The sequence below is a fragment of the Panicum virgatum genome, chromosome 9N (genome assembly GCF_016808335.1).
Source record: "Panicum virgatum strain AP13 chromosome 9N, P.virgatum_v5, whole genome shotgun sequence".
In the NCBI taxonomy this organism is placed as follows: Eukaryota; Viridiplantae; Streptophyta; class Magnoliopsida; order Poales; family Poaceae; genus Panicum; species Panicum virgatum.
The window spans coordinates 12,516,512-12,656,770 of record NC_053153.1 but is presented as its reverse complement, the minus strand read 5'-3'; the positions used below and the strand labels follow the sequence as shown (position 1 = coordinate 12,656,770).

At 50.8% G+C, this 140,259-nt stretch overlaps 7 protein-coding genes, 1 long non-coding RNA gene, 1 other non-coding gene and 1 pseudogene across 19 annotated transcripts in view; 5 read left to right on the top strand and 5 right to left on the bottom strand.

Annotated features, from left to right (window-relative positions):
- LOC120692797 (protein FLOURY ENDOSPERM 6, chloroplastic-like) overlaps positions 1–3,431 on the top strand; it is a 5,347-nt gene extending 1,916 nt beyond the window's left edge. The window contains exons 4-9 of one of the 3 annotated variants that reach the window (XM_039976182.1): positions 1–99; positions 177–415; positions 1,217–1,362; positions 1,449–1,596; positions 2,859–2,919; positions 3,001–3,431. The exon at positions 1–99 is cut by the window's left edge and continues 99 nt beyond it. In XM_039976182.1, coding sequence (XP_039832116.1) covers positions 1–99; positions 177–415; positions 1,217–1,362; positions 1,449–1,596; positions 2,859–2,919; positions 3,001–3,005 — 698 coding nt within the window. In that variant the 3' untranslated portion in view covers positions 3,006–3,431. Of the gene's footprint in view, positions 100–176; positions 416–1,216; positions 1,363–1,448; positions 1,597–2,858; positions 2,931–3,000 lie in introns of all 3 variants that reach the window. The other 2 variants (XM_039976181.1, XM_039976184.1) reach the window with 2 other exon arrangements.
- Positions 3,432–3,739: 308 nt separating this feature from the next.
- LOC120692796 (protein NRT1/ PTR FAMILY 2.11-like) lies at positions 3,740–10,099 on the bottom strand. The gene is made up of 3 exons (XM_039976180.1): positions 9,784–10,099; positions 9,464–9,681; positions 3,740–5,508 (listed from the first exon to the last, which is right to left on the bottom strand). The coding sequence occupies exons 1-3, from the start codon at positions 10,055–10,057 to the stop codon at positions 4,108–4,110; spliced, it is 1,893 nt and encodes a 630-aa protein (XP_039832114.1). The 5' UTR covers positions 10,058–10,099; the 3' UTR covers positions 3,740–4,107.
- Positions 10,100–17,390: 7,291 nt separating this feature from the next.
- On the bottom strand, positions 17,391–25,899 carry LOC120691300 (formin-like protein 14). Its single transcript, XM_039974344.1, has 4 exons — positions 25,257–25,899; positions 20,498–20,536; positions 19,578–19,630; positions 17,391–17,986 (listed from the first exon to the last, which is right to left on the bottom strand). Exons 1-4 carry the CDS (start codon positions 25,798–25,800, stop codon positions 17,741–17,743), a joined length of 882 nt encoding a protein of 293 aa, XP_039830278.1. The 5' UTR covers positions 25,801–25,899; the 3' UTR covers positions 17,391–17,740.
- LOC120693655 lies at positions 21,292–21,430 on the top strand. The gene has a single exon (XR_005683112.1). It is a non-coding gene; the product is annotated as a small nucleolar RNA Z247 (small nucleolar RNA).
- A 25,521-nt stretch (positions 25,900–51,420) lies between the features above and the next one.
- Positions 51,421–57,110, top strand: LOC120689637 (nuclear transport factor 2). Its single transcript, XM_039972001.1, has 4 exons — positions 51,421–52,178; positions 52,265–52,458; positions 56,314–56,388; positions 56,473–57,110. Exons 1-4 carry the CDS (start codon positions 51,515–51,517, stop codon positions 56,902–56,904), a joined length of 1,365 nt encoding a protein of 454 aa, XP_039827935.1. The 5' UTR covers positions 51,421–51,514; the 3' UTR covers positions 56,905–57,110.
- A 1,759-nt stretch (positions 57,111–58,869) lies between these two features.
- LOC120691788 (calcium-dependent protein kinase 9-like) lies at positions 58,870–63,570 on the top strand. The gene is made up of 5 exons (XM_039974982.1): positions 58,870–60,332; positions 62,029–62,325; positions 62,422–62,705; positions 62,784–63,014; positions 63,100–63,570. Exons 1-5 carry the CDS (start codon positions 59,558–59,560, stop codon positions 63,244–63,246), a joined length of 1,734 nt encoding a protein of 577 aa, XP_039830916.1. The 5' UTR covers positions 58,870–59,557; the 3' UTR covers positions 63,247–63,570.
- A 9,352-nt stretch (positions 63,571–72,922) lies between these two features.
- Positions 72,923–74,163, bottom strand: LOC120688715. Its single transcript, XM_039971101.1, has 4 exons — positions 73,990–74,163; positions 73,713–73,861; positions 73,541–73,583; positions 72,923–73,457 (listed from the first exon to the last, which is right to left on the bottom strand). The coding sequence occupies exons 1-4, from the start codon at positions 74,161–74,163 to the stop codon at positions 73,065–73,067; spliced, it is 759 nt and encodes a 252-aa protein (XP_039827035.1). The 3' UTR covers positions 72,923–73,064.
- Positions 74,164–74,461: 298 nt separating this feature from the next.
- LOC120693472 lies at positions 74,462–75,621 on the bottom strand (annotated as a pseudogene).
- An 8,827-nt stretch (positions 75,622–84,448) lies between these two features.
- On the top strand, positions 84,449–122,876 carry LOC120690163 (inositol hexakisphosphate and diphosphoinositol-pentakisphosphate kinase VIP2-like). Of its 9 annotated transcripts, none has more exons than XM_039972704.1 (30): positions 84,449–84,828; positions 85,136–85,195; positions 86,506–86,552; positions 86,713–86,796; positions 87,849–87,912; positions 89,168–89,321; positions 89,575–89,645; positions 94,427–94,531; positions 94,985–95,077; positions 95,517–95,591; positions 103,131–103,216; positions 103,310–103,513; positions 103,595–103,694; positions 103,770–103,840; positions 103,979–104,060; positions 114,897–115,055; positions 115,624–115,666; positions 116,386–116,468; positions 117,555–117,617; positions 117,701–117,775; positions 118,254–118,379; positions 118,739–118,971; positions 119,084–119,128; positions 119,473–119,539; positions 120,294–120,365; positions 121,220–121,464; positions 121,548–121,605; positions 121,695–121,862; positions 122,165–122,239; positions 122,342–122,876. In XM_039972704.1, exons 1-30 carry the CDS (start codon positions 84,760–84,762, stop codon positions 122,603–122,605), a joined length of 3,141 nt encoding a protein of 1,046 aa, XP_039828638.1. In that variant the 5' UTR covers positions 84,449–84,759; the 3' UTR covers positions 122,606–122,876. The 9 variants fall into 9 exon arrangements, with proteins under 9 accessions (XP_039828638.1, XP_039828642.1, XP_039828640.1 ...); XM_039972708.1 differs by having other exon boundaries at positions 84,458–84,828; positions 85,010–85,195; positions 86,506–86,571; positions 122,342–122,813; XM_039972706.1 differs by having other exon boundaries at positions 84,699–84,828; positions 85,010–85,195; positions 122,342–122,813.
- On the bottom strand, positions 104,236–109,352 carry LOC120690165. Its single transcript, XR_005681607.1, has 3 exons — positions 109,194–109,352; positions 104,430–104,541; positions 104,236–104,321 (listed from the first exon to the last, which is right to left on the bottom strand). It is a non-coding gene; the product is annotated as an uncharacterized LOC120690165 (long non-coding RNA).
- Positions 122,877–140,259: the final 17,383 nt, after the last annotated feature.

Sequence of the window (140,259 nt, the reverse complement as noted above, 5' to 3'; positions counted from 1 at the left end):
AAAATGGAATGCTAGATGGAAACAGTACCTTACCGAACTCGAGCAATGATGCATGGAAAACATGGACCCTCAGGAAGGGTGCTTTATCTGATTTTGAAGGTTGTCTGTTCATCTTATTCTTCTATACTGCATCATAGTTGTTAGATATTACTTGTTGACATATTTAATTACTGCAGCTGCTGAGGTCCTACCAACTGGAAGTGGACGATTATCTCAATATGATGAACTAGACACTGCATTGGTGCAAAATGACTTTCACAGATCATCCAACGGTGTGGCTGCAAGTGATTATCCTAGTGATGGTGTAGACTCTGAAAGAGATGAGATACATTATCGTCTTCAGAGTCTGGAATTGGACCTATCTGCTGCTCTCAAGACGTTAAGATCAAGATTTGACAAAGTTTTATCAAATATGGTGTGTATATGTCTTCATATTATATAGTTACTGTTAAAGTGCTACTTCCATACACTTTTCTTTTCTTGTTCTGAAATTGTTATGTTTTTAGTAGCATTTAATCACATGAATCCACTGCTTTGATATGCTTTATATATTACCATCAAAGACTCCTGCCTTCTTCATACTTGCTCTAGACATAAAGAGTACCTTCAAATCCTTTGCACTGTAAATGATGACATCATCATAAATACCTATATTTCCAATAGAAGATAGTGCAAGCAGGTGTACAATGATTGCAGTAAACACTTATTCTATCAATACAATGATATGCAGTTCTCCTGCGTGTTTGAGGAAAAAGATTGCAGTAGACACTAGACGATCCTCCCTTGCCATGTTGGGTGTTTTGTTATATTCACTTCTGGTTGGAGTTGACTTTTACAGCTTTATGAAATATATTACCGTTAGTAGTAGGCACAGTAATCAAATTGCCTGTCAGTAATAATCATGGAATTCATGTTGGTGTTTCTAGAGACATTATCATTGTTGTCTGTCACTGTCAATATCCAGCTTTGCTGTTGCCAAATGATGACAGAGGTGTAGGAGAGAATAATGGCTTGTATTCCTCCAAACCCTAGAAGGGTGGGATATATAGATCCTATACATGGGCCTCTAGATGGGCCTCTATACATGGGCTCACATATACACCAACAAGAGGAACCATCCTGAATTATCATCACTGAGATGTTTCTCATTTTGATCTATATTATGGCATTACTCTTGTATTTCTGAATAAATCGGCTTCATTGTTTCCTTTTCCAGTCAAATGATAATGGAGCAACTGTAGTTGGTGATATCTCTGATGATTGGGAATTTGAGGAAACAAAGGTAATGCAAGCTCAAGAGGAGCTACGATCAATACGGGCTAAAATAGCTGTATTAGAAGGAAAGATGGCACTTGAGATAATGTATACCCTCAAATTAATCATCTATGCTTCATATTTCATCTCATTCCCTCCAACTTAATCTATTATAATATCTATGGCATCATTAGTGAAAGGAACAAAATAATTGAAGATAAACAAAGGAGGCTTGATGAAGTTGAGAAGGCCCTGAGTGAGCTCCGTACTGTTTGTATCATGTGGGCCAATCCTGCTTCAGAGGTTTTATTGGTTGGGTCTTTTGATGGCTGGACAAGTCAAGTACATACCTACTCCAACCTTCTGTTTTGTCTTAGAAATTAAAATTATTAATAAATTACAAGATATTTACTCTGCTCATTGGTATTTTATTGAATTTATTCTAATAAATTTAAGGGTGTCAAAGAAATGATGCAAAACTATGTTGCTTCTCGTATGGGTGCCATCAATGCAATTACTGCTAGCACCGTGTATGATGTGTGATTAATAGTTGTCAATACATCACAAAATAAGCTCAGGCATGATCAGTTGTTACAGACTCTTAAATGGAAATTGCATCCTGAAAACTTGTATGGCTGGCATGTTCATATGTCAATCCTACTTCATAGGAATATTTCAACTGCTAAAAAAGGAAAAAAAATAAACCTGCTGAGTTAATGAATGCAGCAAAATTAATACGCAGTGAGTTAGGTAGATTGACAATTTGGCAACACAAGATTGATGTTAGTAGATGCATCATGAAAAGTACTTTAATCCCTTTATTTTCAATATGACATTTCCATATAAATTTTTAGTCAAAGTTCTGTCTTGTAGATTGTGTCAGTGTCCAAAACAACTTATATTTTCATCTGGAAGATTCTTTTTACTTCTAACTTTATGAGTGCATTATATGCATATCTGCTTTGGGTCGTGTGCCAACAAAAAGTGAGCTTGTCATGATAGTGCATAGTAGTGCTGTTTCGGTCACATTCTATAATGAAAAATATGTGCTGTTTATTGGTGATTAGCAGTTGAATTGCTTATGTGCATGGACTATCTATAGGACAATAGATCTTTATATAGTTGTGCTGGATTTTTAGCCTTTTCATAATGGAGTAATGGTTAGTATGTGTGGTATAATCTTGCTGAGTTCAATGAGAATGAGGTTCACCAATCCATATTGCCCTTGTTCTTGCAAGGACCAAAGCATACTTTGATCCAAAAGGCATAGCTTGATCCTGTTTTCATGCAACGAATACAAAGTCGATTTTTGCAACTCATGTTAGATGTAGGATATCCACTGGCACAATATGTAACTCTTGCATGATAATATTCTTATATTGGAAAGATAATATTCTTGTGTACATAATCATCACTATATTCTCACTTCAAAGGGTTATTATCTAGGGAAAATTCGATTCATGCCACCACAACTCTGTGAAATTGGGTTTCACGTTGAAAATCATGCCACTCAATGGCATGGATTTCAACATGAAATCCAACTTCGTGAAATTGGAGTGGCATGGATCCAACCGACCCTATTATCTAACTATATGTGTTGGCAGAGAAAGCTGGAAAGAACATCAGAAAGAGGCATGTTCACCTTAAACCTGAAGCTGTACCCAGGTAGATATGAGGTAATTGCCTGCCCTTTACTCTAATTATCTGTTTCATTATGTCCACTAACTGTTTCCATTTCTGCTTCAGATTAAGTTCATTGTTGATGGTGTCTGGAAGAATGATCCTCTGCGTCCCACTGTGTACAACAATGGGCATGAAAACAACCTTCTGGTTGTCACTTGACTTGAGGCTGCATCCTAATAGCATTTTTGTAGATTGTTGCCTAGATCGTTCTCGACATGATTTGATGCCAACTGATTAGATCCTTCCCTCCTTGTAACTAGTCAGCTTTGCCTTTGGTGATTTCGTTTACTTTTAGATAGTTGTGTACAACATAAACAGTGGGGTGTTGTCGGAATGTGTCACCCCGTTGAGATAGGAGAAGAAAGTAGCTGTCCATTCTTTTCTCCCCATCATTCTTCCTCTTCCCCGGTGTTGGTTCACCTTCATTTTGTGTAACAAATTTGTATGTGTACATATGCTGTGAAAAGCGGTCTGTTCCAGGTCTATTCTTGGAAGTGTTCAATTGTTGCTTGCAAGGGTTGCAGTGTCGAGGTAATATATACGTTTGCAGGATTCAAAATCCAATGTCAGGAGTTGCTTGAAGTGGTCTTGCTTTTACCGTGGGAAGAGTTGTTCTTCAGCCAAGGTAAAACACATCTCGGGTTCAGTTTCATCTCTGTCGATTATGTGTGCTGTGTAATATTCTTCTTAAACTCTGATCAGGTGGACAGCATGGAGGCCGATAACAGCACAACTTTGGAGGCATTCGTTTATTCAGGTTAGTGGTACGTACTGAAGGATATGTGCTTGCAAATTGCAATCATAAGCTAGGAACCGAGCTTGAACTTTCATTTAATCTTGACATCCATTTATACTTCTGCTTAACCACTTACAAGAAACCAACTCTTTTGTTTCTTTCTTCTCTTTCATCAGCCTATAGATCCAAATGAAAGCAGCAGTAACAAAATTACAATAAACAAAAAGAAAAGGCATAATCGAACAACTACTATTGTAAACACAAATTTTCACAAATTAATTATCAGGGCCTCACGCTTTTTTTTTCTCATGCTCTCCCAAGGCCATGACATAATTACCCAACCAAGCAACCAACCAGGTCTCCATCACCACATAGCTCAGAGCTCATTGATGTCTGCACTCGTGCGATGACGATGATCCACCTCCCCAGGGCGATCAGTTGCTGGTCCCCTTGAACCTGTACCACCTGGCGCAGATGACGAAGTAGATGAAGTTGAAGACGCCGATGCCGGCTATGGTCCAGTAGAAGAGGTCGAGCCGACCCTTGTTGAGGTCTTGCGCCAGCCAGTTGCGGCCGGAGCCCGTCGTCCGGTGCACGATGGTCACCAGGAACCCGCTGAGGTAGTTGCCGAGCGCCAGGTTGCAGAAGGCCAGCGCCCCCGCGACGCTCCGCATGTGCTCGGGGATCTCCTTGTAGTAGAACTCAATCTGGCTGATAAGGTTGAACGCCTCCGACAGGCCCAGGACCATGAGCTGCGGCACCATCCAGAGGCTGGACATGGCCGAGATGGCCCCGCCGGTGATGGTGGTGCCCAGCGTGGGCTGGCTCAGCGCGATGGCGCGGCGCCTGTCCTCGACGATTGCCGAGATGACCATGGCGACGGTGGAGAGCACGATGCCGATGCCCTGGCGCTGGAGCAGCGTGAACCCCTCCTCCTTGCCGGTCATCTTCCGGAGCCTGGGCAGCAGCAGGCGGTCGTAGAAGGGGATCCAGAGCGTCTGCGCGAGCATGGCGAAGACGGTGAAGGACGCGGCGGGGATGTGGAAGTTGCCGAGGCGGCGGTCGGACTGCAGGGCGCCGAGCACCACGTAGGTGGACTGCTGCACTACGGCCACGTAGTAGATGATCCCCGTCGACCACACCGGCGCGATGCGGATGAGGCACTTCACCTCCTCCACCTGCTGCACGCTGCAGAGCCTCCACGGGTCCGCCGGCGCGGCGCCGCCCGGGCGCACCTCCTCGGGGGACGCCACGATGGCCGCCTTGTCGAGGCACCGGAACTGGTCCGTGTGCGCGAGCTTGGTGACCATGGCGCTGGTGTGCGGCGGGTCGAAGAGGTCCTGCTTCGGGTCCTTGGGCTGCTTCAGCGACCGCTTCTTGAGCGCGGCCCCCAGCACCTGCACGACGCTGGTGAAGGGGCTCCCCTCGGGGGTGACCCGCACGTACAGCTTGGTGCCCATGAAGAAGAGCACGCAGGCGAGGAACATGAGCGCCGTGGGGATGCCGAGCCCGATGGGCCAGCTGACGTTGCTCTGGACGTAGATGATGACGGTGGCCGAGATCATCATGGCGGCGGTGAAGGTGAAATAGTACCAGTTGAAGAAGCTGTTGATGCCGCGCCGGCCGGACTCGGTGTGGGGGTTGAACTGGTCGGCGCCGAAGGGCATGCTGCAGGGGCGGATGCCCGCCGAGCCCAGCACCAGGAACGCGAAGGCCATGAAGAGCACCGCGAGCTGGTACGAGGACGCCTTGTTCCCGCATGGCCCGTCCGCCGCGGGGCATTCCGCCGGGTGCAGGCTGTCCGCGCCCGCCGTCAGCGTCAGCAGGAACATCCCCTGGTCGATGATGCATGGAAGAAACAGGTGAGCAAACCGACTTGGAAATAGGAGGGAAGGGAACACTCAAAAGAAAAATCTTGAACACTTTAGAAACACGATTTCCCCATGCGTCGAAGCAGTCAAGCAGATTACTTGATTCTTCTTCTTTTTTTTGAACGGAAGCAGGTTACTTTTTTTTTTTTGAACGGAAGCAGATTACTTGCTACCCGACTGGTACCGCAAAACCTGAGTAAAGTGACGAGTTTGGGCCTTTGGGGATAGGTGGTTTACGGCAATCACTTTGGTCATGGGCTTGGGCTCATGACCCACCGAGGACATCCGTGTGATGGAATTCATGATCAGGCCAGGCCCATTCTCGATCTCCTTTTGGTTCGGCCCGAGCCCAACCCATCCTCATCCTCCCCCGTGGCCCATTGAAACCGCCCACCCTGCAGTCTCCAGAGCAAGGCGACACGGCGACACGGCATGTTCCTGCACGGGGAATTGTAATGGACCATGGTGGCGATCTGAACGTGGCATCGGCTCTGCATCGTAGGCGACCTGCACCTGCACGCTTGTGTACTGCTCTCCCAGTGTCACGGCCCACGAACAGAACGAGCAAGTGGGTCAATCCCGGTGGCTCCATCTCGTCTCCCCGCTCTGCGATCGTGCGGCTACAGCGCGAGCTGGCAGTCTCAACGCCGACGGACACGGACAAGGTGGCCGGACCATCCGGCCGCACATGGCTAGGGGTGGTAATGGGCCATGGCCCTAATGACCTCTTCACAGCCCAATAAAGTCCTTAAAATTTTTAGTTCAAAAATACATATATTTAGAGCCCGGTCTTTTTAGGACCCGATCCTTAGATTTTCTAGTTCAAAATGTTGGGCCCTTTACCACCCATACACATGGCGGCCTCTCGATTCGACATGAGAACCGCCTGATTCATGGCACCAGGGGAGTTGGAAGCTTGGTTTCTGATCGTGGCGGCCCGCATCACGTGATCCGGCTGCGCGCGCGTTGCTGTATAGCCGTTGCCCGGGTCCCGTGTCCAGACAGCCCCTCACGCGTTCCCACCGCACGTTGCGCGCCGAGCCGCCGCCGGAGCACACCGACACGCCCTGCCCCCAAGTGCCCACCACCCACCCACCCCTGCCGTGCAAGGCTCCGACGCCACCGCTCGCTCGGCACCACGCACGCGGCACGCCACGCGCGTCGTGTCGGCCCCCGCCCACTTCCCACCGTTCCACACGAGCGAGCGCGCACGCGCGTCGGCGCGTCGCAAGCGAACAAAACCCCCCGGGCGGCGCGAGGCCGCCCTCGTCTCGATCGTGGCCCCGCATCCCCCAACCCCGGCTGCCCCACTCCACCATCACACCCGGCGGCCGGTGGGGGACCAGACCAGGAGCTTCACCACGCCACCAGCAAGCAAAGCAAACCCATAACACGAACGTTTCTGGAAGAGTGGAAGGGGGAACCGACCGACACCGGCGCAGCGCTGCGACTACGATGCGATCCTACCCCCGGGGGTGGGAGTTGCTCTCCCTGTCGAGCCGCGCGAAAGAGCCCCCCGGATCTCACCGGGATGAGCTCGCGGTGGTGGCTGGCGCCCGTGAGTTGTGGCCAGGTTTCTCAGGTGGTGGTGAAGGGACCTGAGTGCGGCAGCGTTCGTGGCTGATGTCCTGCTTCCGGCATCATCGATCTACCCACGTACCGGTCCGGGTGCGAGAGAGACCCGTCGCTTTCGGCATCGGCAAGCAGGGGATCGCCGGAGATATTTGCCTCTAGTGATGGAGCTAGCGTCCAGGGCTACCGCGCACTACGGCGCACACCACACGGCAGGGCGGCAGCAACCAGCAGGCGGCCGCCACTTCGGAGAAGCAGCTCCACCGACGAGCCCATCTCCGACGGCTCCACCCGGTGTCCCCGCCCACTTGCGCGACTTGTGGCGACGGGTTTGGTGCGCCTCGCCGCCTGTCCGGCCGGATCGGATAAGGGCGCCGCCGGCGGCGACGGGGGGAAGGAAGGATCAGCCGCGCGTGTCGGCTTGTGACGGTTCAGTCAGCATGCGTGGTGTAAGGACGGATCCCCAGCTGCAGTGTCCTGCCGAGCGTCGTTACCTGGCTACTAGCTCTAGGTCTGCCGGCCGGGTTCAGGTCTGTACTGTACGTGTGGCTCCGCTGTGCAATCCTCCTACAGCACTTGGTAGTCGCAGTGTCGCACTCGCGCGGCTGCTCATTTTGCGCGCCTCGCGTCGCGGGTGGCGTGCAGGTGTAGTGCGTTCGGTGCGTGAGTGACGAGAACCCATCCATCCATCCAAACGAATGATTCGTTTGGTCGACGAGGCGTAAACATCTGGCTAGCTAGTACTAGGATGGACGGGGACACGTCCACTTCGCTGCACGGCGACGCAAGGCGATCCAATTCGCTTTTTTTTTTACAGAAAAAAGTTACCATTTTGATCCCGCTTGCATGAGTAAAATCAACCTTGCTTTGGGCGCCTGGGGCATCATCATCTTTCTACCCATAGTCTCATAGTACCAGCAGGTGTCGTAGCACCAATCATCGTTGCTACTAACGTAGTGGGTGGCAGCTAGCTAGCAAGCCGCATGCGCGCCCAGGGGATAAAAAAGTGGGACAGTTAGGGGCACTACAATACGGGTTAGCGCGGCGCTAATCATGTGTCCCCTGCTAAAAGCAACTCTTTTAGGTTAGTTTAATTTGCCCCTTGGTTGGTATGGATGTGCACGCATGCGCTTTCTGTCATTAAAGGACAGAGAGCATGCATGTTAGTAATGCAGGGCTACAACCTAGTACAGGCTAACTACGTGGGGGTTATGTGTGGCGTGGAGTGCTAATGCTAGCTAGTTAATGCTAGTTACGATATTTTGGCTCCGGCACCGTGTTGGGTGTGAGAGGAATCAATTTGCTTGGTCTCGCTAATTATCTTCACCTGATTTTATTAAAAAAAATAATTATCTTGCGCCCCTTTTTTTTCCTTTTTTGGCAAAAGACGCAGCAAGCAGCATGCAGCATGGAATGGAAGCTTCTGCGGACTGGAATGAAAAAGAGGTGGAATCCTAACAACCGTATATGCTGCTATGCTACGCATGGGAGATGCGTATGGTCTCCTGGTGGGCGAATAAGTAAATGTGCTAAGATGTTGGTAGTAGCAGTACTGCTGCTACTACGTGAGCTGAACCCGTCAGCACTGATCGGTGGGAGAAATCCGGCGACGTGCCTCCAACACCACCGGTAATCCAACCACTAATTTGACCCGTTAAGACGACGCGTGGTTTGGTAGCTGCTCCTCCGTACACTCTCCGCCTAAATTAGCGTCAAAGACAACTTCAAACACCGCACCTAAAAAGACCACTCATGATAATCCTAAATTCGCACTCGAACTAACCAGCAGGATTCGCCGCCGGATCTGGACTTCTGGAGCGGTGCAGCTTCAAGTCTCTTCCGGTCAGTAAATGGCCTGAAACTTCAGCTACAGCCGGCCTCGTGCTGACACCATGATTAGCGCGCACGGCGTGCTGCTAATTACTTCTTCGCCTCCCAGATCTCCCACGTACATTACATTCGTGTTGGGAAGGGGAGGAGGCGGGGAAAGAAATTCTCTGGAGGTAGCAGTGACCACGAGCCGGCGAGCGAGCACGTGGGCGCTCGGTCCATGTGCCGCCCATCGTCGTCGTCTCCAGCGGCTAAAGGGAGGTGGGGGGAGAAAACAAAGGAAGAACAGCTCGGCGGCTGGAGACTGAGTCCAACTCATCGATCTCCAGAGGCCACCAACCCCACCACCGTCATCTCCAATGGCCAAGTGGAAACTGAATCTGGCCGCGCGCGGCGGCGAGTCGGTCAACCCCCAGCGAGCAATCGGATTCCAGACCACCGCGAATCCGGCGGCGAGGAGCAATAAATAAAGCAGGCAAGCGAAGGACGACAGGAGCAAGGTTGTTCCAGTACTTACGATGAGGGAGGCGACGGAGGCGATGGCGAGCGCGAGGTAGCGGCCGAGGTAGGCGTCGGAGAGGAAGGCGCCGATGATGGGGGCCAGGCTGGTGGTGCCGTTGAGCCCGTTGAGGAGGGTGGCCGCGTCCACGCTCCGCATGTGGAACACCTGCGTCAGGTACACCAGCAGGTTCGCCGACGTGCCCAGCGTCCCCAGCTTCTCGAACGTCTCGTTCCCTGCCGCCGCGATTCCCATCTCAGCCTCCAGGCCACCATTGGATTACCACACGCCGCCGCACGACGCGACGCCAGCAAGAGGGGGGGAGAGAGAGCGCGCACCGATGATGAAGGGCATGGCCTTCCAGCCGTAGTACTTGACGGCGGGCCGCGGGCTCTCCTCCCCGGCGCCGCCGCCGCCGTTCTCCGCCTTGTCCACGTCCATGCTCTTGAGCTTCCGCGACGCCTCCTCGTCCTCCCGCCCGCCGGCACGCATTCTCGCCCGGTCGCCGCCTGCTTCTTCTTCTTCTTCCCCGGGGGAGACGAGCGCGCCCCCTGCCCCTGGTGGCTGCTGCTTCTGGTCTCTGGCGCCTGTCAGTAATGAGAGGAGCATCATGCCTACCGGCTTATAAAAAGGCCCAGCACAACGGCAGTCGGTCACGGGGGGCAGCTGGGGATTTTTCTCTTCTTCTTTTTTGTTTTCCATACGCCACCCTGACTCAACTTTTTATTACGTCCGGGTCCCTGCTGGCGATCTTGCGCACCAGCTTCTTCATGCTGCCATGCCATCCCTAGTTTTTTGAAAGCGACTCGAGGAGGCGGGTGAGGTCGGGGCTGGGCCGATCTGAAGCTGATCATGGCTGGCTGCACGTAGTAGTATGGTATGGTGGTCGCCCGCAAGGCGAAATTCCTTGGCCGAGTGGGTGGCCAAGTGGTGCCGCCGTCCCTGTCGTCGTGGTCACTGACTGGTCGCGAGTAAGCCTGCAGTTGAGTGAAGAGCATGGATCGCTCCCGCGGAGTGTCATCCAGGTCTATAAACTCGTAAATTAGAAATCGGAGATCTTAGATTTGTTTATCATAATGAGGTAGTTTGGTTTTAATTTATAACCAGTAGGGTGCAAACTCCTCCTATTTCATAAAAAAATGAGGTGGTTTGGCTTTGAGATTTATACGACAATGTCAATTAGTTTTACAATTTGCATAGATGGATGATGCTCCACGACAAACTTAAGGACCTTGTGTGGTAGAGTTTTTGGATGCATTTGTGAGGTTTCTGAAGCAGTGCTGCTTAGCGACGTGTTTGACCCTTATCATGTTTCGACAATCTGCTTTCTTGTAAGTATTTCCAACACTACACTTTCACCGTTGGAGATTCGCGGGAGCATTCGAGTGTTATTCCACCACTTGGTGCTCTGAAAGGCATTTCTCTAGCAGGGACAAAGGAAGTAAATTATTTTGGATACAACTGGGCAAACCCTGAATTTCCTCTCAAACTGTCGTCCTATCTTCTGGTGAGAGTGAGACGACATTGACAGGACTACAGGAGAGAGAGAGAGAGAGAGAGAGAGAGAGAGAGAGAGAGAGAGAGAGAGAGAGAGAGAGAGAATCGGCAGAAGAGTAGAAGACCAGGAAAGCGAGAGGGAGCGATGGCATTGACCTTTCCAGCCAGACGCCCAACCGGATGCCCCCAACTTGGATCGAAGGATCACTGGACGTCTGGACCAGAGCGGCCGGGTTTGGTGCATGGATCGTGGGGGCGTATTGCATTGGTAGTTGTTGGAGACTGTTTGTCCCGGAGGGAGACAGGCGGCGAGCCAGAAGTTGTTAGCACGGCTGCGTCCGGCGAGCGGCGAGCAAACTGAGCGTGAGAGGGAGGGAGCTAGATAGATAGGCCAGGCATTATTGAGGTTCCTTGGCACATGGAAACACGCAAAGCGATGCCGTCTCTTTTGGTACCCACCCCTTCCCTGTCTCCCTCGAAAAAGTTATGGGTCGAACAATACACCTTGCCTAACTCGGATCGTCGCCGCCCCCTACGAAAGTTCAGGCAGACATGCTGCTGCTTTTAATCTTTGCTGCAACTGACAGAGGGCTGAATCGAGGTAACAAGCAGAATTTCTGAATTTGCACAAACCATCCGCGGTTTAATTTAATCGCTCGTTTTGCTCTCGCTCAGATTGGAATCTAAGTGCCGGTCTGGCTTCATGCATTGTTTACCACCTGCTCACGAGCATGATTGTTATGCAGCTGATGACACTCGATTGAACTGAATCTTTTTGCATCAACACCACCAACCAACCTCTCTAAGCTCTCACTTTATGCAGATGGGGGTTCCCTTTCCTTTTTGTGTAGAGCGGGATGCACGTATACCAGTAGTGCTCATTTGCTCCATCGCCCGGGCAGAAGGTCCTGCGATAGATTCGTCCCGGAGCTGATTAGGGAGCCTTAAAATTTCTGCAAATTGTTCAGACGTCTCTGTCAGTTTGCATGAATCGGCCACATGGTTGGTCACTGACTATAATAATTCAAAAGGCTCCTTCACATGATCCTCCCCAGGGGGGAGTGCTCTCGTTTTAGGTGGCGTCGATCCCATGCTGAATCTGTCTAATCATCCATCGGTGCTTCAGTCGTTAGGGATCAACCTAACAAACGTGACATGAATTTTTTTTCTCTTATTAAGTTATTATGATGTAAATTAGATTAATAATAGTGGAGACGCATGCTGTGGTGTGCTGCCTTTGCCCTCCTGGATCTAGGGTGTGAAGATGGGAGAAGCAACGTTGACCGGATATGATATGCAAGCCTATCACGTCAGTGACAGTGTACTATTAGTATATGTGTATGCGTATCTCATGCATTCATGAAGGAACAGTGCTTGGAAACGGTGCGTGATGGAGGAAGAATTGACAAGATAGTTTGTGGCAGGGGCCCTCTTGTCTGACCTTGTGATGCCCTTGACATGGACTTCAACTGGATTGGGACCAATCAATCAGGCCGGGCTAGAGGATTAGGCATATCAGGATGTGTTTAGATAGAACCCAAAAAAATTTTTGGGACGGAATCTTGTTAATTTGAAGTACTAAATGAAGTTTATTTACAAATTTTTTTGCACAGATGGGTTGTAAATCGCGAGACGAATCTAATGATGCTAATTAATCCATAATTAGCGGATGGTTATTGTAGCATCACTGTTGCAAATCATAGATTAAGTAGGCTCATTAGATTCGTCTCGCGATTTACAACTCATCTATGCAAAAAGTTTTGTAAATAGACTTCATTTAGTACTCATGCATGTGTCCAAGCATTCGATACGACTTTTTTTGCGTTTACAAGATTTACGGGTTATGATCTAAACAGAGCCTGAATGTGTTGTTAAAGAAAAGAGTGTGAAGATTTTACAGAGACATATGAATGTGTTTGGTACTATGCTCCTCCATGCAACGGCAGTGCATGACAAACAGTGCAGGGGAGGGATTAACAAGCCATTTCCTCTGACAGGGGAAAGTTCTACTTGTTTATCTTTTGAAGCCATGGCATTGGACTTTCGATTGATAGGGCGAAGACTAGGGAGCAATGACAATGAGTTCTTGTGATTAAGGGAATCTAGATGGGTCTGTAGTTTATCTGAGAAGTTCATTGAAACAGGCTAGTGTGTGTAGTAAATGAAATGGATATCTAAATCATTAATCACTCCAAGAGTTTACTGAAGGCGCAGTACAGTACCTATCTTAATCCGGTCTCACCAGACACCAGGTTCGCTGCAGTGACTACAGGCTAATTTCCACACCAAACCTTATCCATCTTTATAGCAGAGAAGAATCTGTTGGCCAAGGCATCCGATGGCGGCTACTCGATCTCTTTAAACAATCCTTAGCCCATGTCTGAAGGATGCCGCCGCCTTGTATCTGCTCTGAATTCCGATCCAGCAGCCAACGACGCTCGGCGCGAGACTGAGCCGGAAACCCGGCTTGTAATCCGGTCGGCTCCTTCCGCACGTCGGCGTCAAGCCGGCGCAGACACGTCCGTCCCTACTCGCTCTGATCCGACTGTGCATGGACTTTGAGAGCTGTGGTGACATGGTGTGGACGTGCGGTTGCCCTCATCTTCAGACAGTTAGGCTGCTGTGCTGCGATCGATGACGACCGTAACCCTCCTCCCTCTGGCTCGAGGAAACGGCAACCTGGAAGGCCTGCCGAACCGAACACTCCTGCTGCTGCCTACTACTAGTAGTAGCAGTAGCAGTGTGTACTTGTGATCACGATCATGCGTTGCAGGTGCATTGCAGACTGTGCAGAGCCGGCGTTGGATTCTTGGACCCAGATCCTTGCGGGCCGGTACGGCCTGCCGCCTGCCCGTGCTCTCGCTCTTCTCTGTGTTTGTTAGGCCGTTAGGCAGGGTGTGTTTGGTCTACTTGGACTGCACGGGCCAGGGCCACGGGACCAGCAGCTGCTGCTGGTGGTGTCCGGGTTGCTTCGAGACCCTACAAGCCAAGGCCATAGGCCAAGTCAACCCGCGCGCACGCACGCACGCGCGCACGCATCTGCCTGCCCTTCCGTTCCCCACCCAGGTTGTTGGCAAATTTTTTCCTCCACGCTGCTGGCCGCTGTCCTGTGTCCTCTGCCGATCACGCCGAGGAAAAGCCGGGGAGGATTAGTTTGAAAAGAAGAAAAAAAGCCAGGGAGGAAGACTTGTGCTGACCGCTGACGAGTTGGTGGCAGCGGCAAGGCGAGCGGGCCACGGGCCACGGCACGGCACCACGGAATGAAGTGGATGGCCTGGCCGGCCACTCGACCCGGGGACGCCGAGCCTTTCGATTCGTCGTAGCAGGTGGCAGGAGCACACGTACGGGCTGGGTGGCTGAAGTGGACGGGGCGAGCGGCCGGCGGGTACGCCGTCGCCGTCGCGGCCGTTCGCTCGCCGCCGGTCGCTGCATTGAGGGACGCCTAGGAAGGGGATGGCTGCTGCTGGTTGTTGCAGCGCTAGCTAGCTCCTCCGCAGAGTGCAGAGGGGGTGGGGATTCGCACGCGCACGTCCTGAGACTTGAGTTGGGGCCTTTGTGGGGATGGGCCGTGTCAGCAGAATATATGAGCGCGTCGTGGGATGGGATGCAAGGTTTCGGCGACCGCCCGTGTCGTGACGAGCGACGGTGTCCGGTTCCTCGTAGGCTCGGCGGCTCGCTGACGCGAGATCTCGTGCTGCGCGGTGGAGGAACCGCGAGGGGAGAGGAGATGCACGGGCGCGGCAGTACGGTTTACTCTTTATCTTGAAAATCTTACACTTCGATACCACTAGTTACAGCTTTTTACACGTCTGGATCATTATTCCTTGCACCGTGCTCTAGTCACTGCATTGCACGTCAACTTCAGGTAAAAAAAAATTACTAAAATAGGATGGAGAGGGCACACCATCGGTGCGAGAAGGACTAAGGCCCTGATCACAACCTGTAAACCCTAAACGAAAAAAAATATCACATCGAATGTTTGGACACATGTATGGAGTACTAAATGAAGTCTATTTATAAAACTTTTTACATAGATAGACTGTAAATCGCGAGACGAATCTAATGAGGCTACTTAATCCATGATTTGCAACAGTGATGCTACAGTAACCATCTTCTAATTATGGATTAATCATGAATTAATTAGCATCATTAGATTCGTCTCTCGATTTACAACCCATATGTATAAAAAAAATTGTAAATAGATTTTATTTAATTTTAAATTAGTAAGATTTCATCGCAAAATTTTTTTGCGTTCCATCTAAACACTCCGTAAAAGGATCAAAGGAGTGCTGGGGTATCATTCACCTACGGCGCGAGTGAAGCGCTTTCTGCTGCTCCCGGGTTCCGAATTCTGACTCTGCGTGCGCTTGTCTATTTGCCGATATGGATAAGGATCAGATTCAGAGCCATCGCGAAACGTGATAGTGCTTTTCACAGGAGGGAAAGCCAAGGCATGCATACTCAGTTTCTAGAAGAACTTTATTCCAAAAATGGAGCCAACTCTATATTTTGCTCCCTAGATGTAAGTAAACTTGGAGGTGAAAAAGGAAAAATAGGGGGAAACCCAGCCAGACTGTTGGGCCTACAACTGACAACTAGAGATACAATTGGATAGCCAAGCCAACGGACAGTTTTGCACCAATCCTTTAGTTCATTTTGTTATACATATTTTTCTCGCTTTCTTCATTAGCTCTTTTTTTTTTTGAGTTTTTGTCCCTTTTGGGTCAACCAAATGGCTAAAAGAAAACGTGCAACCCTAGTGATAATTCTAGAGGTCCAAATTGGTGACACTTACGTACACTTCCAATTATTTTTAGTTCAATTTTTGCTATTTTAAAAAATAAAAATTTACTTTAAAGAAATAATATAAATATTTAAATTAAAAAAAAGTTTGAGGTATATCTAAGGATTATCAATTTCCACGCCCAAATAATGCATACCCTGCACCAATCTTTTTCCTCCCCTCTCATTCTCCTTGCTTCCAAAACCGCTTGGAGCCGAACATCGCAGCTAGGCACCCTCGCCCCTTTCTCATGCATTCGTCAGCTTTTTATAGCCAAGTTCACCTCTGCCTGCCACTTCATTTTTAGCGAACACGCCTGGAACAGAGAAAAGGTTCCTGCCACTTTTCATCTTTTGAAAAAGGAACGGAGGGGCCAATGGAATTATGGAACAGTATGGTGAAATCCAACTTCTAGCTAGAAAATAGCAGAACTCGATGCGTACACGCGACACTATCGTGCCCGTGCTGCCTAGTGTCATGACCGCACAAACCATAGCATTCTTATAGCTACGCTTTACTACCCGAAATTGGCATTTTCATCAGAAAAAGACAGGCATTGAGTGACTGACGAGATTACAGAGCCACGTCAGCACGTCCACGTGATCTAATCCCCTCTTTCCTCTGACTTAAGACCGTGCTGCAGTCTCGATCGATTGGTTTAGACTGCTGATGTGCTGATGAGCAGTCGCCTATCGCTGTCGCCATCAGTCAAGTCCTGCATTTCACATGTATAAAAGAAAAACCTGCATCTCCTCCTCTCTGTTTTACCAACAGAACGGGGGACTTGGCAGGCCCAAAACGTTTTCAAGACCAAAAGCGCAGCACTGACCGTGCTGCAAGCCTCGACATGGTATGGGCTCCCGAACAAACGAGGGGATCCTACAAAACAAAGGAGATCTCAATATAAAAGTTTCTATAAAAAAACATAAGGCAAAATTGCGCATGCTAAAATTCCAAGTAGTGATCCCATCAAAAAAATTCCAACTAGTGATTGAATTAACAAGCATTTTTTTTAAAAAAAGTAAGACTTAACAGCACATTGGCCGGGGATTCTGGCGGCATGCATTTCTTCAAAGTAGTTTGGATGCCCATACCGACATACCGTAGAACACTCTCAACCGCTATTGGAAAGGAGCACTATTCAGAAATTCGGAGGCGGACATAGTACAAGTGTAGAAGTGTTGACATGGACAGTAGCCAGAAGCTTGGACGCAGAACATGGATAAGAGATTCTTATGCAAAGATTGACAGCGAATTCACGGACAACATAGTACATAGGAAGAGCCGGGCTGTCGAGTGAAAGCAGAGGACATGGGTGATTGTTCTTGTCTGACGGAAATTTGTGGTCAGATAGTGACCGAGGCAGCTCAAGTATAAGGATTTGTAGCCAAACAGATCGCCAACCTTTCAGCAATGATTTGTGGCCGAGCAAATCTCCAACCAGCCAAAAGGAAAAGTTTCGCCTTCCAAATAGCAGTTGACATATACTGACACTAGATGGCCTCGTGCATCATTCTATAAACTAAGCCAGACAGCCATGTTCATGGAATAGGTTTAAACTTCGCAAATTGAGTACACTGCATTTCAACACTTGTAAGCAAATCTCAGCAGAAAAAAGAAGAAGGGGTAAGGAGGCAATGGCAACTATGAACACAAAAGGCAGCATTGGGAAAACAAAATACATACAATGCCTTGGAACGAAAAATATGTGTTTGTTGAGATGTACAAGCCATAGAGGAAACGTGGAACATAATATTTCTCTGTATGTCACACTAAATTGTACGAACATGCAAGCCAGTGTGGCTCCAAGGGCACCAAATGCCAGGCTTTGGGGGCAAATTTACAATGTTCACGATTGCCACCAAATGCTTCCATCTCCAGTCTTCTTAAGCTATGCTCTTACGTGGTGAAGGATTACTAATTTACTATATGCTGTTCCAGATAACAGCATATTTGCAATGCTTAATTATGCATTTTTTTTAAAAAAAAACATCGTTCAGATATTTCATCGAGCTCTAACTAGCCCTACTTAGTTTCCTGAGCTTCAGAGGGATAAAATTGTTTGAATCAGCATTCCTCTTGGTGCCATAACTGGCAGGCACAACGCTGATAGGTGCGATCGATGATGACATGGTGTTCCCCCGAAACCTCCCCATGTTCCAATATGAGAAAGGTTCATCATGCTGGCTGCTAGAGCTAGGATCATGCCTTGCAAGACTTGGTCGTGCTGGTATCACACCATGCTGCCTATCATGCAAATCCTGCAAGAAAAGGAGGGCTTATATTTTGTGAAGGAAACAATGCCATTTTTTTTACCAGCTACTCACTCTAAGCAGTACAATATGGATGGCTGGATACCAAAAGACCTCTTATATACAAACAGGCCAGTTATACACTTATACTGCCATAACAGATATCATGTTATGATAAACTCTATCTGAGTTTCTGCGTAACTAATCATGAACCTATGAGAAAAGGGGAGCTGGTAACCAAATCATGAAACGACAATGTGTCTCTACAATCATTGGCAGTTAGCCCTTTATTATCCTGTACTTAGAAACAGCGATGATCAGAACTACACTAAGATGGTTCATTTCATCTGCTTTAAGATGTGGGGACAATCAACAGTAGTTGCTTTACCATGTGGAAATTATGTGCCTTATTCCTGTTACTAGCATGCTTTAGTAATCATTACAGAATAGACTTCTAGAAGATCGAATCTCTTGGTAGTAGATCGTTAGCTAGGAACTCGCAAGATCTGACTGAGAAAATGGGAGGGGGCAGGGGCTAATAAGCTATAGGACTTGAAATTAAATCGCACTAATCTTTTGGTACCATGCCATTAATTTATTTCAAAACCATTCCTGTAAACATAAAACAATACACATCATCTTGTAAGATCTTATCCGGTTTTTCATTCCTACCTTGATGCAGCTCATTCAAGATTCGAGATTCTTGCATATTCATGAGCATTGATTAATCAAGGTTGTAGATTATGCAATGTTCCAGCTCTACAGGTGTTTTTGTTAACCAGCTCTCCAGAAATGAACTTTATGTAGATACTAACTACTCAATTTGCTACTTACTAGAAACTACTGACAGTTTCCACTATGAAATTTGTTATCCAGAAAATGCGACTACAAGACTTATGTGAACAGAAATGGTATATGCTGACATATTTGGAATTGCTGATCATCAGATAAGTACTGATGCCCGCCACAAGATAACTAGCTTGTGTCAGTCAAACGTCTGGCTACATTGATCAACATGAGTTCATCTTCATGGTTTTGTCTGAAATATTCCCACGCAAAAAAGAGTGTTCTGAGCAACAAGATGACTTGATGTTGATAAAATGTCTAAGAGCTATTATGATGACATGTCCATCTAAAACTTCACTAGCTGCATCTTTCAAAATATGAGGCTTTTAGTTTTAGGCATTGAAACCTAGCTCCTCTTCATCTCGAATTTGGCATCCATTTCTTATTGACAATGCCACCTCGTTCCTCATAGGTTGGTCGAGTTTTTCCTCACTTTTTTTACCATGAAGCTTTTCTATTGATTTTTTTGTCATTAACAGCCATGGAACTGTGATCTGTCCATAAATGATATCATCATCTGGTATTTCTAGTAAACTTAGAACATTTGCTTGTATGTTTCAGCCAAGGTTTTTCTCACATTAATGTTAAACTGATTACCCAAAATTCTCGTATGTATTCAGTTTAAAGATGAAATTGGGGTTTATTTATTTTCTTGTTATGGGAATACCCCCTAACAAACTACAAAGAATAAATCCACATTACCCACAAATATGCATGCCATAAAGCAATGCGAGACATGAAGTTGAAATCTTACATTAAGTGTTCTGATGGGAATCATGTCGAAAGGATGGTTAGGATAAGCAGCACCTACACAAACAGAAATTTAGTCATGAAATCAACATTGTGGTGGCCGCCGAGGCTCCAACTGGACTAGAAGATGTGCAAAATAATCTGTGACTTTCTTAGTGAATCTTGTTAGAAGTAGGAAGATCTGCATCATCCGGTACCTAGTACCTCTATATATGTCTGTACAAGCATGTGAAGCTATCTATATCAGAGTGGAAGTATTCTCAAGGGTGACTGGACCATAAAGAAATGGATACATGTACTTCATAAATTACTTTCACCAGTCACTAACTCACTAGATTAGCAACGAATATAGGAACAAAATAGTAGCATTATCACAAGAAACTTGATTCTGTAGCACCGTCAGAAATCCAGTAACTTAGACATAGGAATTCCAACCAGTTGTGTTGATAAATTCATAGGCCACAGGGTGCTCAGTAACCGAGGACAAGGATTTGAAGTAGATAGTTTAAAAGAGCATAGATGAAAAGGGTGGTGAAAAGTGTGCTAAAACAATATTTAAATGTACATTAATTGCCAATGAAGTGTATCTACAGGCATCGAAACCATATTTTCCTTCCACAGGTATATTCTTCAAATCATTTTTATCTTCTTGACAATTAAGTGCTCCTAGTTGTTTCTCAGATTCAGTAAAGTGGGCGCCATGGTTCTTCCACGCTGTTAAGCAGGAATTATATTTCTTAGTATGAACCAACCTATTTACCCAATTGTTTCAGAGCAGTATGTCAAATTCACATTGCTGCCTGAAATTTGTACAGGGAGTAACCGAAGAAACTGCGACTTTATTTTATCAATTTGAAGTTAAATAGTTGTAGGCATCGAGGAACAAAGGTGCGAGGAGCTGGAAGCCTGGAATCAATCCCGTACCTGCAGCTCTGGCCGCCAGCCAGGGAGCGCAGGGGTCGCCTGTTAGAGATATTGCTTGAGTATCAAGTTTGTATATGTACGTGTGTAACACGAATTGTGCTGGATAGAATAGAATCTCATGTAATTAGGAGAGCTAGCCAAATCTGTTACACACTTTCCTTGTGTAAACCACGCTAGGGGTGCTTCCTAGCATTATATATTAACACGCAGGCGTGCACGGAAAAGGTGCAACGCTTACAACCAAATACATCTACTCTTTCATGGTACCAAGAGCCAAACTCTAGATTGCATCTAGTATGGCGAGCGGTGCTTCCTCCTCTGCCGTCGGCCAGATCGCCATGGCGTCGCCGATCGGCCTTCCCGTCTCCGAGAAGCTGAACAAGACCAACTTGGTCCTCTGGAAGGCTCAAGTCCTGCCGGCCATCCGAGGAGCACAACTGGAGGGCCTCCTCGATGGTACGGTCGCACCTCCTCCTAAGGAGATTGACGTCAAGCAAGGAGACAAGACTGTCAAGGGTGCCAACCCAGACTACGCCAAGTGGGTCGCCCAAGATCAATCGGTGCTGAGCTACTTGCTCACCAACATGTCGCGCGAGGTCATGGCCCAAGTCGCGACAGCAAAAACATCCGCTCAGCTCTGGCGGGCGGTTGATGAAGTTTTCTCGTCACAGACTCGAGCTCGGTCTGTGAACACGCGCATTGCGCTTGCAACAACTAAGAAAGGTAATCTCACTGCAGCCGAGTTTATCGCTAAGATGAAAAGTCTTGCAGATGAGATGATCATCGCCGGCAAACCATTAGGAGATGAAGAGTTTAACTCTTATATCCTCACCGGTCTTGGTCCTGACTACAACCCCCTCGTGACGTCCATCGTGACGCGCGTCGAGCCGATCTCCTTCACTGAACTTCAAGCTCAAATCCTGAGCTTTGAGCAACGTCTGGAGCTTCTCCATGAGGGCTATCAGTCCTCGGTCAATGTTGCGACACGGGGTCGCAACTCTAGCCGTGGCAACAGCCGTGGTCGCGGGGCTCAATCCCGTGGCAACGGCAACGGCAGTGGCGGCCGTGGCAATGGTGGCCGCGGTCGTGGCAACGGCGCCAACAACAGAGATGGGCAGCGCCGATTCCCTGGCAGATGCCAGGTCTGCTACAAAGAAGGTCACTCTGCACAGCAATGCTGGCATCGCTTCGACGCCGACTATGTCCCTGACGAGCGTCATGTCAACGCCGCCATGAACTCCTACGGCATCGACACTAACTGGTACACGGATACAGGCGCCACTGATCACGTTACCAGCGACCTTGAGAAGCTCAGCGTCCACGACAAGTACACCGGCAACGATCAGATTCGCACTGCAAACGGGGCAGGTATGAGTATTAACCGTATCGGTCATGCTGTTGTTCGTGCTCCTGGTCGTAACTTGCATCTTAAAAATGTTCTTCATGTTCCTCATGCAACAAAGAATCTAGTATCAGTTCATCGTCTTGCATCTGATAACCGAGCCTTCCTTGAGTTTCATCCTAATTTTTTCTTGATAAAGGACAAGGACACGAAGAAAGTTCTTTTGGAAGGCAAGTGTAAACGAGGACTCTACCCTATTCCAGCGCCAGAAGGGCAATTGTTGAGGGCAGTCAAGCCTTCCAGTACCCGATGGCACAATAGATTGGGCCATCCAGCTCTTCCTATAGTTAATAAAGTTATTAGCCAAAATAAACTCCCATGTTCCGGAGAAGTGAGTCTTGAGTCCGTTTGTGATGCCTGCCAACAAGCAAAAAGTCATCAGCTTCCGTATCCTAAGTCCAACAGTGTGTCTACGTTTCCCTTAGAGTTAATTTTCTCCGATGTATGGGGACCTGCTCCAGACTCTGTTGGGCGAAAGAAATATTATGTTAGTTTTATTGATGACTATAGCAAGTTTACCTGGATTTATCTCCTCAAGCTCAAATCTGATGTCTTCTCTGTTTTTCAAGATTTCCAAAAACTTGTTGAGCGACAATTTGATAGGAAAATTCTTGCAGTTCAAACAGATTGGGGAGGCGAATATGAAAAACTCAATCCTTTCTTTCGGAAAATTGGCATCACTCACCTTGTTTCATGTCCACATGCACATCAACAGAATGGGGCTGCAGAACGCAAGCACAGACATATTGTTGAGGTTGGTCTCTCGCTTCTAGCCGCAGCATCTATGCCGTTGAAGTTTTGGGATGAGGCGTTCCTTGCAGCTACCTATCTGATCAATCGCACACCCAGTAAAGTCATTGACTTCACTACTCCCTTAGGAAAGTTGTTTCATGAGACACCAGATTATTCTTTTCTTCGCACCTTTGGGTGTGCATGCTGGCCCAATTTACGCCCATACAACTCTAGAAAACTTGAATTTCGCTCAAAACGTTGTGCGTTCCTTGGCTACAGCAATCTACACAAAGGATACAAGTGCCTTGACATATCCACCGGCCGAGTATATATATCTCGTGATGTTGTGTTTGATGAAAATATTTTTCCCTTCTCGGAACTGCATGCTAATGCTGGTGCACGGCTTAGAGCTCAAATTAATCTTCTTCCCGGTCATCTTCTTAATATGCCTGAGATACCATTGAGCACAATAACACATGATCCGAATACTGTTAATTGCTCTAATCTACCTGATCAAAACTCAGGACAAAATGCTGCCTTGGAAGATGATTTTTTGCAGGGAAGCAGCGGCACAGGCTTAGAGGTGGATCCGACTGCCCCCAACGAGTTCGGCACCATCGCGCAAGGGGGACAACACCAGCTCCCGACTACCTCTGCGCATGAAGCTGATGGCATGCCAACGCCGAACTCCACTTCGCCTGCGCTAGGGGGAGCAGAGGATGCATCTACTGCTGCTCCTGATGTACCAGAAGCGCCAGCGCCCTCACGACCAAGGACCCGATCACAAAGTGGAATTCGGTGCCCAAAAATCTACACCGATGGCACTGTGCGATACGGCCTGTCAGCTAGCGCAGAAGAACCGAGGGACTTGGAGGAAGCCCTAGGAAATAAAGATTGGAAACAAGCTATGGATACTGAACACACAGCGTTGATCAAGAATCAAACGTGGCATCTTGTCCCTCCTCAAAAAGGTAAAAACATCATTGATTGCAAATGGGTTTTCAAAATTAAAAGGAAGCCAGATGGTTCAATTGATAGATACAAGGCCCGTCTTGTTGCCAAAGGATTTAAACAGCGATATGGAATTGACTATGAGGACACGTTTAGTCCTGTAGTCAAGGCTGCCACAATTCGACTTGTGTTGTCTATTGCAGTTTCTTATAGATGGACCCTTCGCCAACTAGATGTACAGAACGCGTTTCTTCATGGCTACCTTGAAGAAGAAGTGTTCATGAGGCAACCTCCTGGGTATGAAGACACAAGTCGGCCACACTACATATGTAAGCTGGATAAAGCTTTATATGGTTTGAAACAGGCCCCTAGAGCCTGGTTCTCTCGTCTAAGCACGAAGTTACAAGATCTCGGATTCAAACCGTCCAAGGCAGATACGTCTTTATTTTACTTCAACAAGAGTGGTGTTACAATTTTCCTTCTTGTATATGTTGACGACATTATTGTTGCAAGCTCATCTCCGAAGGCCACAGCGGCACTTCTGAAGAATCTGAATGATGAGTTCGCTCTCAAGGATCTTGGCGACTTACATTATTTCTTGGGTATTGAGGTGAGCAAGGTACAAGATGGAATACTCTTAACACAAGAGAAGTATGCATCAGATCTGTTGAAGCGTGTAGGCATGGAGAATTGCAAGCCAGTTAACACGCCGCTGTCACCATCTGAGAAGCTTTCAGCATATGATGGAGAGCTGTTGGGTGCCTCTGATTCTACGCGGTACAGGAGTATAGTAGGAGCCCTACAATATTTAACCTTGACACGGCCGGACATTTCTTTTGCCGTGAACAAGGTATGTCAATATTTACACAAGCCCACTACACTTCATTGGACGGTGGTCAAGCGTATATTAAGGTATTTGAGGAATATAGTAGGCATTGGGCTGAAAATACAGAGGTCATTATCTATGCTTGTGAGTGCATTCTCTGATGCAGATTGGGCTGGGTGCTCAGATGACAGGAGATCCACTGGAGGCTTTGCAGTGTTCTTAGGCTCAAATCTGATTTCATGGAGTGCTAAAAAGCAAGCAACTGTGTCTAGATCAAGTACAGAGGCAGAATACAAGGCTATGGCGAATGCAACAGCTGAGGTTATGTGGGTACAGACCTTGCTAGAAGAATTAGGGGTCAAGGCTCCTAAAGCAGCACGGTTATGGTGTGACAATCTTGGTGCAACATACTTGTCTGCAAATCCTGTGTTTCACGCTAGAACTAAGCATATTGAAATAGATTTTCACTTTGTCAGAGAAAGGGTTGCTCAAGGATTGTTACAAGTTCGGTTTGTATCTACTGGAGATCAAGTGGCGGATGGTTTCACCAAGGCATTACCAGTAAAACAACTTGATTGGTTCAAGAACAATCTCAACCTAGGAAAGGTCTGATTGAGGGGGAGTGTTAGAGATATTGCTTGAGTATCAAGTTTGTATATGTACGTGTGTAACACGAATTGTGCTGGATAGAATAGAATCCCATGTAATTAGGAGAGCTAGCCAAATCTGTTACACACTTTCCTTGTGTAAACCACGCTAGGGGTGCTTCCTAGCATTATATATTAACACGCAGGCGTGCACGGAAAAGGTGCAACGCTTACAACCAAATACATCTACTCTTTCATCGCCGCCGCTAGCCATCGGCGGCGACAGCCCAGGAAACCAGCTGCTGCCGCTGTGGCTTCCGAGCCCGATCAGCGGCCTCGCAGGCGCTAACTCCCCGAAATCCGCGACCGGCGTCACCGGCGGCGGCGCCGGGAGACGGAAGAACGGAGACAACATCGGTGGTCCGCCGCCGCCAATGGTACCACCGGCAGAACCCCCGAGTGCAGCGGCTGCGTCCCACGCGCTGGCCGGCGGCGCGCCACGCAACGGGCGCGGGCTCCAGCGCAAGGGTCCGAACCCGGCGCTGCGCAGTGGGGGCGCCGCCAGCGGGGGCGGCGGCGTGCGAGACTCGTCAGTGGAGACGGCGTCCTGATGAGAAGGCGGCGTCGCGCGGCGTGGAAGGGGCGGGGGCGGAGGCCGCGGTGGCGGGGGGTTCGGGGTGAGGTGGAGGCGGCGGATCCAGACGGAGGCGAGAGGGTCGTGCGCGGGCGGGAGGCACTGGTGGTGGGAGGGCAGCGCGGTGCTGCGGCTTCCTACGGAGCTCTGGAGCGCGAGGTGCTCCGACATGGCGATGGCGCGCGGGGAAAGTGGAGGTCTGGAGGACTGGAGGAGTGCGCCGCGGGGACGGAGAAGAGTGGGCCGGCTGACTTCTCTTCGCAGCTATGAACCAACCAAATATAAAAGGACAGTTACGAATCGATCCTCATACTACCGTGTCAGTCTCATCCGTGGCTACACGGGCGACATTGCTGTACCTTGTCCATGTCATTATCTTTCTAGACACTATGAATATAAAGAAAATGATACGCTGAAATTTGAGCAGGCAATTTAAACTTTCAAAGTTCCTTGAAATTTTTAATAGATGGCTTTGCGACTTTATATACACGGAAAAAAGTACACGTGAATATAAGAGTAAGATTACATTGTTGAGAACTGCATCTTCTGGACATGAATGTCTAAGATATCTAAAGTTACAATGGGGGCGGGGGAGGCGGCCGGCAAGCTAGGACACGTCACCTGAAAATCTGGAGCCGTACAATATTGTTCGCGCGGCTTAAGACAGCAGTCAGTTTGTTTTGACTCCAACCGGCGCCGCATACTGTTCCGGAATGCTGAGTTTCCGGATGACCGCACGCAAGGAAAATTACGGTCGACTGCTCCGTCTACCCCTTTCGCGTTACTCCCTCCCCTTCTCATTTTCTTCTCTTTTTCCTCACTATCCCCGCAGCCTCCCCCTACCCCCGTTCCCCCGCTCCGCCTCCGCGCTCCGAGCAAGTCTCCGCCGCTCGTCCGCCTCCGCCGCCGCCGCCCTTCCGTTTCTCCTCCGCCGCCCCCCGCCCTTCCGCTTCTCCTCCGCCGTCGTGGCCCGCCTCCACGACGGGGCCCGCCCAAGGCCGCAGCCGATGGCGGTCGCGAGGCCCGTCTACGCCAGGGTCATCGGAGAGACGGTGTACGTGGAGGAGCCCGTGCCGGCGCCGGCGTCGAGGGCCCCGGCGTACGACGGCCTGCCCTGGGTAATGCTGCCGGCGCGCGCACCGCGGCGAAGGGGATCTAGGGTTTGAACGGGGCGCGGCGGGAGGTGCGGTGCGCCGGCAGGGGCGGCGGCGCTCGCCACCAGCGCCGCCCCTGCCCAGATCCAGTTTTTTTTCTTTCATACAATTTTTTTTTAAAAAAATAATAGCCGAGTTTTTTTTGGATGTACATTTTTTGTTTTTTCCACTTGATAAATTTCTCCATGTCAAAAATTTTCTCGTAAATTTTTTTTATCTCACCAATTTGTTTCTTGAAATTTTTTCTACCCACCAATTTTTCACTTTGAAAAATTATTTGACTCATAAAAAAATGTCTGAATTTATTTTTCTCAGAAAACGACAATTTTTTTTTTCTAAAAACGGAAAAAAAATACTGTCGGGAAATCGACCGTATGGGAGCCTCCCGTACGGTTGACCGTAAATTAGCGGTACCCTACTGGGTCCCCGGTTGCCGCGTGCTGCCGGGTACCGTAACTAGGGGCATTCTCATTAGGGGACTAATCCACTCTTAAAATGCAAAGCACACCAAGCCGTCGGGCCCACGAAGGCCTACAATCCCCAATTCAAAGAAAAGGAAAGGACTCAAAGAAGCCCAAACCACGGCCCGACAACACGGCGTGGCCCATCCGAACTCCCTCGAGCCCGCGGGGCGGACTTCGCCTCGCTCGAGGGTCCCCCGCCGAGACCCTCGACGGCACCCCGCGTCTCCGCCTCGCTCGAGGGTAGCGAACCAGCCTTCGAGCGAGCGGATCGACTCCGCCTCGCTCGAGGCCACCCCTCGACAGAAGGGACAAAACGGCCAACCGCTCGCCCATCCGCCGTACAGGAGCATTAAATACCGACCACTCCGCCGCAGCGACCGAGTCAGACGGTGTCAGACCGCCACGCCGCACAGTGGCCATGACCGGGGTCCCGTCTGCCAACTCCGGTCACTGCTCCGCCATCCTCGGTATTGTGGCGACACTGTGGGAACCTGCGGCGCCCTGTGCAAGACGTGCTCAACGCTGTTCACTCTACTGTGCTGCCAACTCCCCGTACTTCCTTTGTACTTCTCCCTCCACGAGACCCTCGAACGGCATGGGCACGACCCTCGAACGCGGCCCGTGTCTTGACCAGGGCAAGACCACGACCCGCACGCCACGCCACGCCTGGAGGACGGTGCCCTCTACAGCGACCGTCACGCCGCCCACTGGAGCCGCCCGGACACCGGCGCGATCTCCGCAGGACCAAGGACGACACACAGGGCGACTGCACGCCCGGTGCCATGATCTCCAGTGCTCACAGTGCACTTTCCACAATAGATAACCACTTCACACCCCCGATTCAGGGAAGAACGACGACTTCTCCCCCCTTCTGTGCATGTACACCGCCCCTCCTTGCATCTATAAAAGGAGGAGGCGGGCTCTGTCTTCGCCGGGCTCATCCCAACTCATCCGCACTCACAGAGCACACGCGCTCTTGAGCCCGATATTGGCACTTGCCTCAATCAAATCCACCTCTAGCAGAGACTTGGGAGCCTCCCTCCCTCTCTCGCCTCGCTTGTACCCCTACTACAGGCACCCCCGGTGCACATTAGTATAGTGCCCTCGCGCGTTCCTGTGTTATCTTCTGCATCAACCATCCGGGAAGGAGAGATCACGCAGCACATCACTAGTTGATGCTAGGCCGCCGGGTCTGGACACCGACAGTTGATGCGCCAGGTAGGGGGCGCTGCGTGACTTTTGTCTTTCGTTCTCTCTTGTTCTTCTGGATGGCAGACAAGCCACGCCCACTTCCGGCGGGCACGGTGCTTCGGTTCGGGAGCCTCGACTTCATCGCGACCAGCAACGGTTACGACATGGAGCTTCTCCCGGCCGCGGCCAATCCCGACACTTCGGCTCCATCAGCCCGGCGCAACAGGCGCTCGGGCCAGCGCTCGCGGCGGGCGCGCATGGAACGGCGCAGGCTGGCATGCCTCAACTCCCCCTCGTGGGTTGAGGTTGGCATGTCACAGCTTAGCGTCGCAGCCGACGACGTCGCCCTGTGCCGGCACCACCACCGACTGCAGCACCGGCGCCTCCAAGGGAGGGCGCGACTGCACCATCGCCTTTCCCCTCGGGATGCGCAATGCTGCAGCCTACGCCTCTTCCACCAGCACCAACTTCACCGAGTACGAGGATCTGCCGGGGCACCACCTCTATGCGATCTGCAACCTCATCGCGTCGCCCCCCGATGACTCCTACCCCGAGTCGGCTGTCTCGATCGCCGACGAGATCAACTTCTTCATGGACAACTTCACGGCCGAGGAGGCCGTAGACTACTCCGAGGTCCGTAACCCCGACGCATTCCGCTCGTTCCAGCTTGTGGCGGCCTACTACCTCACCTGCTCCGAGGACTCCAGCGATGGGGATTACGATCCCACTCGGGAGTGCTTCATGGTACAGTTGGCGGACGGAGCCAACAAGGAAGCGTCAGACGACGACGGGGGTCGCAGAGACCCCCCACCTGCGAACCAAGTGGTGCCACCACCACCGGCGAGCCAGGGGGCAGTGCCCACTCCGGACCCCGCCACTTCGTCAAGCTCGACGGAATGACGAGCGCAGCTGGCGCAACTCGCGGAGCTCGAGAAGAGGCTCGAGGAGAAGCGTTGACAAACCTGACTGCTGCGAACCACGCTCGAGCAGGAGCGCACCATGCGCGGTACGCGAGCTCAGGCGGTGGGACGCGTCGCTCAGGAGCGGATCCTGGCCGACGGCAACAAGTCACTGGAACTGAAAAGGGCCAGCGAAAAACTCGTCGCCGCGGCCTACCTACTCCAAGCCATGCCGGAGCCCTCTACAACCGAGGGACGCAACCTGCGCAACGAGGCGAAGATGCTCGTCGAGCAGGCTGCGGTGCAGCAAGCCGAGAGCTCTGCATCTCGCATTCGCTCGGTGGCTTCAAAGGCCGGAGGAGCGGTGCACCAAGGCCGCGAGGCCTCGGTGCACACTCCCCCGGGAGACAAAGGCAATTCAGCCGTGGCCGATGAAGCGAGACCACCCTCGGTGCACGACCGCATCAAGAAGACTCCTGTGAAGGAGCGCCTCCACGGCATGCGCGGGCCCGTCGACGACGACGACGCCCGCTACATCGTCAACGGGAGGAAGTACACCCCTTGGCGGGGTGGTCGCTTCAACCCCGAACACGACAGGGGAGTGACACCGGAGCCCCCGGGCACCCGCGTGTTCAGCTGGGAGATTCGCACCGCTCCCTTTCCCCCGCGTTTTCGACAACCCACCACCCTCATCAAGTACTCTGGAGAGACAGACCCCGCGGTCTGGCTCAACGATTACCTCCTGGCATGCCAGCTGGGCGGCGCGACGGATGATGCTGTGATCATCCGCAACCTTCCCCTTCACCTTGCCGACGCCACTCGAATGTGGCTCGAGCACTTGCCCGCGGATCAGATCCACGACTGGGCCGACCTAGTCAAGATCTTCGTAGGCAACTTCCAGGGCACGTACATGCGCCCTGGGAACTCTTGGGACCTCAAGAACTACCGGCAGAAACCCAACGAGTCCCTGCGCGACAATGTGCGGCACTTCTCCAAGCAATGCACCGAGCTCCCCAGCGTCACCCACGTCGAGGTCATCAACGCCTTCCTCGAAGGCACCACGTGTAGGAACCTGGTGCACGAGCTTGCGCGAAGCCGCCCCGCCAACACCAATGAGCTGTTCGATGCTACCACCAACTTCGCCGCCGGCGAGGAGGCGGTTGGTGCCATTTTCGATGGCAAGGCGAACAAGCGCAAGGAAGACGCACCCGCAGAGGGCAGCGAAAGCAAGACCAAGGCCCCCCGCTAAGAGACAAAGGCGGGGGAAGAAAGGAAAGAAGCCGGCCCCACCGAACCAGCGTGGGCAGGAGCAGGCGGAGGACTCCGACGAGGCCCTCGTCGCCTCCCCTGACCACAAGGGCCCTCGAGGCAACCCTCGAGGCGGTGGCGGCCTGTTCGACGACATGCTCGAGAAGCCGTGCCCTTAAAACAAGGGCTCGGTCAACCACACCCTCGAGCAGTGAGATGCTCAAAAAGTACTACCACCGCGTCGCGAATCGCGACGCAGACAAGAAGAAGGACACCGGCGACAAGGATGAAGATGGCGGGTTCCCCCCGGTGGAGAACGCCTTCTTCATCTTTGGAGTGCCGACGACGAACATGACCTCTCGGCAGCGCAAGCGTGAGCACCGAGAAGTCTTTTCCGTCACCAAGGCCACGCCGTCCTACCTCGACTGGTTGGAGGACACCATTTCCTTCGGCCGCGAGGACCATCCCGACTACGTTCTGCATCCAGGATGGTTTTTGCTCATTGTCGACCCCATCATCGGCAACACCCGCTTCTCCAAGGTGCTCATGGATGGAGGCAGCAGCCTCAACATCATTTACGCCCACACCTTGGAGCTCATGGGGATCGGACTGGACAAGCTCCACTCCAGCAAGTCGCCGTTCCACGGTGTTGCACCAGGGAAGCGAGTCCAACCCCTCGGCCAGATCGACCTGCCCGTCTGCTTCGGCACGGCGGCTAACTTCCGCAAGGAAGTACTCACCTTTGAGGTGGTGGGGTTCAGGGGAGCCTACCACGCAATTCCTGGCTGTCCCTGCTACGCCAAGTTCATGGCCATCCCCAACTACACCTACCTGAAGCTGAAGATGCCGGACCCGAAGGGCGTCATCACCATCGGCTCCTCGTTCGAGCACGCCTACGAGTGTGACATCGAGTGTGTCGAGCACGCCGAGGCCCTGGCTCTCGACGAGGCTCTCGCCGCACAGCTGCAAGGAATGGCCGTGGAGGCAATGGAATCCAAGCAGTGGCATGCAGGCACCTTCGAGCCCGCCGAGGGCACCAAGGACGTCCCCCTCGACCTGAAGACATCCGATGGCACGACGCTGAAGATCAATGCCACCCTCGACAGCAAATAGGAAGTGGTGCTCGTCGACTTTCTCTGCGCCAACGCAGACATCTTTGCGTGGAGCGCCTCGGACATGCCTGGCATCCTGAGGGAGGTCGCCGAGCACTCCCTTGATATCCTGCCCAACTCCAAGCCGGTCAAGCAGTGCCTGCGACGCTTCGACGAGCTCAAGCGGTGCGGGATTGGCGAGGAGGTGTACAAGCTTTTGGGGTCCGGATTCATCAAGGAGGTATTCCATCCCGAGTGGCTAGCTAATCCTGTACTAGTTAAGAAAAAAGAATGGGAAGTGGAGGATGTGTGTAGATTATACAAGTTTAAATTAGGCATGTCCTAAAGTTTCCTTTCCTTTACCACGTATTGATCAAATCGTTGATTCTACTGCGGGATGTGAACTTTTAACCTTTCTTGATGCTTATTCTGGTTATCACCAAATCAAAATGAAAGAATCCGATCAGCTCGCGACTTCTTTTATTACCCCTTTCGGCATGTACTGCTACGTCACGATGCCCTTTGGCCTTAGAAACGCTGGAGCTACATACCAGCGATGCATGCTCCATGTGTTTAGGGATCACATAGGGCGAATCGTAGAGGCATATGTCAACGACATCGTGGTAAAGTCCAGGAAGGCGAACGACCTGGTAGCCGATCTCAGGATCGCATTCGACTGCCTCAGGGCTAAGGGGGGGAAGCTCAACCCCGAGAAGTGCGTGTTCGGAGTCCCTCGAGGCATGCTCTTGGGCTTCATCGTCTCCCAGCGGGGCATTGAGCCCAACCCTGAGAAAGTCTCGGCCATCACTCGGATGGGACCGATTCGAGACCTAAAGGGGGGGTACAGAAGGACATGGGTTGCCTAGCGGCCCTCAGCCGGTTCATCTCACGCCTCGGTGAGAAAGGCTTGCCTCTGTATCGACTCTTGCGGAAGTCCGAACGCTTCTCATGGACCCCCGAGGCCCAGGAGGCTCTCGATAAACTAAAGGCGTCGCTCACAAGCGCTCCAATACTAACACCACCAGTGGATGGCGAGCCCCTCTACCTATATGTGGCAGCCACGACTCAGGTCGTCAGCGCGGCCATCATTGTTGAACGACAAGAGGAGGGACACGCTCTGCCCATCCACAGGCCGGTGGACTTCATTAGTGAGATGTTATCCGAGCCTAAGACGCGGTGCCCATAGATCCAGAAGCTGCTCTATGCAGTGATCTTGGCCAGGCGCAAGCTGCACCACTACTTCGAGGCTCATACCGTCACCGTGGTCTCATCCTTCCCCCTTGGGGAGATAGTCCACAACCGGGAGGTCACGTGTAGGATTGCCAAGTGGTCAGTGGAGCTGATGGGAGAAACCCTCACCTACGCCCCTCGCAAGGCGATCAAATCCCAGATCTTGGCAGATTTCATAGTCGAGTGGACCGACACCCAGCTGCCCCCACCCCAAATGCAAGCGGAATGCTGGCTCATGTACTTCGACGGGTCGGTGATGAAGACCGGTGCAGGTGCGGGCCTGCTCTTTGTCTCACCCCTCGGAGAGCACATGCGCTACGTGGTACGCTTGCACTTCCCGGCGTCCAACAACATGGCGGAGTACGAGGCCCTCCTCAGTGGCCTCCGCATCGCCATCGAGCTCGGCATCAAGCGTCTTGACATCAGGGGAGACTCCCAACTCGTCATCGATTAGGTGATGAAGGAGGCAAGCTGCCACAACGAGAAGATGGAGGCGTACTGCAATGCAGTGCGCCGCCTCGAGGACAAGTGTTGACACTTCTTAACGCAATCCACAACGGGGTTGTTAAGCTCGTCCCCGGCAACGGCGTCAGAAGCCTTGTTGGTATTTTGTAACGTCACGAATAAAATCCGCAAGCGCACGGATACCGCTGTAGCTTTCACCCAGGAGTATTCCAGGGTACCGTATCCACTAGGGAACGTGAGTATGCTTTCTACAGGTTCAGGCTCATCCAAGGACACACGTGCCGGTGTGGAAAAGACAGAGGAGAGGACTTTCTATATCTAGAATCTATGCCTAGAAGAAGAGATCACGTCGCCGTTATACTTCGAGCTAAAGGTATCGACTGGCTTATACAAGCTGATAGCTCCAATATAATGCTCTATCTGATATCCGAACGTGGAGGATTACGAGAAGGCTCGAATAGGGCTGTCACCACCTGTCAGTGTAACAAACATGGCACCATTTATGCCATTTTGAGTGATTTTGGTGATCGAATGACAACGCAATCAATGGGACTAATATGATTGTTAAGATGACCATTCTCAGGCTTTTAGGTTCAAGTGATGACAAAGAGAAGATATGCGTATCTAAGCCCGAAGGGCCGCCCCTACGGTGGTTCCAATAACCTCTTCGGTCCAAAGGACAAGAATTGAAGAGACCGTGAAGAAATCCAAGTCAAAGAAATCAAGACAGAGATACTTCAGTAGGCTGGAAGAACCGATGCTATAGGCATCGGTGCATCCGATGGTTGTCGGATGATCCGACGGCCTGGCTATTGGCACAAGTCTGTGTGCCTCTGGGGATCTTGTGAAGATCAAGTAAAGCACCGGTTGAACCGACGGCTTCAAGATAGGCATCAGTGCATTCAACGTACCATGTTCCAGAGACAATGTCAAGCGCGCAGGAGCCAAGTCTTCAGCACCGGTTGAACCGGCGAGGCATCGGAGCATAGCATCGGTTAAACCGGTGGTGTCGCAGTCAGCTGTCAGGAGTTCAATGGCTACTTCAGGTCTTAGAGTGACCGGATGAACCGACGCTACTCCTACCAGAGGCATCGGTTCATCCGATGATACGCAGTTTTCTGCTGACCGTTGGAGCAACGGCTACAAGACTTGGTGGCCTGTATATACGCCTCACCCCGGCCATTTGAAGATTGCTGGAGTCCAAGAAAGTCACATACACACCCAAGAACCACTCCAAGCCATCCAAGAGCTTAATGTTCATATCCATAGCCCTTAGCACACTTTGAGAGTGTTGTGTAAAGGATTAGCTCTTAGTGAGTGAAATTGCAAGGTCTTGAGCCCTTGTGTTGTGGTTCTCTAGTGAACCAAAAGAAGAGCTTGGTGCACCGGCACCTTGGAGCTTTGAAGGCTCGCCGGCAACGTCATCGACCCTCCGACTTTGTGTGGAGCGGCGACGATATCTTTGTGCGGGGGACGTGGAGACCCCCATCCTTTGTGGAGAAGCTCCTTAGTGGAACCCGGGGCCAAGGTGACCGTGATTGTGTTCACGGAAGAGACTTGGTGGCCGAGTAGCAATACTCTTAGTGAGTGCTACAACAACGTGGATGTAGGTGTGCCTTTGTGGCTAACCGAACCACGGGATAAACACTCGTGTCAAGAGTTTGCTATCTCCTATCCCGCTCTTTAAGCTTCCGCATTTCATACTAGCAATTTGTATGCCTTTACTTTCATAGAGTAATTTCTTGATAGGAAAGGCTATAGGTTGCTAAACTCTTTTGGGACTGGGGTTTCACTCTAGAACAACCATAGTGACACATCTAGATAGCTTGTTTTAGTTTAATTTTGTGCATATTAGTTGGAGCCGTAGGTCTAAGTTTTTAGTTGCCTAATTCACCCCTTCCCCCTCTTAGGCTAGAGCGCGCTACCGGTTCTTTCAGCCGGCTACCTCTACAAACCGTGGGACTATCAGACAACTGAGTGGTATAGTCCAGCCTAGACACCACGTCTACGCTTTACCCTTTTCTATCCGAGGTCTTAAGCTAAGATTAAATGCTACTCGCTAGCATACACATCAACTAATATAAGGCAAATATGATAACTTGCGATCTAAACTCTAATTCCAAATAGGCAAACAAAGAAAGTCTCGAACACTTACAACCGAATAAGCATACGTTGAGGTACAAGCGGAGAAGAGTGCCGATAGACCCGGCACTTCCCCCGACTCCTCCTCACTCTCCCCCTCTTCTTCTACACCTCCTAGTCTACCTAAGCATCTAGGATGAAGGCCTCAAGGTCCAAGGGATAAAGGTGAGTCGAGAGGGTGTGATGTGTGTGTCTTCATTCTCTACCCCCTCCCCTTGTATTTATAGGAGGGAGCCACGGCCAAGGGGGGGCGTCATCTGCAGCTGATCTCGGGCAAACTGACCTAAGCAAGCAACAGGGAGGTGCCACGTGTCGAAGTTGAGGCGGTGGGGCCCTTGGGCCTGGTCGGCCGACCAGTAGGTCGGCCGGCCTGGCAGTGGCCCCACCGACCTTCCCCTTTGGTCCACGTGTTCCTTCCTGGGCCCACTTGTCATTGGCATGGGTATTGGCTCTTGCACTGTTGATTTCTTGCTCTGGTGGGCCATCTATTCCATATTCTGACACGTGTCACGTCCTGATTTGCTGGAACATTATGTCCTGGGTCAAACCACACCATTATACTACAAAATCAGCTGGAAATCACCTGCACACATTCTAGAACATCATTTGTGGAATTCGTTAGTAAATAAGTCTATCCTAGCATTTATTCCACATTTTAGTCCCTTTTTTTGTGCAGGAGTTGACTGTCAAAATTGGTCGTTAGTGACCGTCAACTACAAGTTCGATGGACTCAAGCTGAACCATGTCACGCGCAAGTACAACGAGGAAGAGGACGAACTGGCCAAGATTGCATCGGAGCGGACCCCTGTTCCCCCGAATGTTTTCACCCGCGACCTCGCTAAGCCGTCCGTCGACCTCAAGAACCCTGCGGAAGCCATCGGAGCGGCACCCGATCCCTCGGGGGCTGCAGCCGCCGAGCCATCGGTCGAGGACACCTCGGCGAAGGGGCCCGAGGACATGGACACAGACATTGAGACCTCCTCGGTGGATGAGGCGGAAGCAATGGAGATCGACGAGGCCCCGCCTCCGCGAGAATGGCGCACCCTGTACCTTGACTGGATGATTCGAGGGGTCCTACCCTCGGATCGCGCTCGGGCGCGGTGCTTCGCTAGGCGGGCCAAGTGTTTTGTCTTGATCGACGATGAACTGTATAAGCGCAGTCCCTCGGGCGTTCTGCAGCATTGCATCCCGATCCCCGAGGGCAGAGAGCTGATTCGAGACATCCACACCGGCATCTGCGGTCACCATGCCGTGCTGCGCACCCTCATGGGCAACGCGTTTCGACAGGGCTTCTACTGGCCCACCACGGTTGCCGACGCCACTGACGTCGTGCGGACCTGTGAGGGCTGCCAATTCTATGCTCAAAAAACACACCTCCCGGCCCACGCTCTGCAGACCATCCCCATCATGTGGCCATTTGCCGTGTGGGGATTCGACCTCGTTGACCCACTGCAGAAGGCGCCCGGGGGCTTCACCCACTTGTTGGTAGCAATCGACAAGTTCTCCAAGTGGATCGAGGCTTGACCCATCGGTAAGATAAAATCCGAGCAAGCTGTCCTATTTTTCACAGACATTGTCTTCAGGTTCGGAGTCCCGAATTCGATCATCACCGACAACGGCACCCAGTTCACGGGCAAGAAGTTCTTGGCGTTCTGCGACAACTACCTTATACGAGTGGACTGATTAGCTGTGGCGCACCCACAGACGAATGGCCAGGTGGAGCGTGCCAACGGCATGATCCTACAAGGTCTCAAGTCGAGGATCTTCAACAAGTTGAACAAGTTCAACCGGAAGTGGCTCACTGAGCTACCCTCGGTTATCTGGAGCCTGAGGACGACCCCAAGCAGAGCCACGGGCTTCACTCCGTTCTTCCTTGTCTATGGCGCCGAGGCCATCCTCCCCACGGACATGGAGTATGGATCCCCGAGGCTAAAGGCCTATCAGGAGCAGCAGAACCAGCAAGCCCGTGGGGACTCGCTAGACCAAGTGGACGAGGCTCGAGACGTGGCGCTCCTACACTCTGCGCGTTACCAGCAATCTCTTCGAAGATATCAAGCGCAGAAGGTTTGACGCCGAGACCTCAACAAGGGGGACTTGGTGCTAAGGCTTCGTCAGGACAACAGAGGACGCCACAAACTCTCACCGCCATGGGAAGGCCCGTACATCATTGCTGAGGTGCTCAAGCCCGGTACATACAAGCTAGCAAACGAGGACGGCGAAGTCTTCACGAACGCTTGGAACATACAACAGCTACGTCGCTTCTATCCTTAGAATTCCAAGCTCTTTGTACATAGCTTGTACTTGTACTTCTAAAAATTCCCGAGGCAATAAAGAGTACTCTTTACTTATTTATTCTTTGGGAACTCTCCGAACCCTCGGGAGCTCGGATGCGCACGAACACTGAGGTACGCTTGGCTTTACCCTCGGCAAAGCCAAGCCTCCCTCGGGGGCTACTACGGGGGGAACCCCCGAACGTCCCCGAAATCGCCAACATTTTTTGAAAAATTTCTAAGTCTCTTGTATATTTAGAAAGGAAGACGCAGGGCGTAAGTAACTAAGGAACGAGATCGGCTGAGCCGCGGGACCGCCTACGCCTCTGGGATATGGCATCCCCACTCACCTCCCTGCACCTAAGTCACTTATGAACGACAACTCCCTAGCTCAAACCTATCTAAGACGCATACGAGGACACAGAAGTAGAGTAAAGAAAACAAAGGCTCAAACGCACAAGGCCTCGATGGGCCACACCGACGATTACATTAAACATGTTTCTTAAACAAAAAAATACAACCACAATATAGTACTGACTTATGTACATGGGCTCCGAGGCCCAGATCTTCTACAGGTTATCATCCCCCCCCTTGCAGGTCATCCACAATGTCAAATTCGGCTATGGGGGGATGTCAGCTTCAAGCCTCTCGGCCAGGGCGGTGGCGAACTCCTCGATGGTGGCGTCGGCTTCGTCCATGATGACCGACGCAGCCCCCGGACTGGCGTTATCCGAGATGATGTATCCCTTCGACACCCTCCTGAGGTCCATCAGGTAGTGGGTCGAGGTCACAGCAAGGGCTCGCAGGACACCGAGGCGTAATGTGCTCTTGGCGTGCTCGGCGATCCGGCCACCTAGCGCTCGCAGGCGGCTGACCACCGAGCTACTGGATTGAGTGTTGGTACCCTCAAGCTCCTGACACACGTCCATGATGGCCTGCTTCAATTCGGCATATTCATCCTACGCCGCCGTGAACGCCGTGTTGGACCCGCGATCTTCTTATGTGCCTCTTCTTCTTGGACCCGCGCGGCCTCCCGGATCGCGGACAGAGAATCTTCCTTCTCCTTGAGGGCAGCCTCCGCGTTCCGGAGAGCCACATCCCTCTCCTCGAGGGCAGCCTTCGCGTCCCGAAGGGCCACGTCCTTCTCCTCAAGGGCTTTCTCCTTCCCCTCGAGGGCCATGGTGAGCATGGTGATGGTCGTCCTCTCGCGTTGGAGCTCGGTCTCCTTCGCCTCGACCGTCGCCCTGGCTTGCCGCAGCTCGGCCGCGTGCGCCTCAGCCTCTTGGGCATTTTGGTCAGCTGCGGCTCGCTGGGCGTCATGCTCACCGGCGGCTCGGGCCAGCTCCTGCTCCAGCTCACGGACACGTGCCTCCAGGGGTTCCACCTGGTCGGCTCGCGCGTTGGCCTCCTCCAGGTTCGCAGTCAGGGTGTCATTGTGCCGAACAAGCCAATGCACCCTGGATTGCAGCCGCCTCAACTTCTCATTCTTCTCCCTGGAGATGAAGAGCAGCCGCTGCAAATGGAGAAGCGTGTGAAAAAACATATGATAAAAACATACCCATAACGCTGAAAGTGGGCAGACGAAAACACTCACCTCGCTGGAGGCGTGGAGCGCCTTCGAAACAAGGTCCATGACCTGGGAGACGCCATCCCTGACCTAGGAGATGCCATCCCCGACCTGGGTGAGGCCTTCCTCGACTTGGCCCCCCACGGTCATATGGCCCTCCCAGACCTCCTCCTCCTCCCGCTCGGCGTCATCAGACTCTGAGGGGATGACTTGCCAGTCGCCTCCTTCTTTAAACCCAGAGGGGGCAGGCTCTGAGGGCGTCGTGGACTGAACGATCGCCCAGCCACCCTCGTCACCGTGCTCCTCATCGCCGACCAACCAACCAAACCCGGCACCGACCATCTGACATCAGGACCCACAGAGCAGAGAACCAGCAAAGGTCGGTGGCCAATGGCGCCAAGGGGGGTCGGCCGACCCCACCTGGCAGCCAAACAGGCTGAGTTTTGGCGGGAAGCTCGATCTTATCCTCCTGAAGGAGGTTGACCATGTTTCCATGTATAACTTTGGCGGGAACCAACCTCAAGCACTATTAAAGGGGCCTCCCACCACTCACACCATACACACCACTTGGAAGCCTCTCTCTCTACACTCTCTTGTGACTAGTACTCCTTAGGGTAGTGGAGCTAGGCTAGTACTTCATCTTCTTAGCGAATCCAGTCATCCTCGGGGTCGGCAAGCAATCATCAGCCTCTGGTATGGCTTTGTATTCCGACTTTATTTATATTAATCATTCAGAGTTCGTTCTTGGTTATCTTGCTATGTTCGTAGCTTGCTTAGCCTTGATCAATGTTTTATCAAGTTATTCTAGGTGCATGCTTAGACCAGATGATCTGGGTAAGGATATCGGTTCGTCATGCTTTTGGGCTTGCCTTAGCATCTTACCTGTCCATCCGAAGGGTGGGGGACCCGGGGGTGCTAGGGTAGTGACCTCATATGCGGGCATAGTGCCCGGGTATGCGGGATCCTTCGGATATGACGGTGTTCCACGGTGTGACTGGGGTAAACCGCAGGTGGTGATAGCCCTGTCGGTCCACCGGGAAGCTGCTTCTCGGTTAGCGTACTCCCCGATGTTCGGGTACGGTGTAGGAGTTCATGCAAAGATGAAACAGGACTGGATGTTCTCCAGTGCGGGTCATTCTCCCCGATGTCCCTAATTTTCCGACACCTGCAGCTCTAAGCAACGCAGCTAACGTAACTTATCTGCTAACATGATTAGTATAACAGGAATATTTGCCTATGCTCCCACTAACCTTAGGATTGCTTGTTTATTCTTTATTCATGAGAGTTGGCTGTTCTGTGTGTGTGTCACATTACCCCTGATTATCCTTTATTTATCACTTACCCCTGTATAGTCAGTAGTCTTCATCTTGCTCATACGTGTCATGGTTATGCAACTAAGTAAATACACTTTACACAACCTAGCCATCCCTTGGGAAAATATAAATAACGATACCCGGAATACTTCCGAGTGAAATGCTACAACGGTATATCCATGCGCTTGCGGATCCTTCTGTAAACGTTAAGACATACCACACAACATTTTCGAGGCGCCGTTGCTAGGAACTAACCACTCCTAGTGATGACGCTAAGAAATGCCAACACAAGTACCCCAGTCTTGAGGGCCTTTGTTGGCGCAAGTGGGACCGCATCCCGGGAACCCATACTGCGCGACCGGGGAATAGGGGGAGAAACCAAAGGTTAGCCGGATTCGAGGGTCGAGTAACAAGAATACAAACGGCAAAGTCAGGGTCACATACCCCACACGAGCGCTCATGCTGCGCTTACCCGCGCTGCTCCTCCGAGCCCATGGCACACCGACACCTCCCGACGATTGACCTGAGGGTGCCACCCTCGGGTTGGCCTGAGACCTCGGGGCTGTCTGCCTCGCCCTCGGCATCGACGCTCCCAGCCCCGCCGCGGGCGATCCTCTGTCCACCACCGGCGCGAGCGATCCCTGTCACGTCGCCGCCGTGGGAGACACCCGGCCCCCTGCGGTGAGCCTCGGCCCGCTCGACGCCGCTGATGAACCTTCGCCGCCGATCCTCAGGTAGCACGTCAGGGAGTCCGCGCCCGTCGCCTCTTCGTCGTCATCCGAGAAGTTGAGATCCACGTCAGAGGAATCCTCCTCCTCGGTGGACTCAGATGTGGCAGGCCGCGGCCTCCCCTCCGCGGCTGCGATCTTGCAGTCCTTCTCGTGCTTCTCTGAAGCGTCCCCTCATAAGAGAATACTTAAATGTGATACTAACATCAGTCCCAGGAGGCTGATGACACATTTATTACATCAGATGGTTCATTACCGTACAACTCTACGCGGTAATGGATAGAGAAGCGCCACTATCGCGAGGATAACAACCCATACCCACACAACGATATTAATTATAAAAGGGGGGTCATCAGAGTCTTGCGCCATGCGGTATCTCCTACGGGTGACCCTAATCCACAAGTAAGGCTGGGTGCAGGATGGTACCCCTACTCAGCGTCGTCCGGAATGAAGTCTGGATCTTCTTCTGTAAAAATAAAGAATCGAGTGAGTACAAACGTACTCAGCAAGTCCAACCACACCCACGGAGGGGGTAAATCAAGGATAAGGTTAAGGTTTACTTTTGCGAAAAGCTAGATTTTATGCAAGGGTTCATTTGAAAGGAAGTATTTCCAAAACCAGTTTTCTTGTGGCGAGGAACACGTAGTGTTGACCCACACAAGATCCGAGTTTTAAGCTGCTACCAGACTCTTCATCCACCGTAGCACACGGCACAACTGCCGGACACTTTTCCAAAACAACTCACGCCAACCCATCCCAGAATAAACACTAGTTATGTGACCACACCGTAACTCGCCCAGTACCGTGGGCACGGCTATTCGAATAGGTTTTAACTCTGCAGAGGTGTGCAACTTTATCCACAAGCGGGGTACCGCAACTCGATCACCTTAGTGTCGGTGCAGATCCCAACAAAGCCATTATCCATCTTAGCTAGACCTGACTAGCCATCACGGGATGCACCAAGGGGTCGTTGACCTATCACAGAGGTTCTAACCGGGGCATAAGTCACACAGAGCTAATCCCTTCTCCTTGGTCACCCATTGCTCTCAGCTCTCCTGATGGCTATCAGACTAACTAGTGGGGTTTATGCTAAGCCGTTGCCCATTCAACGGTCGAGTGGTTTGCACGATAGTGGAGTTAGGTGAGATGACACACCAACTCGGTCCTTAGTTGTGACAAGATGGATATCTCCCTTCATTGCCCTGCCACACAGGCACGAGCACACCAATCGGCAAATCACACAGAAATGCCATCCATCCCGTCTAAACTCATCTTTCGAAATTCCACATTTTTCCCTTCCCACACACGCACATATTTTCTTTATAAAACAAGTTGTATTGTGTATAAGGTCCTAAGCGTTCTATCAGCGATTAACTTCCAAATGCATTCAGACATTAATCTAGGTGGTCAAGGAATGGTTATAACAAATCAAGGGGGGCTATCTAACCATGTTTTCAGCAGGCAAAACATATGCAATTTTGTAAAACAGGCCAATGGGTTGTATTTATAAAAACTAGGACAAAAGCATGCATCAAAGGGCGGGATTGAACTTGCCGTCTTCAAATCCTTCCGGGAGGTCCTGATCGAAGTACTGTCCTTCAGGTTTGGGGTCGCGGAGCTGGTCCTTGTTCGCTGGCTCGCAGTACTGCTCGTCGACGGGTTCTCCCTCGTTCACACCGTGATCTATGGTGCATACAAACAAACACACAATCAAGAAAAAGAAATAAAAGCTTTATCGTTGAGCTCGAATCGGAAATAATTAAGATATGGAGATAGAAGAAATATTTTAGGGCGGTTTCCTAATGCCATGGCCAAAACTATGTTAGGAATGTCGTGGTAAAGTTTCGGGTCGATCGGAGGTTGCTTGGCGCATGAAATGATAGGTTACATGGAGGTTTAGGGGTTAAATAAGGAGTCAGGGACCTATTTGTAATTAGTGAAAGGACTTGATTAGAATTTTGGGGAAGGTTTGGGTTACTCTGGAAAAGGGCAGGGTTTTATTTATAAATAAGTTTATATAGTGGGACGTTTTCTTTGTAAATATTACAAAGGGTAGGGCTTAATTAGCAAAAGGGCTAAAGGGTGGAGGGGTTCTTAAATAAAAATGACAAAGGGCAGGGGGGTATGGGCATATTTGCCCTGTCTTCTTCCTCCCCTCGCGCTGAGAAACAGGGGAGGGGTGGCACACGTAGGCGGCGGCCCTGGGCTGGTGGCCTGGGGCTCGGGAGCGGCTCGGGAGTGAGGGAAAAGAGAGGGAGGAGGGAGGGTCCGATTCCCCTACCTAGCTCGAGCTGGGATGGAGCAGGGAGGTGGGGCAACGAGAGTGAGCGGCGGTGGCCACAGCGGCTCTTGGTGGCGGTGCTGCGGGCAGTGGGAGGGCGCTGGTGGTGGCGGAGGTGGTTTGTGGTGGTGATGAGCGACGCGAGGGCCTTTTATAGACCAAGGAAGGCGGTGGAGAGGGCGAGGCGGTGGTGGCGGCCGGCGAGCCTCGCGGGCGCCATTAATGGCGTTCGGGACCGGCTCAGCAATGCGCTGCTCGAGCGTCGAGGCGAGCAGTGGGGAGTGGTGGCGCGTAGCGGGGATGGGACGTCTCGGGCAGGTGTGAGCGGCAGCAGTGGCGAGCACAGGGCACCGGCGGCGTGCGGCGTGCGCGCATGCGCTGGCGTCCGGGCAGAGCACGTGGCAGCGCTGTAGCTAGGCGACGGGCAGTGCGGCGAGCGCACGTGGGCGGGCCCGGGAGCAGGGGTGAGCGGGATCGGGGCGGCCGGCGTCGAGCCGCAAACGGCGAGCGGCACGGTGGGCGGCGCGCGTCGCGTGGCGCACGGGGGCGTGTGCGCGTGGGCGTGCGTACGGGCAGGCGGGGGGTGGTGCTACGGGCAGGAGCGCGCGTGAACGCGTGCTGCGCGCTGGCGCGTGCGCGGTGCATGGACAGGCGGCGGCACCGAGCTACGTGGCGAGCGGTGCGGGCACGCGGTGCACGCGCGAGCGGGGAAGGCACGCGTGCGCGTGCGGCGCGTGGAGTCGGCCAGGTGCGGCCGCGCTCGATCGTGGCGAGGAACAGGGCCGGCGCTAGGCAGGCGGGGTCGTGCGGCACTCGGAGCGTGCGGGAGAGGGGCAGAGGAGGGAGAAGGAGAAGGGAGGAAGGAAAGAGGGAGAGGGAAAAAGAAAAATGGAGAAAAGAAAAAGAAAATGGAAAAGGAAAAATGGAAAAGAAAAGGGAAAAAGGAAAAGAAAAAGGGAGGGAGAGAGAGAGGGAGATTCGCGCCGCGCTGATCGTGGCGTCGACCGCGGGGCCGGTCGGCCGCGCTCAGCGGCGCGTGCGCGCGCCGACGACGCCACAGGGAAAAGGGGTCAGGGGGGTGTTGGTGATCTGACGTTTGGAACAGAGCAAGATTCCGGGAATTAGGGTTCAGGGTTGGAATTTTGAGCTCAACGATGAAAATTTTTTGAAGAAAAAAATATTTTAGCACGTGATTTAATTCGGTAAATTTTTGGGATGTCACATACTCCTTCATCCTCCTCTTCCTGTCAGCGGCATCCTTCTCCGCATCCTTCTTCTTCTTTCTCGCCTCGTCTCGGAGGCGGTTAGCCTCGCGCTCCTCCGGGATCGGGGGCTTCGAGACGAAGCCCATGCGGCTCATGCCCTGCGAACACGGCCGAGTCAAGAGCAAAAAAGGGGAGAGAAGTAGCGCAAAAGGAGTAGCAATTGAAAACCGCGCATACCAGGCTTATGTACCCCTCCTCGGGGCGCATCTTGTACACCCAGAGATCATCCGGGATGTTGGGGAACTCCGCCACCGCGCTCTTTGCCCTCCGTGCAGCGATGTGGTGGGGGGAGCAGCTCGTTCGACGTCCTCGAGCCCTCGTATGGGACCTCAGGGAAGAGGTCGAAAATCGGCACCTTCCTCTCCATGAGAGGGATCACCCTCTGCCGGTGGAAGTTGGTGATAACATCGGCCGCCGTCAACCCCTTCGCCACCAAGCGCCGCAGCGCCTTGAGGAGAGGCTCGAGCTTGGTCTGCTTGCTTTGGGGCGATAGCCCCCGGCCACACTTCTCCGGTTTCTCCCGAAGCACCTTATTGGTGAACGCCGGGAGTCGCCCGCCAACGTTGCGCAGGTAGAACCACCCTCGGGTCCACCCGGCATTGTTCGTGGACATCCTGCAAGGAACGTACAGGCCATCCTGTTTGTGCGCAGATGGAGCATGAGGCCGCCGGTGCGGGAAAATCTCTTCGGCTGGTTCCGCGGGTTCTCGATGAAGAGCTCGCCGTGGAACAGGTGGATCCACAGATCCCAGTGCGCTTCAATCCCCAGGTAGCCCTCGCAGAGGGCGAAGAAGACCGCCGCCTGCGAGATGGAATTGGGACCAAAGTTGTGCAACTCTACTCCGTAGTAGTCGCACAACGTCCGCATGAATCTTCCGACAGGGAGGCCGAATCCCCTCTCGTGGAGCCGCACGAGGCTCCCGACGTAGCCAGGAGTGGGATTCGGCTCGGTCTCCTCCGGCCGCGGGGGAATCCACACCGGCTCCTCCTCCTTGGTGTTCAATGGCAGCAACCTCTCGTTGACCAAATGCTCCAAAACCGCAGCGGTGGCGTTGGATTTCCCCCACGGCAACGGCTCCAGGGCCCCAACGTCGCTCCTGGACCCCGACATCGCCTTGAATCGCCAAGAAACACGAAGGATGAGCTCGAGCGAAGGCTAAGGTGCGCACCCACCTCTTCTTCTTCGTCCTTCTCTCGCTCTCGGCTCTGGGCTCTGGATGCAGGGGAGGCGGAGAAGGCCGGGGAGGCAAGAAGCAAATGGCCAGGTGAGCCCGAACCGTCCCCCTTTCCCCTCTTTTATCTGTCAATGCGGACGGATTCGCCGCCGTGGCCCAAATCTAGCGCATTAAATGCGGTAGATACTGCCGTCGTAGACAACTGGGCCCCACGGCCGCGGAGCTCCCCACGCGCGCGCACCGCAATAATTACAGCGCGGTAACCGGCGGGCGCGACGCAACTGTAGCACCATCCCATCCATCAGCCGCCGCCCACACCTCTCAGCCTACCCGAGGCAGGCGTCTGAAAAGGCGCGCCCGCACCGCCCGCGCATACTGGGCCACGTCGCCTACGACTCGCTGAAGACCCGCGCACGACCCACGGCTCCGCGCCGTCCACGAACCATCACAGAATATTCCCTCCAGGGACTCCTTACCGTCGAAGGAACACAAATTCGAGGCCTTACTGATCAGGGGTTTGAAGCCTGGCCCGTCAAGGGTTTCGACAGGCGCCCCAGATCACCAGAGTCAGGGACTGCATGGGCGTGCCGTACAAGCAACCCTCGAACATAGAGTTCGAGACGCCCTATGCAGTGTTCGAGGCCAGTCGAGGGTACCTAGCAGGGGGATCCCATCGAGGGAGAGCACCGAGCCCTCGGACCCTATCGAACGGGTCCGAGCCCCACCTAGCGAACCTTTGAGAGTGCATTATGCGGCATGTCTCCGGACCACAAGCCGACCATTATCGAACGGCGCACGGACGCCCACTTGAACCACCCGATAATAGCTCACTGAAGCAACCATGGCTCGCAGCCCGGGCATGGCTAGCATGGCGCGCTTCACCCCTCCTCCATGCAAAAGGGCGATGAGGGTCGTAACAAGAAGTCGAGGGCTCCCTGAACGCCGTCACAAAGGCCAGGGCTGAGGGGCTCCTCGCGCACCACGGCTCAGGCCGTGTCCTCGAATGAATCGGCAACCGTTGATTGTGAAGTTCACGTGTTCAATCGAACCCCCACTCAACGCACGCCCACCAAATTGCTCAAACAAGACACGGGCCGCTGCCCCAGCACGAAATGCCGAGGCTGGCTGAAAGGAACGCCGAAGCCGGCTGAAAAAGATGCTGGACAGCCTTCCCAGTCAAGCGAGCATACAAGGCAACGTATTCAGCCCTTGGACAAGTGCAAGCACTCTTCCAAGGCCTCGGGGGGGGGGGGCTCATCAGCATACAAGGTAACGGAGAAAACTTCATGCTTTCGAAGAGCAAAACTCTCTGCAGATCAGCTCGAACGCCCTCATCAGCACAAACAGCGACGCCCCCGGCGGCTACTCCATGATGCTCGAGGCGACTATGATCTGCATAGACAACTCGAAGTGGCCTCCTCACCGCTTCTCCGGTAAGAAACCCCAACTGTGGATCAATCTCCTCCGACAACGCTCTCTAGAGCACCGTCGCGCTCTCACCAGGCAAGTTAGGAATCCCCACGGACAGCACCCGAGCCACGCCCTCGAGGGATCAAGCCTCCACAGGGCTGATGCTCACCCCTACGAAGGCTCGAGGGCTACTGTCGGGTACCATAATTAGGGGCACCCTCATTAGGGAACTAATCCACTCTTAAAACACAAAGCACACACCAAGCCGTCGGGCCCACAAAGTCCTACAGTCCCCAATCCAAAAGAAAGGAAAGGACTCAAAGAAGCCCAAACCACGGCCCGACAACACGGCGCGGCCCATCCAAACTCCCTCGAGCCCGCGGGGCGGAACTTCGCCTCGCTCGAGGGTCCCCCGCCGAGACCCTCGACGACACCCCGCATCTCCGCCTTGCTCGAGGGTAGCGAACCAGCCCTCGAGCGAGCGGATCGACTCCGCCTCGCTCGAGACCACCCCTCGACAGAAGGGACAAAACGGCCAACTGCTCGCCCGTCCGCCGTACGGGAGCATTAAATACTGACCATTCCGCCGCAGCGCCCGAGTCAGACGGCGTCAGACCGCCACGCCGCACAGTGGCCATGACCGGGGTCCCGTCTGCCAACTCTAGTCACTGCTCCGCCATCCTCGGCACTGTGGCGACACAGTGGGAACCTGCAGCGCCCTGTGCAAGACGTGCTCAACGCTGTTCACTCTACTGTGCTGCCAACTCCCTGTACTTTCTTTGTACTTCTCCTACATGAGACCCTCGAACGGCATGGGCACGACCCTTGAACGCGGCCCGTGTCTTGACCGGGACAAGACCACGACCCGCAAGACCCTCGGAACGCCGCCACGCCACGCCTGGAGGACGGTGCCCTCTACAGCGACCGTCACGTCGCCCACTGGAGCCGCCCGGACGCCGGCGCGATTTCCGCAGGACCAAGGACGACACCCAGGGCGACTGCACGCCCGGCGCCATGCTCTCCAGTGCTCACAGTGCACTTTCCACAGTAGATAACCACTGCACACCCCCGATTCAGGGAAGAACGACGACTTCTCCCCCTTCTGTGCATGTACACCGCCCTTCCTTGCGTCTATAAAAGTAGGAGGCGGGCTCTGTCTTTGCCGGGCTCATCCCAACTCATCCGCACTCACCTCCCGCACTCACAGAGCACACGCGCTCTTGAGCCCGATATTAGCAGTTGCCTCAATAAATCCACCTCTAGCAGAGACTTGGGAGCTTCTCTCCCTCTCTCGCCTCGCTTGTACCCCCTACTACAGGCACCCCCGGTGCAGATTAGTACAGTGCCCTCGCGCACCCTTGCTGTACGTACGGCCCCACGGCCGGAACCAGGATAAACCGCACGTTCCTGTGTTATCTTCTGCATCAACCATCCGGGAAGAAGAGATCACGCAGCACATCACTAGTTGGTACTGGGCCGCCGGGTCTGGACACCGACACGTGCCATGCATGCTGCTTTAGTGCCGTCCGTGCGTTGCACCGCTCTGCTGTCGGATTTGAGGGTAAGTTGCTTTTCCCGCTGCTTTTTTTCTCCACATCCCTTTCGTCATCCTCTGCAAGCTTCCGTCGTGCGCCCTTTGCTGCTTGTTCTTCTCTAGCATTTTCGTCATCTGCTAATCGTTGGCGATTTGTTCGTTCCTTTTGCTGTCCTTTTGTTGGGTCTGCGCGATTGATTTTGCTTCTGCTCCTTGTTTCCGCTTGCCTATGCTGCTTAGAGACCGGAAGACTCGAGATCCCGTTCCCTAGCGCCAGGCCTGGGCAAAGCTAGCTAGCCTCGCCCCGCCTAATGCAGCAGCACGCACGGCAGCACAGGCAGCTCGTGAGCTCATGACCACTTATCCAAAGACTAAAGAGAAGGAAAAACAACTAGCTAGGCATGCTAATGAAAACTATCTAACTAACATGTATAACTAACATGCACAAGGTCCTGGCTAACAGAACTATGAACTACCTCCTACTTAAATTATCTTTGTCTCTTTAAACTGAGATGTTTATGTACATATTTACTCCAACTTTATCAGTAATGTTGCAGGTTCGCTGTGTTCGCTTGGCTGTGTCTGATGGCTGGTGCTGATTTGTTACGAGAGAACAGTACTGCTGACTGGTTGGTAGCTGGTGTTAATTTGGTATGAGAGAACAATACTGCTGGCTGGTTGACTGACAAGCCAAGCGAACACATTTCATGTATCAATTTCCTCCAATTTAGATCAACACTCTGCATTTTTAAATTAGTTAAAACTTCCACACCGTGCTAATTGAATATATTTGACAAATTATTTTGATTATGCACTCTAAAACACATCAACAATCCGCGCGCATGAGGGCGCGCCAAACACTAGTGTAATGTTAAGATGGCAATACTTCTGTTCATAAAAGAATGATGATATCAAATTTTTATGTTATTATTTTTTTATTTCGCATAATATGTGTTTCTTACTAAGATTATTATTTTAAAAAGAATGTATGGACATATATATTAGTTCTAAAAACCTAGAAACATGGAACTTACCTCTTATATCGAAGCAATATTAGAAATTCTTAACTTTTGAAAAACTAAATTAAGCGTAGCATTTAGCAACGATAGAGTAGGATAAGCCAATAAAAGTCCAAATTACTCCCCTCAAGTATAAGCAAAGTCTGAATAACCCCCTAAACTATGTTCTGGTTTGTTTTACCCCTTAAACTATGTCATTTGGTTCATCGTACCCCTTAATGAAATTTGTTCTTTTTATTCCACCACATATAAGTTGAATCTTAATTTAAAATTTTGCATGGTAGTAGTGGACATCACAATGCATTTTAATAAAATGTATTATGAATTTTTCGTCAATATGTTTTATATAATTTGAATTTGAAGAATGAATTTATTAGTAAATATCTTACTCTATCAAAGAATGATGAAAAAAATGATGATATATTTTTCTAAAATACGTTATGATGTCCGCTATCATCTTGTAAAAAACCAACTTAAGATTCCACTTGTGTGTGGAGAAACAAAAAAGAGAAATTCCATCAAGGGGTAAATTGTACCAAATGATATAGTTTAGGGGGTAAAATGAACTAAAACATAGTTTAGGGGGTTATTTAGACTTTGGTCATAGTTCAAGGTAGTAATTTGGACTTTTTCCTAAAATCTACAATATTGGTGAAATATCGGGCTTTTCCAATTCTCTTTTGAACCTATTTCTATTCACTTTGTAGTTCCGGTGCACTTCATCGTCTCTAAAATCATGTGGTTTGGCTAGTTATACTCTATTTCAATTTCTTTGTAAGTTGCATAATGATACTGAATAATGGTGTTTCGAGATAAATAACTTATTTAACCTTAAATGTTTATCAGTACAACTCGTAAAAACTAGTGGCTTCTTTCAATTATGGTAAAATCCGAGAAAGAAACAGAAGTGGCGACTACTGCCGTAGCGCCGTGCTTGAGTGGAAGAGAGGAGTAATGACTCTCTGTTTCATCAGTGAACGAGTTAGTTTTTCTATGGTACCGAGTTACATTAGTTTTGTGTAGTGATTTGCAGCTAGGAAGAGTAATGAATCATGATTCTAGTACTTTCTTTGTAATCCAACTAGATTCTTATATATTTTAATTTAAAATTATATAAATATGAGTCTGATTTTAAAATTCCGGACCACGTTAACGTTACGTGGCAGTCGAAAACTCCAATTTCAAAACCGTGCCCATGGCCAGCCCACAGCCCCAGCCCAAACTCCCCAGAGGCCACACGCCGCCGCCGCCGCAGCAAAGAAAGGCGAATGCTTTATGATTCGTATGCGACCATCCAGCCCACCCGATGACCCGATTTGCCCTACCGTCTCCTTCCCTGCTCCATAAATCCGACGCGCCGACGCCTCCATTCCTCGCTTCCCCCCTCGCCGCTCCGACCCCGAGCCCCATTCCATCCCCCCAAAACCCTAGCCTATCGCGATGGCCGCCTCCCCCACTGCCTCTTCCTCCTCCGCTCCCACCGCCGCGGCGGCCGCGGTCGCAGCCGAGGCCACCGATGGGCCGGTGCTTAGCGTGGTATCGAAGCGCCTCCGCGCGCTGCGGAAGAAGTACAACCGCATCACGCAGATGGAGGAGTCGCTCGCCGCCGGCAAGACGCTCAACCGCGAGCAGGAGGAGGTGCTCCGCTCCAAGCCCGTCGTCGCCGCCCTGATCGAAGAGCTCGAGCGCCTCCGCGCCCCGCTCGCCTCCGCCGTCGCCGAGGAGCTCTCCTCGCGCCCCGCTCCCGCCGCCGCCGCCGCTTCCTCCTCCGACTCGGATTCGTCCATCCAGGACCTCCTCGCGCTCGTCTACTTCGGCTCCCTCTTCGACGTCAAGCTGCAGCAAGACTTCGCCACCACAATGGTCGCTCGCACGCACGAGCGGAACTGCTGCATCACCTATGATTACGTCACGGATGATGCGGCGGACCTGCTCGTGGAGGCCGATCTGGATGCTGTTTCTACACTTGCATCCCTCGCCGCGTCGCGCCCTGCTGCTGCGGTTGGAGTCTCCCACCGCGATGCCCTCCATGCTTGTGCCCACCATGCCCGCCTATGGCTCTGCCGTGCGGATGAGCCCATCCACCCTGACTCCACCATCACTTGTGGGTATTTTTATAGGCTTGCACTGTGATTTGGTTGAGATGGTAGGTTATTGTCATGCATTTAATCTCAATTTCTTTATCTGTAGATGCTGGGGTGAGGGCAAAGCTGGAAAGGATCATGTCATCGGACTACTACACAGCACGGACAGAGATCAGAGCAACAGAGGATCTGGCTGCTTCAGTGGGGAGTTATGGACCTGGAAAGGCCCAGGAGAGCACGGTTGTGCCACCTCAGGCTCCAGAAGCAGTAGAGGAGAGCATGGCTGTTGAAGGACACAAGGTAAAATCATGGATGTTATATTCTCTCATCAACTTTTGTTTTATGGAGCGAAATGATTGTTGTCACTTTTAACATCATCTTAGTTGGTGTAGATTAATGATTGATCTAGTGTACAATGCCATTATTACTGATGGCTAAGCTTGTAGATTTAACTTTCGGGTATGAACACCATGCTTCAGATTAGTTACGTACTGTAGATGATTCATACTACCTTGTTTTAAGATTGTCAGAATATTACTGGTATGGTAGACTTGGATACTTTCTGGGCACTTTGTACAAAGCACTATGTTGCATTGGCGTTTGGAAGTAGCAACGCGTGACAAAAAATAGTTTTAGCTATTATTGGTTCACCACAAAGAAACCCAAAAGATGTTTTGTTTAGCCTCACTTGTATATATTTTCCTGCACTGTCAATTCTTTGTGGGATAATAACTATGTCTTCTGTTATAATGTATTTAGTTTTATATATGCTTGGTGCCAACTAGCTGTTGATTGTTGCTAATGGGAAGTGATATGCCTTTGGAATTGGCCACTGTTTTTTTTTTTGTTAGTGAACTACAAGTAATATCTTCAATGGCGTCAGCTAATATTAAAATACTAGTTCAACAGGGCAATAATGGATTGGAGTCCAATCTTGTGTAAGTGTTAATGTATTTTACAATGTTTTGCTAACATGACAACACTGGTAGTTCAATAGGGTGATAACACTGGTTGCTCTAATCTTAACATGTGGGTGTCACTAGCTGGCCCCCATTGATATACTTTTCTGGTTGCCCTTTTTGAAATTGTTAACTGTTGCAATCTGTTTTTGAGTTGATCCATTGAGTAGCTCTCTTTTGCAAATCGTGAACAGATACTCAAGCTACAACTACACTTTTAAGATATTGGTGCTACATTGGTCTAGTTCCAATGACAGAACTAATGACTTTTACATTGTATTGTCAAAATTCTTTTAGGACTTTAGCTTTCTTGCTGGTACCTGTCAATTTTTATCATTTAAGCTTGAACCTGGATGCTTGTTTGTATCATCATACATCTGGGTACAGTAGAATAGCTACAAGAGCCAAGTATTGTAAAAGATTATTTTTTGCTAAAAATTGCAATGTTCCACAAGGCGCTATTCCACGCTCGCCTAGGCGCGCTTATGCGCTAGGCGGCGGGGTACCGCCTCGCCTAGGGGGTAGGCGGACCCCTAGGCGGGCGAAACACCTCTGCCGGTCTCCCTCCGCACCGTGCCGCCGATCTCCCTCCGCGCGGGGCTACTGCTCCCGCTGGCCGCTCCCCTCCGCGCAGTGCTGGCGAGGGAGGAGGCAGAGCATGCACCGGCAGCGGTGGCCGAGGAGGAGGAGGCAGGGACGGGCGGCGGAGGAGGAGGAGAAAGAAGGGGAAGGGCGGCGGCGGAGGAGGAGAGAGGCAGGGGCAGGCGCGGAGGAAAGTAGGAAGGGTGGAAGGCTGGAAGCAGAGGCGAGGGGAGGTAGGGGCGGTGGCATCGGGAACCAGAGGAGAGGTAAGGGGCGTCGGGAAGGGTAACGAGAGGAGGGGAGGAGATAAGGTGGCTGTTGGGCTGCTTTGATGGGCCTATTTTTCAACTCAGGGTTTAGTGGTCCTCTGTTTTTCTTTTCTTTTAGAGGTATATGATGTATATGACAAAGGTATACGTATGTATATGGCACCGCCTAGCAAACCGCCTTGAAACGCCTAGGCTCGCCTAGGCTCTAGGCGGTGGGTCATCGCCTAGAAACCGCCTAGCACCTAGCCTAACATTGAAAAATTGTGATTATCAATATTGCTTATTTGTTTGATGTTTTGAACCTAGTTGCAACTTTTTTATGTGAGTATCTCTATTAAGGACTTCTATTATATTTGTTATTATGCCATAGCCACAACAATTTATGTTGGGAAATGCAACAATTTATGTTGCGACATGAAACTGTATTATTTGGTGTTGGCATCTGATGTTGCCTTAGGCATCCCATTTGGCCATTTGCCATAGGTTGAAGTATTTAATGCAGGATACTTCAATGAAGGCTGGAATTGTTCATTTTCATAGTTAGCAGCATTCCATGCAATTTTAAACTTAGTGTCTGTTAGTGACCATGAACAGCTCTAATGATCAACTGGAAATTTCATAGAGAATAGCACTCACTAGTTTATTCATGAAATGGAATTTACAGGTTCATCCATTACATTTGGGAGCTATGTTTTCAAGGCGTCGCCTAGGCGACAAGGCGGCAGTGGCTTGCCTCGCCTACGGTGTCGCCTTAGCCCGCCTTAGCCCACCTAGGCGTCGCCTTGGCAATAAGGCGGTGGTGGCTTGCCTTAACGCTTTAAAAACACTGTTTCGGAGAACAATTGTTGTTGCAACTTCTTTATAGAACATCTTTTAGCATGTGATTTTTTTTCTCTTGTTTTTCACCCCCAAATCATTTAATTTCTGATTATGATTTTCGCATGGGCACACAAAACTACTTATCTGCCTAGGACTTTGTTATTTGCCTTAGGTTATCTTAGAAAGCCATCATCAAGCCTGGCTGGATACCTTTCAGTTCTGATTTTATTCATTTGATCATGTTGTTTGTTCCATTATTGAGCCTGTTCATTTATACACTCAACATAGCTTTCTTAAGAGTGAAAATGCAGCTATTCTGTGTTGTTTGAAAAGTAGATGCCCACCCACCAGAAACTTAAACTGAGCTAGGGAAATTCGGTCCTTATGGCTGGATAACCTAAGTGTCACCTGGGCGATGAGTTGTAAAAGCCTTGTTCTACAAATGCACGGTACTCTTCTTGGATGATTATCTAGTGAAATGTGTGTATTTGTCTATTTGAGAATATAAAAATGCTCTTAGACTCTAACTGGCCATGAATCAAACGGTGCGAATAATGGTTCGCTCTTTGCTGCAAATTAGGTCCATCGGCATGATTAGAAAGATGGCTTTAAATTATACTTGTGGTTAGTAGTTATATGCTCCCACAATTTCTCAATATTGTGACTGGATCTTGGGAGTAGCTATTTCGAAAATATTTGATGAATGAGAGAAGCAAAAGGGTTTCTTTCGAAGAAATGAAAAATAGTAAGTAAATTATAGCATTCCATCTAAAAGGGTATTATTGCTATTTTCTAGTTTTCCATAGAATTTGACTCCCTGTGGCTCCTTGTATAGAGAGTATTATGGACAAATTATTGAATGGGGTAGCTAAATGTTTGGTGTGAATTTAGTCATCAATATGCTTATTTAAAATGTTAGAATTTTTGTTTTACTTGAAGGAGCATCATGAAATGTTGTACTTTAAATCTATGTTTCGGCAAGTTCTGATCTTGTAATTTAGATAGCATTGGCACCTTAATCTAATGTTTTGAAAACTGTACGCTTATAATCTGTAAATTGTAAACAAAATTCTGTACCTGTCTTGTCTTGCTCGAAAGCTTGAGATTGTGCTACTTTTTTATGCTAAAAGAAATTTTTGTTGTGGTTTTTGTAGCATATTCTTTTTTTGTTAGACATTGTTCTTTTTGGTTTAGATATATACAATAAAAAGGTAATGTAATGGAATGTGAAGCAGATGTCCTGTTTAATCAGATCTTTTTGCCTGATTTGTTTCTGGTTATGAGAGATTAGTGTTTTATGTTATGTTTAGGCTGTAATGTCTAGACTTCTTTGAGGAGAATAGTGTTGTCTAATTATTCCTTACCTTTTCATGTTTATGTTTTTATTAAAAAAAATTTACTTACGCCCTGCAAATGACTTTGTTCCTTTTCTCTTGTGAAATGAAATGTAATCTCTTTTGCCCTGTCCTGTCCTGTTAGACTTCCTTTCATCTTTATGTTTTATTGATGCATGTATTTATTCATAGGATGAGAAGGAAGAATCTCAGGCTACTGAAATCTACACTGACAATCAGGCTCCTGCAGTTGATGCTCAACATGTGGTACTGCTTCTCTAGCAACTAATGAGTTGGCAAATAACTCTCTGGTTTGGATGTTTCCTTCTTGCACTAACTGTGTAATTTCAGGATGATGATGCTCTGGTGAACCCAATTGATGAAGTCCCTTCAGCTGAAGCAGAGCAGGAGAGGTTTGAGGCTGATCTAGAGGATCAAGAACAAAAAGACCAACAGTTCGTCCAGCGTCGGTCTTACCAGAATCAGCGTGGTGGTGGTCGTGGGGGCAGAAGGGGATACCCTAATGGCCGTGGCGGACGTGGGGGCCGAGGTGGTGGGTACCAGAATGGCCGTGGCGGCGGCGCCGGTGGATTTCAGAATGGCCGTGGTGGCGGCGGCGGGTACTACTATGATTCCGGGTACTACCAACTGAGGAACTACAACAACAGAGGCCGCGGTGGCCGCTCGAGTGGTGGCAGCTCTTACTACAACAACCATGGTGGAGGTGTGCAGGGAGGCGGCCATGGGAATCCTGGGAGGGTTGAGCTGGGTGCAAACGCCTAGCTCGCTGACTGTTTTGCTTGAGTGGGGGAGGGGAGCCATTTTGTTATTATAGAACTAACTTAGCCTGTTATTACGTTACCTTTGGCCCCCATCTGTGAGTTATTTTGCTACTCCAATGACTGCATATGGTTGGTCGGTAATGTGGAAATACTCTGGGAAAGTAGTTTCAGGTCATATTCGTTCTGAGTTACGTCTTCATGTGTCAATATGCTCTTCTTTCGTTTCATTCTGTTACTCCAATGCCTACAGGAGGTATGTTGATGTTATCTCCAGTTTTTGTCGTTACATCAGGTTGAAATGTTCCTATCCGGGATCTTTGAAGCATTTCCAGGTGCTGCCGTGCTGGCTGACCGGCAGCTTGTCGTCTTGGAACCCCGACCAAACCGGTGGATTGGCAAGACGGAAGCTTGTATGGTAGGAATAGAGATTGTCGCGTTGTTGCCGCCATCTAATCTGTCCGCGCCTTCCTATCGGTGTTGGCTTCGGACTCTTCCGGCCTCCCCGGTTTGTCCTCTGCAACGCCATTGAGCTTGTGACGCTGGTGTACAGATCACCTGTAACGGCTCGAAGGTTGAGCTGCGGCTATGTTTTCAATGACCGTGACGCGAAGCAAAGAAATTGTTCAAGTTCGTTTGCGCGTGGTCATTGCAAGTAAATTACTTCTGCTTGCCTGCCTGTCTGCCTATCGTTTTGGTAGGACCCGATCAGACAGCTGACCTAGAGAATCCACCAACGCCGAGTTCCTTGTCTTCTCAGAAGCTGGTCCCCCAGCTCCCATCACCTCACCTGACCGTTTCTCACCCACCCCGCTCTCCCTGACGTTACACGTTCTCAGCAGTAGCACAAACAAGACAAGATTTCTAACCTGTTTTACTAGGCCTTCGATGACGCTCGAAAGGCTAGTACAGGATAGGGTAAGAATTTGAGAGAGAGGACCTGGTAACTTTGTCTGGCTCGCCTTCGCATCGCAGGGCGCAGCATCATGGGCGGGGGTCGCTGCTGAGGACTAAGCCAACATGATTACCCGCTGCACGTCGCCTCATGCGAAGGCAATCATGCCCGCGGCGAAGCCCTTTCCTTGACCGCGCGGCGGACGCTTTGCACGCCGCTTAATCCCCGAATCGTAAGCGCGTAGCCTAATATAAGCCGCTTAATCTCTTTTCCAAGCGAGTACCCAAAGCGGAAGGAAAGGGTCAGGGAAAGCGCCCGCCTTTCTTGCTGCCGACTGCCTCGCACTGTGCTTTCGCAGCTGACATTATTAGCCCAGCTAGGCAGCTACCCAGCAATAAGCCCCCTTGCTCCTGTGGTCCTCGACGACACGAATCGGTAGTAGCAGTTACTAGTTTAGTGGTGGTAAGGGAACATGATCTCGTTTTACGTTTGACAGCACCAGGGCGACACGACTGCAAAACATGTGGTGCGAGCGCAAAGAGCAGCAGCACATTGATTCGTGGCGTTTTTCCGAGACGGTTTATGCGTGGTCACACGCGTAAGGGCGGCGAAACTGTCCGTCCGCCAGTTCACAAAGATGTCACCTCGCAATCACCCGTCATCTCTCGTCACCTGACCAATTTCTTCCCGGCCTTCGCTCGCTGTCGCGCCCGTAACGCCGGGTCGTTTTCTACCCCCTTTCTGTTGGAATCCACACGGCAGCGGGCAGCTGTCGCGATACCCCCGGGCCCCGGGCCGGCCAGCTGCGCGTTGGCGTTGCTGTACCGGACCGACTCATTGGATCGACGCGAGCCGCGGTGATGGTGTCGCCCGAGCCCGGAGCCCCAGGCACATGCCCATTTCCCTCGCCTCGCCCACCACCGGAGACCAGACCCAGGAGATGAGATCATGCCCGTGCGTGTCCCAGCCGGCAAAAGGGAGAGACGCCGCTGCCGGCAGCCTTGGAAAGCTGTCGTGTCGCCCATCCAGCGCTCGCGCTCCGCTTGAAAAGGGCCTGGCCGTGAGGGCGCTGCCGCCGCGGTCCCTCCCTCCATCCACGCCTCCGGAATCGAACCCCTTCAGTTCTCCTCGCGCCCTTTTTCGCGACCCGGCCATGATCCGTCCGCCTCTCGATCTCCTCCATCGAAACGACGTAACCGCGAAGCAAAGCTTTCTCGCTCCCCCTCATCGATCGATCACCATCTAGCTCGATGTGTATTTTTGGCTGACGGGATCCGGATCCTAGCATTTTTCTACGATTAACTGAAGCTGCGTGTGCAGTGTGCTTCTCCGTCCTCCTTCCTCCACCCCTTTCTCGTCGTCCCGAGCTGTCGTCGTCGCTGCGTACTTTGGATAGCTGGACTTCTTCCTCTCGAGTCCCTTCGCCGCAACTGTTTACGCAGTCGACGCCGCACCAACCGAAATCTTTTCCCTTTCATATGTAGAGAGAGACGCGGAGGGAAGGTGTGAGAGAGGTGAGATATTTGCTTCCATGCACAACTGCTCCAGTAGAGAGGAGAGAGAGCCAAGGCGCGCTGCTGCGCAGGTGTACATACTGGCTGGAGAGAGAATAGCCTTGGGCTGATTTCATGAGCAAGGGAAGGGATCGCGCTCTACCTGCAGCGCGTAACAGCAATCCTTCCACTTCTACACAGTGAGAGACTCAGGTTTGCAGCTGTAAGTACAAGGTTCTAGAAGCTTCTACCAGGAGCGAGGCGCCGCCATGGGCAACGTGTGCTTCTGCGGCACCACGTCCACCTCCCCCGATCAGCCTGAAGCAGCATCTGCCAAAGCGCCGCCACAGGGAGCCACCAAGAGGCCGGCGACGCCTCCGAGCAGTCAGGGGACCAGCCAAGAGCCGAGCCCGAAGCCGAAGCCGAGGCCCAAGGCTAACCCCAAGCCCAACCTGTACGACTGGGCGCCGCCGCCGGGGCAGCAGCACGCGGCGTCCCGCGGCGGCGGCGGGGCGACGGCGGCGCGCGTGCTGGACGGCGTGGTGCCGCACCACCCGCGCCTGCGCGTGACGGACAAGTACCACCTCGGCCGGGAGCTCGGCCGCGGCGAGTTCGGCGTCACTCGGCTCGCCACCGACCGCGCCACGCGGGAGCGGCTGGCGTGCAAGTCCATCCCGAAGCGGCGCCTCCGCACGGCGGTGGACGTGGCGGACGTCCGGCGCGAGGTGGCCATCATGGCGTCGCTGCCCGACCACCCGGCGCTCGTGCGCCTCCGGGCGGCCTACGAGGACGCCGAGGCCGTGCACCTGGTGATGGAGCTCTGCGACGGCGGGGAGCTGTTCGACCGGATCGTGGCGCGCGGGAGGTACACGGAGCGCGCCGCGGCGGCGGCGGCGAGGACCGTGGCGGAGGTGGTGCGGGCGTGCCACGCGCACGGGGTGATGCACCGGGACCTCAAGCCCGAGAACTTCCTGTACGCCGGCAAGAGCGAGGACGCGCAGCTCAAGGCCATCGACTTCGGCCTCTCCGTCTTCTTCAAACCAGGTCAGCCTGCTGCTCGCTCGCTTGCCTGCATTTGCATGCACCCCTATTCGACATGTCATCTTGTGTTCCACAAAGTAGGTAGCTGTAACACTCCTAATCAAATAGCGTAAAAATGTAAATGATCCTCCAGGACCGAACTGAGAAAATTTGGCAACCTTCGGCATGATATTCAGGGCCTTTCAGGAACTTTGATGTGTGCATGCCAAATTTGGCGCAAATGTTAGGAGTTGCGAGCGGGTGAATGTGATTCTTCGCAAAAAGCCCACCCGGAGCCCACCTCCACTCCGGACCTCCCACCGCCACACCGCAGCGTTACGGTTAGGGTTCCGGGGTGAGCGGTGTCCGGCAAGGGGTGGGTGGTGGGAGGGTGGTTGGTGGCGAGGTTGCCGCCGGCCGGGGTAGTGGTCGATGCGACGACCTTTAGGGTTTTGGGTTGCCGGGGGTGGGGTGGGGGCGGCTTCATGTCTGGCAGCTGTAGAGGGAGGTCGTGGGCGGCGGCGGTCTGGCGGTGGTAGCGGTTCGGTCGGTGGCGGGGGCGAGAGGCGGCACGGGAGCACCGCCGACCGGACGGGGCTGGAACCCGGTGTGTGGTGGTCGGCGGCGGAGGCAAGAAGAAGACCGGTGGTGCGGTGGTTGGTGGATGAGCGGTGCGGCAGCTGGTGGGGGCGGGCGGCGTGGTAGCGGGAGCCACCGGTCGGGGCTGTGGACGAGGGGGAGGTGGAGGTCGGAGGAAGAAGAAGATGGCGAGAGGCAGGGAAGACAGGGAGCGCGCTTTTGCAAGGCTTCGACTCCCAGTCGCAAGTGCAATTGCAAGTAGCCCCCCAAATTTGGGAGCTTCAAGAATCTTTACTGTTTTAGCAAGGCTTATTTCTATTTGTGGAAACATTTCCTTTCACTGGTTCCATTTGCACAAGATGGCTGGCAAAGTTTTTTCTCTTCTCTAAAGCAATGTTTAAAATAAATGTAAAAAACATATGCAAAAAGGATGATACCTTTTGGTCAATTTTCGAGGATTTAACGGTAGCGAGGTTACGACAGTGCGGTATGTCTGAATCCTGGATGCCCACACCTCTACCAGTGCATCTCTGAGAGAAAGTGCGGGACCCCCCTCGTTAGGTCTGAAATTTTTAAGTAGCTGTCAAACTTTGTTGCACCTAACTTCGTCACATTTCTTGTGAAAAGGTGGGGACCCCCCCCCCCCCCAATTTGTTCGAAAAAAAAACATTTCTTGTGACAAGAAAAACCCAAAGAATTGTAGGCAAGAAAGTGTGCATGGCAGGCAAAAACCAGTTCTTCACTTCGTTGATATAGCCAAGCCTATAGCATTACTGCTGACTGCATGAGAAAAACATTGCAGCAAGGAACAAGTCCTGGCGACTGAGAAAGCCCCTTTTTTTTTCTTGGAATCGGCTGCATGCGCCTGACGTTGCCAGCGGAAGAGTCTCAGCTGAAACCGCGGCTGCAGCTAACGATCACAACAGCGAAATTGATCAAGCTACTAAGTTGGCAAAAAATTCTGAAAGATGAGAGACTGACGAAACAGTCCACGCTTGGGGACCTCTTGGGACAAATTTCTTCAGCAGCTTCGTGCCTGCTATTTTCACCTGTCAATAGACAGTTTATGATCAGTTTTGGCTGCCGATCTGTGGCTGATGACGATGTTTATGTTTTTTTTTTCTGGATGCCTGCGACACAGGCGAGCGGTTCACGGAGATCGTGGGCAGCCCGTACTACATGGCGCCGGAGGTGCTCCGGCGGAACTACGGGCCGGAGGTGGACATCTGGAGCGCCGGCGTGATCCTGTACATCCTCCTCTGCGGCGTGCCGCCCTTCTGGGCGGAGACGGAGCAGGGCGTGGCGCGCGCCATCCTCCGCGGCAGCCTGGACCTGCAGCGCGAGCCCTGGCCCCGGATCTCCGAGGGCGCCAAGAGCCTCGTCCGCCAGATGCTCCAGATGGACCCCCGGAAGCGCCCCACCGCGCAGCAGGTGCTCGGTACGTCGCTCTCCTCTTCGCTTGCATTGCTTCCTCTGCCGTGTCGTCTCCATGGATCCTGATGATCTTGGTGGCTTGCGGTGCGCGGCCGGGCAGAGCACCCGTGGCTGCAGAACGAACGCAAGGCGCCGAACGTGCCGCTGGGCGACGTCGTGCGCGCGCGGCTGCAGCAGTTCTCGGCCATGAACAAGCTGAAGAAGAAGGCGATGCGGGTGATCGCGGAGCACCTGTCGGTGGAGGAGGTGGAGGTGATCCGGGACATGTTCGCGCTCATGGACACGGACAAGGACGGCCGGGTGACGCTGCAGGAGCTCAAGGCCGGGCTCAAGAAGGTCGGGTCCAAGCTCGCCGAGCCGGAGATGGAGCTGCTCATGGAGGCCGTAAGCATCCTCCTTGTTGATCTTGGTGTACTCTAACCAGAAGATGTCCAGAACTGGAAACGTACGCGCTCATTCCAGGCCGACGTGAACGGCAACGGGTACCTGGACTACGGCGAGTTCGTGGCGATCACCATCCACCTGCAGCGGCTCTCCAACGACGGCCACCTCCGCACGGCGTTCCTCTTCTTCGACAAGGACAGCAGCGGCTACATCGAGCGCGCCGAGCTGGCCGACGCGCTCGCCGACGAGAGCGGCCACACCGACGAGGCCGCGCTCAACAACGTCCTCCGGGAAGTCGACACCGACAAGGTACGCCGGTCACTCGTCACTCATCAGGCAATCCGAATTCGGCAACATGATCCGAGCATGCCCCGTGGTCGCCGGTCGCGCGCAGGACGGGCGGATCAGCTTCGACGAGTTCGTGGCGATGATGAAGGCCGGGACGGACTGGAGGAAGGCGTCGCGGCAGTACTCGAGGGAGCGGTTCAAGACGCTGAGCAACAGCCTCATGAAGGACGGCTCGCTCGGCATGGCGCGCTGACGGAGGTCGACGACGGCGACGCTCAGAAATCGATGCGATGCGATGCTTGGTTTTTTTGGATGCATACAACATCAATTTGATGGTTATATGGCTGCCTGTCTGTGTATATTTGTTGAAGGATATCTGAATCTTTGGTAGGGTTAAGCTGGAGTGTATGAACTTTGTGCTGCCTGTAATTACGTAGTAGTACCGTGCAAAGGAATCGTAGGTACCCCAAAATGTCCATTGCAGAATTTGTTTCGTGGTGATGTGGATTCATTTCAGTATAACAGCAGACACCTCTTTTTTTTTTAATATAGAACGCATGTTTCATTAAGAGGAAAATAGCAGACACTCTAATTCTGTAACAATATATTTGTACGAAAAGCACTTTTTTCTTATCGTTTTTTTTTACTTTTTTGTAACGTGTGAGCAGCAGTTTCGTGGCGAGTCTAAAACAAGTTGGTTCCACAAAATAAACAAAACTTGGATGGGTCCACCCTCATTTCCATTCGGCCGGACTGGCAAATACAACGTGGCCCACACAAGTCTAGTCGATGGTGATGCGGTGATACTGGCAGACCGGCCCAGCCCAGTCCACCGGGCAAATGCAGCAACGCTTCATGCAACTTGGCATGCTCCCGTAAAAAATTTCTTTACGGCCAGCCAGTGCGGCTATCCCCGGCTGAAATTTCTGGACTATCACCGCATGATATGGAAGGGGATTATGCGCGATGAGTTCCTGCGAAATGTGCTGCGGGCTGCCCTTAAAAAAAGGGTCAGTTGGATCCATGCCACTCCAATTTCTTGAAATTGGATCTCATGTTGAAAATCATGCCATTGAGTGGCATGATTTTCAACATGACACCCAATTTCACGGAGTTGTGGTGGCATGAATCGAATTTTCCCTTAAAAAAAAGATGCATGAAAGAAATGGAGAAGGCTCCGCGAAGCCGTACGTTAGAGCATCTCCAAGAGTTTGCCATATTTTACTTGACATATCTTGTGTTTTGCCAATTTTTAAAAAGATATGACAAATAAAAAAAGAGCTTATCTCCAACAGTTTGGCATAATTCACTTGCCAAATCCAGATCTAACTTACATCAGAAACTCTGAGAGAGAAACAAAATTATATTTATGCCCTTCCACCTCTTGGTTTTTCCCAAGTTGCCAAAAATTGCCAAGTCTTTTACCAAACTGTTGAATGAGTATTTTTAACGTTTTTGCCAAAAATCAAAGATGGCAACTCGATTTGCCAAACTCTTGGAGATGCTCGGCTCACCTTGGTTCATTCTTAGCAAGAGGTCTATTTTTCCTCCCTTTTTGCGATACTTTCCTGTTCTAAGGAGAGTCAGCCAGTTTTGTCAAATAATCAGATTTCAGTTAAACTCAAAACCCTGACGGACCATCTGAACTCCAACATCAGGTCTATCCGCGATCTTTTAAACCCGTGCTTCGTGGTGCATGTGCCTCAGATCGTGATTCGTGAACCCAAAGGTCCTTGGGTTGGGAACAGCATTATTAGAGCATTTCCAGCCGGGACTGGAAAATAAAACCCATACATTTAATTTTAGGAGCCGGTCTGCAAAAAATGAGGGTCCAAAATGAGCCTCAACTCCAGCCAGGCCTGCAAATGAGGCCCTATTCATGTGGGACCCGCCAGTCAGTACATCCATCACCCGAGCCGCTCGCCCGACCGCGCCACGGCCGGACGTCGCCGCGCGCCCGCCTGGCGCCGTCGCCCTCCACGCCCGCCCTCCACCGTCCAGGGCTTTGTTTCGTCATCCGCGGTCGCGCTCCGCCCCCGGCCGCCGTTCCCGCTCCGCCCCCGGCCGCCGTTCCCGCCCTCGCGCCGGCCCGACGCCACCTCCGCCTCCTCCGGCCCGGCGCCGTATCTGCCTCCTCCAGCCCCGCGCCGTCTCCTACTCCTCCTCCCGAGGCTTAATTTGACGGCTGTTTCTCAACCCACGGCCCGATCGAAACATCACTAGTAGTCTCATGCGAAGGTGGGCGCAAATGGTACAAGCACAACATAATACTTCAAAATACATACACAAGATGACTATGAAGCATTAAATTTTACAAACTGAGTTCAAATATACATATGGTGATATAATTTACAAACTTTACCATATATGAAACCGAAGTTCAAGAAGAGAGAAAACCTACAACTACACTAGCTTTTACCAGTCTGCCATTACATGACCGGTCATACCGGTCCCAGCAAAACAGAGGAGCTGCACACTCTGCCCTCAAGTGTGCAATCCGACAACTCCCTAATCTAGGGGTCTCGCTCCACCACCTCACACCCCTCTGCATCCCGGCGGATGAACTTGACACAGCAGGGGCAGAAGTCGACGTCCGGATGGCCTGAAATAATTGTGGCAATAAATCATGAGTATACTAATACTCAACAAGGCTTACCCGACTATGGGTATACATAGCCCATTATCTAGACATACATGGATCTCTGGCTAGTGGTTTGTTTTGCAGAAAAGCATCTATAGGTGGATCGTTACTTTCAATATTTTAGCCACATATTTTATATAGATAGACTATCAACTAATGTTTGGATATCTAAAGCAATCAAGGTTGAGCATTCAATATTAAATTCAAAGTAGTATCCATTATAGATCACAATTATTCTAACTCATTTTCTACGAGGCGACAAAGAGATCAAAACCCTCATATCCGCGAGACACGGCGAATCGATCCGATTTAACCTTGTAAGGTGGACCTAACCAACACGGCACGCATAAGTCCCGTCGGACCACACGCACCAACCATTCTCCTCCCCGCCTCGAACTACAGGAACCAGCCCAACGACATATAGTCAGCCGAGCCCTACGAGAGACCGCCAAAAGTAAAACGTGCAACCCATTTCTCCGCGGCCACTCGACTACCCTAGGAGTTAGGTGCGGGTTCCTGTACTTTCAATGCAAGGCAGTACTAGGCTTACTGGTTTCGACTACCTCCTACTCCCGGTATGCGGTTAGTACATTTCAATCCCCGATCAGCACTGCCGACAACGACCGGTCCTTAATCAACACAGACGGGGCTAAGACATCCAGGAACCCTGTCCTGTTGCCATACCTATATATCACCATCATTCCCCGTCCGGTCTCAAGTTTCCATCATTTCCACATTTGCGTTCCATATCTCAATTACTGAAGTATATAAAGATAATTATACCTCTCACGAGTAACCGGCAATTACTCGACTTCTATAAAATCCTATATCTCGCGAGTGACATGAAAATCACCCGACTTCTACCGAGACCTATTAAGCATGGCATCGCTATCGTCCTATACATACTAGTATAACTCAAGAAACCTAAGGATCATGTAACTAGGGTTCCAAATAATTCCTAAAACTTAATGCACACGTAATAAATAAACATATATATAGTGAATCATAATTTAAAATAATAGGACATGCACCGGGGCTTGCCTTCGGGCTGCTCCTCTGCACTGGGGTGAACTGGGCCTTGGGCCGGGTTCTCACGCCTCTCCTCCTACTGGGCTTGCCCTAGCGGCTCCTGTGGCTCCGCAACCACCTTGTAGACAACCTCCTCCGCTGCGGCTGCTACACGTATGCATATGATATGAGAAATGCATGAATGAATCTAACTCTCTATTTATCCATATAACAAGCTATAAAGGCCTTTATTTAGCATAAACAAAACTACATAGAAGAACTTGTCAAACCATGCATTTAATGGTTCTACCATGTAGAGCATGAAGATACGAAGCTAACACAATTGGTTTTGCATTTTTCTGATTTTTTCTGCAATTTTCTATGCATTTTACAAGCTCTGCTGCTCAGAGCTGATCGAAAGTTCCGACCTAGGGTCGGAAGTTCCGACAAACGTCGGAAGTTTTGGGTTTCTTCCGACAAAGGGTGCTCGGTCCGCCTAAAATAATCGTGTATGAAGTTCCGATAGTGTCGGAAGTTCCGATAACTATCGGAAGTGTCAGATTTCTCCGACAAAGGGTGCTCTGCCTGCCCGATTCAATCGCGTAGGAAGTTCCGACCAAATGTCGGAAGTTCCGATAAGTATTTTTTTTTCTACCAAGAACTGAAATCCTTATTGTGGGAAAACTAACCAACAAAAATCGAAACCCTTTTAAATCCTAGTTGAGGGATGCATATAGAGACGATTGACCAAAAGAAATCACTTAGAACCTCCTAGAAAGATAGATCGGGCCGGCACAAGTTGGAGTACCTTGAACGAGATTTTTCGGCGCGAAGAACTTGAAATCAAGGGCACCCCGGGGAGGTGCGTGTGGAGAAGAAGGTGCTCCACACCATCTTGAAGCCTCCTTGGCCTTGATCTCAAGTTGGGGTGGAGGATTAGGGGTCTAGGGTTTGGGGGAGAAGGGAGGCACTTGAGGGAGAGAGTGAGGGAGGGAGTGAACGTGAGAGAGGGAGAGAGTGCTGGTGAGGGAGTGAGGGAGAGAGACTTAGTTTTAATTATTGTGGGGCCAAAACAAATATAACAGGTTCAACCGGTCTGACCGGTTGGTCCCAACCGGTCGAACCGGTCCGGCCCAGTTGATAGGAAAATTTTCCTCTGAAGGTTTATCGCTTAAGTTTGAAACTAATGGCCATGATTAAATTTAATCAGGGAAGGTTAACATCTGGGTGTTACATAAAGCACCACTACCAACAAGGGTGGAAAGTCGTGAGCCGGAGAGATGGCCGAGACGACGATGCCACTGAGCAAAAGTAGGTGTAGTGGAAGTAGCTGAAGCGGAAGTAGGACTGGATGACTGGCTAGCCAGAGTGGGCGAAGGAAGACGCAACCAGTCAAGCTCCCATAGGCGCTGTGAGTCATGACGCCTAGGCCCAGTCCCCACCAGAAGCCCCATACGAAGATCCTAAACACAGCAAGAGTTAGACTCAAGAATGATACGACAACCATGATCTGTGATTTGACCAGCAGACATTAATTGCATAGTAAGTTGAGGGACATGAGAGACAGTGGGAACATGAAAGGAAGATGTAGAAAGAACACCACTACCAACAACAGGAAGAGAGGTGCCATCAGCTGTCTGAACAATAGGAGGTGGGTCAACAATAGATAGGGATGGCAATTGACTAGAATCCGGAGTCATATGGAAGGATGCGCCAGAATCAAAGAACCACTTGGAGGATATACCTGAGGAAGGTGGTGGTGGAGTACCAGAAGCTCGAGCAATAGTGCTAGAGGGTGAGGAAGCAACAGCATTGAGGCTGCGGAACAACGTGAGAACCTCCTGCTCCAAGGTAGAGACTGAGCAAGCAGCATTGGACTCCCCACGGCGAGTCTTCTTGTCGCGCTGCTTCTTCCGACAGATGTCCTCAGTGTGGCGATACTTGCCACAATAGCCACACTGAGGCTCGGTGGACGGTGGCGGTGGTGGCTGTGGAGGAGCGGTGGACAGAAGGGAAGCTCGGACAGCCAAAACAGAGGGCTGCGGAGTCCCACTCATGCCCCCGCCCGAAGACGAGTCTCCTCAGCACATAGCTCCGGCATTGCCTCGTCGAGTGTCGGGCGAGGGCGACGGGTCAGGAGCTGGGACCTGACAACCTCGAACTCAGGACGGAGGCGGGAGAAGAACTCGTGAAGGCGTAGAGTGTCTCGCTGGCCCCAGTGACGATCACAGCACCGACAAGTGCCAACGGGGCAGTACTCCGCACCCAAGATGTCCAGGCGATGCCAGACGGCTGACATCTGACGGTGAAACTCCTCCACGGTAGAGTCGTGCTGACGGAGCGACTGGGCTTCCTCCACCACCGCGAGATACAACGCCTCGTTACGAATCTCGTAACTTCGGCGAAGGTGAGCCCACATCGACTGAGAGGTGGAGAGATGAAAGGCTCTTGTTTGGTTTTGGTAATTGTGTGAAAACTTAGGTGGACTAATAAGTGTTTATGTCGAGATACACAGGAGATTAGTCCACACAAAGACACTAGTATGAGCAACATGTGCCATGGAGGAGAAATGGCTAAGGGCTGATGCTATGCTCATGTAGTGTGATCGAGGAGCTCATTGCATATGAGACTTGATATGGAGTTATGTGACCAAAGTGGAGAAGATCAAGACAAGGCTTTGCTTGATGGACCGGTTGCAATGGAGAAGGGCAAGTCAAGGCTTTGAAGCGAGGGACCGCGAGGCGGTGAAGCTTGGGCAAGATTTGGCGCCGATGGACCGAGGCAACGGTAAAGAGCGAGCAAGGTCAAGATCGATGGACCAAAGAGGTCATGTGATGATATGGAGAGGATCACATCATTTAAGAAAGATCAAGCCAAGTGTTGACTCATGATGATGATCAAAAGGCTTGATGGAGTTTTGTGCTTGTGTAGCATAAATATTTGGGAAGATAAAATGGAATGCGCAAGGCAAAGGTATGATTTGTAGGGCATTTCATTTCACCGGTCAAAGGTTGTGTAGAGAAGTGCATGACTAGATTTAGTATAGATGGTCGTACTATCAAGAGGGGCAAACTTGTTTGCATATCGGTCATCTAGTGCCACTTGAGCGATCTAACATTGCGATGTTGCTAGGATCGAGTGGCGTGGTGAGATCAAGTGAAAATCCTTTGAAAATGTTTGTGAAATGCTAACACACATGCACATGGTGTTGTTCACGTGTTGTTGGCACATTTGCAAAGGAGAAAGAGTTGGAGTTGATGTATATCAACTTGGGGAAGCAAGAAAGGCTTTTCGGTGTTCTTCGGAGATTAGGTTGTCTCTTGGAGTGAAATATTGCTTTGATCCATTGTGTTTTGGATCAAATATTCAATTGGGTTTGTGTAGCCCTCTGAATAAGCTTTCCATAGAGTCCAAGATCACCAAATTTGGACATTGGAGCTAAGAGTTATAGCCGTTTTATCGAGGTACATTTCTGCTGGAAATAGACCTGCGGACGGTCCGCTCCTGGGGGGCGGACGGTCCGCCGTTATCTCGGATGAGCTCAAACAGAACCGTTTTTGGCTCTGTTGATGGTCCAAAATGAACTGCAGGCCGTCCGGTCCATGGGGGCGGACGGTCCGCCTTTAAAAGCTGAAACGGGCGCAGAAAACTTGGTAGTTCTGTCTTGGGTGTCCAAATTATACTACGGACAGGTCCGGCCCTTGGGGGCGGACGGTCCGCCTCCTACTGAAAATTCTGGGACAGAAACACTGCGGTTTCTGTGTGTGCTCACTTTTTGAACGGCGGACGGTCCGCCCCTAGGGAGCGGACAGTCCGCCGGTCACTTCCAGATTTAGTCAGAGACATTTGCAAATCGGTTGGTTCGAAATTTTGAACCGCGGACGGTCCGCCCCAGGGGTGCGGACAGTCCGCCAGGGGCTCTAACGGTGACTCTGACACATAATTATTGCAGTTCTAGCCGTTGGTTTTGAATGGCGGACGGTCCGGTCTCTGTGAGGCTGACAGTCCGCGAAAACTCTGTTTTCACGGGATTTGAGTGTAACGGCTAGTTTGGGGCCTCCCTCTATAAATAGAGGGTGTTACCGGCCATTTGAGGTTGCTGAGCACCTTGGGGACTTAGTGTCCATGTGTGAGAGTGCTTGAGAGCCCTCTTCTCACTCTAACTTGATAGTAATCATCCGATCGAGTGAGAGAGCGATTCTAGTGCGATTGCTTTGAGAGATTGCATCGAGTGGCACTAGGTGATCGTGTTGCAAGCCGGTGTGCTTGTTACTCTTGGAGGTTGCCACCTCCTAGACGGCTTGGTGGCAAGAGGCTCCGTTGAAGCCCGCAAGATTGTGCGGTGCTCCGGAGAAGAGATTGTGAGGAGTATTGTGCTCACCCCGCGGGAGCCGCGAAGAGCAACTCTAGTTGAGCGAGACGTGAAGAACAACAAGTGGTTCGGCCGGATCATGTGCTAGAGCTCGGTGTGAGCACTCCACGTGGGAGAGTGTGACTTGAGAGTCACCACTAGCAAGAGGATCGGCGACAACCTTGGAGCTTGTCTCAACGGGGATTAGTTTGGTGGCAACCAAGTGAATCTCGGGATAAAAATCACCGTGTCAATTTTGTCTACTCTTCTCGGTGGTTTGCATTCTCCAAATCACAAGCCTTGTATTTACATTCATCTATATCTTGTGCTTGTGTAGTTGCTCTCTAGTGTAACTAGTTAGCTTGTGTAGCTTAATTAGTTACTCTTGCTTAGATTGTGTAGCTAAGCAAGTTGAGCTCTTGGATTTGGATTGAGTATCCTTGTCCTTGAGCATCTAGTGAGCTTAGGTTTGGCTTTGTGCTTTTACTCATTAGAATTGTGTAGGAGCTCCCCCGGTTTGTGAAGTACTAGTGCTTAGACTTGTGTGGCTTGGCATTAGAATTGTTAGGAGAGCTCTTGCTAGCTTGGCACTCCATTTGCTTTGTGTAGGATCTTTTTGGAGGTGCCTTAGAGTCATAGTTAGAGGGGTGAAGTCTTGGCTAAGCGAATAATTTCAATTCCGCATAAGTTTCGGTTAGCCGGCACAATTAGTTTTAGAAAAGACTATTCACCCCCCTCTAGTCTGCCATCTCGACCCTACAAGAGACCACGAAGGGACAAAGAGATGTCAACCTCCATGCTCGCGAGCAGGATAGCCTTGGCACAGGCCTCCTCACGCAGCCAGCTCGCCTGAAGATCAAGAGCTGACTGGTAAGCCTCCATTTGAGACTCAAAAGCCTCAAGGAGAGGCTTCTTGACCGCGTCATCCGCATCAGGTGCATAGATGGGTGGGGTGGGAAGAGTTGGGGTGCGCGGACAAGACCGCTCACCCGTAAGATAGCACCACAACTGCTGTCCGCCCATGTGTATCTCCATGTGAAAGGCAAACTCGCCCCAATTTGTGCTATTGAAGATGACAGGGCAGCGAGGAACAGGAATGGCGCCCGGCCTTCCGAGGGATGCCATGAAAGCAGCTGCCACTCGGTGCTCTCTGTTTTTTTTCAAGAACCAGAGTCTCAAAAGGCACACGGGGCACAGAGGCGCACGGCACAAGGCGGCGGGGTAGAGCCGGCTGCAGGGCAGAGCCTGCTGCAGAGCAGAGCAGCCCGCAAGGGGGGTGGCGCACGGGCGGCGGCAGATGGCCGTGAGCCGCGGAGCAGAGGAGGGGGGTGGGCGCACGGGCGGCGGTGCAGGAGCCTGCCGCGGAGCAGAGGAGCCCGCTGCCGGCGGCCGCGAGGGCCTCGGCGGGCGGCCGCGAGGGCGGCGACGGGCAGCCGCGAGGGCACGGCGCGGGAGGCGACGACGGCGCGAACAGGCGGCGCTAGCCCGCAAGGACGGCCGGGCGCGAGCGTAGGGGCACGGGTGGCCGCGCGAGAGCACAAACGCCGCTGGGGCGCGGGCCGGAGGGAGGGAGGAGGGAATGGAGGTGGCTTCGCCGGTCGGCGGTGGCGGCTCACCGGCGGCTTGCCGGAGGCGCGCCGGCGACGGCGGGATGGTGAACCCTAAACCTAGGCTCTGTTACCATGTTGCAAATGACCAACTCATCTATTCCAACAGCCCAAAGGGCAAAATGTACAGTGTACAATATGCAGGGAACCCCTCCAACTAGAGGGAAAATATGAGAAAAGTATACACAACTATATATGTCTAACAAACAATATGTGCTGTCAGAACACAAGCTGGAGATGTGCAGTGTGCAAGTGCAACACCACACCACACATGATCAGAGCTCCATTTTCAGTCAGAAACCAGCAAGGTTGAGATCATGGATAACCAGATGCTTCTGAATTTAAGATGCTAGTCACAAGCACTATATTACAGATCATGACTCACGCATTGCACTGAATACCTGAACCAAAAGCTATGAACAAGGGAAATCTTTGAACAAACAAGGGAAATCAGCGGCTTCGCCTCACTCATCCTCATCCTCATCAGACTCATACTCTTCTTCTTCGGACGAAAACTCTTCTCCTTCATAGAGCTCCCTTGCCTCCCTCACTCTACCACTTCTACGCTGCTCAAGCTGCTCTTCTGCTCCCACTGCCTCTCCAATAACAACCCAAGGTATCCCTGTACCTTCCATCTCATCCTCATCTTCCTCATCTCTAAAGACAACTAATGCGCAATCATCTCCACCCTCTTGGAGAAAACCTTGAACTTCAGTTGTATAACTAGACAAGAGAACATCAGTGGTCTTCTTTGTCTTGATCTTTTCTCTCTTACTAAGCAGCCTGTTGTTGAATTGAATATAGACCAACTTTTCGAGGCGGGCTGTAGTAAGTCTATTCCTCTTCTTAGTGTGTATCTATAAATTAAAAATAAGAGCATTTTCAGTTGTGCAATTTAATTATAATGCTGCTGAAATGTTCATAATAGATAGGTACTAACCCCTTCAAACCCGCTCCAATTTCTTTCACAACCAGAAGCATTTCTGTACAAACAACATAATGCTCTCAGCCTAGGAGCAGCAATTGCCACCAACAACATAATACTCTGTCAGCCTAGGAGCAGGGGAGGGGACTGACCTTGGAGCAGGATGAGGCCGTCGGCAGGTGAGGACCTTGCAGACTTGGAGGCTGGAGCAGTGCAGCGCAGCAGCGGGGAGGAGGTTCGAGGAGCAGTGCGGCCGGCGGAGCTTCCCAGGCTTGGAGGAGCAGCGCCGGCGGGTGGAACTTCCCAGGCGAGGAGGAGCAGCGCCGGCGGGTGGACCTTCAGGCGGGGAGGAGCAGAGCCGGCACGGGAGGGGAAAGCAGAGGAGCAGGTAGGGGAGCAGCCGGCGGGATAGGGGAGACCAGCAGGGAAGTGGAAGTTGCAGGCAGGGGGGGAAGGCAACTCACGTTGAGGACGAGCGGGGGAACCAGCCGGCGGTGGAAGGGAGAGGAGCAGCTAGCGCCGTCGGGGACGAGGAGCTTCCAGGCGGCGAGTCGCGGCCGTCGTTCTTCTCTCCCCCTTATCCTTTCAGCTCGATTTCGCGCCGCCAAATCCAGTTGCGCGCGCGCCGGGCCGCCCATCTGCTTTTGCGCGGGAAATCGAGCGCGCTCGCGCCGCGGGGCCAAAGTTTTCGTGGGAATCGACAGCGCGTCCGCCTCGCGCGCCTCCGCGCCGCCTCCGCTCCGCCTAATCGCCGCCTAGCTCCGCCTAGCGCCAAGACTGCCGCCTACCCCCCCTAGGCCTGGCGATGGCCGTCGCCTAGCGACTAAGCGCGCCTGGGCGCCGTCTAGGCGCCGCCTAGCGGAACAGGGCATGGCAATTGACAGGGATAAGTAAATTAAGGTTGCAATGAGTAGAGGTAAAAATTGGACTGGCAAATGTATAACAGTGATTTTGGATGGGCAATTAAATGACAAAGTAGGAAGTCTTCTATGCACTATGAAGAAAATTATATTCTTCTTACATGGCCATTATCACAAATTCACAATGTACACCTTTGAATTTCTGCAAACTCTAATGTGTACTCTCAACGGTAATAAGTGATAAGAAGTATGTCACACACATTGGTTGCACATAAAGTTCAGTACTTCACACATTATTTTAAAAAATATAACGTACTCAACCTACCAATATTTTAGCCACGCATTGCTAATGTCAAAATTAGGAAGAAGGAAAATCACACTAGAATGCCAAGCTACAATGCAAATGCTAAAACATGACAAAAACAAGACCTACTTTGTACCACTTTTAGTTGCATTCCCCTAGCAATTCTATACATTTGATTTCTCCTTGTATTATCATCATAAGCTAACTTTAAACAAAGGAAAGATTTGTTCCACAGCAACCAATTCAGGCGTAAGAACACAAACGGTGTGACGATTAAGCAGCCAATTCATAAGGCTATACATACCATCCTGAAATGGTCGGGCTTCTCGGTCTTGCCCGTGAAGCTGGGAATCAGCCCCCACTTCATGCACTGGATCACCGGCTCCGCCCCGTCATCCCCTCGTCCTCCGTCGCCGCCGGCCGCCGGCCGCCGGCTGCGCCCGCACGGTGCCCACCAGCAGGTACGCCCCCGGGGACACGTTGTACGACGGCCGAAACCTGCGGCCCAACCCGGAACCCGGAACCTGAGTAAGAGACGCCGCTGACCGGGCGAAGACTCCCCCCGTACCTCGAGAATGGTCCTACCGGTCCAGGTCGAGCGTCCGCACGGCGGGGGCATCCCCTCAGCCGCCGCCTGGACCGGCTACGGCGGTGGTGGTGGGGAAGCCGAAGGCCCTGGCGGCCTGCGCCGCGCTGAGGGTGCACCGGGCCCTGCCGCACATCGACGGCGCTGCAGTGGTGGACTGGTGGCGGTCGATGCTCCTCGGGGTCCTCGCTAGGAGCCTACGCGAGGGTTTGGGGGAGCGGGGCGGACGGCGGCGACCTGGCCGGAGTTGGGGCGCGGGAAGAGGAAATCAGTAGTTTATTCCGCGCGGGCGAAACCGAGAGGCACACTCCCGTTGTCGCCGCCCGTCTCGCTCGGTGTGCGGGGCGGCGCCTCGTGAATCGTGTTGGGCTTCGTGGTTCTGCCGTGCCGATTAGCAGGGCTACAGCAGTGGCGTTTTTTTCTTTTTTATATTTAAAAAAAATAAAATTTTAAAAATATATGTCCGTTTTGAAAAATTTACAAATTAGCGGATCCTGAGTCTTGCTCATTTGTGTTTGCACAAGGATCCACAAAAACACATAGACACCTGGACTCTTTGGGGGACTGTTTCCGTCACCTTACTCCATAGAATGTAGGTGGATCCTGAGGATGTCATGGTGTTGAGCCCTGGCAATCACAAGTGAGCAATCAGATTGCTAATATGCTATATCAACACTAATCATTATCAGTAACTACACCTAAATGTACCACTAATCACTCCTAATAATAATTAAACTGACTGCTAAACTACTATTTCAACAAAATACTTTCTACAATTTTCTAATATTTTCTAAAAAAATTTAATATTATCTTCCAATTTTTAAGATTTTCTAATATTTCTCTAACAATTTTCTAGTACTTTCTAATACTTAATCTAACACTAAATGTACTGTATCAACGCTAATCATTACAAGTAACTGCACCTAAATATACCACTAATCACTCATAACAATAATTAAATTGATTGTTAATCTACTGTTTCAATAAAAATAATTACAACATAATCTATTAGTAAAGCGTACCAGAATTTTTGTTACCTGCAGTCGCCAGTTCGAAAATCCGGCAGGGCTTCGCCTCTGTCCCTCCCTCCCTCTTTTTTCTTGGTTTCTGGAATTTTAGTGATGCAAATGAGGAGTGGGGGGACCAGCCCAACTCTTATATAAGGGTGGGAGATCCGGTCGCCCTGCAGCCGAGCGCCCAGGGCCGGCCGGTCCGCTGTCGGGCGGCCTGGCGGGCGGGCGGCCCCCAGGGACCTCTGTGCAATTTTCTTCGTGAATTTTTTTCACAAAAGCCCATGCCCCCGCTGCCGGGCGGCCGGGGTATATTCATGTAAATTTTCAAATCGAAAATATATTTTTGTAAAAAACGAAAATATAAAATATAAAAATAAAAAACCGCCGAAATCCAGGCCGGTAGTATTTTCAGGGTGGGCTTGGGTACAAAGTGTTCGGCCCCGCTCAGAATGGGAAATGCTTTGGCCTGCGAACGTTTTCTGTTTTCCTTTTTCGAAACGCGAACATTTTCAGAAGAAGAGAAGTATGCGAGACTCCAAGCAAAAAAAAAAAATCACGGCGCTGTGCTGCTGCAACCACGTCATTCGAAAACTCCAAGGAGGTGTATAATTTTTCATCGAACGAACGTGGACGTTTTTGAATTGTCGAGAGTCCTGCTGGTTGCTGGCACTGCTGAAGGGCACAGGTTATTCGGCGGCACCTTTCAGGCCGGAACGCGACGCTGCACGAGGGAACAGGCAGGGGATCTGCGCTGGCCCATACAGGCTTGGTACTCCCTGAAAAGGTGACGGTAGCACGGCCGCTTCCCGGGCGCCGGTAGCACGGCGGCTGCGGAATCTGCGATCCCGTGTGTCGTCGTCGCTCCGATTCTCCGTCCCGGCGCCGAACCCGCGGCCTGCGTGGCCAGCTGGTCCCTGACGTCGCCGTCCGCCCTGTCGTCGAGCTTTTGATTTGCTGGCGCTTTCTCGCAGTTTGATTAATGCCGCCGGCGGCGTCGCCGTCGATCTTTCTCTGCCGACCGACGCCGACCGCAGCAGCGAACCCACGAGCCCAGCTCAAGCCTCATGCTCAGCCACACACACACTGCCCGTGGTGGGCGCTACCGGCTGCAGCTTGGGCCTATGCCTCCAGCTCCAGCTCCAACCTCCAGCGCTCCAGACTCCAGAGTCGCTTTCTCGGCGCAACAAACCGCTACCTTTATTAACAACTCAACAGACCAGTTTCTGGACGAGGCGTCGCTGTCCGCGGATAAAGATGAGCACGTCAGCGAGGCCGAAACGGATCGATCGGGCGCTCTGGCCGGCTGGCCGCTCTCTGTTTATCGCTTTGTTCCTGTCGAATCCTGGGTCTGGGAGCTACTAGTATTGGGTTCTGAACTTCTGGTATCTGCACGAGAGCGCCCTCAGTCGACTGGAAATTTGATTTTGGAAAGCAATGCTCTCTCGTTTCAGGGAAACCCTTGGGGATCCTGCAATGATTATCACACTGCTTTTGCAAAAATCCATTTCCTGATTACAGCACCGTCATGATTGCCCATTAAGCCATGATTAGTGGCGTGCGACAGCAGAGGAGGCTGCGGGTTGTGTTCTCTGGGGTCAGCCGTCAGCGAAAGAGACAAACCAAGGTCACGCTCACGCCGACACGCCGGGCCCACGGCGGACGACATGCCTAATCTCGGGACTAAAATAAGCTACGGTCAGATTCTCGGATCTCGCACTCCGGGGGCCCATCCTGTTCGGCAGGTTGATGAAACTGCTAGGTGGCCCCGAGGGCCTCCATCTTCGATCCAATCTGGTATATATAGCTGCCAAGTGAATTATTGTTCTCTAAAATCCTTGTAGCAAAATGGAGCAAATCCATAGAATCATCAACTTAGCAATAGACAGCATGACTAATCGGAATTTGCATCGGTGCGTAATTGAAACTTAGTGAAAGAAAACCATTAAACCAAGATCACATATACATGAAGAGCATAACGATTTAACCAAAAAAACATACCATTCATCCATCTCAGTCTAATTAAATTCACGGTAAATATTGCGACGCAGGCAAGCTAAAAAAATAAAAACATAAATAGATGAGGGGCGCATTAATTGACTTCTATATGACTGAACATTTGCTTTCGGCAATTGATAGTTCGCATTGCTTTTTTTTCGAAGAACAAATTAAAGTTGCAGGTTTTGCTTTACCTGTGTAATTGTAACACCTCAGATATTAATTACCTGTCATTAAGGCTAATTATGGTCATTAGCGCCACAAACCACTGGAGAGAAACTTTTTAACAAATTCTGCCCAGTTCAGCCCGGACCGGTCTGACCGGTATGGGCGACCGGTCTGACCGGTCTAAACCGAGTTGGCAGTTTTGGGCCCCACATCATTTAAATCACTCTCCTCTCTCTCCCAACGACTCATTCATCCTCCCCAGCGCCCAGCCAGTCTCTCTCCCGAGCTCCCTCCTCCCTCAAACCCTCACCTCCAAATCCCTCCTCTCCATTGGATTCCAAGGGCGGGGAGAGCTTCAAATCGGTGGAGGATCAACTTCCCCATGTTCTCCTCCATGGGGTGATGCGGGATCACAAGTTCTTCGTGGAGGAAGAGCCATTCAAGGTAAATAGGTTAGGGTTGCATCGATCTCTTGTTCTAGAAGGTTTTAGGTGGTTTCCTCTGGTCAAAAGCATCCACATGAACCCCTGAACTAGATCCTAGAAGGTATTTGGAGTTGGTGGGCGATTTTCACCGCGCCAAGGTTTCTAGATTCTGGTCTGGGTAGGACCGGTCTGACCGGTCGGAGGGACCGATCTGACCGGTATCACGGTAGGCTAAGGGGGACCGGTCTGACCGGTATAGCTGGGCTGAGCAGGGGTAAATAGGTGGTTGTTGACACAGTTAGTTAGAAATTTATTTGGGTATTGATTACTTGTAATTTTTATAAATCGTGCATGCATTTCTCATGTCATATACATATGCATACGTGTAGCAGCCGCGGCGGAGGAGGTCGTATACGAGATGGTTGCGGAGCCACAGGGGCCCCAGGGGCAAGCCCCGCAGCAGGAGGGTCGCGAGGAGTCGGCCCAAGGCCCCACTCACCCTAGTGTTGAGCAGCAGACTCAAGGCAAGCCCTGATGCATGTCCTATTATTTTAAATTATGATTCACTATGTATATGTCTTATCTATTACTTGTGCATTACATATTAGAAATTGATTGGAACCCTAAGCTGCATGATCCCTAGGTTTTCTTGAGTTTTTACTAGTATGTCTAGGTCGATAGCGGTGCCAGGCTAAATAAGTCCGGTAGAAGTCGGGTGACTTCGTGACACTCGTGAGACACATAAAACTTTAGAAGCCGAGTAATTACCGGTTACTCGCGAGATACATTATTATCTTTATACTTCAGTATTTGAGAAATGGATTGAAATGGATATGAAGATGTGAGACTGGGCGGGGATGATGGTATTAGGTTTGGCAACAGGACATGGTTCCTGGGTGTCTTAGCCCCGTCCGTGTCGCTTAAGAACCGGTCGTTGTGGCAGTGCTGATCGGGGATTGAATTGTACTAACCGCATGCCGGGAGTAGGAGGTAATCGAAACCGGTAAGCCTAGTACTTCTTTGCTTCGAAAGTACAAGACTTCAACTCACCTCCTGGGGTAGTCGAGTAGTCGCGGAGAAATGGGGATGCATGTTTACTTTTGGTGGTCTCACGTTGAGCTCGGCTGACCATATGATGGTGGGGCGGTCCTGTAGTTCGAGGTGGGGAGAGGAATGGTTGGTGTGTGTGGTCCGACGGGGCCTATACGTGCCGTGTTGATTAGGTCCACATTACAAGGTTAAAACGGATCGATTCGCAGTGTCTCGCGGATATGAGGGCCTTGATCTCTTTGTCACCTCGTAGCAAATGAGTTAGGATATTAGAGATATAAAAATGGATACTATTCTGAATCTTAATTGGATGCTCCAATATGCGTGTGTAGATAGGCAAACATTAGTGAGAGTCTATCTATATAAAGTATGCGGTTAAAACATTGAAAGTAAGGATACACCTCTAGTTGCTATTCGTGCAAAACAAACCACCAGACAAATGCCGTGCATGTCTAGGTATGTGGGCTAAGTTATACTCACTGGTCGGGTAAGTCTTGCTGAGTATTAGTATACTCAGGGTTTGTTGCCACAATTATTATTTCAGGGCACCCGGACATCCCCAGACATCGACTTCTGCCCCTGCTGTGTCAAGTTCATCCGCCGGGATGCAGAGGGGTGGGAGGTGGTGGAGCGAGACCCTTAGGTTAGGGGATTGTCGGGTTGTACACTCGAGGGCAGAGTGTTCAGCCTCTCTATTTTGTGCAGACCGGTCTGACCGGCCCGTGGGACCGGTCTGACCGGTGGAGGCGGCAGAATGGTGCTGACCAGTCCGACCGGTTGGGTGAACCGGTCCGACCGGTCGAGAAGGATCAGAACTGGTGATAGTTAGAATAGGTGTATGACCTTTCGAATTCGAACTTCATACCATCTATTGTAAAATTTTGTAAATTAATTGCACACATTTGAACTCAGTTTGTAAAACTTATTGTTTCGTTTTCATTGAGTTTATATTTTTACGTAATATGCCGTGCTTGTACCATCTGCGCCCACCTTCTCGTGGGACTACCGGTGATGTTTCGATCGGGCCGTGGGTTGAGAAAGGATCGCCAAATTAAGCCGTTAAGCTAATGCGCCCGATGTGTTCAAATGACGGCCATTACGCTTAATTAGAGATTTAATTTGGCGGTTCCATCACAGTAATTTTCCTCCTCCATAGATTCAGGGGAAAATTCGATTCATGCCACCACAACTCCGTGAAGATCCAACTGACCCTAGATTCAGATGCTGTAGTATACTGTAGCAATTTTCGTTTATTTGTGGTAAATATTGTCCTATTATAGGCTAACTAGGCTCAAAAGATTCGTCTCGCAACGTACATCAAAACTATGCAATTAGTTTTTTTATTTACCTACATTTAGTACTCTATGTATGGGTCATTTGCTATATTTAATGTTTCGATGTGATTTTGATGTGATGAAAAGTTTGGAAAAATTGGAGGGAAGTGAACACAGCCTTTGCCAGGCTTGTACGTACAGCTGGTTGGCTAAGGATGAGGTCTTCTTAAGACAGCTTTAGACTAATCTGGTCAAATAATGCAACTTGCAGCATGAATAATATGAACGTCTCTGGACTTTTGCTTCAAGCCATCTCCATCACTCCTTTTTTTTTCCCCTTCAGCCTGGTATATCCAAACAAACAAGCTTACGACCGTTGTTATAGTTTAGGCAACTAAATTAGCTACTGTACTTAAAAGTGTATGATATAGCCTAACGTCACACTTTAGTCAGAATTAATTCGCCTCTCTAGACCATAGAGCCAAGCTATGACAGTCAAATCACATCTTTTGTGAGTAGATAAAAGCAAATCATTTGGTTAGTTGGCGTGCATAGCGTTGGATGTTTTGAATGTTAGTTGTGACCTCAGCACCTTTGCCCGTAAAATTTTCACGTGTGGCTCTCCATTTAAGCATATCTCTAGAGTCCTTTTTGTTAACTTCTTAAACACCTAGTAGAAAGTAACTTCCAGAAATGAGAAAGTAACAAATGGATTTGCTACTTTCTTCTCTTCTTCTCTAACAAGTAATCTGATGACCTCTTCTTCTTTAGCGAGCTCCATCCGGGTTAGCGGACTGGTGGTGGTTGCAGGTTGGCTGGCGCCGAGGGCGGGACTGGGCGGGTGGTAGAGGATGACGGTTGGACGGTCCGGTGGCGGGGCGGGCTGGGTGGACGGAGGCAGTCCTCACCGACGAGGGGATATCGACGGTGGGAGCGGATGCAGTTGGAGCCCGGATGGAGGGGAAGGGAGGGGTGGGAGGACGGCGGCGCTTGCTAGTGTCGGAGACAATATCAGTGAGAACGGGGTGGTAAGCGGTGAGGCGTGTAGGAAGACGGGAAAAGAAGATGTGGCGAGGTAGGGGGAGCTATTGTATTCAAACCAATTTGACAAGCTTTTGCACGCACGGCACATCTAAACAAACCAAACACTATGCATCTTGGGCATCCTCTGCTCATCACACAAAAGGACAAAGACAAGGCTTATGATTTCATTTATCAAAAATTCAAGTCAAGACTCACCCTAACAAAAGCTAATACTCTCAATCATGCTGGGCGGCTGACCCTGATCCAATCTGTTTTTGCTTCAATTCCGATATATTACATGGCTAACGTTTTGTTCACAAAGAAATTTCTAGCAAAACTCACAGCCATTATCAGAACCTTTTGGTGGCAAGGAGTACAGACGGACCAGAACAAGAAGCCCATACACTACAGATCATGGGACGCATGCTGCAAACCAAAAAAGGAGGGAGGTCTAGGCATTCGAAAGCTACAGCTGGTAAACAAAGGTATGCTCATCAACACTGCATGGCGCTTTATCAATGAACCTGGATCTATGGTAGCAAAAATAATCAAGGCTAAATATTTCCCAAATGCCTCCCTATGGACAACCTCCGCTCATATCTGCAAATCCACTTTCTGGTCTTCCATTCTAAGCATTAGGCACCACCTTGAAACCCATGTCACTATACAATTTATTGATGGCAATACTTCTATTTGGAACCAACCTTGGAGCCCTTTCCGGAAAGAAATGCATGATCGTCTAAACCTTGAACAAACTTATTATCAAATACCTAATACCGTGTCTGATTTGTGGTTGCCAAACTCTAAAATGTGGGATGAGAATAAAATTATCACCCTTTTTGGCCAGCATTCCATGGATGCTTTGGTGCAGGCCCCGGTCATCGTAGGACAAGGACCGGATATAATTTGCTGGAAGTTGACTCCTAATGGCCTATGCTCTTCAAAAAGTGCTTACAATATGTTGGCCAAAGAGGAGGCAGCAAGCCAACCCCCGCCAAACACTCCTCTGCAGGTTATACAAATTCTTAGACAGGTGTGGAAGGACAAGCTTATTCAACCTAGAGTCAAAACTTTTGCATGGAGGTTACTCAGACTCGCCCTTGGCACCGGCAAAAGAATACACCGCATAATTCAGAGGATTGATGAAAAATGCTCCAGGTGTGGTATGGTAGAAGATGACAACCACTTATTCTTTGAATGCAGCTTTGCTAGGGCTACATGGTTTGGCTCAGTCCTAGGCCTCAGATCAGATAATCTGCCATCTTCTACAAGTGGTCTCCATGTTCAAATAGGCTCCTTGCTGCAGCAGGGTGCACCAAACATGACGGCAGGTATCATTTTCTCAATCATGTGGTGTCTATGGAAGGCTAGGAATGATCACAGGTTTAACAACGTGCATTGGACAACATCAAGACTTCTTTTCGAAGCTACTGCCATTGACAATTCTTTTGCAGCAGCGATGGAAGAACCCTTGCCCATACATGATCATGAAAATTATGGCCAACGTAATAACTTGTTAGGTATGAATTTAAATGCATCTGTGCAGATTCAAGAGGGCCCCAATATTTTCTGTGATGCATCTGTATGTGAGCAATAATTGGCTGCCTACAACCAAACTAGAGTTGGTATTTTCATTCTAACAACTCCAAGCCATAGTCTCTGTTCTGGTTCCTTTTTTAGGTAGGTATACAGCAAGCAATGGAGCCACTACAAGCAGGGGCAAACGCTCTACTCTTGGGGGCGAAACTAGCTAGAGCACTGAATTTACAGAGGGCTAACTTGATTACAGATAACGAAGTGCTAGCCAAAACAGCCATGACGGCCTCACTACGACACAGCCCAGGCCATTGGTCACTGCGACATGTTCTTGCTGAATTTGCAGATGAGGGAATAAATTGCTCCATCCTGAAGATTAGCAGACAAAACAATAAAGTGGCTGACAAGCTTGCAAAGATGGCGAGACAGGCTTCGATTCCTACTTCTTGCCTTTTCTCTTGTAATGCTTTAAGCCATAATTTGCATTGTCCAGTAAGAGATGCATTGGCAAACCTTCAATGGGGCAACTTTGCACTCATTTCTGTAACATGCCTATGAATGAATGAAAATATTTTACCCTTTCAAAAAAACCTTTCTATGAAACCTTTTCATGCATTACCCTTTTTGTGTCGTTGTTGTGTGGGCGCAACGGCATGAGCATGACCACAGCATTGCAAACGACTTCACAACAGGCCAGGCCACCCCCTGTGCAAGCGATAAGAGGCGCTCCGCTACCGTACCCCGCCGCTTCTCGAAGCCGCCCGTCGTAGCAAGTAGCAACCGCGAGTCCCGTTCCCTGACCCCGAACGCCGTCGCAGCGGAGAAGAGAAAGTTGTGTGCGATACGCACGCCTCTTACCGCCTCCGCTCTCGAACTCCCCCGACAACGCGCCTCCTCTTTTCCTCACGGCATCAAATTGAGCGTCATCTCCTCGGATTCTCTCTCGCGCGCGCTGTGAACGGATCGGGGGAGGAGGAGGTCAGGTGAGGGGTGGGTCGCAATGGTGGCGATGGAGGGTAATGGCGGCGCCGACAAGATCACCATTGGCGTCTGCGTCATGGAGAAGAAGGTCCGGATCTTGGCTCTTTGGTTTCTTGAGGTTTCTCTTTTTCTTCCTTGGTGGTTCACGGAATTCGCGAACACATGGATGATAGGTTGTTCTTGATATCTCTCTTTCTCTCTCGATTCCTCTTTACTTCCTACTGTCCTCTTGGTTATTTATTGATCGATTCGTGTTCTTGCTCTTCCAGCGCGTACGTCTCGATTGGCCGGTTCTTGCTCCTGGATTTCTCAAAGAATGCGGGATGCGGGAGCTGCGTTGTTAACCCTCGAATATGTTCTTGTCTGATGAAATTCTTAATTTCTCTTTCCTTCAGGTGTTCTCTTCTCCAATGGAGCAGATTCTCGAGCGGCTCCGCGCGTTTGGAGAATTCGAGGTGCGCAAGATCCTTCCTTTTGCCCCTTCCACGGTGCATTTCCCTATCCTGTTCCATCAATTCGCAAAAAGCGGAGGCGAGTGTAAGATTGAAGTTTGCCTCTGGGATGAGTAAATGGGTGGATCATGGATGGCGTCGAATTACATGTGATATTTCTTTTCTGAAGTTTTTCTATTGCGGGACATCCGTGAATCTTTGTGGATACCAATTTATTCTGCATCTTTTGGAATAAGACGAGTGGTCCCCGTCATGATGTTGCTTTTACGGGTTCTACCCAGAATTTCTAGGATATAGCAAATATGTCCCTCAATGGTTGGGAAGGACAAAATGATCACTTACTATGTCCTGGCGTACTTTTTGGAAGACTACAGTCTGATCACTTGCTTCACCGATAATTTAAGCACCGAGGCATTAAATTAGAAGATTCGAACTTGAGTGGTCGATGTTTACATGTTATTATATATATATTGCCCAAAGTTGATTCGTTGTACCATAAGCTATGCATATTATTGAGTTGCATGCACCGACTAGTTCAACCCAAAAGCTTAAGCTGATGGGGAGAGGTGAGCAATTCACTTATATTCCAACACTCTCCCTCACGTGGAGGCTCCCTCAAGCCTCAGACGTGGAATATGAGCGAGCGGCAATTATTTTATTTAATTGCGTTAACCAGAATTCGAACTCGAGACCTCTGCACCGATCAGTTCAACCCAAAAGCTTAAGCTGATGGGGAGAGGTGAGCAATTCACTTATATTCCAACACATATGGACCAATATTCCTTACCAATAAATGATGTGAAGAATTCAATAAGAATTTCGGTCTCTCGAAAAGGATTAGGCATTACATTTGGTCTACGACATGCATATATTAATCTGTTAGACATACTGCTATTTTCTCTGAGTACTAGGGGGGACCACTGGCCACCTACTTTGTTTGATCCTTTTACCAAGGATTGCCTTGTTTGAATAAGTTGCATTTTTTATGCTTGATTACTGTAACCGAAGCTGTAGCACATGGTTCACCTTTTCATCCTTGCTTCCATTCATTCACTGTTTTGCTACTCTTGTCTAACTTGCTACTTGAGAAACATCGTTAATACCACTGTCAGACTTTTGCTCTTTCACTTCTGCTTTTACCTCCGGATTGACATACTTTGATGTAATGGTTCTAATTACCAATGATGAACTTCATTTTATTTATTAATCTTTCAGCAATGTGCAACTTCCTGTCAGTTGAGGGGTAAGGTCACTTTTTTATGGAAACCTTTCTGACTAATTTACATTATGCATTATTTTGAGTTGTCTTGCAGATAATAATATTTGGAGACAAGGTTATTCTCGACGATCCTATTGAGATGTATGTAATGAGAACTCAGGTTATTGATAACTCAAATCATAACTCTTTCCAGAATAGGGTTATCCACTTCCTTTGTGTAATATCCTTGATTGAAGGCTGTTGTGTACGTACCGTGTCAGTTTTGGAGTAGCATCTCACTTGTCCAAAATTTTATTTTCAGTTGGCCAAACTGTGATTGCTTGATTGCCTTTTATTCCTCTGGTTTTCCTGTACAAAAGGTTCAAGCTTATGCTGCTTTGAGAAGGTATGATTGATGGTTTTCAGAAATGTTTATTCCAAATGGCAACGGTTCTGAATTGTCTCTTTTTATATACAATTATTCTAAATACCAAGGGAGGAAGGGGCACTGATATTAACTCTTCACATTGCAACCTTCAAACATCATTTATCCTTAACAGAGTGAGGAATGTAAGTATGTAACTACCGTTAGGAAGGCAGTGCTCTTTGGTCGGGGGAGGGGGGGGGGGACCATTTTGTTAAGGAGGCATACTATGCATACCAGTTTGGAAATGCAACTGCTACCACCTACTAGTTGGGAAGGCTACTTTGTTTTTGGGCAATCAAATATTGTCAATTATTTGTATGTCACACCAAGTGACAATTTCTTCTCAACCCAACATTGTGACCTCCCTAACCAGAGCAAGGCAACTACTTCTAGTTGTGGAGGTTACTACTAATATTTTGGTCAGGCGAGTTTGTGAGTCATACCATTAACACAAATGCAAGATGTCTTCATTTTACTAGTTTTCCATGTGGAACAAAATGTCTCTAGTGAATGTTCAGACACTCAGTGAAGGAGGTATGATCATTGAAAAGTCATATGCAAAGGTCCCTGTCCTAGACATGTCTGCATAGCATAAATAAGCTTTATCCATCATCCTTCAACGTCTTGCGGCTTATTTAGTCCTTACTTTTCATATGTATGCCGTCATTTTTAATCTAATCCATAACATTTTTTGTTGAGTGGAAGTCAAGTCCTCAACATTGCTCTCATTGACCCCTTCAGTGTATTTTAATTGTCTGAATTACCCGTTCATCGCAACTTTTGGTAGTCAGTAAAAAGGCAGTCAGAAAGTGGGCCGTCTATGTAATAGCATTATCACTTGCCACTGAGTCTTTTTCTTTCTTCCCATTAAATAAACAAACTAGCAGTTAAAACTAAGTATTACTGAGTTGTCAAAGGTGGTAGCTTTGCTTCTGCAGTGATTACAGAATCTTTTTTCTGTTAAATTCTTGATGTTGCACTGGTCATATCTTCTAGTTAACTTGACCGAACTTGTTCTGTATGAATGTTAGGCCCTTTTTAGTCAATGAATTGGAGCCACAATACCTCCTTCATGACCGCAGAAAAGTGTATGAGGTATTACAATGAAATTCACTTAGTTGTGTTCTATTGCATTCAGTTAAACACATTGTCCTTAATCTCTGTTTAGATGCGCCCTGGTTAACTTACATTATTTTATTGGCACATTTTCAATGTGCACAAAGTAGTACTCTCTTCTGCATGCTATCAAGGTGTTGGGTGCTTAATTGGAGACTCAACATCTCCATAGCAGTACAGTAGTGCATGCCATATCGAGAATTCCAGATTATAATTATACAGAAAAGTCAAGTACTATAGTCAAATTTCCTAGCTAAAAAGGAAATCACTCTTGGAGAACAGAAACAGAAGTTTTGTACTTGCTCTTCAGAAACATGTATAATAGTGCATTAGTACTGTTTACATACATATATGATGTTCCTGTAAGTATCCACCTGAAAATTATGTGTTGCATGGTAGAAAAGAAGTCCTTGTTTTCTATTTGGAGTGCATACTCATACGAGTATTTAGCATGATGACTATCAGTGAACACTGTTTTGATTTTGTATTTCTGCTTGTCTGGGACTCTGGGTACAGCCTAGTAGTTTTGATGTCCATTGGCTGTTTTTGCTAACATCCAAGAGTGAATCCCACGTGAACACTGACTTGTTTGGCTGATTTAAGTAGGTCATTGTACTCTGGAACTGCATATTTAGGCCACTTGTTTAAGTGAGTATAAATGATGGCATGGCATGCTGAGTTGACCACCACAGCACAGGACACACATTATACCTCTAGTTGTAAAAATCACTAATGGTAGACTGGTGGTGGCTCAAGCTCTTGTTGCATGCTCACAGCCTCTCTGCCATCCACAACGCAGTCCTTATGACTGCCATTGACTTCTTTCTTCCTTGTTCCTAGCAGCAAATGCTGTTGCTAGATCCAGACATCAACACATGCCTCATCTCTAGCTACCACCTCAATCACGCAGCAGGGCATTTTGAATAGGCGGAGGGAACTATGACACACAAAAACTCCCAAGGTTGAATGCAAAATTACCGGACATAGCCATTGTTATTGCTCGTACATGCATCCAATTCCATGATAGCACAAGTCAACATCACACACCGACCATCCACTACCTAGCTGATGAGGCAGAAAAGTTCAGTGAACTATTATATTGTATATGTTTATCGCCTACTACTTCGCAATTATCTTTTGAATTAGCCGAATGTGTTCTGAGTTATTTTTTTTACTCATTTTCCCCTTTCGAACGAATTTTAAGTGACGTAACTACAATTACCTCGTGCTTCAGCATCTGGAGAAGTATGGGATTCCTGTGCCCAATTATGCTCTTGTCAATAGGGAATATCCATACCAAGAGCTAGATTACTTCATTGAGCAAGAAGATTTTGTGGAGGTTCATGGAAAGCGGTTCTTGAAGCCCTTTGTGGAGAAACCTGTCAATGGTAATTCATGTATATTTACATAATTAGTTTCTTGGTGCTCTGCTTCTATTTGCTTTCTTGCACTTAAAATATTGTTGTCATTGGTACCTTATATTGGTCAAGTTTGTTAGCAACTAATTAATTTTGTGTGGGAAAGGTATAAGAGTGGCGAAACCGTGATCTATTTATTGCAGTACAGATTACTAGTTTTTTATCACTTATTATCGTGAACTGTATGTCTTCTGATTCCCTATTTTGTTTGTGTTTGTACCAGGGGATGACCATCGAATAATGATATATTATCCTAGTTCTGCTGGTGGCGGAATGAAGGAATTATTCCGAAAGGTAACTTTCTAGGAACCATCTTAGTTCTGTACTTGGCTTACTTCAATGTCTAACTTCCCACCTTTTTTTTTCAAATGTATATGTATTGCATAGATACTTTAGCCTACAAAAAGGGTAAAGGTTCATAACATATAGGAAGATACTCTTTGCAGGTCTTATCTTTTGTGATATGGGACAAGTGAGGTCTATTTTTTCTTTATTTTGGAAGTTATCAAAATGGAAACATCTGCATCATTCGGTGACTATAGAAATAGTCTTTTTTGCCTGGCAGACCGCCACCCAACGTGTGCCCCTTTTTGATGTATTTATATAAACTTTAAATGCTTGACGAGTTAAGACTGCATGTCGGAAATCAATGATGCTACTCTTGACTTGGATAAAAAGTATTTCTCCATGGACTAAACCTTAACAATACTGAGATCACGATCATTTTAGGAGGGGGTGGACCCTATGTGTTTGCGCTGTGCAGAATTGAAGTGTCAGATCTTCTTTTACATATTTTTATGCTAACTGGTTAGATGTGTTCTGGTTTTGTTCCATAGTTTCTGTTCGTGTATATGTGAGCCCATATATAGAGGCCCATCTAGAAGCCCATGTATAGGATCTATATATCCCATCCTTTTAGGGTTTGGAGGAATACAAGTCATTATTCTCTCCTACATGGTATCATAGCCTCTCTCTCCTCTCCTCCCTCACCAGCCGCCGCCGCCACCGCCGCCGCCGCCTCCATGGCCGGCCGGCCGCCGGCCCTCTCCTTCCCTCCCCTCTCCTCCTTCCCTCCATTCTCCCCTGCTGCTGGATCGGGCGCAGCCCCTTGGCATGGCGCTCCCCTACTGCTGGATCTGCCGGGCCTGGCCCGGGCGCTGCGGGCGCCGGCCCCCGTGGCCTCTGGCGCGCCCCGGCCGCCACCCTGGACGTCCTTGCGCCAGCGCTGGTCGCCGCTGCGGACGCCGCCACCGCAGGGGCGCTGGCCCCGGGCGCCGCCGCCGCGCCCGCCTCCCCTGCTCTGGCACTTCCCCTGGCCAACGCCAGCGCCCGCGGCCAGCTGCAGTCTGCAGCGCGTGCACTCGCGCTCGGGGTGGGCGGCCAGCGCTGCTACGCGGGCTAGCAGCCTAGTCCAGGCCCAGCCACGGGTGACGCCCCAAGCTGGAGCGCGCCCGCCCAGGACTGCACGCCGCTGGCGCTGCCCCTGGCCTCCTGGGCCGCGCCCCCTGCCACATCCATGGCCGGGTGGGCCGCCGCCGCCCTCCTTGGTGCTCCTCTCACCGGCCAGCCCGGGGGTGGGGGAGGCCGAGGGCGTCATCGGCGGAGGGGACGTGGTGGTGGTGCTTGGGGCACTCCGAACCCGACTCCGGCTCCCACTCCTGCTCCTGGCCCTGGAGGTACGCATTCTGATGTGGCCGTTTCAGGGTCAGGGGGGCCTCAGCCTCAGCCGGCGGCTGCTCCCCTGTTCGCGCCGTTCTGGACCCCGCCCGCTCCACCCAGCCAGCAGCTGACCTGGCCTGGGGGGTGGGACCAGGCCGCATTGGCGCAATCATTCAGCTTCTTGGGGCGGCCGCCGCCGGTCAGCACCGAGTGGATCGCCGACTCGGGTGCCTCCTTCCGCACCACCCCAGATGCCGGTATTCTCTCTTATGTCCGACCCCCACACCCCTCTTGTCCTTCTTCCATCATGATTGGTGATGGGTCTTATTTACTGTGACCTGTGGACCTCTCCTGTACTCCTTTCTGGTTATAAGTACTATCTGGTGGTGGTCGATGACTTCTCGCACTACACTTGGACGTTTTCTTTGCGCGCCAAGTCTGAGACCTTCCCCACTCTCCTCCACTTCTTTGCCTGGGTGTCCACTCAGTTCGGCCTCACCGTTAAGGCCGTCCAGTGTGACAACGGTCGGGAGTTCGACAACTCCACCTCCCGTTCTTTCTCCCTCTCTCGGGGTGTTCAGCTGCGTATGTCTTGTTCGTATACCTCTCCTCAGAACGGCAAGGCTGAGCGGATGATTCGCATGACGAACAATGTCGTGCGCACTCTTCTGATCCAGGCCTCTTTGCCCCCGCGCTTCTGGGCTAAGAGCCTCCACACCGCCACCTACTTGCTCAACCGTCTTCCGTCCACTGCTTCTCTTGCTCCCACTCCACACCACGCTTTTTTCGGTACCCCTCCTCGCTACGACCACCTTCGGGTCTTCGGGTGTGCGTGTTACCCTAACACCTCCGCCACTGCTCCTCACTAGCTGGCGCCCCACTCGACTCGTTGTGTGTTCCTTGGTTACTCCCCTGACCACAAGGGGTACCGATGCTTTGACCTCACCTCTCGCCGCGTCCTGATCTCCCGACACGTCGTCTTTGACGAGTCAGATTTCCCCTACTCCACCTCCTCCACACCTTCTCCTGACCCCGAGCTGGAGTCTCTGTTTCCGACTGACCCGGTGGTTCAGCCACTTTTTCCTGTCTGTCATTTCCCTGCAGGTTTTCTCGGGACACCGGCACCGTTCCCGGTGATCCCTGCTGCGCCGAGCGCGGCCTCGGTGCCCGCAGGCGCGCCACGCGCGGCGCCCGGACCTCCGATCGTGCCGCGCGCAGACCCGGTGTCTCCCGCTGCGCCACGCGCTGCCCCGGTGTCTCCTGCTGCGCCACGCGCGGCCCCGGTGCCTTCCCCTGCACCTGCGCGTACGCTCAGCCGGTGCAGGTGTACCGGTGTCGTTCGGCGCCGACAGCGGCGCCGCCGCGGTACGCTGAGTCGGTACAGGTGTACTGGCGTCGTTCGGTGACGACACCGGCGCCGCCTCCTGCTCCGGAGGCTCCGACGACACCTCCACCGGAGCCGTCGCCGCCGCCACCTCTACCGGCTCCCTCTCGAGCCGAGCCGGCGGTGTACCACCCACCCGTCGTCCATCCGGATCCTCGGCATATCCATCCCATGGTGACTCGGCGGATGGCGTCTCAGGCCGCGACTCTCTCCGACACCGAGGGAGAGCCGCGGGTCTCTCCGGTACCCTCCTCTGTCCGCGACGCCTTGGCGGATCCTCACTGGCGTCGTGCGATGGAAGAGGAGTACGCGGCTCTTCTTGCCAACTAGACATGGGACCTCGTGCAGCGTCCGTCTGGTTGCAATGTGGTGACTGGCAAGTGGATATGGACGCATTGGCGTCGGGCTGATGGCACACTGGAGCGCTACGAGGCTCGTTGGGTTCTCCGGGGGTTCACTCAGCGACCTGGTGTGGACTATGATAAGACCTTCAGCCCAGTGGTGAAGCCTGCTAATGTGCGCACGGTCCTCTCGCTTACGCTCTCGCGCTCCTGGCCTGTGCACCAGCTGGACGTGAAGAATGCGATTCTTCACGGCACTCTGTCAGAGACTGTTTACTGCTCTCAGCCAGCGGGATTTGTGGACTCGAGTCGTCCGGATATGGTCTGCCGACTCAACAAGTCTCTCTATGGTCTGAAGCAGGCTCCTCGGGCTTGGTACTCTCGGTTCGCCACGTTCTTGCTGATATTGGGGTTCACCGAGGCCAAGTCTGACACGTCTTTCTTCATTTACCGCCGTGGGGATGAGACTGTATATCTGCTGCTCTATGTCGATGACATTGTGCTCACAGCCTCCAGTCAGCAGTTGCTTCAGAGTGTCATCTCCTCTCTGCAGCAGGAGTTTGCTATGAAGTATCTGGGTCAGCTCCACCACTTCTTGGGCGTCACTGTTGAGCCTCGCTCGTCTAGTCTTCTCCTTCACCAGCGGCAGTACGCACTCGATATTCTGGAGCGGGCTGGGATGACTGATTGCAAGTCCTGCTCCAGTCCTGTCGCCACTCAAGCGAAGCTGTCTGCTGATCTGGGTGATCCGGTGGCTGATCCTACTGCCTATCGGAGTCTGGCTGGCGCTTTGCAGTACCTCACCTTCACCAGGCCGGACCTCACCTACGCTGTTCAGCAGGTCTGTCTCCATATGCATGATCCCTGGGAGTCACACCTTGCTGCGCTGAAGCGTCTTCTCCGCTACGTCCGTGGCACTGTTGACTCGGCCTGGTGCTTCACCGCTCGTCCTCTGCTGAGCTGGTGGTCTATACCGACGCTAACTGGGCTGGCTGCCCGGACACTCGTCGCTCCACTTCCGGCTACGCCGTCTTTCTGGGCGGCAACTTGGTCTCCTGGTCGTCCAAGCGCCAGCCGGTTGTCTCCCGCTCCAGTGCTGAGGCGGAGTACCGGGCTGTCGCTAACGGCGTGGCGGAGGCGTCCTGGCTACGACAGCTCTTGGCGGAGCTCCACAGCCCGCTCGCCAAGAGCACGCTCGTCTACTGCGACAACGTCAGCGCCGTGTATCTCTCCACCAACCCCGTCCAGCATCAGCAGACGAAGCATGTGGAGATCGACCTACACTTCGTGCGCGACAGAGTCGCCATAGGCAATGTTCGGGTACTCCATGTCCCAACTACCTCTCAGTTTGCTGACATCTTCACCAAGGGACTGCTCTCCTCGACTTTCTCGGAGTTTCGCTCCAGCCTCAACGTAGCCGGTGGCTAGTTGTGATTGCGGGGGTATTTGCCCTTTGTACTCTATTTGTACTCTCTTTTTGTCCAGTCTTGAACACCGCTGCGCCGGTAGTTCAGACTGCGGCGGGGGGGGGGGGGGGTGTTGGTGTATATGTGAGCCCATGTATAGGATCTATATATCCCATCCTTTTAGGGTTTGGAGGAATACAAGTCATTATTCTCTCCTACAGTTTCCAGTCATTTGTGTTGTTTGGTAGAATGTATTAACACTTGTGCATTGCTGAATAATTGTAGGTTGGTAACCGTTCTAGTGAATTTCACCCTGATGTTAGAAGAGTGAGGCGTGAAGGATCTTACATATACGAGGAATTCATGCCCACTGGTGGCACAGATGTTAAAGTAAGGTGCCTTTCATAACTTTCTTGTTTACTGTCGTTTTGTTTACAAGTGTAATGAACCAGCTTAGTTCCACATTGTGATTTTGGTGGTTCTCTAATATGGCCTCGTAATATTTCCTGTGTTCCTCCTCTAATATGGCCTCGTAATGTTTCCTGTGTTCCTCTCCCTGTAACCTCAAGTTAAAGCAACACATATATTTTCTCTCTCAATATGTATATTTGTGGACTAAAATCTCACTTAATATGAAATTATCTCATGTTCATAAAATAAAGAGCTTTTGAACTCTTATTAATATGAATAAACTAAAGCAATTATTATACTGTGCAATGTCACTATCTCGATTGAGGCCATCCGGCAATTCTAATAATTTTTTTCTGGATGAAGGATCATGCCATGTCACATCTCCTCTTCATTGTCGATTATCCAACCTAACATTTACAATAAGCTTTTCAGGTTTACACTGTTGGCCCAGGATATGCACATGCTGAGGCGCGGAAATCTCCAGTTGTTGATGGTGTTGTTATGAGGAACCCTGATGGGAAAGAAGTAATTGCTCATGCTCTTTCATCTTCTTTATTAAATTTTAATTCAATATCTATTGTTTTATGTTTTCAGTTATTCGGTTGTTTACTATTCATGCAAATAGATTGGTGATAAGAAGTTAATTCCTAACTTCAATTATCATCTTGATACGTTGTTATGACAACTTTCACATTTGTGTTTCCCAATAATGTAATGGATGATTATAACATACTAATACGATTTGGACTTGAGAACTAGGTGCCAAGAGATGTGAATCTGTTGTCAACCTTCTACTATTCTCACTAGTGCTTTTTGTTGGACGTTAATATACTGTGTTGCTATCATGTTCGAGATATGCTCCCCGGGTCTGATGTTTTGATATCGACGATTATTTGATCCTTGAATTGTGACAAAATTTATTTTATTTCTGATCGGTCTTCATTTTTAATTCTACTACTTGAAGGTACGATACCCTGTGCTTTTAACCCCTATGGAGAAACAAATGGCCAGAGATGTCTGCAGTGCTTTTAGACAGATGGTAACACCACCTAAACTTGTTATCTCTTAAGTATATTTCTAGAGGCCTTAGGGTCATCAAAAATATTTCATATCATCATTGTCTTATTTGCTTGCCATCAGATAAAGCATGTCGTAGATTTCATATCATCTTGTTATCTATTAGTCAGCAATAAAATCACGAATCAACTATGCAATTTGGTTACCATTTGTATTGGCGCCAAAAATCTTCTAGCCCTGGATTTGGCACGATTTGTGGCAAAAGTATGGTTGCAAAAATGATGAACAATTTTTCACCCACTCCTTTGACATGTGGGGCCCATCTTTGGGGAAGCCAAGATTTAGTTCACCCATGCTTTGCCTGTTTGGTTCATGACTAAAGTTTTTGCTCATGAACAACGGCCAGGCGCGAGGCCAAACTAACAAGTAATACCGTAGAAAAGGGGAGTGGGGTATTTTTTCAGTGATTTATATGCTGCCTGCCCTGCAAAAAACAACCACTTAGACCTTTAATCTTTAGATAGTGTGCAAAGTTTCCAATTTGCAAATTCAGCTGAATGGATCTAGTTCTGCTGGCTCGGGCGCAGCGTCTGAGCCCACAGACGCCAATGGAGCTGGCTGAACACCGGTGGGCGGTCTGTCTGGCAGCTCGGGAATGCGGGGGGGGGGGGGGGGGGGGGGGGGTGGCGCAAGCCACGCATGGCTGCGCGGAGGGTGATGCCGGTGCCGCACATGGCAGTGCGGGCGACGATGATCCCACCGGCGTAACAGGCTGCGGGGAGCCGGCTGGGAGCGCATCAGGTGCTGCTGGACCAGTCGGAAGATGGCCAGGAGCAGCTGCATGTGGCTGTGCGGGTGTGGAAGTGTCAATATCTGCAGGCAGAAACATGTGCACAGGTCTGATAGGAGCTGACACATAGTCAGTAGAATCGAGAAACTCGAAGTCTGGCGCGGTGGGAGATGAGCCATGCTCAGCATAAGGAAAAGCCGACTTGTCGAACACGACATGATGGGAGATGAGATCAAGGCAGCGATAACGGTATCCTTTGTGATGAGCGGAATAACCCAGGAAGACACACAGGGCAGAACGAGGAGGCAATTTATGGGGAGCGGTGGCAGACAGGTTGGGGTAACACTTGTAGCTGGAAACGTGGAGTTGGTCATAGGAGGGCGCAGTGCCGAGGAGGGCAGCGTGCGGCGTGCCAGACTCGAGCATTTTGGTGGGCAAGATGTTGAGTAAGTGGGTGGCTGTCTGCTTCGACCCAGTAGAAGGGTGGGGGGGGGGGAGGGGGTAGGGATGCCTGGAACAGGAGGGAGCGCACAACATTGTTAGTGGAACGAATTATGCGCTCGGCCTTACTGTTCTGGGAGGAAGTATAAGGGCATGACATGCGTAGGTGGACGCCATGAGTGAGGAAGAACGTGCGGGAGCTAGAGTTGTCAAACTCTTTGCCATTATTGCATTGGACTGCCTTAACTGTGTGGCCGAATTGAGTGGACACATAGGCAAAAAAGTGAGCAATCGTCCGAAAGGTGTCAAATTTAAGTTTTAGGGGAAACGTCCATAAGTAATGTGAGCAGTCATCAAGAATAACCAAATAATATTTGAAACCAGAAACATTAGGAACAGGGGATGTCCATAGATCAAATTTATGATATCAAAATTATTAGTGGCTCTAGATGACGAAACAGGAAAAGGAAGGCACACATGACGACCTAACTGAGAGGCACGATAGAGTGACGAGCTAGTGTCATGATGACAAGCTGACAGTCCAGACGACGCGAGCTGGGAGAGCGTGTCATGTCCAGGGTGACCAAGACGGCGATGCCAAAGTGTAGACTCAGTGGTGGCAACCAAGGAGTGAGCGACCGGCAGACGGAGTGGGTACAACGGTCCGGAGATATTGCACCTGGCGATCAGTCTCCGAGACAGTACATCCTTCACAGAACTGCCCTACGGGTCAAACTCAACAAAACAATTATTATCAATGGTAAACTGACAAACAGAAATGTGATTCTTAATGAGTTATGGTGAGACCAACACATTAGTAAGACAAGATTAGGTGCAAGATCAGTATTACTAGTGGATGTAACAGGAAGTAGAGACCCATTACCGACAACAATTGAACAAGGAGTAGGATACCGCGAGGGAACAGTATGTGAAAGAGTACTGTAGTTGGAAGACATGTGAGAAGTAGCACCTGAGTCGAAGTACCACACTGATCTGTTGGGGCTGATTCAGCGTCATAGTGCTGAAGGTGGACGCCAGGGATTGCTGATCCCAGGATGGGAGGCCAGCAAGCGGATTGTAGAATCTTGGAGGTGGTGCAGCCCATTGGCCGGCAAGTGGGGGTGGTGCAGCCCACTGGCCGGCAAGTGGGGGTGGTGCAGCCCAGTGACCAACAAGATCGGTGGGTCCGTGAGGTGTCGCCGGCTGCTGCTGCTGCGCCAGGAAGGCCTGCGGAGGGCGAGCAGGCAAGGGCGCCGACGGAACCCGCGGACTGGGCCTCATCTGAATTGTGCTAGTCCATGGGTTGTAGAAGGAGGGCCAGGGGGTGGGGGCGTTGGAACGGCCTTGGCCGCCGCCTGGTGCGCCCTGGCCATTGGAGCCCTGGCCGCTGGAACCTTGTCTGCCATCGTGCTTGCCGCCGCGCTTGCTGTGGCGGCTCTTGGATGCTGGTGCAGCGCCGCCCCGGATCCTGAGCCGCCGCCATGTTCCACACAACCCCCAGAACTAGCACTGCCGCTGGAGGGCTGGGGCGCAGGGGCACGGGAGGTTGTGGAAGCCGCCAAAGCCGTCACCGGCGATGTCTGGTGCTCCATGGTGAGCTCCTCGAGGAGGAGATTAGACTTGGCGTCGAGGAAGGTGGGGAAGGGGCGCGCGCGACGAAGGTGCACCCTGATGGCCTTGAACCGGTTGTTGAGGCCGCAGATGATGTTAAGGACGAGCATGCGGTCGGTGGCAGCCTTGCCTAGGTTCGCAAGTCTGTCCGTCATGGACTGCATCTCCTTGCAGTACTCGGCGATGGAAAGCTCGCCTTGGACGAAGGAGCGAAAGCGGGCCTCATGAACTAGGGCGCGTGTCTCGCGGTTGTGAGGAAGTGACGTTCCAAAGCAACCCAGGTGGCGCGGGCGGTTGAGGCCCGGGCGGAGATGGCAGCAGCGAGATTGTCGGTGATGGTGCCAAGGATCCACGATTTGACAACGCAGTCCATGCGTTGCCAATCAGGGAAGGCGGGCGCCGGGTCATCCTGCAAGACATGCTCCTGCAGAGAGTATTTGCCGACGGTGAGTAGGACTTGATCGCGCCAACGATTGTAGTTGCCGTCGTTGAGGTCGAGGATGATCGGAACGAGTGCCCAGATGTTCTAGACAGCCACCGTCTGGGCATGCAGTGCTTCGTGCATGAGGAGGGCCTGGCGAAGATCGCTGGGGTCGGAGACGTCCGAGGCGGGAGCATCTTCGTCGAAGGGAGGGTCGCCGTCGTTGGTCGCGCCAAGTGCGGCGCGCTCCTGGGCAGCGCGGGCGAAGGCATCCCAGGTGCGCGCATCAGCCGCCTCGCGCTCCAGGAGGGCGGCCTTTGCCTCCGCGTCGGCGGCAGCGGCGCGTTGAAGGGCGGCATCGCGCGCAGCTTGGCGGGCGGCCGCGTGTTCGGCGCGCAGGGTGGCCTTGGCTTGGCATCGGCGGCGGCTTTGGCCTTGGAGTTGGCGGCGGCCTTCTCCTTGGCGGCCTGCGCAACGGCGGGATCGACGGTTGTCGCAGCGTCAGCCATAGCGCAGTGCAGCTAGGGCAGGGAGGGGCGCATCACAGCTGGACACCAGCGCGAGGTGGGAAGCTGGGCGCAGCATGACAGACGGCCGGCGCGCTAGGGCAGCGGAAATTGGATCCGGGAGAGAACCCGGACTCTTGATACCATGAATGAGTGTGATTGTGGGGCAAAATTGTATGATTGATTAAGATACACAGGAGTACAACATATATAGGCAAGGAGGCGAAGGAATTCTATTACTCAATGAATTCAGAATTACAAGGTGAGTACATATATATAGGATGAAGAGGCCAAGAGGCCATGGGTGTGAACGAAGGGGCCAAGTGTGAACACCATAACTAAACACAGGGAACTAGGTAAATGAATGGGAAAACCCAATAACCAAGGAGTCAGCACATTTATAGTCTAACACGCTCCCGCAGTTACAGCGTCAGGAGACCAGACGTTAAGACTGGAACGAAACTCCGTGAAGTTAGCAGCCGGAAGTCTCTTGGTGAAAATGTCGGCGAACTGAGAAGTGGTGGGAACATGAAGAACGCGGACATCACCAAGAGCAACGCGCTCCCGAACGAAGTGGAGATCAATCTCAATATGCTTCGTGCGCTGATGTTGAACGAGATTTGAAGACATGTAAACGGAGCTGATATTATCACAATATACCAAAGTGGTCTTGCGTAGAGGAACATGAAGCTCAGCAAGCAGTTGACGTAACCAAGTGGCCTCAGCAACAGCATTAGCAACTGCCTTGTACTCAGCCTCAGCACTGAAGCGAGAAACGGTGTTCTGTCGTTTAGAGGACCAAGAGACAAGACTGTCACCAAGGAAGCATAACCAGACATGGACTTCCTGGTGTCTGGACAGCCTGCCCAATTAGCATCCAAATATACCACCAACTCAGAGTGGGATGAAGGTCGGATGAGCAAGCCCAAAGGGAGTGTGCCGCTGATGTAGCGCAAGACTCGCTTGAGAGCAACGAGATGAGGCTCCCGAGGGTCATGCATATGAAGACAAAGCTGTTGAACAGCATAGGAAATATCTGGCCGTGTAAAAGTCAAGTACTGGAGAGCACCTGCCAAGCTACGGTAATCTGTTGGATCTGAAACTGGAGCACCATCAGTAGAGAGCTTGAGATTCAGATCAATAGGAGTGGTGCTTGGCTTGCAAACAGACCAGAGGAGGTATGTTGAACCTGCATGCCGAGGAAGTGGTGGAGTTGCCCAAGGTCCTTCATAGAGAATTCTTGCTGATGGTGCGGTGCAGAAGACTCGTAGAAGAGGCAGTGAGGATGATATCATCAACATAGAGTAATAGATAGACTATATCAGCTCCAGAGTGGTAGACAAAGAGAGAGGTGTCCGTCTTAGCCTCGACAAACCCAATCTTGAGTAAGGAGGCAAACCTGCTACGCCAAGTGCGAGGTGCTTGCTTCAAACCATAGAGAGAACGTTTAAGGCGACATACATAATCTGGGTGGGCCGAGTCCTCAAATCCTGTTGGTTGAGCTGAATAAACAGTTTCTGAAGGTCGGTGGCCATGGCAAGAGCAGCGGCCCAATAGGATGGGGGAACGCGCGCATGAAAAAGAAGGGAACGAAACCATGTATTGGTAGTGCGAATGATGCGTTCAGATTTACCGTTCTGCGCTGAAGTGTAGGGACAAGACATTCGAAGGTGGATGCCATGCGACAGGAAGAAAGAGCGGGCATGAAGAATGTCAAACTTGCGACCGTTGTCGCATTGGACGCCTTGAATGGTGACCCCGAACTGAGTGTGAACATAAGCGAAAAAATGAGACAAAGTGGAAAAGGTGTCAGACTTAAGACGAACAGGAAAGGTCCATAAGTAGTGTGAGCAATCGTCAAGAATAACAAAGTAATACTTATGACCAGTGACACTAACAATAGGAGAAGTCCAAAGATCACAATGTATTAACTGAAAATTGCGAGTAGCACGAGAGGAGGATGCATGGAAAGGTAGGCGTACATGACGACCTAGTTGACAAGCATGACAAAGACTCGGAGAACTACTAGTACATTTTATGAAAGAAGTCTGAGCAAGCTTGGATTGAGCCTCGGGACCGGGGCGTCCATGACGCTGATGCCAAAGTGAAGATGATGATGAAGCAAGGAGCGCCGTGGCAGGAAACTGCAAAGGATAGAGAGGCCTGGAGCTGTCACACCTGACGATCTCGCTCCGAGTAGGAAGATCCTTCACAGAACAACCGAAAGGGTCAAATTCCACGGAGCAATTGTTGTCAATGGCGAATTGCCGAATAGAACAAGATTCTTAATAATGTTAGGTGCAACAAGAACATTATTAAGATGTAAGTTATGAGGAAGGTGGGCAACACCAGTAGAGGTGACAGGAACAAGATTCCCGTTGCCAACGACAATAGTGGAAAGACAAGAGGGAGAAGGTGTAGTAGAAGAAATGATACCGGCATCAGAAGTGACGTGACTGGTAGCCCCGGTATCAAAATACCAGTCATGATGTGCGGGTTGTTGGAGCTGCATCGTCTGGAACTGAGCGGCCAGAGCTTGCTGATCCCAGCCTGCGTTGGAGGAGACGCCCAGGGGAGGCCCATACATCGGAGCGGGAGAAGGGACGCCCCACTGGCCGGCCCACTGACCGGCCAGGAGCGCCTGCTGCTGCTGGGGAAATCCAAGGGGTGGAGGACGGGGTGCCGAGGGTCCCTGGGCGCCGGGCCACATGTGGATGGAGCCACACCAAGGATTCTGGTACGAGGGCCAGAACCCTGGTCGCTGCGCACCGCCACTGAAGGGACCAGAAGTGGAGGCAGCCTCGCTAGGCACGCCCCTGCTGTTGTGGCCGCCCCTGTTGGTGTGGCCGCCCCTGGTGTTGAAACCGCGCCCGGAACCGCCTTCGGAGTTGCTGCCGCCGCCGCTGCTAGAACGCTTGCCACCGCGTTTGCCACGCTTGTGGCCGCCATTGTTGGAGCCCTGTTGCTGCGGTGAGAAGGGGGCTGAGCCCTTGGCACCACTGGAAGTAGCCCCCTTGGTGTTGGTGGTGAGTAGCGTAGTAGCAAGAGCCGCTTTGGCCATGGTCATCACACACTTGAAGAAAAGCTGGCAGTGGATTTGTGCGACGAAGATGAAGTCCGATGGCAGCAAATCGCTCATTGAGGCCGCGGATGATATTCAGAACAAGGGAGCAACACGTGCCCTCTACGCCGACTTCCGTGCTTTTTCTCAAGGAGATCTTCCTATTGCCGACTACTGCCGCCTCTACAAACGGAAGGCCGAGGACCTCCGAGATCTCGGAGAGCCAGGCTCTGATACCATGAAGGAATTCCATTACTCAATGAATTCAGAATTACAAGGTGAGTACATATATATAGGATGAAGAGGCCAAGAGGCCATGGGTGTGAACACAGTATAGGCCGAAGGGGCCAAGTGTGAACACCATAACTAAACACAGGGAACTAGGTAAATGAATGGGAAAACCCAATAACCAAGGAGTCAGCACATTTATAGTCTAACAGGAGGCTCTTGGGATGGTTTATGGAGCAGCACCAATCGTGGCATCCTTGCCTATTCTACCATTAATACAAATCAATCACTATAAACACCCCTGGGCTGGCGCCAGCAGCCTGAGAATCCTCTTTCTAACAAGGAATAACAGCGAAAAATCTAGAATTTCCTTCTATCCATACTTTTAAATACTTTCTAACTATTCAAATATACTGCTGATTTCTTTATGATTAATCTCACATCATCATATATTATTTCCTAGTTTCCTTTTATGTTCTGATCTGTGGTCTTGTTTTCCATAGGTATGTGGTTTTGATCTCTTAAGGTCTGATGGGAGATCGTATGTCTGTGACGTTAACGGATGGAGCTTTGTAAAGAACTCATACAAGTAGTAGTTTTTCTTAAAGATCATATTCTTTACTTTGGAAACATGTCTGTTGGCTTTAATGAGTGCTGAATCGGTTGGACAAATTGTATCCAGGTATTATGATGATGCTGCTTGCATCTTGAGAAAGATCTTTCTTGATGCAAAAGCTCCTCATCTTTCATCAACCATCCCTCCTAATCTTCCTTGGAAATCCGAACCAGTTCAACCCACTGAAGGTCTCACACGACAGGGAAGTGGAATAATTGGCACATTTGGGCAGTCAGAAGAACTACGCTGTGTTATTGTTGTGATACGCCAGTAAGGATACTATACTATTAATTCTTGGCAGCTATCAGATAAATTGTTAATGCTGTATTTTGACATCACATATCTGTTTAGTGGTGATCGGACACCAAAGCAGAAGGTGAAATTGAAAGTTACAGAGGAAAAGCTCCTGAATTTGATGTTGAAGTACAATGGCGGAAAGCCAAGAACTGAGGTACCCGCTTTTCTTTAGTTGTAATTATTATTCTATGGTTCCTAAACTGATCACATTTTTGGGCTCTTCTTGCAGACGAAACTGAAAAGTGCTATACAATTACAAGATTTGCTAGATGCTACAAGACAACTTGTACCACCAACCAGGTACAATGTGCTGGCATAAGTATTTTAATCCTATTTTTATATGCACTGTTCAAACTAGTTAGTTTGGTTGGTTCTACTTTTTTTTTACCGTTCTTTTGTGTGAAATATATAAAATGAATGAATGCCCTGTATTTTTAGGTCTGGTCGGGAGAGTGATAGTGATGCTGATGATATCGAGCATGTTGAGAAACTTCGTCAAGTGAAAGCAGTATTGGAGGAGGTAATTTCTAATTATTCTGATCTACCTATCCATAACATTTGCTATGGAAATGTTGAATATCTTATTACAAGTTGCTCTGAGGGATAGGTGGAACCATACCGCCTGTTGGTGTATATTGAGCCCATGTATAGAGGCACTGTTAGATAATCACCATGCTCTAGCTTGCTCTCTTTCTTTATAGTAGTAGTAGCTCTACCTCTTTGACCTGCCGTGGCTTGCCACTTGATTTTGGGCGGCAAAGACTAGTGAGCATAGTTGCAGCTGCTAGTAGCAGCATGGCAGCAGTAGCAAGTAGTAGCAGCAGCAGCAGTAGCAAGTAGTGTTAGAAGTTGCAAAGCACTGTAAGGCCATACCTTGTAAATGACTCACCTTGACTTGGTTGTGTATAAAGGAGAGAGTAGCTGCAGCTCAGTGGTTCAAGCAGCTCCACTGCCGTGTGTGCTCTTCCTGAGCTTCTTCCTCTCCCCTTCTTCTTCTCCACCTGCAAGAGTGAGTGAGTGTGGTAAGGGAGTGCCAACAAGTGGTATTCAGAGCTTGAGTGTTCGAGCTTGGTGGCCATGACTTCCCTGGATCGTGAGCGTGGGCGCGGGCGTTCCCCGGAGCGGCGTGGTCGGCAGACGACGTACGTCGTGAAGAAGACGGTGCGGGAAGCCGGCAACGCGCAGTATCCCATGCTCACCCGCACGAACTACGCCGAGTGGGTGGTGCTGATGAAGGTGATGCTCAAGGCAAGGCGCCTGTGGGCGGCGGTGACAACGGGCACCACCGACGAAGAAGACGACCAGTCGGCCATGGAGGCCATCCTCAAGTCGGTGCCAACAGAGTACGTCGTCCCGCTCGGCGCCAAGGACTCCGCAAAGGAGGCCTGGGAGAGTTTGGAGACGATGCGGCTGGGAGGCGACCGCGTGCGCAAGGCGAAGGCGCAGCAGCTCAGGCGGGAGTACGAGGCAATCGCGTTCCGCGATGGAGAGGCCATCGAGGACTTCGCGCTGCGGCTCACCTCACTTGTGAGCCAGCTAGCGCAGGTCGGCGTCGCCATCGGCGAGGAGGAGGCGGTGGCGAAGTATCTCCGCGTCGTGCCGCCGCGATTCGCGCAGATTGCGCTCTCGATTGAGACGCTGCTCGACATGAGCACGCTCACAATCGAGGAGGTGACCGGGCGGCTCAAGGCGGTTGAAGATCGCGCGGAGGCAACCGCCCGCACGACCGCCGGCGGCCAGCTACTGCTCACGGAGGAGCAGTGGGCGGCGCGCCTGCGCGAGAGGAAGCAGGGGGAGGGCTCCTCTGTTTCGCGCGGAGGTGGCGGAAGCGGTGCGCGTGGCAGGCGGCGCGGCAAACCGCGGCGGAAGGCTGAGGGGACCGACAAGGACGGCGGCAATCGCGCCGCCGACAAGGATCGGTGCCACAATTGCGGCAAAATCGGGCACTGGGCCCGAAATTGCAAGGAGCCAAGGCGCCAGGAGAGGGCGCATCTCGCCCAGGATGACGAGGAAGAGCCTGCGCTGCTCATGGCGCAGGTCTGCGCCATCAACACCGAGGCAGAGGACCGCGGCGGGCACGTCGAGCTCGACGAACCGCACGCGCGGGTCAACCTCGGGCGGGCGGAAGAGGAGGCGGAGGAGCAGTGGTACCTCGACACCGGCGCGAGCAACCACATGACCGGCAACCGCGCGGCCTTCTCCGAGCTCGACACCGAAGTCGTCGGCACCGTGAAGTTCGGGGACAACTCCGGCGTTGGCATTCAGGGGCGCGGCACGGTCGTGTTCCAGTGCAAGGACGGCGAGCACAAGGCGCTCACGAACGTGTACTTCATCCCCAAGCTCCGGAGCAACATCATCAGCATTGGCCAGCTCGACGAGCGAGGCTGCCAGGTGCTGATTGACGGAGGCGTGCTCCGGATCAGAGATCGCGAGCGGAAGCTACTCGCCAAGGTCGCGCGGAGCAAGAACCGCCTCTACACCCTGGCGCTGCGCATTGCGCGCCCGGTGTGCTTGGCGGCACGCTGCGACGACGACGCATGGCGCTGGCACGCGCGCTACGGCCACCTGAGCTTTGACGCTCTGGCCAGGATGGCGAGGCGAGGCATGGTGAGAGGGCTGCCGCTGATCGAGCACGCGGGTGAGCTCTGCGACAGCTGCCTCGCTGGGAAGCAGAGGAGGCTGCCTTTCCCCAAGAAGGCGAGCTACCGCGCCGGCGACATCCTCGAGCTCGTCCACGGCGACCTCTGCGGGCCAATCACGCCAGCAACGCACGGCGGGCGGCGCTACTTCCTGCTTCTGGTGGACGACTGCAGCCGCTACATGTGGCTGCACCTCCTGTCAAGCAAGGATGAGGCGCCGGCGGCGATCAAGGAGTTCCAGGCGCGGGTGGAGACAGAATCGGGGAAGAAGCTGCGCGTGCTGCGGACGGATCGCGGCGGCGAGTTCACTTCGATCGAGTTCGGGCTCTACTGCGCCGGACAAGGCGTGGAACGCCATCTCACGGCGCCGTACTCGCCGCAGCAGAACGGCGTCGTGGAAAGGAGGAACCAGACGGTCGTCGGCATGGCGAGGAGCATGCTCAAGGCCAAGAGGATGCCGGCGGCGTTCTGGGGCGAGGCGGTGAGCACGGCGGTGTTCATTCTGAACCGCGCGCCCACCAAGAGCTTGGACGGCATGACGCCGTTCGAGGCATGGCACGGGAGGAAGCCGGACGTGTCCTTCCTCAGGACATTCGGCTGCATCGGGCATGTGAAGAAGACGAAGCCAAACCTCCCCAAGTTGGAGGATCGGAGCAGCCCGATGGTGTTCCTGGGTTACGAGTGCGGTAGCAAGGCGTACCGGCTCTACGATCCGCAGGCACGGCGCGTGGTGGTGTCCCGCGACGTGGTTTTTGATGAGGCGGCGTGTTGGAGTTGGGAGGAGGAGCAAGGTGATGGGGAAGCAGTGCGCGGAGCCTGGAGGAACTTCATCATCGAGCACGTGGAGGTCCAGGACGGGGAGGACGCCGACGGGGAAGCAGCGGCGAGCCCAGGAGTTGGCTCCCCTGCTTCAGGTGCGGCGGCAACGAGCCCAGGCGGCGGCTCCCCTGCTCTAGCCTCCCCTGTTTCGGAAACAGGGGAAGCGGAACCGGCTCCGCATTTGCCTGCGGGGTCGCCGGCCACACCTGCGGCACCATCACCAGGCTCAGCATCGCCGATCCACTACGTCACGCCTCCTCCGAGCGCCTCCTCGAACGTCGATGCGGAGTACTCCGGCGAGCCGCTCCGGTTCCGCGCGGTGGATGATCTCGTCGGTGATTCCAGTCCACCAGGGCAGGCGGCCCGGGTGCTGGACGATCTCGAGCTGCACCTGGGCAGCGCAGAGGAGCCACCGAGCTTCGCCGCAGCAGAGCAGGAGGCTTGATGGCGGGTGGCGATGCTGGAGGAGATGGCGGCGGTGGAGGAGAACCACACGTGGGAACTTGTGAACCCGCCGATCGGATGCCGGCCGATCGGATTGAAGTGGGTGTTCAAGGTGAAGAAGAACGAGCGCGGCGAGGTGGTGCGGCACAAGGCGCGGCTTGTGGCCAAAGGATTCGTGCAGCGCGAGGGCATCGACTTCGAAGAAGTCTTTGCGCCGGTGGCGCGCATGGAGTCTGTGCGCCTACTACTGGCGCTGGCGGCGTCAAGGAGCTGGGAGGTCCATCATCTGGACGTGAAATCGGCGTTCCTCAACGGGGAACTCGCTGAGGAAGTGTACGTGCAGCAGCCGCCGGGATTTGTCGTCACCGGCGAGGAGCACAGGGTGCTCCGCCTGCGCAAGGCCTTGTACGGGCTGCGTCAGGCGCCGCGCGCATGGAACATCAAGCTCGATGCCAGCCTCACCACGCTCGGCTACACCAAGTGCGCCACCGAGCACGCCCTCTACACGCACCGGTCGAAGGGCGGACTGGTAATCGTCGGCGTGTACGTCGACGACCTCATCGTCACCGGCACAGAGCAGCGTGACATCGATGCGTTCAAGAAGAAGATGAAGGCGATGTTCCGCATGTCTGACCTCGGCCTGCTCACCTACTATCTCGGGATCGAGGTGGAGCAGGGGAGGGACGCCATCACGCTCCGCCAGAGCTCCTACGCCGAGAAGCTGCTGGAGCGGAGCGGGATGGGCGAGTGCAGGGCGTGCCAGACGCCCATGGAGGAGAAGATCAAGCTGTCAAAGGACAGCACTGCCCCCTTGGTGGACGCCACGAGCTACCGGAGCATCGTCGGCGGGCTACGCTACCTCACACACACGCGGCCGGACATTGGGTTCGCCGTGGGGTACGTGAGCCGGTTCATGGCGGAACCGCGGGAGGATCACCTCGCCGCGGTCAAGCATCTGCTCCGCTATGTGGCGGGGACGCGCGGCTACGGGCTCATCTACCCAAGGAGGAGCAGGGGAGAGCTGGAGCTGATCGGTTTCAGCGACAGCGACATGGCGGGCGACGTTGATGGACGGCGGAGCACGACTGGCGTGCTCTTCTTCCTTGGAGCGTGCCCGATCTCCTGGCAATCGACGAAGCAGAAGGTCGTCGCGCTAAGCACTTGCGAGGCAGAGTACATTGCGGCGGCGACGGCATGTTGCCAGGGAGTTTGGCTGGGGAGGCTGCTGGCAGAGCTCACCGGAGAAGACGCTCGGGCACCCGTCCTGATGGTGGACAACCAGTCCGCCATTGCCCTTGCCAAGAACCCCGTCCACCACGACCGGAGCAAGCACATCGACACCAAGTTCCACTACATCCGTGACTGCGTCGATGGTGGACAGATCAAGCTCGAGCATGTCGAGACTGCTCGACAGCTCGGTGACATCCTCACCAAGCCACTTGGGCGCGTTCGACTCACAGAGTTGAGGACCAAGATTGGAGTTGAGGAAATCAAGCAAGAGCAATGCGATTAGGGGAAGATTTGTTAGATAATCACCATGCTCTAGCTTGCTCTCTTTCTTTATAGTAGTAGTAGCTCTACCTCTTTGACCTGCCGTGGCTTGCCACTTGATTTTGGGCGGCAAAGACTAGTGAGCATAGTTGCAGCTGCTAGTAGCAGCATGGCAGCAGTAGCAAGTAGTAGCAGCAGCAGTAGCAAGTAGTGTTAGAAGTTGCAAAGCACTGTAAGGCCATACCTTGTAAATGACTCACCTTGACTTGGTTGTGTATAAAGGAGAGAGTAGCTGCAGCTCAGTGGTTCAAGCAGCTCCACTGCCGTGTGTGCTCTTCCTGAGCTTCTTCTTCCTCTCCCCTTCTTCTTCTCCACCTGCAAGAGTGAGTGAGTGTGGTAAGGGAGTGCCAACAGGCACATTTAGAGGCCCATGTGTAGGAACTATATATCCCACCCTTCTAGGGTTTGGAGGAATACAAGTCATTATTCTCTCCTATTCTCCCTCTCCTTACATGGTATCAGACTAGCTCCATGGCCACCGCCGCCGCCGCCGACTCCATGGCCGGCCGCCGGCGCCGCCGGCCCTCTCCTTCCCTCCCCTCCCCTCCTTCCCCCCTGCTTCACCCCCTGGCGTTGCGCCGGCCTTGCGCGGCCCGGCCGCTGCCCTGACCATTCTTGAGCCAGTGGCCGCCGCCGCCGCGGGTCCCTGCAGGGCGCCGCCGCCGTGGCCCCCCTGCACTCCTCTGCTCTGGCCGCGAGCGGATCCCCTGCTGCTGCCGCCCTGGGCGCTGCGGGATCCACCGCAGGGGGCGCGCCGCCGCCGCTAGGGCCGCTTCCCCCTCGCCAGGCCCGACCCGCCGCCGCCGCGGGTCCCTGCAGGGCGCCGCCGCCGTGGCCCCCCTGCACTCCTCTGCTCTGGCCGCGAGCGGATCCCCTGCTGCTGCCGTCTTGGGCGCCGCGGGATCCCCCGCCAGGGGCGCGCCGCTGCCGCCAGCGCCGCCTCCCCCTGGGTCGGCCGCCCCCTAGGCCGCCGCCGCCCCTGCTACCGCCGCGGGCGCCGCGCGCACCGAGAACGCCGCGGGCGCCGCGCGCACCGAGAACGCCGCCGCCCCTGCTACCGCCGCCGCCCTGGGCGCGGGCGCCGCGGCCGTGGGCTCACCCAGCGCAGCCGCCGCCGCCGCCGCCGCCTACGGCGCGGGCGCTGCGGGCGCGGGCGTGCCAGCCGCTGCCGCCCGCCTCGCGGCCGCCCTGGCCGCCGCCGCTACCGCCTCCATCGCCGCCGCGCAGGCCCCCGTCGCGCCTGCCGCACATGCCGCGTAGGCGCAGGCCGTCGCGCCCGCCGCGCATGCCGCGCAGGCTGCCATCGCGCCCGCCGCGCCCGCCGTAGCACCCAGGGACCCTGCGCGGGCCGCTGCCTCCCTCGCCGCTGCGTGACCTGCGTTTGGGATGCCCCCCGCGAACGCGCCGTTCGCCGCCGCCGCCTTCAGCGGGCAGCCGATCGCTGCCGGCGCTGCTACGGTTGAAGCTGCTCTCGCCGCGGCCTTCCTCGCCGCCAAGACCTACCAGACTCCGCCCTCTGGATCTGGATCCCGGATCGACCCCCTCCTTGGTGCTCCTCTCACCGGCCAGACCGGGAGTGGGGGAGGCCGCGGGCGTCGTCGTCGGGGCGGATGTGGTAGTGGTGCTGGCGGCGCTACCTCTGGTGGTACTGGCGGAGGCCGTCGGGGCACTCTGACCTCGACTCCAGCTCCCACTCTTGCTCCTGGCCCTGGAGGTACGCCCTGGCCATCCTTCAGCACCCTATGGCCAGGGCGCATCCCGATGTGGCCGTTTCAAGGTAAAGGAGGGCCCTCGTCCTCAGCCCCAGCTGGCGGCCATGCTCGCCGCTGCTGCTCCCCTGTTCGCGCAGTCCTTCAGCGCCATGGGGCGGACGCCGCCGGTCAGCACCGAGTGGATCGCCGACTCGGGTGCCTCCTTCCACCCCACCCCACATGCCGGTATCCTCTCCTCTATCTGACCCCCACACCCCTCTTGTCCTTCATCCATCATGGTTGGTGACGGGTCTTGCCTTCCTGTCACCGCCGTGGGTTCTGCTCCTGGCTCCTTTCGTTTTTCCCAATGTCCTTGTTGCTCCTCAGATAGTTCATAACCTTCTTTCCATTCGTCAGTTTACAGCTGACAATTTTTATTCCATCGAGTTTGATTCTTCTGACCTCACTGTAAAGGATTCAGCCTCCCGGCGTCCGCTACTCCGGTGTGACAGCACGGGGCCCTTTACACCCTTCGCCTTCCTTCTTCCGCTGCACCACTCTCGCCTTCTTCTTCGCCCTGGCCGTCTTGGTCTGCCGCGACGCTGTCTTCCACCACCTGTCACTGCCGTCTTGGTCACCCTGGACGCGACGTTCTGGCTCAGCTCAGTCGTAGTACCGATGTTCCTGGTACTAGGGCTCCTGCTGAGCCCCTCTGCCATGCCTGCCAGCTCGGTCGTCATGTTCGGCTCTCTTTTTCTTCTTCTTCTTCGCATGCGACGCATGCATTTGATCTTATTCACTATGACCTGTGGACCTCTCCTGTACTTAGCTTTTCTGGTTATAAGTACTATCTGGTGGTGGTCGATGATTTCTCGCACTACTCTTGGTCGTTTCCTTTGCGTGCCAAGTCTGAGACCTTCCCCACCCTCCTCCACTTTGCCTGGGTGTCCACTCAGTTCGGCCTCACCGTTAAGGTCGTCCAGTGTGACAACGGGCGGGAGTTCGACAACTCCACCTCCCGTTCTTTCTTCCTCTCTCGGGGTGTTCAGCTACGTATGTCTTGTCCGTATACCTCTCCTCAAAACGGCAAGACTGAGCAGATGATTCGCACGACGAACGACGTCGTGCGCACCCTTCTGATCCAGGCCTCTCTGCCCCCGCGCTTCTGGGCTGAGAGCCTCCACACCGCCTCCTACTTGCTCAACCGTCTTCCGTCCACTGCTTCTCCTCCTCCCACTCCACACCACGTTCTTTTCGGTACCCCTCCTCGCTACGACCACCTTCGGGTCTTCGGGTGTGCGTGTTACCCTAACAACTCCGCCACTGCTCCTCACAAGCTGGCGCCCCGCTCGACTCGTTGTGTGTTCCTTGGTTACTCCTCTGACCACAAGGGGTACCGATGCTTTGACCTCACCTCTCGCTGCGTCCAGATCTCCCGACACGTCGTCTTTGACGAGTCGGATTTCCCCTACTCCACCTCCTCCGCACCTTCTCCTGACCCCGAGCTGGAGTCTCTGTTTCCGACTGACCTGGTGGTTCAGCCACCTTTTCCTGTCCGTCCTTTCCGACTGACACCGGCACCGCTTCCGGTGATCCCTGCTGCGCCCCGCGCGGCCCCGATGCCCGCGGTCGCACCACGCGCGGACCCGGTGTCTCCTGCTGCGCTACGCGCGGCCCCGGTGCCTCTCCCCGCACCTGCGTGGTACGCTCAGCCGGTGCAGGTGTACCGGCGTCGCTCGGCGCCGACATCGGTGCCGCCGCGGTACGCTCAGCCGGTGCAGGTGTACCGACGTCGTTCGGCGCCGACACCGGCGCCGCCTCCGGGCCCGAAGGCTCCCGCGGCGCCTCCACCGGAGCCGCCGCCGCCTTCTACACCGGAGCCGTCGCCGCCTTCTACACCGGAGCCGCTGCCGCCGCCTCCACCGGCTCCCTCTCGAGCTTAGCCGTCGGTGTACCACCTGCCAGTCATCCATCGGGATCCTCGGCATATCCATCCCATGGTGACTCGGCGGATGGCGTCTCAGGCCGTTACTCTCTCCGCCATAAAGGGCGAGCCGTGGGTCTCTCCTGTACCCTCCTCTGTCCGCGACGCCTTGGCGGATCCTCACTGGCGTCGCGCGAGGGAAGTGGAGTACGCGGCTCTTCTTGCCAACCAGACGTGGGATCTCGTACCACGTCCATCTGTTTGCAATGTGGTGACTGGCAAGTGGATCTGGACGCATAAGCATTGGGCTGATGGCACACTGGAGCGATACATGGCTCGCTGGGTTCTCCGGGGGTTCACACAGCGGCCTGGTGTGGACTATGACGAGACCTTCAGTCCAGTCGTGAAGCCCGCTACGGTGCGCACGGTCCTATCACTTGCGCTCTCGCGCTCTTGGCCTGTGCACTAGCTGGACATGAAGAATGCCTTTCTTCATGGCACACTGTCAGAGACTGTCTACTGCTCTCAGCCAGCGGGATTTGTGGACTCGAGTCGTCCGGATATGGTCTGCCGGCTCAACAAGTCTCTCTATGGTCTGAAGCAGGCTCCTCGGGCTCGGTACTCTTGGTTCGCCACGTTCTTGCTGACATTGGGGTTCACCGAGGCCAAGTCTGACACGTCTCTCTTCATCTACCGCCGTGGGGATGAGACTGCCTATCTGCTGCTATATGTCGATGACATTGTGCTCACAGCCTCCAGTCAGTGATTGCTTCAGAGTGTCATCTCTCTGCAGCAGGAGTTTGCTATGAAGGATCTGGGTCAGCTCTACCACTTCTTGGGCGTCACTGTTGAGCCTCGCCTGTCTGGTCTTCTCCTTCACCAGCGGCAGTACACACTTGATATTTTGGAGTGGGCTGGGATGACTGATTGCAAGCCCTGCTCCACTCCTGTCGACATTCAGGCGAAGCTGTCTGCTGATCTGGGTGCTCCGGTGGCTGATCCTACTGCCTACCGGAGTCTGGCCGGCGCTTTGCAGTACCTCACCTTCACCAGGCCGGATCTCACCTACGCGGTTCAGCAGGTCTGTCTCCATATGCATGATCCCCGGGAGTCACACCTTGCTGCGCTGAAGCGTCTCCGCTACATCCGTGGCACTGTGGACCTCGGCCTAGTTCTTCACCGCTCGTCCTTTGCTGAGCTGGTTGTCTACACCGACGCTGACTGGGCTGGCTGGCCGGACACTCGTCGATCCACTTCCGGCTACGCCGTCTTCCTCGGCGGCAACCTGGTCTCCTGGTCGTCCAAGCGGCAGCCGATTGTCTCCCGCTCCAGTGCCGAGGCGGAGTACCGTGCTGTCGCTAACGGCGTGGCGGAGGCGTCCTGGCTACGACAGCTCTTAACGGAGCTCCACAGCCCGCTCGCCAAGAGCACGCTCATCTACTGCGACAACGTCAGCGCCGTGTATCTCTCCACCAACCCCGTCCAGCATCAGCGGACGAAACACGTGGAGATTGACTTGCACTTCGTGCGCGACAGGGTCGCAATCGGCGATGTTCGGGTACTCCATGTCCCGACCACCTCCCAGTTTGCTGACATCTTCACCAAGGGACTACCCTCCTCGACCTTCTCGGAGTTTCGCTCCAGCCTCAACGTAGCAGGTGGCTAGTTGTGGTTGTTGGGGGGGTATTTGCCCTTTGTACTTTCTTCTTGTCCAGTCTTGAACACTGCTGCGTCGGTAGTTCAGACTGCGGGGAGGGGGGTGTTAGCTTTCTTGTTGTCCAGTGTTGAACACCACTGCGCCGGTAGTTCAGACTGCGCGGGGGGGGGGGGGGGGGGGGTGTTGGTGTATATTGAGTCCATGTATAGAGGCCCATGTGTAGGAACTATATATCCCACCATTCTAGGGTTTGGAGGAATACAAGCCATTATTCTCTCCTATTCTCCCTCTCTTACACCGCCTATATCAATTTGGCATCAAATGATCATCCACAAAAAATCTCAAAAACTTGATATTTAATCACTTTTGCCCTTTCTTTCCGCCTCATCGGACAACCTATGGATACACACTGTTAGAACTATTATATCAACATAGAAATTAAGCAGAGTTCTCTTGGAGCTCAACAAACTTGCCAATTTTCCTGCTGTAAATAGAAGAGTCAACCACTTTAGTGCAAAACACAACTGCTTAAACTTGTATCCTTCAGAGTCAGCCATTTATTTGGAAAACACAACTGCCATGAAAATCTTCTGTCTCACATTGATAACTTATGCTACTATTCCGATACTAGGGTGGGCATTTCTCTGGCATTTATAGGAAGGTTCAGCTAAAGCCACTGAAATGGATAAAAGTTCCCAAGCGAAATGGTGATGGTGAAGAGGAACGACCAATTGAAGCCCTGATGATTCTGAAATACGGTGGAGTACTCACTCATGCTGGGAGAAAGCAGGTTTTAAACTGTGCATATTTCAATTTATCGAATAGTTGTTGTTAATATATCTTCTAATTGTTCATAATGATAAATATTTGTTGATGCTGTCCATTTCTATGATCTAATTTAAAATATGCAGATTTTAGTGCTCAATATGGAATTAGGCAATTATAAGTTATAGATAGGCAGGTGTAGAGCACGTTTCTGTGCTATATGTTGTAGATGCAATATAGGCAGGCAAACAAGTATACTTTACCATCGTGACCCAGCAGAAATGCAGCCTATTTTGTTCGCCTTCGCAAAATTTCTACTTATTGTATTTGTTGTTTAAACCTGCTCAGTGCATCAAATGGAGGAGGGACATTAAATTTAAAATATTTTAACATTGCATATATAACCAGGAATTATTGAGTTAGACTTTCTCTGCATCAGTTACCATTTTTATGTTATTCTCTGTTTTTTTTTTAAAAAAATACTATGTTCAGCGAGCTTCTTGCCAAATTTGGATAGGTCAAAACAAAATTGTACATTTACATTGGTAACCAGCATTCTCTAATTATTATTTCTTTGTGTACTTTTCATTCAGGCAGAGGAGTTGGGAAGGTTTTTCAGAAACAACATATATCCAGGTTGTTCATATTCTCGCTGCCTCTATCATATTGTGAAAGAAGTACAATGGCAGATTCTGTTTGAATGGGAGTTTTTGTTTCACTACAATCTTGTGCTTGTCTCGATATTGGATGGCTCTCACGATAAAATTGTCAAAGAAACTTTACCAACTTCCTAAACTTGAAAATTTTCTTGGCATTTTCTTAATCTTGAAACACTGTGTCACTTTAGTGACTGTACTTATTTTAGTTGTGAAAAGTTTTCAATGTGGCAAGAGAGGATATAGTCATATAGTTATGTCGCATGTACAAGTGGTTGATGTCTCACGTTCTTAGTCAATAGTAATTGGAGAGTGCATATGGCTCATGATGGTATATAGCTGACCAAAGGAATCTTAAAACTCCATTTCCACTTTATATCTTCACAGCCTTTTGAAGTCCTGGTGATTTTGAAGTTTCATGATCATAGTGTTAGACTGCTCTATTAGGATCTTTCATTACTTACAGTTCTTTTCATCTTATGAGATGTCTGTGGTAGTTTCGTTTCAATTCAAGGATGATGTTTGCTATTCATGTGAGTTTCAGTTCTATTCAAATCATCTTTGACAATTCATTAAAATGTACTCTCCATCTGAAATATGTTTTGTTTCTTGCACATTTGATCAAATGGGGTTTGCATTTGAAGTATCTCCCTGTACTTGAAGAATGTTTTTCCCTGACTCTCACTATTTTAAATACAGGGGAAGGAACTGGTTTGCTTCGTCTCCATAGCACGTACAGACATGATTTAAAAATATATAGTTCAGATGAAGGCCGTGTACAGGTATACAAGTCATGTTTCTTTTCCTGATTTATTTGCCCTGTAGAAATAATCCCACTTCAATCCTCTGAAATTGGCCGTTAGATTTTCCTCGGAGCCTCAGTGGAATGGCTGTAAAGGCTTCATTACACTTCTAGCTAGTTGAATTATTGACTTTTTCCCACATAAGTGGGCAAAGTACTACTGTCGTACATAGAATCCAAACTTATTCTTGCTGCGGTACTTTCAGAAAATTGCACTTGATGGTTTGGCAGATTTGGAACAATATGTATAGTGGGGTTTTGGAAGGGGGGGTGTGTGTGTGGTGGTGGTTAGGTTGGGGGGGGGGGGCATCCAATCCTTAAAGTTGTTCCAGATGGGACCGAGCGTAATAAATAACAAAATCAATGATGTCACTCCTTACAACATTTTGATTAGGCGTGTGACAGATAATGTTACATAATCAATAAAGATTGAAGTGACCATGATATCCCTTTGTACTGTTGAAATGTATTAGAAAATTTTGTAAATATTTACTCAATATGGAAGGAAGATGGAAGACAAATGAGAGCAAAAGAGAGGAAACATGATTAAATTGAATGTCCTATTTTTGAATCAACATTGGAGAAATATACCCCTTTGTTGGTCTAGTGATAAAGCCCCCCCTCTCCCCCACTAACACCTGGGTTTTAGGGTCGGAGTGGCTAGAGGGGGTGGTCTAAGTTGGTACCAGAGCCAGGTCCCGGGTTCGAAACCCACCGGCCACGCATTTCTTCCGCTGCGCGATTTCCCCTGCGGGGTTCGCTGAGACCAGCAGCCAGCAGCCACAGGCGCGGCGCGGCGCGGCTCGCTCGCCGTAGGGGGGATGTTGGTCCAGTGATAAAGCCCCCCCTCTCCCCCACTCTAACACCTGGGTTTTAGGGTCGGAGTGGCTAGAGGGGGTGGTCTAAGTTCCTCCCACTTTTTCCTTCATAATTATTCCTTGTAATAGATGCAGAGTCTACGGTTCTGCCACTCGTGTTAAAGTAGGTGACTGCATGTGGCCAATTATAATTTCCTTATAACAACAGTTGTTCCTAATCCACATGTTCACGATGGTGTACTTTTCAGATGTCTGCAGCAGCCTTTGCAAAAGGCCTTCTTGATTTGGAAGGGCAGCTAACTCCTATACTGGTTGGTGCTAATGATCTAGAAGATCACATTTGTTGCTTGATCCTGCCTCTCTTGAAACTTATCATTTATACTAATGTGTTCAGGTATCTTTAGTAAGTAAAGACTCGTCTATGCTAGATGGATTGGAAGATGCCAGCACAGAGATGGATGAAGCAAAGGTTTGCTTTCATATTTTGATAAAATATTTTCTTTCTATGAAGTTTCGAGGACTTCTTTTGAGCAAGAAGTTTCTAGGATTCTAATAGCCATACGAAGTTCTGAATAAATAAGATGTTAGATGTTCCTTTATATTTCAAAATTTCCTTGTAGCATGTGGGAGATGATAATTTTGGACTCTAGGGTGTGGCTTGTATAAACTACTATGATCTCAAGCTCAGCAGCTACTATTGAGTTGTTATGAGAAAACTACATTCTAAAATTATTATAACAAAAACCACCATATTCTATTGCAAAAACTCCTTAGGCGTTAGTTGTGTGGTGGGGATAGAACCTATATGGTTAGCCCCTTGGTGGCACTTATATGGTCTGGGGAGCAATTATGCGCTGGGTGGGAGGGTACTCCAGGTGGAAACAGGGAGTATCATATAGATTTATTCCATCAGTTCTTAACAGAAGCTTAATGAACTGATCTTTCAGGCTAGGTTGCATGAGATTATCATTTCGAATACTAAAGCAAAGGACACTGAAGGGTCAGCAGAGTTTCCTTGGATGGTTGATGGTGCAGGATTGCCTGCAAATGCTTCCCAACTCCTGCCAAAGATGGTAAAGTGCTTTGAGTGGATATACAGCTAGATTAATAGCTCAACATATTAAGCATTTCTCACAAAAGTTGTAACTCAGTACTTGTGTCAATGATCTAGTTGAAATTATTGATTTGCTTGAATTCTGGTGAAATTCGTATTCTTTTTTCTCATTTTTATGGCCACACTTGGTGTAAGTTTTGCCAACAGTTTTCCCAGAAGAATATTTTTCTTTAGTATCAAGCATTCTTGCTAAATTCAAACACAACAAGTTATGGAGCAATTTCAGTTTTCGATACACTGTTTTATTTCTAAGCTGCATAGTGTTCTACTGTCATGAATAATGACTGGTTCTTTCTTCCACCATTACATATTAATCAGGCCAAGTTGACAAAAGAAGTAACTGCACAAGTAAAACTACTTGCTGAAGGTGAAGATGAAAAGCTTGCACTGACAAGCTCATTTTCTAGATATGACCAAGCAAAAGCTCTTGGGAAGACAACTATTGATGTGGCTCGAATTGCTGCTGGGTTGCCTTGTGGCTGCGAAAGCTTCCTCTTGATGTTTGCCAGATGGAGAAAACTTGAGAGAGATTTATACAACGAAAGAAAGGAGTAAAGTGTTTCACCTTTTATAATTGTTTTGGATGTTGATAAATCAATGTAACTATTTTGTTCTATTTTCTTTTTGTTCCTAACACTCATGGTTATTTGTATCACAATGCAGCCGTTTTGACATTACCCAGATCCCAGATGTATATGACTCCTGCAAGTAAGTCATCTTCTAACAGTTTCTTTATTAAGAAATGAGCAAAGAAATACTCCAGAAAAGAGGGGAAAATTGTAGTCTTTTTCCACTTATTGTGTGCATTTTACTTGGATCAAGTTAATATATTCTAAAGGGGTTTCTAAATATGTGATATGCCATGAAATTATGGAAACTTTAATTTAAAAATGCGGAAAGAATGTGTATTTTACCAATCTGATTAACGTAAATATGGTGTGTTGCCATTCATCTTTTAATGTAAAATATGTTTAGTTTGAATTCGCAGGATCACTTACATCATGGTCATAATATACATAGCCTTACATCTAAACTAATGCACTGAATGGCAGATATGACCTTTTGCACAATGCTCATCTTGATCTTGAGGGTTTGGAAGAGCTCTTCAAAGTTGCCCAAGTAAGCTCCTCTTTTATATGCTGTCTTGTTATTATGCTTGAAAATTGATAACAGACTTATGTAATTGTGTGTAATGCATGCTGTAGTCTCTCCGTTGAGCCATCACAAAGTTATGTTGATTACTCATGCTCTTTAGAAGAGGCTTCCGTTACTGCACATGTGACAATATGGAAGTACAATATGCTGTCTTAATATGGACGACCGAGCAGATATAATGCTGAAGTTTTGGCAACATCATTTTTTAATTTGATACAAACTCTTTCTGACACCCCAAGTTTGCAAGGAAGACCAAAGACCTCATAATGTAACAATTACAGGAGTGCTGTTGCATGAAAAAACAAATTCAAGGTAGTGTGTTATATAGTTCTGACTAAAGTGAACATAAAAAAAACGAGACGGAAGAGGCAGACTGCCTCCCCGCATTACACTTAGAAGAAGGCATGACTCTAAAGTGAACATGGGAGGGAGACTTATGCTTGGCCATTCTTTCTGTTTATCCTGCAAGAGATTTACTGCCAATTCCCTTGTAGAATAACATGTAGGTTACCTCCTGAATAGCCTGGGAATCTGTTGTTTATCTGTCAATCACTTGGTTATGAAAGACGTGATGGTTTGAAAACTTCTATTTCTTTATATCCATATATATCTTCGCTGTAGTCTTTCTGCTAGTTTGTGGATGCAAATGTGTTCTCATGAAGGTTTCTTTCCAACATGCCTTTGTGCCATTGCTTATCTAACAGTGCTATTCTTGTAGACACTTGCTGATGGTGTCATTCCTAATGAGTATGGGATCAACCCAAAGCAAAAACTGAAAATTGGCTCAAAGGTTTGTTCTGTATCAAAATTTGTCTGATTAGTTGTCATAAGCAATCGTATGATTACCATACCATCAAGCGATTATCTGTGTGCAATCAATTGGATTTCCATTGACGCTTGTGCATTGTAGATATGGAATTATGGATACATTTGTAATATTTGAATCTGTTTCTAGCAAACTATAGTTTGCTTCATGGTTCCTTTTTCACTTTTAGTAAAAGTGGTTCGTTAACATTCAATGAAATTGCCACTAAGGTACATCCTCAATGAAAATACTGAGCTGAAAAAAAAATTATGTTTAGTTCAGGAAAAACTCAAGCATCTAACTTTCATTTCTGTGTTTAGATTTTTCAATATTCTTTTGACATCTACCTGAAGATATCCTCTGCCAGAACTAGAAAGGGATAAACTTACCATATATTTGTTACAGGCCGCTATTCAGGAAAATTGCAAAAATAAACAAGTTATACCATTTTTTGTCAAATTCCCACGATTGACTCTTTAGTACTTACTCCATGTGAAATTGTCTTCATTTCTCACACTTTTCATTGAAAAAATTGGGGTTTAGTTTTTGCCCTTATGGCCTTGTAATGATTTCATCGATATTATGTTTGCACACAGTTCCACCCCATGAAGGTGGAAACCTTTTTAACAATGGGCAATGCTTGAGTGACTTTACTAGTCAGAGCAATGGTACAAGCAATAATTTATAGTTGTCATTATCATCTACCCTTATATTTACTAGTAATATCATATGAGCTATTGAATCAGCCTTGTGGTGGCTTTTTTTTTAATATAACTGTTTCTTGTAATTTGTCTCACTTTATGTTGCTTATATTCTTTTTTTCTAAATGTTTTCTCTAGATAGCCCGTCGTTTATTGGGGAAAATCCTAATTGATCTACGCAACACTCGTGAAGAAGCTATCAGTGTTGCTGAACCAAAATTTATTGAAGACGAAGCTATATTCCTACCAACTAAAGAAGCAGAACACCAGCAAAAGATTCATGCTAGAAATGAGGATGGAAGAAGATCTAGTTCTACAAGTGAGAAGTCATTGGACCAGGAAGATGAAGATGATAGAGAAACTAAATATCGTCTAGATCCTAAGTGTGTTTCTTGCTCTAATTTTTATAAAATTCATTTTTCTTGGATAATGTACATGTAAAGTTTATGTAGCTACTTCATTGCAGGTATGCCAATGTGGGGACACCTGAGCGTCATGTCCGCACAAGGCTTTACTTCACATCGGTACGATAGTGCATTTTGCTGCAGTATGCTTTACTGTTTTCATCCTTTTGGAATTATCAGTTACATTGTCTCTGCATTTTCTCCACCAGGAATCTCATATACACTCCTTAATGAATGTCCTTCGCTACTGCAATTTGGACGAATGCCTACAAGGAGAGGATAGCCTTGTCTGCCAAAGTGCTTTGGACCGTCTACATAGAACTAAGGAGCTTGACTACATGAGTAATATCGTGCTTAGAATGTTTGAGAACACAGAGGTATGGCTCTTTTCATCATCTTCAGTCTTTGATCAATCTTTCACTTTTTAGGTGCAGGTGATCCTGCATATTCACATTTCTTGCCTTCACGAGTTGTTATTTTCGAAAGGTTTTGAGTCTGGCAGTTTTCTATAATAGGGTATAACTATTTATGTGCTATCTCCATGAAAATAATCGGAAGGCTGTTTAGTTCTCATGCCTCATTTGTGATCTTGCTAATGCCATATGACCTGGTGTCAGGTTGCAGTTGTCCTTTTCCAATAGAAAAGTTCCAATCTGCATACTAAATTTTTTGTTTGCAGGTTCCATTAGAAGATGAGAGAAGGTTCCGGATTGAAATGACGTTCAGCCGTGGTGCCGATCTCAGTCCCCTAGAGGTGATAGACCATATTGCGCACAATGCTGGACATAAATTCAGCCGTGTTTTTGTATACTAGTAGAACCATTTGAATTTACTAACGGGATGTATGTTGGTCCAGGACAAAACCAGCGAAAGTTCTTCATTGCTCCAGGAGCACACACTGCCTATAATGGGACCTGAAAGACTACAGGAAGTTGGGTCCTGCCTGACGATGGACAAGTTTGAGAAAATGGTGCGACCATTCGCTATGCCTCCGGAGGATTTCCCCCCTGCTGCTCCTCCACAGGCCTTAGGCTACTTCTCAAAAGGCGCTGGAGTGCTTGAAAGGTTGGCTAGCCTCTGGCCTTTCCACAAGGGTGCGAGTGCGGCTAACGGAAAATAGCTGAAATCAGTTCGTGAATATTTTTAGTTTGTAGCACTGCTAAACACCACCAGCCCAATTTTGATAATCTGAATCAAGTGGATTTTTTTTACTGGTGGTCTTTAAGTAACTGTTGATGATGTTGGAAGCATCAGTAGCAGCTGGGTGCCTGAGTATATCTACAAATCCCAGCATTTTTATTGAACTGTGTGTTGCTTGGCCTGTTTCACATGTGTTTTGTTTTCTGAGGAAATGTTGAAGTTGGATTGGTTCATTAGATTAATTTGTTCCAGGCTCCTGCTTCACATACCCAATAGTTGCATTATTCACTAATGCGGGTTAGTTTCATGCTGTTGATCTCAGCAGTATGATGTACAGTTCCCCTACCTCCCCAATCAAGTTTGGGGCAGGGTTTCAATATACTCTTGCCCGGTTTCAAACTATAGGTTGTTTTGGACACAGAGCATTTGCTATGCATATAGTCATATAGATATATGATATGTTCAGATACATAAGAAAAAACTGTGTATCTAGGAAAGTCAGAATGACCTGCAATTTGGAATGAAGGGAGGAGAGTTTGATTTTGGCAAACATTTCAAATGTATAAAACATTACTATGGATAGAATCTGTTATATGCTTAACCTTTTGAACACAGAAGAATTAAGCAATGGTATGGGATGAACCTGTAGAAATCAATGGTATTGGCTTCACGATCCTGGAGGGAGCTGAGATGGCTCTGTTTCATGACCGCGAGACATAACAAGGCTGCTGTCATAAGATCATGCTAACGTATTGGCCTGTTGGGTGCATATGAATCTAAGATGAGCATCTAGTGAACGATGCCATGTACAACTGGAAAGTGGAAACTAAAAAGTCGATTGCAACTGCACTGTGAACATGACATATGCCACGAGCGGTTTTCGCGATATTTCTGCATCATCGGTGCGTGTGATGATGGACGATATTGACGTGCATACACATCCCTATCATTTAAATTTGATTTCTCTTCGTCTCGAGTTCAAGTGTTTTCCTTGATCAAAATATTCCTAGTCTTCTGGTGATAGCGCGAGATTGCTTATCGAGAACAATTTGGCTGAGTAGTTCAATCCGATGGGCAGATTTGGTTATGTTCACAAGCGACAATAGAAAAGACTTTCTCCACCCAAACATGGACGTGAAGTATTTATTGTTTAATAATGCAAAGGTCCAAGGTGCAATAATCAAAAGATTTTGTTAGAGATTTGGGAGACAGAGCTGATAAATCTCAGATTTCTTCGTCGAACTAGGCTAAACTTCATGATTAGTGCAATGAAGATGTGCAGTATATGATCCAGTCATGCGTCAAAAAAAAGCAGCTGTCAAAGAAGCACATGGGAGATGAGAGCAGGCGATTGTTTAGATCACATACCCGTTGGAAATTGTTCACGAATTACACAAGTGTCGCTCCCCAATTTGAGCTTTATTCTATAGATATTCGATAGGAAAAGGTTGAGGAACAATCATTTGGTTTTTGTTAATAGAATCACTTGTTTTTTTAAGATACTACTAGATAACCATGCCTTTTACACAGGGTGATAAAAAGGCAGCACGATAGAAGATGCAAGGCAACTTCACCAACCTAAAGCTGCCGAAGAGGAGCCGCTTGCCTGCGGTTTTGGCTGCTGCATGCCACGCAGAAGCATCTCGCACTTCCTCATGTCATGGTACTATTTGCCTGAAAGATTTGGTGTGCGGGTTCTGTTCCTATGGTATCACTTTTTCATCATGATAAACATGCATCTACTGATAAAGAAAAAAACTAGTTTTTATCCTTTCAGAAATTCTGGTGCAAACCTAACTGCACTCTAGAGTAGGCAACAAAGCTTCTTTGTAATTAATGGATAAAATTATCACATGCACTGCGTCATCAAGTAGCAAGTGTCCCTGTTGCCATGAAACAAAAGAAGAGTCAAGAGGTTAGTTGACAAATCTCAGTCGCCTAATGCCTGGCTATGATGCATCAGATCGATCTGGAGCATGCACTTTTTAATTTTCAGAATCCACAGGAGATTGCACATTAATATATTTAGAAAATTGGTCATGTCTTAAAGCTGCAATTTGCTTCGTCAGAACTCAATTTTAATGCGCATAGTCTTATGCTATTCGAAACTTGAAGACTACAGCATCCGAACGATCGGCGTCTACAGTGATAAGCGTTAGGAACTGCATCAATGCTGCAAACTAGTACAATTTGGTTGTTGACTGCTAATTGCTGTTCCGTTACCGTATTATTTTTTTTGATAATAAGTTACCGTATTATTACTATTACTTTATATGATTATCAAGGAAGGAGAGAATATTACCACTAGCTGAAGGGAATAAGTCTCTTGTCTCTGTACTATTTGGTCTTTGTAGGGCTGCAACATCTCTTCTTACTGCAGCACGTAGTGGGGTTGCTGCTCCTAGAGGACAGCAGCATCTTGGACAGTTTTTAGTTAGCATCTAGAGGACAGTAGTTAGGACATAGAGGACATCATCTTAGACTAGTTCTTGGCATATGCTTTGGCTGCCATGCAGCACCTTGTATAAATGTGTTGCCACCCCTCTCGTTGGAGAGTATGGATGTGTGTTTGTGAATGAGAAAACCCCAGAAAATTGCCCCAAACTCACTGTCATCCTCTCAGCTCAATAAGAGTGAAAATTGAGCTTCTAACAACTGATATCAGGGCCGTACTATCCTGTAGGTTGGACATCTCCTGCTCTTCTCCCTCCCTAGCGCAGCAGCAGCTGTAGCAACACCTGCTGCAGTCCCTGCTCCTCCTTCCTCCCCTGCGCAGACGAGCAGCAGCTCGTCCGAGGCAGCCCCTTCCCCACGCAGCAGCCCTCCTGTGGCGCGCCATGTCCACAGGACTGTCTCGGCGCTCGGTCGCCTCGAGCGCGCAGCTCCAGGAGGATGCCGAGCTCGCCGCGGCAGAGGAACGCGAGCGAGCGGCGGTAAGGGCAGCAAGGCTGGCGGCAGCGGAGCTAGCAGCGGCGAGGGCGGAAGTGGAGGCAGAGGCGGCCGCAGATGCCGCATGTGCAGCAGCAGGGGATGTTGCAGCCCTGTGCGGTAGCAGCGCCAGCAACTCTGTCTCCGCTGATGACAGCACCGACGCGGAGCTCCGGCTAGCAAGGGAGGCGGCGCGACAGCAGACGGCGCTGTGGACGGGGCGCGGCGGCGGCAGCCTGGACGGGCGTGCTCGCGGCGGTGGTGCCCCTGGCGGCGGCGCGCTGGGCGGCGGCGGCGCCCCTGGCTGGGCCGCGCGCGGCATCGCCCCTGGCTACCACGGCATCTAGGTGGTGGTCCGGGACGTTGGTCCCGGTGGCGGGTGGCCAACCCTCACCAAGTCCAACTACGTCGAGTGGGCTGTGGTGATTAGGGTAAGGCACCAGGTGCGGCACATGTGGGATGCCATCCAGTATGACGACGTCGACTACGACGAAGATCGTCGGGTGCTGGACGCGCTCATCGCAGTAGTCCCTCCCGAGATGCACTTCTCGCTTTCCCAGGAGGAGATTGCCAAGGAGGCTTGGGATGCCATCGCTGCGGCTCGCATCGGCAGCGACCGCGCTCGCAAGTCCACATTGCAGGCACTTCGCAAGGAGTGGGAGAACCTGGCTTTCAAGCCAGGTGAAGACGTCGATGACTTTGCTCTCTGTCTTAACACTCTGTTGCAGAAGATGGTGACGTACGGCGACGACACCTACGACGAGGAGAGAGCTGTTGAGAAGCTCTTCCGCTGCGTCCCTGAGAGGTACAGGCAGACCGCTCGCTCGATCGAGTCTCAGCTGGACCTCTCCACCATGACAATCAAGGAGGCGATAGGTCGCCTCAAGGTCGTCGACAGCGATGAGCCACAGCCTCCCTCGGGAGGTATCTCCATCGCGGGAAGCTCCACCTCACTCAGGAGCAGTGGGAGGCCCGACGCGGTGACGGGAAGAAGGGGGAGCCCTCTTCCTCGACTGGTGGCCGCAAGCGCGGCAAGCCGCGCAGCCGGAGCACGAGGGCGCACCGAGGCGCCCGCGGAGGCGCTTAGGCCGGCGCCACCGATAGGCCCAAGGCAGCACGAGATGACGCTTGCCACAACTATGGCAGGGACGGCCAGTGGGCCAAGGACTGCCCACAGCGGAGGTGTGGGGGCCAAGCCCATGTCGCGGAGGCCCAGCCGGATGACGAGGCAGCTCTGTTCTTGCTCCACGGGGCCATTGAGCTGCACCCGGCGGCACCGTCCGCCACCACCCTACTCCACCTCTTTGAGCCGCGCGCCTGAGTCCTCCTCGCAACGTCTCCGACGACGACAGGATCGATGGCTGGTACCTCGACTCCGGCGCCACGCACCACATGACCAGACGACGGGAGTTCTTCTTCAACCTGGACACCGACGTAGGTGGCTCTGTCAGGTTTGGGGACTCCTCCGCCGTGTAGATCAAGGGCGTGGGCTCCGTGATCTTCACCGTTGTAGCGCATCTAGGCCGATAGATGCTATTGGTAAGTTTCGGTGATTCATGACAACCGTATGCGACTAACGTGTGTTTTGAAGGAAAACTCAATGACTAGATTAGTCTCATATGAAATATGAAAGGAGACCCCTCAATTCGGAACAATCATGCGAACCAAGGACTCAATTTGAAAGCTTAAGGACCTTTCTAGTCTCAAGTGTCACAAGGAGATGAAGGACACTTGATTTAGCTAGGTTTTATAGTTTCTAGTTCTTGATCGTACTATTAAGAGGGGTTCATGAGTTAGTAGCTTGATCAAAATTGAGTTGGCCTTAGAAATCTTGCACACTCACTCAAAAACAGCAAAAGTTGGTCAATAGAAGTTAACACAACTCTTGGAAGAAGAAACAATCAAAGTCACATTCGAATCCAAGTCAATTCAGCTGAAAACAAAGAAAAACAGCAGCACCGGTTGAACCGGTGCCCTAGCATCGGAGCATCCGATGCATGGCGGAAGGACCGATGCCATGTCGGTCTATCTTCTTTGGAAGCAAGCAGGAATCAAGTCAAAAACTCTATAGCACCGGTTGAACCGATGGTCCCAAGAAAAGCACCGGTGCATTAGATGTACTTTGTTCCAGAGAGCATGTTTTGGTGGACTTCAACTTCTCTTCAGAACCGGTTGAACCGACGCTTCAGAATCAAAGCACCGGTGCATTGGATGTACTTTGTTCCAGAACGCTTGTTTGAGTTGATCAGTGAACCTCTCCAGCACCGGTTGAACCGATGCCCCTACGGAGCATGCACCGGTGCAATGACGCAAGCGTGGATACTGTGTCAGAACTCCAACGGCTACTAATTGGACACAGAGAGACCAGTTGAACCGATGCCTATACTTTCTATCCCGTCGTGTCGTGCTTGTAGACACGTGTCGCTCCGGACCACCCCGAGGCAGGGCGTCGACTTCTTCCCTTAGCGAGTGGTCCGGTTACCGTACAAGGGGTCCGGGACCCTATGAGGGGTCTGGGATTTCCGCGGGGGTCCGAACCCCTCGGGAGGTCCGGAGCCCCGGCTGTTCGGGCTGCCCGCTTCTTCCGGGACACGCGTCGTTCCCGGACCTTTCCCAGTCGTGAGGCAGGTCCGGAACCGTCGCCGAGAGATCAGGACTCCGGACCACAGGGGTCCGGCTGTTTGGACGTAGTCAAGGATAACTACAAGGCTCTTGCCTAGATACAGCAAGAAGGGGTACCCCAGTCCTGGGGTACCGACAGTGGCCCCCGGTCCCACCTCGGGAGAGGTACGAACCCGCGGGTGGGGCCACTATCGTGATGTTTCTATGTAACCTGATTACACTGGTGCGCTCATACAAAGAGCGGGTGCTCCGGACCCCTGAGGCCGGTACACCGGTTGCCAGGTTCAGGCTCTAGAGTGCTCTCCGCAGGGCGATGAAGGTGTGGGCTTAGGGTACGGAACCAAGCTAAGCGGCTACACAGACCTCGGACCGCTCAGGGAGCAACACCACCTCCTGGACCTGGCTCTTGGCGACCGTGGCGAGCGGTCTCCGCCGGAGCGGGCCACCGGAGTGGACTTGAGTCGACCGTGGCGAGCGGTCTCCGCCGGAGCGGGCCACCGGAGTGGACTTGAGTCGACCGTGGCGAGCGGTCTCCGCCGGAGCGGGCCACCGGAGTGGACTTGAGGCGACCGTGGCGAGCGGTCTCCGCCGGAGCGGGCCACCGGAGTGGACTTGAGGTGACCGTGGCGAGCGGTCTCCGCCGGAGCGGGCCACCGGAGTGGACTTGAGTCGACCGTGGCGAGCGGTCTCCGCCGGAGCGGGCCACCGGAGTGGACTTGAGGCGACCGTGGCGAGCGGTCTCCGCCGGAGCGGGCCACCGGAGTGGACTTGAGGCGACCGTGGCGAGCGGTCTCCGCCGGAGCGGGCCACCGGAGTGGACTTGAGGCGACCGTGGCGAGCGGTCTCCGCCGGAGCGGGCCACCGGAGTGGACTTGAATTATTGCTGACGAACCAAAGGAAAATGTCACCGGACCTCACAGTAAGGTGCAAGAAACCAAGCCTTATACTAGAAGGGAGCCCGGGACCTCTAAAGACAGCAGTCTTGGATACTAGAGTACTTGTAACAAGGTAGTGAAGTACGTAAGCTTAGGGTACATTACCAGGCTAAGCTACGCGGAGCTCCTCTACCCCAGGATACGAGTACCACTTCTCCAGAGCAGGTCCTTAGGGGTCCGGACTGCCTTCCAGCTAGAAGGGGTGTCCTCACCTGACTTCAAGCCGGCAACTTAACTTGGATCGCTTAGCAAAAGAAAAGACTCTGTTTGGGGGGAAGAGACGGTTAACGAAGAAATAGCCAACCAGAACAAATGAATGTAATTAGAGTAGAGTCGAGACAAGACTAAGAAAATAACTCTCCTTTATTATTGTGGTTATCACGGTATACATCAGAGGTCAGGATTACGAGGTCGGACCTCCACCGCTCCGGACCGCTTTTTGCCTGTTTGTGTGATAGGGCCAGAGGTCGGGTTTACAAGGTCAGACCTTGACCGCTCTGGACACACACATAGGCGCCACGTTATTACAAAGGAGGATTCTCTTAATCTTTTCTTAGGAGTAACCTACGGCTGCATGCTATACAGCGTGTTCTTCTCCGGTTGGAAGTGGCACGGCCACCCCTAAATTCTTCATAGTCGTCGGAGGCGAAGGCGCTCTAGATGTGCCTGAACTGCATCATCCAGCATCACCTCGGGAGCCCGGGGGGCCACTCCTTGCCTAAGAGCTGTCACATGCTTAGGTAGCATGAGACAAATTCTTTGGCTTTGAGTGGGAGAGGCCCCCCTACCGCCGTCGTCGTCTGCCGATGGAAACCAGACGCCCTTGCGCAGCAGAAGGACCGAACGTGGAGCGCGGAGAGGTGTGGTCGTTCGCCGGCTTGTCCTTGGTGCTAGCGCCAGGGGCCTCCGTGCCTGGCGGCGGGGCCTTGTCTGCAGCAGCACCGAGCTACGCTGAGGCGGATCTCCGGTGCTGGCGACGGCAGGACGACACGGCCAACTTCCTCCGGGATGGCCGTCGGCTCCGGGCTCTATGTTGAGAGAAAGCCTTGAGCCGACACCGGGATGGTGCGGGGCGGCACACGACAGGCGTCGCCCCCACGCACCAACGTGCCGGCTCTGAGGCGTCGCAGTGGCGACGCACAGCAGGCGCAGCTGCCGTGCACCGTCGCACCGAGGGCGCTGGCGCCCCAGTGCCACAGCATGCGGCGTGGGTGCCACCATGCCGCTCTTCATCTTCTTGTTCGTCGTTGCAGAGGATGAACACGGCCCCAGAAGCCTGAAGATCCAGCCAGCGCCTGTTCCTCCCCACGGACGGCGCCAAATGTCGTGCTTGTAGACACGTGTCGCTCCGGACCACCCCGAGGCAGGGCGTCGACTTCTTCCCTTAGCGAGTGGTCCGGTTACCGTACAAGGGGTCCGGGATTTCCGCGGGGGTCCGGACCCCTCGGGAGGTCCGGAGCCCCGGCTGTTCGGGCTGCCCGCCTCTTCCGGGACACGCGTCGTTCCCGGACCTTTCCCAGTCGTGAGGCAGGTCTGGAACCGTCGCCGAGAGATCAGGACTCCGGACCACAGGGGTCCGGCTGTTTGGACGTAGTCAAGGATAACTACAAGGCTCTTGCCTAGATACAGCAAGAAGGGGTACCCAGTCCTGGGGTACCGACACGTCGGTTCTTCCGGTGGTCACGGTTTTTCTGCAGAAAATGTCCAACGGCTATGTGACCTCCTCCACTCTATATAAGGGTACTCCCTGGCTCATTTCAGTTGCTTTTGACACCTTGAAAACCTGAGGCCACCCTTGAGAAGAAGAGAAAGAGCTTTGAGCAAAAGAGAGAAGATCTAGTGCTTTGTTTGTGCTTCAACCTTGAAGAATTCATCCTATGCAAGTGTAGCAAGTGTGCTTGAGCTAGGGCCAACTGAGTGTAGGTCAAGTGAAGGCTTAGGAGCTTGTTACTCTTGGTGATTGGCAGCACCTAGACGATCTTGGTGATTGAAGGTGTTTCTTTCGGAGCTTGCCAAGGATTGTGGGAGCCCGAAAAAGTTTGTACGTGGCTTGAGCTCCACCACGCCGGGATGGTGAACGGAGACTCTTAGTGAGCGCCCAAGTCTCGGTGACATGGGAGGTGACAAGACTCTTAGTGAGTGTCACAACGTGGATTAGGGGTGTGTGCCAACACATCGACACCACGGCAAAAAATCCGGTTGTCTCTTGCCCACTCTTTCATTTCAAGCATTTTACTTTCATGCAACTTTTCATATGCTTGACCTTAGAGATCATAACTTAGCTCTACCTTGCTTAGTTTCTTTTCTGTAGTAGCTTGTGTAGTTTGCTTAGTTAGCCGGTTGGTGAATTGAGCCGTACTAGCATTGCATAGGTTAAGGTTGTTTTAATTGCTTTAGAAATTTGAAAAAGGCCCAATTCACCCCCCCTCTTGGTCCATCGATCCTTACAATTGGTATCAGAGCCTCGTTGCTCATTTGGATCATTAGGCTTCACCGCCTAGAGCTATGGCCAAGATGGGTGGTTCGCCGCCTCACTTCGAGGGCAAAAACTTTGCCTATTGGAAAGTTCGCATGGCCGCATATCTTGATGCGATTGCCCCCGAAGTGTGGTTGGCAACAAAGACCGGGTTCACCGGAACTCCCACCACGGAACAACTTAAGTGGAATGCAAAGGCAAGAAATACAATTTTCGAAGCCAGTAGTGAGGAAGTCTTTGCTAGAGTTAATGGCATGGACTTAGCAAGTGATATATGGAAAGAGCTAATTGAAATCCATGAAGGCTCCACTAAAGTCCGTGAACAAAAATATCACTTGTTTAGAGCTAAGTATGATTCTTTTAAGATGCTTGCTCATGAAAATTGCAATGATATGTATTCTCGCTTGAATGTCATTGTCAAGGACATTAATACTCTTGAAGTTTCTAAAATTGACAGTGGCTCCATCGACCGCAAGATTCTCATGCTCCTTCCAAAGCCCAAGTACAACATTATCAATGCTATGCTTCAAAAGGAGAATCTTGACACGATGGAAGTGGGAGAGCTTGTGGGCGAAATTCGCGCTCATGAAATGGGTATCCTTGGTATGTCCGAAGAGCCAACAATAAGCAAATCAATTGCTCTCAAAACCAAGGCCAACAAATCCCGCAAGCTCAAGATGGTCAAGCAAGAATCAAGCTCAAGCAATGAAGAAGAAGATCATCATGAGAGCTCATCCGATGAAGAAGATGATGGAGAACTTGCTCTCATGATGAGAAAGTTCACACGCTTGAATGACAAGATCAACAAGAAGGGTTTCAACTTTGACCTCAAAAGAAGAATGTTCCAGCCATGGGGAGATGTCAAGAACAAAACTTGTTACAATTGTGGAGAAAAAGGCCACATCTCTCCCGATTGCCCCAAGCCGGACAAGAGAAAGAAGGACAACAAAAGCAAACATCGCCATGATTCAAGCGATGATGAAGAGGATGAAAAGAAGATCAAGAACAAAAAGCTTGGAAAGAAGAAGAGCCATGACAAGAAGACCAAGCTCTTCCCAAAGATGAAAGGGCACACCAAGAGAAGCTTCTTGGTGGAAAAACAAGAGTGGGTGACCGATGTCTCATCAAGCGAAGATTCAAGTGATGAAGAAGATATCGTCACCATCGCCCTCACAAATGAAGAATCACCACTACCTCCGCCTCCCATGTGCCTCATGGCAAAAGATAACACAAAGGTATGTGAGGTAGATAGTGAAGATGAGAGTGATGAAGAGCTTGACCCTTAGGAATTCACTAACCTCATTAATGAGTATACATCCGTCATCAAGAGGGAAAAAGGGCAAAGTCAAGATTCTTGAGAGCACTCATGCAAAGTTAGAGCTTGCCCACTCCAACTTGCTTGGCAAGTACAATGACTTGCTCAAAGAGCACAATGAGTCACTTGTACTTGCTAAGCAAGTTGAAGAGAGCCACAAAAAGCTTAAACAAGAGCATAGGGAGTTGGCTCACAAATATCAAGAACTTGAATTTGCCTATGAAGCAATTAACCCAAGTCTTGAGAACTTTGCTCATGAAACTATTGAAAAGGTCAATGCTTCTACTTCATGTGATGACCTACTCATTAATGCAAATGCCACTAATATTGTGTCCGAGCTTGCTCCTTCTAGGGAAAAGGAATTGATGGATCAAGTAGCAAGCCTCAAGAGTAGTGTGGAGAAGCTCTCAAGAGGAGAATACATCCACAAGGAAATTCTCTTCAATAATGCTCGTGACTATGGCAAGAGAGGTCTTGGTTCATTTCCGGAGCCAAATCAAGGCACTACTCATTCTCCGGAGATCAAGACTAGCTTCATCAAGGAAGTTGGTTCATATTGCCAACATTGCCAAGTCACCGGGCAACACACTAGGGAGTGCACCTTACCATCACGTCCTCTTCCCACTTTACCTAAGAATTACTCATCAATGTTTCAAAATAACCATTTTCTCTTGAGTAAAGTGAAGGGCAAGGTGAATGCCAAATTCATTAGCAAAATTGCTAAGGAGTCAAAGAAGAAGCTCCCCAAGCAACTTTGGGTCCCAAAAGCTCTTGTCACACATGTGCAAGGCCCAAAGCTTGTTTGGGTTCCTAAAACTCAAAAGTGAATTCTCATGTGTGTAGGTGAACTACAAAGCCGGTGGAAAACATTGGGTACTTGATAGCGGTTGCTCTCAACACATGACCGGCAATGATAGCATGTTCACCACTCTTGAAGACCCCGGAGATCATGAACATGTCACCTATGGTGATAATTCAAGGGGAAAAGTTTTAGGTTTGGGTAGAATAGCAATCTCTAAAGATTTATCTATTTCTAATGTCTTGTTTGTAGAAGCTCTTAGTTTTAATCTCATTTCTATTGCTCAATTATATGATCTTGGACTAACGTGTACCTTTGACAAGAATGGTGTTGTAGTAACTCATGAAAAAGACAAGTCATTGGTATTCACGGGGTTTAGGTATGGCAACATTTACTTGGTGGATTTCTCTTCAAAGCAAACAAGCACCATGACATGCCTCTTCACCAAGTCATCTCTTGGGTGGCTTTGGAATAGAAGAATTGCTCATATTGGCATGAGCAACCTCAAGAAGGCCCACAAGAGAGGGATGATCACCGGCTTGAAGGACGTTACCTTTGACAAGAACAAATTATGCAAAGCATGTCAAGCCGGGAAGCAAGTTGCAACACATCATCCCATCAAGACGATGTTGTCTACCTCCAAGCCGCTCGAGCTACTTCACATGGATCTCTTTGGTCCAACTACATACAAGAGCATTGGTGGTAACCTCTATTACCTAGTAATTGTTGATGATTTTTCACGCTATACTTGGGTCATGTTTCTAGGCGATAAGGGTGAAACTCCGGAAATATTCAAGACATTTGCAAGAAGAGCTCAAAGGGAGTACAACTCCCCAATAGTGAAGATCCGGAGTGACAACAGCACCGAGTTCAAGAATATGAAGATTGAAGAATGGTGCGATGAAGAGGGCATCAAGCATGAGTTCTCCACCACCTACACGCCTCAATAAAATGGAGTTGTGGAAAGAAAGAACAAGACACTCATCACCCTAGCAAGAGCAATGTTGGATGATTATGGCACGTCCGAAAAGTTTTGGGCGGAAGCAATCAACACGGCGTGTCATGCATCCAACCGAGTGTATCCTCACCGACTCCTCAAGAAAACTCCATATGAGCTCATCACCGGGAAGAAACCAAATATATCCTACTTTCGAGTCTTTGGTTGCAAATGCTTCATCTATAAGAAGAAAAGGCTCGGTAAGTTTGAAAGTAGATGTGATGAGGGTTTCTTTCTTGGTTATGCATCAAACTCCAAAGCATATAGAGTATTCAATCAAACCTCCGGGTTAGTTGAAGAAACATGTGATGTGGAGTTTGATGAATCTAATGGCTCCCAAGAGGAGGTTGTTGGCTAATGAAAATGTAGGTGATGAGGAGATTGATGAAGCTTTGAAGAAGATGTCCATTGGGGATATAAAGCCGGAAGAGGTGCATGAAGGCAATGATCAAGGGGGAGGACCTTCCTCATCTACACCAAGCACCTCCACGGCACCCCAAATGGATGAAGATCAAGAAAAAGATGATCCACAACCACGGCACTCCAAGGATCATCCAATTGGTCAAATCATTGGTAGTCCTTCCAAGGGAGTAAGAACTCGCTCCAAGCATGCTTCATTTTGCGAATATTACTCGTTTGTTTCTTGTATTGAACCCACTAGCATAGAGGAAGCGCTTGAGGACTCGGATTGGGTGATGGCCATGCAAGAAGAATTGAACAACTTCATCCGCAATGAAGTTTGGGTCCTCGAAGCTCCTCCGAAAGACAAGAACATCATCGGCACCAAGTGGGTCTTTCGAAACAAGCAAGATGAACATGGGGTGGTGATACGCAACAAAGCTAGACTTGTGGCAAAAGGATTTTCTCAAGTCGAAGGTTTGGATTTTGGTGAAACTTTTGCTCCGGTCGCAAGACTTGAAGCTATCCGCATCCTTCTTGCTTACTCTTCACATCATAACATTAAGTTGTATCAAATGGATGTGAAAAGTGCATTCTTAAATGGCGTTATTAACGAACTTGTTTATGTTGAGCAACCTCCCGGGTTTGAAGATCCGAGGAATCCTAACCATGTTTATAGGTTGCACAAGGCACTCTATGGGCTCAAACAAGCTCCAAGGGCTTGGTATGAGAGGCTTCGTGACTTCCTAATCACGCAAGGCTTCAAGATCGGGAGGGTGGACACCACGTTGTTCACAAAAGACGTCAACGGGGATATTTTCATTTGTCAAATTTATGTTGACGATATTATCTTTGGCTCAACTAATGATTTACTAAGCCATGAGTTTTCTACCATGATGTCTAGGGCATTCGAGATGTCCATAATTGGCGAATTGACCTTCTTCCTTGGTTTTCAAGTCAAACAAATGAAGGAAGGGACATTCATCCATCAAGAAAAATATACTAAAGATATCTTGAAGAAGTTCAAGATGGATGAGTGCAAGCCAATCAAGACACCCATGGCAACCAATGGGCATCTCGACTTGGATGTGGACGGTAAATCAGTTGATCAATCTCTCTATCGTTCTATGATAGGGTCTTTGCTTTACCTTACCGCATCTAAGCCCGATATAATGTTTAGTGTGTGCTTGTGTGCCCGCTTTCAAGCAAACCCAAAGGAATCACACCTCTCGGCTGTGAATAGGATCCTTCGGTATCTCAAGCACACCCCAAGCATAGGCTTGTGGTACCCCAAAGGCGCTAGCTTAGATCTCTTGGGATACTCGGATTCGGATTTTGTCGGAAGCCGTGTGGATCGCAAGAGTACCTCTGGGGGGTGCCACTTGCTTGGGCGTTCTCTAGTTTCTTGGTCGAGTAAGAAGCAAAATTCCGTGGCTTTGTCCACCGCGGAAGCAGAATATATAGCGGCTGGTGCATGTTGTGCCCAAATCCTATATATGAAGCAAACCCTTTTGGACTTTGGTGTGAAACTAGATAGGATCCCTCTCCTTTGTGACAATGAAAGTGCCGTAAAAATTGCCAAAAATCCGGTTCAACACTCTCGCACAAAGCACATTGATATTCGCCATCACTTCTTGCGTGATCACGAGGCTAAAGGAGACATATCTCTTCAAGGTGTGAGATCCGAGGAGCAATTGGCGGATATTTTCACAAAACCATTAGACGAGAGTACTTTTGTTAGGCTAAGGAATGAGCTTAATGTATTAGATGCGGCAAACGTCATGTAAAATGCCTTGTCACATAGAAAAATGCATACATATAGGACACTTGTCTAACCTTGTCAAGATAGTGATGAACATGGGTCTTGCATGAGCCGGTGGTCTTCGTTTTGCTCATGGCATGAAGAATGGTTCATCATGAAGAAGCTTGCCAAGGGTTCAAACTTGACAAGATAGATTTAAATTTGTGCAATGCATATGCTTGTCATATAAAATGCATCCATGTTTTAATTCTAGCTTTGCATTAGCATTGCATCACGGTAGTAGCATCACAAGGGAGCAAATCACACTTCGAGAAAGATATTCATGCTAAATATGATATATCATCTCTACAAGGGTGATAAGATCAATGTTGCGCTTTCATGCCTATTGAGACACGTCCTATCGAACTTAAAGTTTCAATCTCTAAGTTCATAGGCAAAGTGGCTCATACATTTGGTTTTTGTGTTTAAACCTCGCTTGGATCTTAATTTGCCTATGTTTATGTAAAAGCTTGCGAGCTCTTAGTATGAGTGTTTGAGGGGTGAGGTTGTCTCTTGAAATTGGTCCAAATTGAGTGTTTATGGCTTTGGTTTTGATAATTTGGATCAGAAGTAGAGTTTATAGTTCAGCAGAAATTTTCCTTAACCACCGGTTAAACCGACACCCTGTTTTTACCCTCATCGGTTCAACCGGTGCTTAAGTCTTCGTGGCTCGGTTTCTACATCATCTCTGGATCAACCTCCGACTGTTACACCGATGGCCACTGGTGCATCCGATGGTTGGCGGATGAACCGACGCATCAGCATCGGTTCAACCGGTGCTACTGCGTGGAGTAATGGTCCTTGCAGTGTCTCTGGACCTTACTCCTGCCGTTGCACCGACGCCCGTCGGATGTTCCGATGCCTCAGTAACGGTTCTTCCGGTGCCCTCTGTTTACCCGTTTTCAACTCTTTTAGATCTGGTCAAACTCAAACCGGTGGATACACCGATGCCTATTTGTCCGAACCATCGGAACTTCCGGTGCTTTAGGGTTGGCAGGCCCGCACGTCCTGTTTCTCTTAAATCCTCCGCGGGCCCCGCGCGTCAGTCTCTCTCTCACTTCCTTCTTCCTCGCGCACCGCCGCCCGCGCCCTCGCTCCGCCGCCGCGCGCCCACACGCCGCCGCTGCTCCACACGCTCCGCCCCTGCGCCGCCGCACCGCCGCCGCTCGCGCATTGCTCCACCCGCTCCGCGCCTGCGCCGCCTGCGCCACGCCCTCGCCGCGCCTGTGACACCCGAGCTCCAACTGTTCCACGACCAGCGCTGCCGCAGCACATTCCTTATACTCCGCGCGCGTGCTCCTCTACTCCTTTGCCCTCCTCGTGCCGCCGCCAGGGCTCAGTTCCATCCCCTGCACCTTTTGATCAGGCACCCTCAAGGTGTTCGACGAATTATCTCAAGGACAATTTTCGTCATTGTTATACTCGGCTTCGTCTCTGATCTACAAGGGTACTTTTCTGACCTTCCCTTGCATATGATGCACCCTTGATTTTCACACATCCTTCGTACATATGCACTAGTATGCCCCTTGCACCTCACATAACACTTATCTCTCACACACATACACTTGGCTTGATAAGGTCTCTATAGTGTGTTCCTTTAGAGGTTATCCACTAGAATTCACATCATAGGCTCAAATGAAATCCTTGTTTTGTCTCTCTATGTCAGATGGCTGGTGACAAGAAGGGCAAGGGTAAGATGGTTGTGCAGAAGAAGAAGAAGCGCACCCGTGAGGACCGCGAGCGAGAGCAGGCTGAGGCAGTTGCAGATGCTGCAGACAGGCAGGGATCACTTCGGATCAGGGATCCTCAGGCTCAGGGGGAGCCACAGCAGCAGTTACGTCGCTCAGGACATACTCAGACAGCTCAGACCACACCTGAGTCCCGCTCACGTCCACGGACTCGAGGTGGTGGTACTCAGAGGGGAGTAGGTCATGCACAGCAGTAGCAGCACACCGGCAGTGGCACTCAGATAGGAGGTCAGGACAGTGGTGAGGAGCTGCCCAAGGTTGAGCTATTTGATCTCAGGGGTATTCCAGGACCTAGGGTCAAGAGACTGAGATATGTCACCCCGGAGCAGTGGTTTCCCGACAGAGAGACGTTGGGGTTGATCGTCGGTTTCACACTCTGCTTCAGGAGTCTTTTTACCACACCTACTGCCAGTTGGATATCAAGATCAGTGAGCACAAGATGCTCCACTGGGTGGCTATGTGTGTGGCAGCAGGAGGGATTCTGGTGCTTCCTCTTTTCGAGAGATATGATGGATTGCCTGCTCTACTCAATGAGAGGTCCCGGTACATTCGAGAGTGGGTTCGAGTCTTCTACGCTACTCTGTTTATTGAGGAGGACCGGCAGTTTATTGATTTCATGTTCCAGGAGAGACACTATCATTTGACTAGAGCTCGACTGGCTACCCTCCTTGGAGTTCAGATTGCCGAGGAGCCACACTTCGTGCACTATCAGGCTTATGGCAGCACGGTGCCTCCTCGTCGTCCTCATGAGTCTCATGTCCCATCTGACGAGGAGATCAGTGTTCTCTTTCAGCAGCCCTTCCTGCCAGGCACACCGAGGACTCCGGACAGGCTGACTCCCGTGGCACACTCTATCCACCTAGCTCTAAGGAAGAGTCTGCTGTTCCGGATTGGATACAACGAGGGGATTACAGCTCTGCAGCAGTGGCTCTTACTATACATCATGACAGGTCGTGACTTTGACCTTGTCGACTTCTTCATCTGCGAGCTAGAGGACGTGATCATGGATGGGATGACTGTTCACCGTCGTCACCCCTTCGCTCATTGGATCTGCTGGATACTTGCTCAGCTCAGTCAGAATGAGCATATGGATGAGCTGGAGCAGTCGAGGACACACTTCAGTTTTTACTCACCTGCTACTCCTCGAGACGGTCGTCGTGGCTCGAGAGGCCAGCGCCGAGCACAGCGGGTTCTGGATGAGCGTTCCTTGGCTAAGGGCAGAGTTGCAGACGATCCGACAAGCAGCCAAGGACTGCTTCACTAGCAGCAGCAGAGGCCCAGCTCCCACACTACCTGATCACAGACTCAGAGGACTCGGAGGATGACGAGGATTTCATTCCCACTGTTACTGTTCCTCGAGGTGCCCATGACGATGAGGCAGGATCCTCCGGTGCATCACGAGCCCCTGCTCCTCTAGTTACCACTGCACAGGTCACACAGCCAGACTCTCTTGCAGCTATACTTACTCGGCTCTCTGACCAGCAGGACCAGTTTGCTGCAGCTCAGCTAAGTATGCAAGCCGAGCAGGCTCACCAGCAGGAGGCCCGGACATTAGTGCTTGAGGGGATTAGACAGCAGCAGGAGGCCATGAGGCTACAGCTACAGCAACAGTCC

Coding starts and splice junctions, on each gene's coding strand:
- LOC120691300 (XM_039974344.1), bottom strand. CDS start 25,800: ATGTCGGAGCACCTCGCGCTCCAGAGCTCCGTAGGAAGCCGCAGCACC. Junction 20,537..25,256: donor GCCGCCGATGGCTAGCGGCG/GCGATGAAAGAG, acceptor TATCTCTAACAG/GCGACCCCTGCGCTCCCTGG. Junction 19,631..20,497: donor GCTGGCGGCCAGAGCTGCAG/GTACGGGATTGA, acceptor CTGTTTGTGTAG/GTGCTGCTTATCCTAACCAT.
- LOC120688715 (XM_039971101.1), bottom strand. CDS start 74,163: ATGGGCGGCCCGGCGCGCGCGCAACTGGATTTGGCGGCGCGAAATCGA. Junction 73,584..73,712: donor CCAGCCTCCAAGTCTGCAAG/GTCCTCACCTGC, acceptor TTGTTTGTACAG/AAATGCTTCTGGTTGTGAAA. Junction 73,458..73,540: donor ATTGGAGCGGGTTTGAAGGG/GTTAGTACCTAT, acceptor TTTAATTTATAG/ATACACACTAAGAAGAGGAA.
- LOC120690163 (XM_039972704.1), top strand. CDS start 84,760: ATGGTGGCGATGGAGGGTAATGGCGGCGCCGACAAGATCACCATTGGC. Junction 103,217..103,309: donor TTTGTAAAGAACTCATACAA/GTAGTAGTTTTT, acceptor AATTGTATCCAG/GTATTATGATGATGCTGCTT. Junction 117,618..117,700: donor GGCAGCTAACTCCTATACTG/GTTGGTGCTAAT, acceptor TAATGTGTTCAG/GTATCTTTAGTAAGTAAAGA.
- LOC120692796 (XM_039976180.1), bottom strand. CDS start 10,057: ATGATGCTCCTCTCATTACTGACAGGCGCCAGAGACCAGAAGCAGCAG. Junction 9,682..9,783: donor GGCCATGCCCTTCATCATCG/GTGCGCGCTCTC, acceptor TCGCGGCGGCAG/GGAACGAGACGTTCGAGAAG. Junction 5,509..9,463: donor CCTCCGTCGCCTCCCTCATC/GTAAGTACTGGA, acceptor ATCATCGACCAG/GGGATGTTCCTGCTGACGCT.
- LOC120689637 (XM_039972001.1), top strand. CDS start 51,515: ATGGCCGCCTCCCCCACTGCCTCTTCCTCCTCCGCTCCCACCGCCGCG. Junction 52,459..56,313: donor TGGCTGTTGAAGGACACAAG/GTAAAATCATGG, acceptor ATTTATTCATAG/GATGAGAAGGAAGAATCTCA. Junction 56,389..56,472: donor CAGTTGATGCTCAACATGTG/GTACTGCTTCTC, acceptor GTGTAATTTCAG/GATGATGATGCTCTGGTGAA.
- LOC120691788 (XM_039974982.1), top strand. CDS start 59,558: ATGGGCAACGTGTGCTTCTGCGGCACCACGTCCACCTCCCCCGATCAG. Junction 60,333..62,028: donor CTCCGTCTTCTTCAAACCAG/GTCAGCCTGCTG, acceptor CCTGCGACACAG/GCGAGCGGTTCACGGAGATC. Junction 62,706..62,783: donor TGGAGCTGCTCATGGAGGCC/GTAAGCATCCTC, acceptor CGCTCATTCCAG/GCCGACGTGAACGGCAACGG.